The sequence below is a fragment of the Leptodactylus fuscus genome, chromosome 1 (genome assembly GCF_031893055.1).
Source record: "Leptodactylus fuscus isolate aLepFus1 chromosome 1, aLepFus1.hap2, whole genome shotgun sequence".
NCBI lineage: Eukaryota > Metazoa > Chordata > Amphibia > Anura > Leptodactylidae > Leptodactylus > Leptodactylus fuscus.
This window is the reverse complement of record NC_134265.1, coordinates 93,594,391-93,731,559: the sequence shown is the minus strand read 5'-3', so window position 1 is coordinate 93,731,559 and position 137,169 is coordinate 93,594,391. Positions and strand designations below refer to the sequence as shown.

The 137,169-nt window shown below is 43.1% G+C and overlaps 3 protein-coding genes across 6 annotated transcripts in view; all 3 read right to left on the bottom strand.

Moving 5' to 3' along the window:
* Positions 1–14,187: 14,187 nt before the first annotated feature.
* LRRC43 (leucine rich repeat containing 43) lies at positions 14,188–34,071 on the bottom strand. The gene is made up of 12 exons (XM_075273632.1): positions 33,885–34,071; positions 33,469–33,717; positions 32,521–32,631; positions 32,282–32,421; positions 31,823–32,061; positions 29,312–29,490; positions 27,347–27,422; positions 24,322–24,458; positions 20,914–21,021; positions 19,958–20,152; positions 17,586–17,664; positions 14,188–14,291 (listed from the first exon to the last, which is right to left on the bottom strand). The coding sequence occupies exons 1-12, from the start codon at positions 33,969–33,971 to the stop codon at positions 14,188–14,190; spliced, it is 1,704 nt and encodes a 567-aa protein (XP_075129733.1). The 5' UTR covers positions 33,972–34,071.
* Positions 34,072–51,588: 17,517 nt separating this feature from the next.
* MLXIP (MLX interacting protein) lies at positions 51,589–113,462 on the bottom strand. Its single transcript, XM_075273376.1, has 17 exons — positions 113,015–113,462; positions 72,257–72,363; positions 70,647–70,732; positions 69,400–69,489; positions 68,342–68,383; positions 67,317–67,476; positions 66,984–67,073; positions 64,649–64,758; positions 63,755–64,349; positions 61,041–61,162; positions 60,607–60,778; positions 59,615–59,727; positions 59,308–59,409; positions 57,821–57,948; positions 56,909–57,032; positions 56,017–56,146; positions 51,589–55,890 (listed from the first exon to the last, which is right to left on the bottom strand). Exons 1-17 carry the CDS (start codon positions 113,443–113,445, stop codon positions 55,781–55,783), a joined length of 2,712 nt encoding a protein of 903 aa, XP_075129477.1. The 5' UTR covers positions 113,446–113,462; the 3' UTR covers positions 51,589–55,780.
* An 8,780-nt stretch (positions 113,463–122,242) lies between these two features.
* The window catches only part of BCL7A (BAF chromatin remodeling complex subunit BCL7A), a 19,322-nt gene continuing 4,395 nt past the window's right edge, over positions 122,243–137,169 (bottom strand). Inside the window, exons 2-7 of one of the 4 annotated variants that reach the window (XM_075273885.1) lie at positions 134,295–134,376; positions 133,592–133,654; positions 131,993–132,089; positions 130,615–130,779; positions 125,636–125,754; positions 122,243–124,566 (exon numbers count right to left, since the gene is read on the bottom strand). In XM_075273885.1, the coding sequence (XP_075129986.1) occupies positions 124,492–124,566; positions 125,636–125,754; positions 130,615–130,779; positions 131,993–132,089; positions 133,592–133,654; positions 134,295–134,376 (601 nt within the window). In that variant the 3' untranslated portion in view covers positions 122,243–124,491. The remainder of the gene's footprint in view (positions 124,567–125,635; positions 125,755–130,614; positions 130,780–131,992; positions 132,090–133,591; positions 133,655–134,294; positions 134,377–137,169) is intronic. The other 3 variants (XM_075273895.1, XM_075273905.1, XM_075273915.1) reach the window with 3 other exon arrangements.

Here is a 137,169-nt window from a genome sequence, read left to right as displayed (position 1 = left end):
GCCTGTAGTGTTCCTTAGTCCTCTCTATAGCATTTATCCACAATTGCAGAGTACGGACCTAGACACACATTTTTTGCGCCGTGTCGTAAAGTGTAAGTGCTTCCTATTCTTGTCCCCATTTGTAGGACAGACAAGTGAACCAGATCATATCCGCGATTGCAGATGACATACTGACATGTTTTTTTGCAGATCAGTATTTGTGGACAGACCGTAAGGGTCAGTTCACATGGAGTTTTTTGACGTAGAATCCACCTCAAAATCTGCTGCCTAAATTGGGTGAGATGACCTTTCTTGCCTCGGATTCCGCGGCTGAATCAGCCACAGCGCGAGTCTCCCTCCCGATTAGGCCTATTCATTTGGGCCTCATCGGAGTGGAATGCCGCGACGGCACTGCTAATTGTGCCGTGTGAACATACCCTAAAGGTCACTACGGTCAGGTGAAGAAGGCCATGCTCTATCAGCCTGTTTGTAATTGTTAATACAAGAGGTTCATTTTTAAAGACAACGAATAGGACTCTGTCCACATTTGTGTATTTCAGTCAGTGGTCCTGGTACTAGAATCCTTATGAACTCAATGTGGTCCCTCACAATACTTTAGGGTCAATGACGTTATTGTAAACTGAGCCTAACATTGCCCAGGTGTGGTTTTACATCACATTGTGGCTTCTTATTATATTGTTATTCAGTCACAATATTGTGCAGTCACACAACAGCATGCGAAAGACTCCATTAACCTATAATGTCAAATTGCCCCTTGTTATATGAGCCACTTGCAGTGTTTTATTAACCGTCATGGAATCTTCAATGGAGGCTCCGCAAAGTCTCTGACACAGGTGTGAGCAGATCCAAAACCCTGTAGAAGGCTGAAGGCCCACATTGCAGAAACACAGCTTTTTATAGCTGATTTAGCTGTGTGGTTTTCTTTTTTGTTTTTCACACCAAAGCCAGGAGTGGACTGAGCAAAAGGTAGAAGTATAAGAGCTTCCTAGATATTTCTCATTACTTTAGTAGCAGTTCTTGGCTTTGGCTCAAAAAAAGGCAGCAAAATATGCAAGAAGAAAAAAAAAAAGCTGTGTTTCCGCAACATGAGGCCTAAGGCTACAGTCAGACAACCAAGGTGGACAACAGCTGTGCAAAAGTCCATTTTTCTATGGCTGCCTTGCACCTGAGGTTCGTCTATTTTCACTGTTACCCCATACATTTGAGTGTATGGAGGGACCCATGAAAATGAACAAAAATAGGACCTGACATTACAATGGATGTTAAAATAATGGTAATGAGAATAGCCCTTATTCACTGACATTGAATTCAATGCTGTGTGCAACATTAGTTACAAAAAGCCGCTCTTTGTGTTGCAGATTTTGTTGGTTTGTTTCTGAGACAAAGCCAGTAGTGAATTTAGTAAAATGGATAAGTATAAGAGCTTCTTTTATATTTACCATTCCTTTCAATTCACTCTTGCCTTTGGCTAAACCCCCCAAAAAAACTGCAACAAAAAAATGCAGCTTTTCCGCAGTGTGCGGCCTTAGCCTAAAGCCATATTCACATGTCTGCATCCACTTGTGAGGTCTGCGCTGTTCAGTCAGAACCCCACCCTGCTCCTTTGTGGGTGGGGTGCTGTCTGTGGTTGATCCTCTTTTCTATGTGAAGCAGATCAACTTTTCTTTTTTTGTATAATTTTCTTTACTTTGTCTCTTGGTCTGTGAAAAACGAATGATATATGAAAAATTGGGATCCCCACATGTACGTGATATGCAGACATGTGAATAAGACTACAATATCTGATCTGTGGGGGCCTTATACCTGGACCTGCAAAGATCAGACTGGGACTGCATTTCGTCTGCTCCTATTCATGTAATAATAGTGGAGCTGCAGCTCTGTGTACTGTATAGCGGCGGTTGCAGGGAATTTTGATAATTGCAGCATGTTAATTTTAGCTGCAGAAAAGCAACCGATTTCCTATAGATTTAATAGCATGAAGAAAACCACAGAAAAAGACATAGCTTATTTACAAACCACAAGCAGTGCCAAATCCATCTCACATATTGACTTCTAAAGGGGTCTGGCATAGTACCCTATGTTTGCCTGCGATACACATATGAACATGGTCTAACAAAGAAAATTTTTTTTTTTTTTAACTTTTTCATTTCCGTCAACAGAGTAACTGTGGCCGAATGAGGTATTTCACTTTCCATTGCTGCCCCTCTGTAACATTTCTGTGTTGTGAAGTTATAAATGTTTGAAGGAATAAAAAGTCTTATGCAAATGATCCTCAGAAGTCACAGTGGGCGGGGGAGTAGCTTGAGCCTAGTGATGCTCTCCCATTGACAATCACTCCTCCTGGACTTGACTGACATCTGCCTCACATTTCCATAACTCCCTAACATCTCGAGGAAGATGTCAGTCATGCCCAGGAGATGTAATTTGCTGGCGGACAGCATAACTAGGCTGAAGCTGCTACCTCGCTCACCACGACTACCCCATTTTTTGGGACTGGAAACTGAGGCGGCCTCCGCCTCAGATTCCAGTCCAAAATACTCCATCTGAACTTAGCCTTAGGGGACCCCTAGCAGAAAAAAGAGCCAATTGAAGTCAATGGGAGACGCTTTTTTTCAGCACTGAAATTCCACACCAAATTCCAGACCATTTTCCTTTGTGTGAATGGACCCTTGAAGTCAATGGGAGACTTTTTTTTCAGCGCTGAAATTCCATACCAAATTCCTCACCATTTTCCTCCATGTGAATGGACCCTGAGGGTAAATTCACACTGAGTATCCTGACCAAAAAGACAGCTCCCATTGAAATCAATGGGAGCTGCTCAGGTCTTTTTTCTGGGAGTCAGTTTGTTCCGGCTCCCGGAAGAAGAAGAGAGATGCTCATTCTTCGGCCTGAAGACACACCCTCCTCCAGACTAGGCCCATTCATTGAGCCTAATCCGGAGCATAGTGCGCAGCTGGATGCCGGTGCAGTGCACTGGCTTTCAGTCACGGCTACCCGGTATGAACTTACCGTATGAACTTACCCTGACAGCCACAAATCCTGCCACAACTAAAGATATGATCACTGATTTTGGTGATCAGACCAAGAATTGGACCTTGCTCTGCAGACATAATACAGGAGCAGAAATGTCGCCAAATTACATTTGTGTTAAATTTTTCTTAAAGGGATTTTATCATTAAAAAAACCTTTTAAATGGAAAGCACAGAGGAACAGCCTTGAGAAAAGCTATTCACGCTAACCTTTATTTTGCAGGTTAGTGCCGCCATTTTTAAATTTTTCTACTTTTCTTTGTTATGCTAATTGTGCTCAAAAAACACAGGGGCGTTCCCTGTGTGCTCATAGCACAGTGTTGTCATCCATTCCAGCCCCGTCTCTTTCTTCAGCTCCTGACGCTTCTTCTCCTCTTCCTACACGAGACCACCACAATGGATGACAACACTGCGTTCCGAGCATGGTGAAGCACAATTAGCATCATGAAGAAAAGAAGAAAAATTTACAAACTGCGGACCTACAAATAAAGCTAAGAGATGAATAGCCTTCCTAAAGGCTATTCCTACGTGCTATTAGTTTAAAAACAGTTTTTGTAATGATAGAATCCATTTAAAAATCACACAAAAGCCATGGCCACATGATGGGATCGCAGCTGGTCATCTGCTTGGATCTACAGTAGCATTCATTTTCCATTACTGCCCCTTCGGTAACATTTCTGTTTTGTTATGTTAGAAATGTTTGAAAAAGTCCTATGTTTGGTCAGGTTCTGGACCAAAAAATCCCATATGAACCTACCCTAATACTCTTGTGTGAAATAGCCTTATCCTGCCATCTATGTCATCATCTAAAATTTGCTTTCATCTAGCACTGGTGCATTTCTTTGAGGTATAAATTGGAGTTCATTGTAGACACCACCTAAAGGTGCCCTTGGTGTTAATCAGTAACCAGCTGCTTTTTCTTCATGTGAGGCGTCATATATGGTTATCTACTTAGTCTATATTTAACTTACATTTAATTATTTAAACTTAGATTCCAATCGATAGAACATATTTACATTGATTCATCATAAAATGTTATATCAAATGTTAAATGGTTGTCTAAGATTGACAATTATCCCCTTAAGGACACAGGGTAGTTTGTACATTAATGCTCAGTGACCTTTTGCATATTTTGCCTCCCAGTCTTCCAAAATTCCAAACTAAGCTAAATGAGAACTTATTATTTACGTTTTTTGGAGGTTGATGTGAAATAAAACACAATTCTATCATAATTTTTTGCATTTTGTTTTTATGGTGTTCACTCAACATTAAAAATGACATGGTAGCTTTGTCCAGCGAGTCATAATGATTACTGTTATACCAGGTTTATATTGGTTTTTATTACGTTTTACCTCTTTTACAAATAAAATGCTGTAGCCGGAAAAAAAAGTCAAAAGTGCCAATCTGCCATTTTTTTCACTGTTTTGCCTATGACAAAAATTTTAATAAAAAGTGATCAAAGCTTCCTTCCCATACACTTGGCAGTCCTCCTCCTTAAAATATTTAGGAATCCTCCTGACCGGGTCCTACTCTCAGCTGTATCAGGCAAACTTTCCCCAGCTTTATAGACATATACAGTCCCTTCTTGTCAGATGGCAGGGTTTGCCTCTGTCTCTTTTCGGCCGCATAGCTGCAGTTAAGATGACCGTGCTGCCTAAGATACTTTATCTGTTTGAGACCCTCCCTATACCGGTCCCTCTTAAAGACCTTCGGGTGCTACAGAGCTCGCTTCTTCGTTTTGTTTGGGCCGGGGGTTGTCCCATCATGTTTTGATGACCCTTAGATCTCGAGGTGGCCTTTCCTTTCCAAACTTAATATTGTATTATTAGGCTTTCCAATTGCATAGGATCCCAGCTTGGTCCACTCTTCATGCATACTCTAAGTGGATGGAGATTGAGAAGTTGTGGCTGGCCCCTCACCACCCTAGCTCATTGATTTGGTCCGACCCGTACTCACCTCCTGGAGCCGACCTCTTAGGCCCCATGGTGCTTACTAGGAATGTCTGGCGCACCGGCTTGGCCCGTTTCCCCATCTCCTCCTCTAACTCCTGAATGACTGCATTCCTCCTGCACCCTCATTTCCCACTTGGATTCGCTGGACCCGTGGCTAGGCCATGGCTGAAGGCTGGCCTTTTCCGGTTAGCTGATATCACTGATTATCGGACCCAGACCCTCTTGCCATTTTCTGAGCTCTGGTCCAGGTTTGGCCTCCCTGGATCCAGCAAGTTCACGTATGTTCAAATCTCCCATTATGCGTCTTCGGTTTTTCGGGGATCAGTTGGGCCCACCCCTACGATGTTTGAGAGACTTTGCAAGGCTGGTACTGGAACACAGGGGTTAGTTTCGGACATATACCGTTTTTTATCAGACCCCACTGCCGAGGTCTTGCCCAGGCATCCTTATAGGTCTCGGTGGGAGACCTACCTGGGTCAACCCATTTCGGAAGCTGACTGGTCGCTTATCTGGGATAGAGGGTTTAAGACCTCAAGTTGTTCTTGTCCACAAAGATAATTTTTTCAAAATGCTAATGCATTTGTACCACACGCCAGCTCTTCTCCATTCCTTTCATAGGTCTATCCCTGATTGCTGCTGGCCAAGAGGCTCTTGAAATGCTTGCATCTCCCATACCCTATTAACCACACAGCGAATGTATATTTCACCCGGGATACGTGAGTAAGCTGTCACATCTAAAAACTTTTTGTGTTTATTTGAATCAATGGTCTATTGAACTCTCCCAGTCTTTCCTTACTGGTGTCTTGTCCTGTCTTTGTCTACTAGTGTCCCCCTTGTCTTTCTGATTTTGTAATGTGTTTTTGTTTGTTTTGATGACCTGTGTTGATTTTATTATCGCATTTGCACTGTTCCCTTAGTGGCGTGCACTTTTTTTGTTTGTTCTCTTTTTTTTTTTTTTTTTTAAATGATGCTGGTTATCAAACCTGTTGTACCGTTTATTAAAAATTGATCAAAGCAATACCAATTCCCCAAAATGGTATAACTAAAATCTGGTCCCGAAAAAAAAACAAAAAAAAACAACTATGCATCCCCATACATGGAAGTATAAAAAAAGTTATGGGTGTCAAAAAATGGCGACTTTTAGAAAAAAAAAAAAAATTGGCACAGTATTGGATTTTTGTTAAGGGATTAAAATGCAAATAAAACCATATAAATTTGATATCACCGGAATTTTACCGAAACATAGAATACAGGTGACATGTCATTTTGGATGCACAGTGAACACCATAAAAACAAAACCCGCAAGAAATTCGGACAAATCCACTTTTTCTTTAAATCCCCCCCCCCCCCATTCTGAATTTTTTCCAGCTTCCCAGTACATTGTACAGAATAATTAATGGTGGCATCATGAAGAAAAATTTGTCCCGCAAACATTAAGACTCTGAGAGCTGAGAAGTAAAGTTATGGGGTTGGGGGGGTCAAAAACAAAAATTGAAAAATGCCCACGGCGGGATGGGGTTAAGCATAATTCTTATCTGGTCATGATGTCACTTGCTGTCCAAGGTATTATCAGAGGGCTTTTCCAAGAGCAAAGTTCAAAGTGATGAAAACATTTCCTGCCTGCGTTCTTTATTGTGCAGCGTTTACCTGAATAGTAAATAGCGCAGTCTGATTAAACAATGTTCATCTTTCTTTCCCAGAAATTTCATTAAATTTGAAAATCTGTTCAGCTCTTTCATCCTTGTCCTGCGGAGTGCAGGTCTTTGTCCTTTGTTGTTAACCACTGATCCAAATTGCCAGTTGCTGTCGGCTTTTTATATGCATTTAAAGGGATTTTGCAGCCAAATTGTAGAAAAAAATGACTCACCCTGCCATATAAAAATAAATACAGCTGCCTCACAGATCTCCTGCCATACCTTCCCGTCGCCACCTCTGCTCTGCACCTCCTAGTCAGCAATAATGTCTCAACACTACTGCAGCCAATAAATGGATAGAGTGGGTCACCATTGAGATATGAAGTCTACATTGCTAGACCAGGCAGGTTCAGAAACAGAGCAGCGGGGTCTATAAGATCAGTATAATACAGTAGACTGAACCATTTTTAAATATAATTTTATTTGGATGGAAAACCCCTTTTAGATACTAAATGTAGTCATAATTCCACTTTTCAATACATTCATATTTCTTTACTGGGGATGTTCCGTTTGGAGAACCCTACCCATTTGCCCTTTAAGGTCACATATACATCATAGAGAAGGTTTTCCAAACGATATAGCACATGGTTGCCTATTTATTTCAATGGGTGCAGTGTCATACTACATTTAGGCTTCATACACACAACTGAGTGTGCAGTTCCAGTCCCTTCTAGTGGTCCATTGTGATAGTTTTACAGCAGGTTCTATTCAGGTCTGTCTGAAATATCAGATCAGAGCATTAGAAGAGGCTCGGACTACACAATTAGTCATGTGCATGAAACTGCAAGGAAAATTAACATGAGCCTACAACTTTTCCATCATAACCACGACATGAAAAATTACAACAGCATCTGGATCTGCTGCCTCATTCTGAAAAGGGGTTCTTACATCTTCATTTTCAGGATTCCCCACACCATAGAGATTAGCTTTCTGGTCTGGAATCATCTCATCCAGAGTATCCTTTATGCCTTTGTCGGGGGAATCATAATACCCCAGAGATATGCTGTCTGTAAAGGAAAATTAATTAACAGGCCAAGATTGGCTACAGCCGATCTTTGACCTGGAGAATCACGAAGACACATGGTGTATCAAGTGAGTTCTAATTTAATGGTGCACAAAGGTGGTTTAAATACAATACAGACAAGAGCAGGTTGGACTATTCTAACATGGTTGGCATAAAATGATTGGTTATAAGATAAACCTGGCACATGACTATTGGCTGAGGCCTCATGTATTTTGCATCTCATTATTGCTTAATGGACTTTGTACTTTGTCCTTAACCCCTTAGCGACCCTTGACGTAACTGTACGTCATGGGTCGCATGGGGATGTATAGAGCGAGCTCACACGCTGAGCTCGCTCCATACACGGCAGATGCCGGCTGTATAATACAGCCAGGACCTGCCAATAACAGCAGCGGTCGGTGCCCGAGCCGATCGCTGCTGTTAACCCTTTACACACTGCGGTCAAACGCGACCGCAGCGTGTAAACAGCGCAGGCGGCATGGGCGCCGCCATGTTTCCCCGATCGCCGCCCTCCTGAACGTCACATGAGGGCGGTGATCGGTTGCTATGACAGCCGGAAGCCTATTGAAGGCTTCCAGGCTTGTCTCTGCCCGAGATCTATTAGACGATGCCAGAGGCATCGTCTAATAGAAGTGCTGGGATTCTGCTATTCACTGCAGTACTGTAGTATTGCAGTGAATAGTATGAGCGATTAGACCCCCTAGGTTTCAAGGTACCTAAGGGGTCTGATCATAAATGTAACAAGAAAAAAAAAAGTTTTTAAAAGTATTAAAAAAATTAAAAAAATATAAAAGTTCAAATCACCCCCCTTTCCCTAGATTAGCTATAAAAGTAATTAAAGAACATTAAACATAAACATATTAGGTATCCCCGCGCTCCAAAATGCCCGAACTATTAGAATATTAAAACATTTATCCCGTACTGCGAACGGCGTAGCGGCAAAAAAAATAAAAACAGCCAAAAAGCGTTTTTTTCAACACTTTTCCTCCTATAAAAAATTGAATAAAAAGTGATCAAACCATCAGATCTTTCCCCAAATGGTATCAATAGAAACGTCATCTTGTCCCGCATAAAAAGACACCACAACCAGCTCCATACATGGAAATATGAAAAAGTTACAGGTGTTAGAACATGATGACACAAAATTTTTTTTCTATTTTGCAAAGTTTATCATTTTTTTAAAAGTATCAAAACATTTCAAATACTATATAAATTTGGTATCACCGCATTCGTACTGACACGTAGAACACAGGTAACATGTCATTTGTACCAAACAGTGAACGCTGTAAAAATTAAACCCATAAGAAAATGGCGCAAATGCATTTTTTCTCCAATTGCACCTCATTCTGAATTTTTTTCCAGCTTCCCAGTACATTGCACAGCATATTGAATGATGCCATTACAAAGTACAATTTGTCCCGCAAGCAATAAGCCATCATGTGACTCTGTGAACTGAAAAATGAAAAAGTTATGGCTCTTGAAATGTGAGGAGGGAAAAACGAAAATGCGAAACCAAAAAATGGCCTGGTCCTTAAGGGGTTAAACAAAGAAAGTTTCAAAAATACATGTGTGAACTAACAGCTCTCATTATTAGAGATGAGCGAACAGTGTTCTATCGAACACATGTTCGATCGGATATCAGGGTGTTCGCTATGTTCGAATCGAACACCGCGTGGTAAAGTGCGCCAAAATTCGATTCCCCTCCCACCTTCCCTGGCGCCTTTTTTGCACCAATAACAGCGCAGGGGAGGTGGGACAGGAACTACGACACCGGGGGCATTGAAAAAAATTGGAAAAAGTCATTGGCTGCCGAAATCAGGTGACCTCCATTTTAGACGAATAGTGGATTTCAAATCCGGGTCATATGAGAATGTGAACTTTGTGACTATGAGACAGGGATAGCTGTACAGGCAGGGATAGCTAGGGATAACCTTTATTTAGGGGGGAATGTTATTAAAAATAACTTTTTGGGGCTCTATCGGGTGTGTAATTGTGATTTTTGTGAGATAAACTTTTTCCCATAGGGATGCATTGGCCAGCGCTGATTGGCCGAATTCCGTACTCTGGCCAATCAGTGCTGGCCAATGCATTCTATTAGCTTGATGAAGCAGAGTGTGCACAAGGGTTCAAGCGCACCCTCGGCTCTGATGTAGCAGAGCCGAGGCTGCACAAGGGTTCAAGCGCACCCTCGGCTCTGATGTAGGAGAGCCGAGGGTGCACTAGAACCCTTGTGCACCCTCAGCTCTGCTACATCAGAGCCGAGGGTGCGCTTGAACCCTTGTGCACACTCTGCTTCATCAAGCTAATAGAATGCATTGGCCAGCGCTGATTGGCCAGAGTACGGAACTCGACCAATCAGCGCTGGCTCTGCTGGAGGAGGCGGAGTCTAAGATCGCTCCACACCAGTCTCCATTCAGGTCCGACCTTAGACTCCGCCTCCTCCGGCAGAGCCAGCGCTGATTGGCCGAAGGCTGGCTAATGCATTCCTATGCGAATGCAGAGACTTAGCAGTGCTGAGTCAGTTTTGCTCAACTACACATCTGATGCACACTCGGCACTGCTACATCAGATGTAGCAATCTGATGTAGCAGAGCCGAGGGTGCACTAGAACCCCTGTGCAAACTCAGTTCACGCTAATAGAATGCATTGGCCAGCGCTGATTGGCCAATGCATTCTATTAGCCCGATGAAGTAGAGCTGAATGTGTGTGCTAAGCACACACATTCAGCACTGCTTCATCACGCCAATACAATGCATTAGCCAGTGCTGATTGGCCAGAGTACGGAATTCGGCCAATCAGCGCTGGCCAATGCATTCTATTAGCCCGATGAAGTAGAGCTGAATGTGTGTGCTAAGCACACACATTCAGCACTGCTTCATCACGCCAATACAATGCACTAGCCAGTGCTGATTGGCCGAATTCCGTACTCTGGCCAATCAGCGCTGGCTCTGCTGGAGGAGGCGGAGTCTAAGGTCGGACCTGAATGGAGACTGGTGTGGAGCGATCTTAGACTCCGCCTCCTCCAGCAGAGCCAGCGCTGATTGGCCGAATTCCGTACTCTGGCCAATCAGCACTGGCTAATGCATTGTATTGGCATGATGAAGCAGTGCTGAATGTGTGTGCTTAGCACACACATTCAGCTCTACTTCATCGGGCTAATAGAATGCATTGGCCAGCGCTGATTGGCCGAATTCCGTACTCTGGCCAATCAGCACTGGCTAATGCATTGTATTGGCTTGATGAAGCAGTGCTGAATGTGTGTGCTTAGCACACACATTCAGCTCTACTTCATCGGGCTAATAGAATGCATTGGCCAATCAGCGCTGGCCAATGCATTCTATTAGCGTGAACTGAGTTTGCACAGGGGTTCTAGTGCACCCTCGGCTCTGCTACATCAGATTGCTACATCTGATGTAGCAGTGCCGAGTGTGCATCAGATGTGTAGTTGAGCAAAACTGACTCAGCACTGCTAAGTCTCTGCATTCGCATAGGAATGCATTGGCCAGCCTTCGGCCAATCAGCGCTGGCTCTGCCGGAGGAGGCGGAGTCTAAGGTCGGACCTGAATGGAGACTGGTGTGGAGCGATCTTAGACTCCGCCTCCTCCAGCAGAGCCAGCGCTGATTGGTCGAGTTCCGTACTCTGGCCAATCAGCACTGGCCAATGCATTTCTATGGGGAAAAGTTAGCTTGCGAAAATCGCAAACTGACAGGGATTTCCATGAAATAAAGTGACTTTTATGCCCCCAGACATGCTTCCCCTGCTGTCCCAGTGTCATTCCAGGGTGTTGGTATCATTTCCTGGGGTGTCATAGTGGACTTGGTGACCCTCCAGACACGAATTTGGGTTTCCCCCTTAACGAGTTTATGTTCCCCATAGACTATAATGGGGTTCGAAACCCATTCGAACACTCGAACAGTGAGCGGCTGTTCGAATCGAATTTCGAACCTCGAACATTTTAGTGTTCGCTCATCTCTACTCATTATGTCTATATGTATATATCATGGAAACAGAGATAAGATGTCATGTTGGTGCTAAATGAGTCTCAGTGACCTCCATATACCATGAAGATAAGAGATAATAATAATAATAATAATACATTTTATTTATATAGCGCCAACATATTCCGCAGCGCTGTACAATTTATAGGGTTCAGATACAGACATACATAACAAAGAACGTCATTTCACACAATGGGACTGAGGGCCCTGCTCAAAAGAGCTTACAATCTATGAGGTAGAGGGGGTGACACAAGAGGTAGCAGGGGCGGCATTGCTTATACAGTGTTCAGACAATTTTGTGCATTAGGAATTGTGATAGGCTTGTCTGAAAAGATGCGTCTTTAGTTTGCGTTTGAAACTGTAGAAGTTGGGAGTTAATCTGATTGTCCGGGGTAGAGCATTCCAGAGAAGTGGTGCAGCTCGGGAAAAGTCTTGTATACGAGCGTGGGAGGTTCTGATAATAGAGGATGTAAGTGTTAGGTCATTGAGTGAGCGGAGAGCACGGGTTGGGCGGTAGACAGAGATGAGGGAAGAAATGTAGGGAGGTGCGGCATTATGGAGAGCCTTGTGGATGAGAGTGATAACTTTATATTTTATTCTATAATGAATAGGAAGCCAATGTAGTGACTGGCACAGACCGGAGGCATCGCTGTAGCGTCTAGCCTGGTAGATGAGCCTGGCTGCTGCATTCAGAATAGATTGTAGAGGAGAGAGTTTAGTGAGGGGAAGACCGATTAGTAAGGAATTACAGTAGTCAAGGCGAGAATGAATCAGAGAGACAATAAGTGTCTTTAGTGTATCTCTGGTAAGGAAAGGGCGTATTCTGGAGATGTTTTTGAGGTGGAGGTGACATGAACGTGCGAGTGATTCAATATGAGGGGTGAAGAAAAGGTCTGCGTCAAATATGACCCCAAGGCAGCGGGCATGCTGCCTAGGAGTTATAGTAAGGCCTGAGACTGCAATGGATATATCAGGGACAGATCTGTTAGATGGTGGAAACAGTAGTAGTTCAGTCTTAGAGAGATTTAGTTTCAGATAGAGCGAGGACATGATATTAGAGACAGCAGAGAGACAGTCACTGGTGTTCTGTATGAGTGCAGGGGTGATGTCACGGGAAGATGTGTATAATTGGGTGTCATCAGCATAAAGATGGTACCTGAAGCCAAATCTGGCGATGGTTTGTCCAATGGGGGCTGTGTAGAGAGAAAAGAGCAGGGGGCCGAGGACCGAGCCCTGAGGAACCCCAACAGCAAGGGAAAGAGGGGAGGAAACAGAGCCCGCAAATGATACACTGAAAGTGCGGTCTGAGAGATAAGAGGAGAACCAGGAGAGCGCAGTGTCATTGAGGCCGACTGAGCGGAGCATAGTGAGGAGAAGTTGATGGTCAACAGTGTCAAAAGCTGCAGAGAGGTCCAGAAGAATAAGAAGAGAGAAGTCACCATTGGATTTAGCCTTTAGTAGATCATTAGAGACTTTTGTGAGAGCTGTTTCAGTAGAGTGCAGAGCGCGGAAACCAGATTGTAAGGGGTCAAGCAGAGAGATAACGGATTAACCAAGAATAAACCAGGCGTTCCAAAAGTTTAGAGATGAAGGGGAGGTTAGAGACGGGTCGATAGTTAGCAGCACAGGATGGGTCCACGGAGGGTTTTTTCAGTAGCAGGATTATAACAGCATGCTTGAAGGAGGATGGGAAGATTCCAGAAGAGAGAGAGAGGTTAAATATTTTAGTAAGGTAAGTAGTGACAGCAGGGGACAGAGATTGGAGAAGGTGTGAGGGGAAGGGGTCATTACTGCAGGTTGTGGGGCGAGATGAAGAAAGTAGCTGGGAGACTTCCTCTTCTGTGACAGGTTCAAAAGATGAGAATGGACAGTCTAAAGTGCGGCTGGTGAGGGGATCAGTACTATCGTAGGTGTGGGAGTCAATGCCACCTGGGGCTTGGGCAGTAATTTCCTGATGGATCTTATCAATTTTATCATGGAAATACATGGCCAGGTCATCAGCACTAAGGTCTGTGAATGGCGTCTGCACCTTGGGTGTGAGTAAGGAGATATACAAATAGCCAGCTGCGACTTACTTATACAGTTTATGTGTGAAAGGTTACAAGATGACTGACGAAATACAAAGATGGAGGATTTGACTCTAACACCTTCCTTCCTCTTCTGAGGATTGTACATGTTTACTTTGCTAAATAGGCATTTTTGTACTCCAGTAAACAATTGATTTCCACTGAATAAAACAAGCTATTTTATCATTCATAATATGATGTCACTGATATTTACACTTAGTCCCAAAAATATAAACACTGATAGCTGCTTGTTACAATGTACTGAAAACCAAGCTGGTCCTCCTCATGAGCAACCACAGTACGGGGATTAAAGAACAGGCAACAGCTTTTGGAGTATAGTTAAAATGGTCCAAAATTGTTGGCTCTTATTAACATTGGCACAGTTGACAACCATTTGTTGTCAGGAGCTACAGCAAACAACTGTTAGCAGACAAGCTGGACTTTAATCTCTACAGATAGAGCTACCATAGGGGGTTGGGGCTCCTCTTCTGATGCTTTCCTTTCAGCCTCTTTTTGTCTTTCTTTTCCTGTTTAACACAAAAAAGAAATTAGAGGAAACTGAATAACCATAAAGCAGAGGAACAACGGTCTCCAAATATAGAGTAACCACAGCTCCAGTGTCGTAAACAACACTATATATATATATATATATATATATATATATATATATATATATATATATATAACAATCTGATAATTTTAGAATATCTTTATTTACTACTACCAGTACACAAACTTCCCTAGATATATGTGTTAGAAATAACAAGTGCAATATCAAGACAAAATATTTACATGCAAAATGTATTGTAGCAGGGTGAAATTATGCCCGCTGATATTAAGATGTGTCAGGGTCTGGGGTTGCTAGGTGGGGTGGCATAGACACACAAGTCCAGTTTCTTTAGCCCAAAACAAAGGTAGAGTTTTATTTTCACTCAAAAGTGCAGCAACAAAAGGAAACAATACAAAAATAAATACCTGCCCGGCTAGGCTCTAACTAAACATAGAATAGGTTACCTCACCTATAATAGCAGAAATCCAAAAGCCAGTAGAATTACTCAGGACACAGCTCCAAAAATTTGACCTCTCTGTTGGCTCTCCAGCCAAGCTCTGCCAAAGTCTGCTGCTGGAGCTGGCTTCTTAAGCCTCCCTTGATGAGCAGACTCTCTGCAGCTGAGTCGCTCCCGGAACATCCCCAAAGTGTGGACTGGAGGGGGGTGGAATGACAGGCCCCACTACCAACCTTCCTGCCATTCCTAAAAATCCAGCCCAGTAACTGGAACTCTGAAATAACCCTCAGCAGACAATAGTTATCTACTGAGAAATATTCTTTCTGGAGTTTTCTCATCTCACCCACCTCAGTAGTCTGGATGAGATGTACACCTCCTCCATTACCTGACCAGCCATCGGCTTACAGAGGCAAATTAAAGAGGACCTTTCATGTCCTCGGGTACATGCGTTGTAATACACCGCTAGAAAGCCGACAGTGAGCTGAATTCAGCGCACTATCGTCTTTTTCGTTTTGTGCCCCTGCTGAAGAACTATTGGTGCCGGTACCGTAGCTCTTCAGTGTCAGAAGGGCGTTTCTGACAGTCTGTCAGGAATTCCCCTCTTCACAGTACTGTCCGTAGCTCTGTACTGTGAGGGAGCGTTCCTTACCGCCCGGCCATGACGCTGAGTGGTGAGGAACACCCCCTCCCCCTCCTGACAGTACCTGCCCATAGACTAGTACTTGGGGAGCATTCCTCACCGCTCAGTATCATGGCTGGGCAGTAAGGAACGCCCCCTCACAGTACAGAGCTACAGAAAGACTGTCAGAAATGCCCTCCTGACACTGAAGAGCTATGGTAACGTCACCGATAGCTCTTCAACAGGGGCTCACAACAGGAAAGCCAATAGTGCGCTGAATTCAGCGCACTGTCGGTTTTCTAGCGGTGTATTACACTGCATGTGCCCAAGGACCTGAAAGGTCCTCTTTAAATGAAATATTGCAACAATGAGGTATCCTAGGTACATTTTGTTCTGACTGCATGTTTGGAGGAAATGCTTCTGTGTTAATATATAATACTGCAAATTCTCATATGTCTGTGCTATTTTTGTGAAAATAGAATGTTCAATAAAATGTGTGCCATTTCTGCAAATAGAACTATTCTATTTCTATAGAGGAAGGTTGACCCTATTCTCATCTGTGTTCGGGTTTCCATTCGGGGAGTCCGTGTGGTTTCCGCTCAGTTTCCACACAAAACATGTGGAGAGAAAAGTCCTGCAAACAGCACTGTGGGTCCTAAACTTGTGACGCTTGGCTTCTCTTTGGAAGTAGCATATAATATTGTGTGGGAAACCCACTGTGGAGCATATACTACTGTGTGGAGGCCCAAAGTAGAGCATATAATATTGTGTGGGAGCCCACTGTGGAGCGTATAATACTGTGTGGGGAACCAAAGTGGAACATATAATATGGTGTGGGAGCCCAAAGTGGAGCATATAATACTGTGTGGGAGCCCAAAGTGGAGTATAATATACTGTCTGGGGGCCCAATGTGGAGCATATAATACTCTGTTGGGACCCAAAGTGGAACATATAATACTGTGGTGGGGGGGGGGCACTGTGGAGCATATAATACTGTGTGGGAGCCCAAAGTTGAGTATATAATACTGTCTGGGGGCCCAATGTGGAGTATATAATACTGTCTGAGGACCAATATGGAGCATATAATACTGTCTGGGGGCCCAATGTGGAGTATATAATACTGTCTGAGGACTAATATGGAGCATATAATACTGTGCAGGGCCCACTCCAGAGAATATAATACTGTCTGGGGGCCACTGTGGTGCGCATTGTACTGTCTGGGGATCATTATGGAATGCATTGTGCTGTCTGGAGGCTCCTTCACTATTTATATCACACAGTATCTGTTTTATAGTGATATTAGTACAGGCTGTAATAACATTGCACGGTCACTATAAAACAGATCCTGTGTGAAGTAAATAATGAACATTATTTGTTCATAAGTACCAAATGCAGAGACCTTTACCTTTCAGTACAAAATTGTTTGTATTATTGAAAGCCCTGTAAAACCCCGTTTACACGACTGTGATTTGTGGGTCTGTAACTGTCCGCAATTGTGGATCCGCACAGTATTAAGGTTAAATTGCCATGCTGGCACTTTGTGATAATATAGTGGGTTTTGGGTTGCAGTTTGGAAACTCGGTCTCTAACAGGTTCGCCATCACTGCACTAGACAGCCCCATTAAGAAAAGTTCCCATGAAGATTGGCTTAGCCAGCCATGAAACATAGGGACATTGTTAAAGGGACAGCTCTGCAGTACTGCCCTTGTACGGGTGAGAGTCTTATTGGGGGCCAGGTTAAAAGTATTGAGGGCAAGGGAGGGATTGTATCAACTGGCCTACTGCCCTTTGTTACCCGACTTCCTGAGAAGACCAACAAAAAACTGGTGAGATTAAACCAATTTTATTATTGCAGCGTATCTCTTCTGTATATAGTATTTTTTTCCTGCTTTACACAGATTATTGAATAGACTTAATTTTCTGTGTTCATTGCTTAACTGGCATACGGAGCACTCCCATTTCAAAGAACATGTTCATGGACTTACAATTTTTTGACATTATTTCTAAACAAGTGTCTTGGCCACGGTTTGTTACAACAACACGATAGCACTGTCTAAAGCACAAATCTATGACCCTTCTATAGAGTCTATACTAGTGACAGGCACAATTTATGGAGACAGCTTGAGTTTTTAATATTTTTCTGATTTCTTGTTAATACAGCAGTCTGAAAAAATCTTATACATATCAAAGAATACCTGATGAAGATCGAGTTTGTTCGTTTTCTCTTCCACTTTTCAGTTTACGTTCCTTAGTTTTGTTGCTGTTTTGTGGGTTCTGAAATAAAAGTATAATTGGTTTCTAAATTGTTATAATTTATGAAAGAGATGAAAATTGAAAGACAAATATATGACGACCACATTGACACCAAGCTTCTTAACCCCTTCCCGCCGATGGCATTTTTTGATTTTCGTTTTTCGTTTTTGACTCCCCTCCTTCTAAACCCCATAACTTTTTTATTTCTCCGCTCCCAGAGCCATATGAGGTCTTAATTTTTGCGGGACAAATTTTTCTAGATGATGCTACCATTAATTATTCTCTATAATGTACTGGGAAGCAGGAAAAAAATTCAGAATGGGGTGGATTTGAAGAAAAAATGCATTTCTGCGACTTTCTTACGGGCTTTGGTTTTACGGCGTTCACTGTGCAGCCAAAATGACATGTCCCCTATATTCTGTGTTTCGGTACGGTTCCAGGGATACCAAATTTATATGGTTTTATTTACATTTTGACCCCTAAAAAAAATTCCAAAACGGTGTTAAAAATTTTTTTTTCTAAAAGTCGCCATATTCCGACGGCCGTAACTTTTTTATACATAGGTGTACGGGGATGCATAGGGCGTCTTTTTTTGCGGGGCCGGGTGTACTTTTTAGTTCTACCATTTTTGGGAAATGTTATTGCTTTGATCACTTTTTATTCAAATTTTTATCAGAATCAAAACAGTGAAAAAAAGGCGGTTTGGCACTTTTGGCTATTTTTCCTGCTACGGCGTTTACCGAACAGGAAAAATATTTTTTATAGATTTGTAGAGCGGGCGATTTCGGACGTGGGGATACCTAACATGTATATGTTTCACAGTTTTTAACTACTTTTATATTTGTTCTAGGGAAAGGGGGGTGATTTTAACTTTTAATACTTTTTATATTTTTTTATATTTTTTTTTTATTTATTTTTTTTGCATTTATTAGACCCCCTAGGGGTGTTGAACCCCAGGGGGTCTGATCACTAATGCAATGCATTACAATTCTAATGCATTGCAATGCATTGCAAAAAATCATCATCTCTTTTGCAGGCTGCATAGACCAGCCTGCAAAAGAGAGAATTTGCAGACCGGCTGGGAGCCTTTAACAAGGCTCCCGGCTGTCATGGCAACATGACGTCGGCCCTGGAGCATGCTCCAGGAGCCGGCGATCCCTGCCAAAATGGCGACGCCCATGCGCCGCCAGGAAAATGGCGCCTCCGGCGCCTTTGACAGCAGCGCCGGAGGGGTTAATGCCTCTGATCGGTCCGGGGACCGATCGGAGGCATTAGAGCCGGTTGTCTACTGCTTAAAGCAGTAGACACCCGGCGGCTATGACGGCCGCCCGGCTCCCGGGCGGTCGCCATAGTTACAGACCCGACACACGCCGTACTATTACGGCGCATGTCGGGAAGGGGTTAAATATATGGAGATCTGTAATAGAATCATAATGTGTTTATAGTGATGTCTTAAAGGGACTCTATCAGCAAAATTATGCTGTATGAGCCCCACATATGCGTGAATAGTATTTAAAAAGGCTATTCAGGCACTGGTAATGTTATTTTAAACCCCGCTCCCGTTTTAAAATAAAACTATAAAAACATATATGTAAATCATATCTGAACGTGCACGCCGGGCCGTCGTGCACAATCCAACGTCATCTTCGGTCCCTCCTTCCTCTTCTTTCTTCTTCCAGCGATGTCCTCCTGTCCTGGCTCTTCTCCGCCTTCATCTTCTTTTCTTGCGGATATGAAGATGTTCGCGAGCGTACTGCGTATGTTCGTGTAGTTCTAAGGGATACTTAAAACTACAACAAAAATGGCGGCGGCACATGCGCATGAGCACTCCGGAGGGAGCGCTACTGCGCACGCGCGGGATTTGAACACAACCTGTTGGAAAAACAGAAGATGAAGGCGGAGAAGAGCCAGAACAGGAGGACGTTGCTGGAAGAAGAAAGAAGAGGAAGGAGTGACCGAAGATGACGTCGGATCGTGCACGACCGCCCCCCGTGCATGCAAAGGTATGATTTACATATATGTTTTTATAGTTTTATTTTAAAACGGGAGCGGGGTTTAAAATAACATTAGCGGTGCCTGAATAGCCTTTTTAAAGGCTATTCACACATATGTGGGGCTCATACAGCAGAATTTTGCTGATAGAGCCCCTTTAAGGAAACATTTGTTATGACTACCCTATTCAGTAATAATTGATGTTTACAGTCGTATTTCCAAAGAACACAGCAAATTGATTCAGTGATTACATAATCATTAAAATCCATTATCATCAATGAACTACAGTAATAGTAGTATTATTCTAGTAGGATAACATCACCTGGTCATTTGTATGCTGCTCTTCTGTTTTGTAAAAGGGCTCCAAGTTACAAACAGAAAATATTTGCATCTCCCCCGAGACGAGATGTCTTAGAGGCATTATGGCAGATCCAAGAGTCTTTACAATTGGGGGGTCATGGCGGAGTTCGGGTAGACTTTCTTTTTTCTTCTTACTCTTTCCATCAATTTTACTTCCCTGCAACAATGCAAATAAAGTTTTAAAGTCATCTCCAAAAAATCTTTGGATTATTTAATAATCACCTGATATTCTACATCTAAACTTTGAGACCTTAGTGGTATAGTGGTATACATAGACTGTATTGGTTAGTTCAATTGTGCTGTATTGTATCTGCAGTACCACTGAGTACTGATGTTAGTTCCTAACTTGAAGCCTCACATTTGGGATTTTTACTACTTCCTTTGTGGTATGTTCAATACCTTTTCTGAAACTAAAACGCTAAATAAGTTCATATGGTGTTTTATATAGTCCATAACAGTTTGTTTCTTATCTAGTGTTTAGTTTATCACCAAAATCTACCCCAAAGCCTCATATTTTTGTTAACTGCTTGATATCTCCTCCACCACCTAACGGTACACAATTTTATGGCATCTATATATCTTGCTAAAGGTAGTAGTAAACAGTTCCCTTCGTTGTGTTATGTGTCTCAGCAGCCAGATAGGATCACTCATGTAAATTTGTATTCTGCCCAATGATTAAACATTTATAGCAAATCCGATCAATATGATCTAAGTGTTTATCATCTTGGCTTAGAGACTCTTGAGTATAAACATAAGCATGGAGCTCTATACTGTACACACTGTATGCTACACAAGGGAAAAATGGAGACATGGGCCACATAGTCAGCATTCAATACCAGGATTGATGCAATGAGCCATGAAGTTCATAGACATTCAGTGCATTGTAACATTTGTTGTCAAGTCTTAAACCAAACTTACCCTAGAGCTACTTCTGGCTTTATCCTTTTCCTTGTCCTTTCCACCACCTTTTTTGTCAAGCTTTGATACAGCAGCATGCTCTTCGGGATCTTTTGGCCATGAGAGGGTCTAATGGACACATGGAATTTTGCACAAGTATTAATATTGTAGTAACAGACCCTAGAAACAATTCTTGTTAATGAACACTATAGCAGTATGTCATACAGTATCTTGTCACTTTGTATATAGGATTGTAATTTAATATTGCTGTGATTTAATGCTGAGCATCAGCAACTAGCAGAGCAATGGAGTCTGAGTCACAGATTGAAGAGAAGGGCAACTCCGTAGCCCTTATCACTTATACTGTAATAAGTTGCTTAAAGGGGATGCCAGAATGATCATAAATGCTATTGCTTGCAAAAAATGGCATAAAATAATAAATCTATCAGTACTCACCTTTCCAATCCAGCACCACTGCTTTGGTAGTACCCTCAAGTGTCTCTGTATTTTTCCAGTGTCACTGATGTGCCATTCATCAGTCATATTGGTGTACAGCATTGCATCACTGCAAAACTGCTCAGAGAATGGTGGGGACCACCAGAGCCGCAGTGCTGGAGCGCCACTGGACAAGCCTGGTAAGTAATTGTTAGTTTCCTATTTTATACCATTTCCTGAAGATACTTTTAGGCCCTGTTCCCACGTAAACACGTGTCAGAGTGAGCACTTCAAAACAGAATCTGATTGACTTCAATGGGTGCCGTCTTTGAAATCAATGTGAGGCTTTTTAACCCATTGATTTCAATGTGTGGTGCGCATAAGACAGCACCCATTGAAGTCAATCGGATTCTGTTTTGAAGTGCTCACTCTGACACGTCTTTACTAGAGATGAGCGAACACTGTTCGGATCAGCCGATCCGAACAGCACGCTCCCATAGAAATGGCCGGCCGGCGTCACAGGTGCATCCATTCATTTCTATGGGAGCGTGCTGTTCGGATCGGCTGATCCGAACAGTGTTCGCTCATCTCTAGTCTTTACACGTCAGAATGAAGGCGCGTTACTCCGTGGGAACTGGCCTCAGGATGTTCTAGGAAAAAACGATTTAAAGCTAAGGTCCCAAGCAGCACATAGGTGTAAAAAAAAAAAATATATGCAGAAAGAAAGTGGTGGAAATACATTCTGTTTTTTTCTGCAGTGTTTTTTCACAGAAAATCCACAGAGGAAAATTGAATAGTTATATAGAAAACCCCAACGTTTTTGAAATTGCAGCATTTCCTCTGCAGATTTTTTCTAAAATGTGTGGATGGGACTAGCCAGAATCCCATCCATTTTGCAGGTAATGTAAAATGCACTGTGTTTTGCAGCGTCATTTCCACAATACGGGAATGCAAAGTGTTGTAATTGTATTCCCCATGAAGTAACAATTCTGGAGCATCTCTTCTCATAACTCTGCTTTGTGTTGTTCCTGTCTAATCCCTCCTTGAAATTTATGAGCACATTGACAATTGGATGTTAACAAACTGACAGTGTCCATACTATGTAGAGACAAACCCCTTCGACAAGAGAAATGGTACACTAACACAGAATTATGAGACAAGATGTCGCACACTTGTTATTATATGGGGAATACATGTATTTATTAAAACATGTCAGGAGAAGTACCGTCCCTATTAATGCAGCATTACATATAACAAGCACAAAAGCAATTCAAGGATCTCTGTTTAGATTGCTTTTATGTTTATGCAAATAAAAATAGATATTTCTACTGAATATTGGAGCTTTTATGTTTGCTCATAGGTAATAAAATATGAAGTCTTATTCAGATGCACTTGTGCCCAAGGAACAAGGCCCTGTTTGGGGCCTTACAGATACAGGGGAAAAACCAGACTAACCATATAAAGTTCCACTTTTTTTCTAAAAACTTGTGCATAAATGCAAATAGAGAGGTCCATCGAATTGCATAATTTTTGGAATAAACTAAATGGAGAGATACCAGGAGACATGGTTTGACCATGCTTCATAGGATATCATTTGTCATTTGTTGCACAGCTCCTATACAAGCAAACAGAAATTGAGCTGCAGTAACTCAGCAAACCAATACATAGAAAGTTTTCTCAGCTGCTGAGAACAACTGATTGGTGGGGTCTGAAGTGTTGGGCACAAGGAGGTGGTTTCATGGTTAAAACTGCACCCTTGCTGATCCTGGCCAGCCACTTCTCTCCTGAATGATGGTGAAGCTGCTCACTGCTTCATAGTGGGGACACGGGAGTGAACAATGAGTATGATTCTCAGTACTCACTGGTTTTAGTATTCCCCATTGCTTCCATGCACCAGTGTTGCTCTGACATGGTCGGCATTGGGGCCCTGAACACAGAGGGAGCAGGGAGTCCTAAAAATCATTGAGTACTGAGAAACATACTCATCTTTCAATCCCTGGGACCCCTGCGACATCATTCCCTGGAAACTCCTGCTTTGGGAATCCCCCTAGGGAAAATCCTGTGTATAACCCTGTTCCCTCCAATCTGATATTGCTGAGTTACCGTAAAGAAAACTCCTATAGTGTTTATGTTAAACCCGATCGATAATAAAAGACAACAAAACTAAAAAAAAACAGAACCTGAATAAATATACTGGAAATATAAAAACTGCAACATTTACCATTTCTAGATTCATATGATGTCATTAGTCATGGTCATTAGAAAGGAAGTTGGGCCAGGATTTTGGGCTGTAATGTTTGTGTAAAGTTGGCCTTCTGTAGTGGAAAATTCTGCTTTTGCTCCAACTTCTACTATGACTTCTACAGGGAGAACTTGACAGTGCTGAGTCCATCACAGGCACTTACAACATCAACATTTACCATGACTGCAAAGGTACATTTGGTGTAGAATGGACTAGATGAAGTATATAATCTTGTTGCTTTATAAAGAGCATAGAACCCCAAAATAATTTACTAAAAATGGCAGTGTTAATTCTATGAACTCAGTAAAGTTCAGTATTCAGTATAGTTCTGAAATGTCCCTACTGTGGCATTATTAAAGGATTATCTTATATCTCTAACATATCTATACTATCACAGTCCACTTTTCCTTATAAAATACCCTCATCATTGTTTAGATGTGTCAGTGAACCAGCACCACGGAAGCCATATGTTAATCTAGACCATGTGATTTACAATATGGTTTTTCCTTGTAAAACAATGATCATATTCTGTATGCGAAATAATCTGGATGATAAATGACTGTGTATTCAGTATGATCTAGGGGCAGGGGTAGGGAACCTTGGGTCTCCAGCTGCTGTGAAACTACAACTCCCAACATGTTCCATTCACTTCCATGGGAGTTCCAAGAACAGTAGAGCAAGTATGCTGGTAGTTTTACAACAGCTGGAGAGCCGAAGGTTCCCCTCCCATGATCTAGGGCTATATACATTACCTTTTCCTCTGTAACAGTCACTTTCATTCCAGACAGAAAAAAACACTTCAAAGCCAATAAATCTGTAGATGTGTGTTCCTTGACATAGCCAAAATCTATATTTTCACTCCAAAGGGATCCAGGAGTTTTGTAGAGACCTGAGATAGAAGAATGAAGTATATTACATATGGAAGGATATATAAAACAACAATTATTTGTCATTTCTCTGGTCATGTACATGATACAAAACCTCTTGCTCCACTTACTTAACACTTACTTAATATATCAATTGACCACTACCACGCCAAACAGAAACATCTCCCTTATACCCAAGCATCCCAACGGGCAATAGTGAGCTCAGGGTGACTGCTTTTGCGGATATAAATTTGCTGTTGCTTAAAAATTAACAACACTACGTACAAGAAACCCTCCAGGACATACAACTAGTGGTAACCCTGTCAGGATGTTCTCTTGATATAGATAAATGTGAGGTACCCCTTACACCGTGGACAACATCATTTTCAATTTGCTAGGATGTATCATTCATCAAATACTTATAGGTACAACTCACTAGAAGTCCATCTCGCTTGGAGAATACACTGTTCATTTGATGAAGCCTCCCCTTGTCCGTCTGAAACTGATTGAGATGCCCCAACTCTCCCACCTTCTACAATCACTGCCTTTCACTGAAAGATGAAAAACGTATTAAATAACCTATATTGCACTTTTGTTGGGGGAGAATGCCCCGGGTAGATGCCATTGGTATCCTAATCTGAGAAAGTTACTAATCTGAGTACGAGCGCTCGGAGAAAACAGAATACAGACCACACACATTCTGTATATCAAAAGTGCTCTGCTTTAATGGGGGAAAAGGGTAGTTTAAGTACAATTCAGACAAAGAGGTGGCTTGGCTAATCTAATTAGTATAACATGATTGGTTATAGAGTTATAAGATAAGGCTGGCACATGACTATTGGATGAGGCCTAATGTAATCTACATCTCATTATAACTTTCCAAGCTGGGATGGACTTTCTCATGAAACAAAGAAATATACAAAACACTTATGTGTGAGCTGACATCCTAGATGTATATATCATGGCAAAAGAGTTAAGATGTCATGCTGGTGCCAGACTACTCCGGCCTTGCAGATAACTGAACAATGGCCTACAAAAAGTCTATGCCTGCATCGCTTCACACTCTCAGTGACCTCATCTCATAGTATATGTGTTAGAATACAAAATGGATGACATTAATAATAGAGTTTATAGAACAAAATGGCGGATAAGAGATACATGACTATACTTGCCCCTCACACTTTCATCTGAACTCTTTCGCAATTTTGAAACAAAGTTACTTGCAGTTATATTTCTCAGATATTTGCTCCCTAAATCTTGTGATACAAATGCGATTGACTGAGACTGGATCCAAATCACAGATTACTACATGGACACCTACAATGACCAACAAGTGGCCCAAAAGCCCTTGCTCCCTATCGTCTTACATACTCAACACAGTGACTTGCGGAGTGGGGTAAGAGTATCCCACTTCTCCTGGCTACTTGGAAGACATGGAACAAACTTTGTAACTTTAAACAGATCAGTCCGACACACACTACTAGTGCACCTGGAGTTCCAGGAGGGTTGTAGATACTCCATCTTTAAAGTGGGATTACTCACAGGATTACACATGGTGGCTCAATGGGTGAATAATACTGATAAACAAGCACATGCACTTGCAGCATTGTAAGACACTCCCCAAGCATTACATTTCCCTATTTCACATACTTGCAGGTAACCAGCTTCTTACATACATAACTAAGGTCTCTGTTGCCTCAAGGATGGTATACAGCCTTCAGAATAGCCATTAACGTTCCTACACATTACAAAGGGCAAATAACAATATTTTACCAATATTCACACCCATCATGGTCATATGATATTGCCCAGTTGGGTATACGGATGTGGGTGTGAGCTGTCCCAGGACTCAGTATTCCCCAAGTGCTGAATATACTGGAATACTTGGTAAAAACCTTACCATCAGCCATATATATGGAGATGACTCTTTGCAAGCTACACAAATCTTACATTACTTTGTTAAGAGGTTACAGAATGGGACTTTTTCCTTCAGGCAAGTGCTTCAAATGTGACGCATTGGGGGCAAACCTATTCCACTGCCTGTGGGTTGGAAAGACGTGGAGTCTTTCACTGATTTTGTGTCCTTTGATGCTTGTTGTAGTTCATTTGGGTGGATTGACCAAAATCCCCATAAATACAACTCAAAACTACTACATATGATTTCCATGGTGGTCCGCAAAACAATCCTACATGAGTAGATTGCCCCACACCCACCATCCAGACAGTTATTTGGTAGTATAGGATATATTTGGCACTGCCTGGTAGTTGAATGAGTGATATCACAGGACCCGACAATTTAGATCATATGTCAAGGTGTCGATATGAAGTATCTGGGGATCACTGTGTTATTAATTTGGACCTGCTGCTTATTGAATGGCATCATTATATGCAGTGCAACCTAATGATAATACACATCACTGCTATACACTATCTGACTTAGTGATGCAGCATATCATGATAGGCTAATGATAGTCAGCCCAGAAAAATGTTCAGTGGACATAAGTACTTTACATATAACCCAGATTCATCAATATATTACCAATGATACACTTGTCCTGCAGACATAGTGTTGTTGATAGGTGAAAGGATAGTGATTCCTAAAGATAGACATATCTCATTCTTTATAAACTAGGTCTTTATATAGATCAATGTGATGGCAAATCCATGAGTTGACACTGGTATGATCCTCTTTAACGTTGCTGTGTATTATCATGTGTTTTGCCTTATGTCCTTGGACACACAGACCTCTACATGCCTGGAAAATCACCCCGTTTTGCAGATGCTGAATGGACATTTTTTTCTCACCATACATGTACATAATTTGTGTTGTTTTACCATGCCAGTAAAACCATCTATAAACAGATATATAACAACCACATTGCTATTTTTAAAATTGTCAGAAAGAAGTTACCAGTGTGAATGTTCGGAGGGTGAAGTTGTTCATTCACTTCAGTGATCATTGCTTCTGGATAGTTGCACATCAATGGCTGAAATAAAATACAGTTAATTGTACACACCCAGCGAAGTATACCAAGAAGCACTTTTCTCCCCGCATGATTCTTGCGGAAACCGTGCGGAAACACACGAACCCATGCACACCACCGCTCACGGCCGGACCCGGTCTGTGGTTTCCATCTTCTTGCATGCAGAAGACGGAAACCACAGAACGGAGTGCCGAACGCAGGTGTGAACCTAGCGTCATGAGTATGTAATCTGTTTTCCATAGACATCAATGTTAAAAAAAACGGATTGGTTACTGTCTATCTGGAATCCTTATTTTCAGTACGGAAACAAAGTCCTGCAACTTCTACTTTCCTCTCCTCACAAAAAAAGCTGAAACGAGACAGAAATGGCACAAACTGATACATGCAGATTACTTTTCAAACCCATTGAAATCAATTAGTTTTAATCTGGACTGTTTGAAATCAATTTTTAAAGATTTCAAATACTGACTTCGAACGGATTTCCCGAATGCAGATGTGAACTGGGCCTAAGGCTCCATTCCCACGGAGTAACGCACCGCTCATTCTGACACGTAAACACGTGTCAAAGTGAGGCACTTCAAAACAGATCCCATTGACTTCAATGGGTGCCCGCTTACGCGTGCTACCTTTTGAACTCAATGGGAGGCTTTTTTACCTATTGCTTTCAATGTGATACGCGCATATCACATTGAAAGCAATAGGTAAAAAAGCTTCCCATTCAGTTCAATGGGTAGCGCGCGTAAGACCGAACCCATTGAACTCAATGGGATTCTGTTTTACTATGCTCAGTCTGACACATATTTACGTGTCAGAATGAGCAGCGCGTTAGTCCGTGGGAACGGAGCCTTAGAGTAATCGAATCCCCACACATCTTCAGGTTATCCTATACCCTATATAGGGAATAACTTGTTAAGATGGAAATACTGTAATTAATAAAGTGAATAATGAGAGGTACGTTGCTTCAAAAAATAACCAAAACAAAAAAGAGAGTATTGTGAAGTCAACTAAAAATTAACGTTTATTAAATAATACTTCTAACATGATGCTTAAATCCCTAAACCTACTGGTTTAGGATGATAAAATAACCATGAAATGACCATCTGTGGCCGTGCCACCACATTAATCCCAGAATCCTAATGGATCATAACTTCTCATGTGGGACATTTTTGGGTTATTTATCATATGTGGCACATCTACATTACCTGCAGTGTATTTCACCAAACAAGTGAGTATCTGGACCACAGTAACATGAGCCCTTTTGTTGGTTACCCAAATACTATCCACTATACCAAACGTCTAGATAGAACTAGTGGTATATATTTGTCCCTATTTATCAGTTCTCATGTACTGGCCCAGTAGGGATTAAGCATCATGTTAGAAGTATTATTTCATGAACGTTAAGTGTTAGTTGTCTTCACAATACCCACAATACTTCACAATAAAAAATACTTTTTTTTTTTCTTCTTTTTTTGTTTAAGATGGGAATACACCTTAGAAATGACAGTTCAGACTGAACTACTGATCAGTCTCTGCCATGATCTGTGGCCTTCCTTTGATGGGATGCCTATCTGTTTGGCATCAACACTTTTTCATTGAAGCCTTTTACATGGACAATAAAAATCCACTTTTTTACTTTTTGCCGATTATCTGCTGTCAGTCATCATTAGTCAGGCTTGTTGTTGTTGCAGAAAGACACAGATGATCAGCAGACAGTGATTAAAATCAGCTTTTCTGGCCATCTACAATCTCAAGTTATATCCTGTAAACTTACACACACATGAACATGTGCCATGAAAAACGTGACAAAGCACACGTTCATGTTCAGGAACCTAACTGCAAGATACAATAGCATTTCTCAGTGTAACTTCAGTCCCTCAGATTTTCCAGCTTACCTGACACTCTGTCATGTCACTGCTGGCCTGATCCTCAATGAATTCATAGCACACATGATAAGTGATTGTAGTTACAGGATAGTCCCCAGAGCTCTGCTGTTCTATCTGTGGGCTTGTATTTGGAATACCTTGTACTTTCCCTATGTGCACACACAGCTCTGCTTTACTTTCTAAAGCTTCTGCAAAACAAAACAGTTGCCCATAGAGATATTATATTGTTAATACATTGCATTTTCACACACTGCACTTTTCAGGCTGTATATTTTTATTGTATTTTTCAAAAAGGGAAAAAAGGGATCTGTTTGCCTTACTTATACAATCAAGTAGAAACAGACTTTGGAAAAGTTGCTGCATTACTACAATATAATATATAAAAATATGCAAATCTATTCTCCAGGATGTAATTAGGAGAACAGTGCACTCTGTATGCCACCCTCTAGAGGGCAGCATCCTTAACATCATGCATGACTCAGTTAAAAAGTCTAATTAATCATGATGCGGATTTAATTGCCAAATTAGTATTTCTATTCCAAAAAGAAAATATTCCCAGCTACAGACAGCGCCGTTTCGGCCTATTGGGCCTCCTCAGCATAGTGCAGGGATACTGATTTGGCAGAGTGAGAGACTATAGACCAGGGTCAGGGGATAATTGTACACATCAGGGAGAGTGTGTGCCTACATAGGCAGTACGGAGACTTACAAGTCATTCCTGCTCCGCTAGGGATTCTGGGTAAAAAAAAATATGCAAATCTATTCTCCAGGATGTAATTAGGAGAACAGTGCACTCTGTACGCTGCCCTCTAGAGGGCAGCATCCTTAACATCATGCATGACTGGGAATCTGTTCCTTTTGGAGTAGAAATACTAATTTGGCAATAAAATCTGCATCATGATTAATTAGACTTTTTAACTGAGTTATGCATGATGTTAAGGATGCTGTCCTCTAGAGGGCGGCATACAGAGTGAACTGTTCTCCTAATTACATCCTGGAGAATAGATTTGTATATTTTATACCTAGAATCCCTAGCGGAACAGGAATGACTTGTAAGTCTCCGTAATGCCTATGTAGGCACACACTCTCCCTGATGTGTACGATTATCCCCTGACCCTACAATATACTGTGTGAATTATACAATCATTAATTTTATATGTTTACATGGATCTTTCTTTTACTGTCGTATAAGCGAGGGTAGATCTGGTGCAGAAGCTTATGAAACAAAATATAACTTTCATACATATGAATAGAGTCGTTTCTGCAGATTGTACTTGGGATTTTACAGAAGCAAAATTTTCTGAAAAAAAGTATGTCAAATTTAGTCAAATGTATGTTTTCTATAACCGCAATGATCCACCATGCTTCATTTCATGATAGGACATACTGTGTCATTCCACTACACTAAATGTTTGATTTTATATATCATCCTTTTAGCTTATAACATTCTGACAGCCACACAAGACAGCAAATAAAATGTACTATCACATTACACAGATGTATGCGTATTGCTTAAATAGATATCTAGTCAAGATGATCTTGTGGTATGTTATAGATATGTGCCAGAAAATCACATAGACAAAGTCTGTGAGCGCCAATCACTACTGATCTGTATAGAGAATTTATATCAAGTGTCTGCTTTATAAAACCCATTTCAAAGTATTCTCAGGGAATTCAGGGAAGTAGTAGTAGTAGTAGTCGTCATAGTCTTAGCAGTGGACTCCATGTGAACAGCTTGCTGTTGAGGAACCGTTCTCTCTATAAAGGATTCTCTACAGCAGACAATTCCTCTGAACCCCTTTATAATTCTGTTCATGACATAACATTGTAAAGCAAACTGAGGGGGCATTTAAATCCTATTTGCAAGATCTACCCCAGAATACTCCCTGATGTACTCTTAGCTTGTTGCATATGAATAATAAGCAGCTTTTTGTCAGAATTAAGCATCTATTATAGCATTGTATAGCTCTGAGAACTAGAGGGATTTGGGTTTGTTGGTGCTGACAGACTCCCTTTAAAATGGATCTACTAAGCACATGTTAAAAATGTGATTTGAAATGTCGCCACTCGCCACCAATTGCTGGTGCCCTGAGATCCTGGACCTCACTGACATATTCTTTCATGTATCAATGACAGATCTGATCATTCTGCTGGTATGTCTGGCTTACACATCAAAAATAATCCAATAACAAGACTTTATGTGATGACATTTCATCCGCTCCTAAAATCCACATTTGTGCCCCTTCCATAATGTGGTTATTATAAGAAGAAAATATAACCCATTGGATGAGATTTAGAAAAAGTGGAGCTTAGGTAAAGTATAGTAGTTACTTATGACAGGGAATCCTTGTACTAGCTCTCATTTTGCAGAAGTTCTATGTAAATGAGAACTAAAATCTAATTGTTTGCTATGGACAGCTAATTCACTTTTCCATTGTGCTACTTTTGACAGTTCTCCCCATTATGCTAATGATATCAGGTTAGTATTATACATCTGTAGGTCATTACACTCAGTCTCACCTTTCTTTTTTGATATTCCTCTGAATTTATATTTTTCATCTGGTAATATTGAGATATCATCCAGAACAGATAGCTTTGGCAGACAATCTATAGTGTAGCCTCTATACGAGGTGATGAACGTCAGTGGATTTCCTTGTAGCATAAGAATACGAAGATTTTGTAAAGTAGAGATTCTAGAGACTAGGTTATAGAGATCAGTAAGGTCATTGAAACTAAGGTCAAGAGAAACCAGATTTGGCCTGAAAAAAAAAAAAGAACAAAATATGTAGTTTCTGTTAAAAGGTGAAAACCCTCAAAGTCATGAGTCTATGAATATAGAGGGCAAAGACCATAAACTGACAAACACTTGTAGACAGTTTCAATAAGTTACAGAATTCTTAAGCTCGGACAATTTGGAGCAATTACACCTATATGTATTAATAATGGGCCAATATACATCCATAAACCCAAATGTATTACCAGATATCCGCAGTCAGGAATATACTCTCTGAGGAGCCTTGAATTTTATTATAGGCAAGTCCCAAATGCTGTAACAACCGAGGTGGATTTTGACTTAGATCTTTTAAGCTTGAAATTTGGTTGGCACATAGCTCCAATATCTACAACAGAGAATAATAAAGTATACATATCTAATGGCTGTCCTGATACAGATTGGCTATAAAGAAATGACAAGAAAACACCACGATCAGAATATTCACCTTTAGTTTTCTTGGAAGATTACTTGAGGAGACTGTTTTTAGTTTATTTGCACTCAACACAAGTTCTTCAAGGTTCTGAAATGTAAGCAGTCGTGCATCTACTTCAGTAACCTATATAAGGGGGAGGGAGATAGAAATCATTGAGAATAATTGGGACTGGCGGATTTTCATGGTATATTTATTTCCTGCTGCTATAAGTAGAAAACAGCTATTATTTGGTGGCCAGTAACAGTAATACTGACTAAATAAGCGGACTATCATCTCCTATATTCATAGAGCAATACAATGTTCCTCTGAGGTTCTAATCCATAAGACAAGTCACTTTAAATGTTTCCCATATTGAAGCAGATCACCTGACTTGGAGGCCATCTGAGGAGCCTTTGGTAACTAAGTTTGCCTTAAATCACCCCTGACCAATGTCAGAACAATATGGCACTAAGAAATGAAAGAATAGGTGAAAAACATGTCATGAGAATGTTGTAATGGGTTAATCCAAGTATTGCTACACCCCAGTAAACCCTGCACAGATGTACATAACACCTCTGCTGGAACATTTGCCAACATACACAATGTACTGTATAAACCTGTCTATAAAGTATAAATGCAGGTGTGGCACATATAGACTGCAATCCAATATCAGATCATATCTCTGCAACGTGAATCATGTTCCTGAAATGCCTGACTGTAACAAGACATACAACATACTCTCAATACTGGATTGTATAATAGACCTCAAAGGCATGGTGTAGGAGAATATGTGGTTACCTAATCCTCAGGTAAGGGTTCCTTTTGTAGCTGGAGCATGATCAGTGACAAAATAAGGAGCCACTGCATTATTCATTTTAGGCCATATTCACATATCTAACAATCTTCCATTTTTTCAATGACCCTTGGTCCTTGAGGAATAAACACAATGTCAGAATAAATAAGGGCCAGATTTCCACCCACCTCTTTATCAACTACCCTTAGTTGATTGAAGTAAGAACAGATGAAGTGTTCAGTGATGTTTTCTGGACATTTGACTGCTATTTCCCTCAAGTGCTGAACTTCGGAATTGTACTTGTCGTCGAGTTCCCACGGTGAGCTACGCTGGTTCAAGAGATCATATCGAGAGTCTTGGTTCTCTTCTTCGGGATCGCTGTCTTCCCAGTAGGTATCTGCAGGGGTTCTTTTCTCAGTGAGTCGGTGAGACTTGTTCTAAGCAGAAGTGTAACATATGGGAAATATGATGGCCATAGTAAATAGATTATAAAGTCCTTGCTTCACTATCACAGACCATATGACCAAACTCTACATATCCTATATTAACAAACAGGGGAAAACAAGCCATAGCCCCAATAACAAAGATATTATGGTTTTTTTACCCAGCTTCCAGTACCACAGGGGAAAGAGTTCAGGCACAAGGCCTCCAGCTGCTGCCTCAGAGCCTTGGACACAGTGATGTGATCCATGATGACGTCCCGCACAGCCACCAATGCACCAATGCTGGAATGGAGAACACATGTATGAGACGGGGAGGAACATTCTTCGGTGCCTGGAGACAGCGTTGTGTTGCTTGGTGACCACACAAGATCCTGTTTGGCTAGTTTTATAAGCTTCCTTGTATTCTGAGCTTCTTTTATTGTCTTGTGATCTTGGCTACACTTTAATGTACAGATATTAAATGGTCACTTTAGCAGCACTTGCCATCTAGAAACACCATAGGATGTTTAGGTCATAAACCTTTCAGAATGTGTTTCTTATCACTAGTTTATCACAGTGGCCGATGCTACATCTGTAGATGGACTAGTCTATGTTTATACCTCTTATTTACTTTCCACCGGAATCTGTGTCAGATTTTGGCACAATTGTACACACTTTTTGCACCTAAAATATACTTACTTTAGACCAGAATTTTGGCACCACCATTCTAAATTACCCATATTTTTCGGTAAGTGCAGATGTGATCAGTCAATGTTCATTGATGCTGGTGGGGTAAGTAAAACAGGGACTGCAGACTACCTGTATATACCAGGTTGGGGTCAGAGGAGTACATTAACACATGTTGCTATCATATATGTCATGTACATGATGCATGTGAATAAACTTGTAAGTAGGAATTGACTTAAATTTTTTGACACTCTTATTGATGTCTGACTTCAAATGTAGTGAAAACCTCGATATTCCAAGTAAACATACAAGGACAAAACTAAGACTCCATGCACATGACCAAGTGTGCAGTGGAATACAGTTAGATGACACTTGGAGTGACATCTGTGTATATTCCATGATGCAATTACCTCTATGGGGACTTCCAATCTGTTCTGTTCCAATGAAACGGAGCAGAATATGACCTGCTCTTTGTTTTCATCAGAACGGACCATCAGACACGGCTCGGACGTGTGCATGGAGCTTAATACTTACTTAGGCTTCGCATTGAGAAAATGCAGCACTGCTGGTTGTTGCATAAACATAGTGGAAAAATAAGACTGCATTTTACAGTCCCAGCAAACTGATTGGAATTTTGCTTAATCTTATCCACATATTAAAGGAAAAAAAATGTTGTTAAAACGCTGCATTTATAAAATGGAGCTTGTTAAATTTCACATGCTAGAAACACTGAATTTCCCCCAAAGAGTTACAGTGATGGCTGTAATAGTTCCAGAACACTGAAATAGTTCCAGAACGAAAGATTGTGAATGACAATCTGTTTTCCCTTAGCCCAAACAGCAGCACAACCGGGGTAATCCTGCCCCTATGAGCTGTTAGGACAGGTGGAATATTTAATTACCTAACAGCAATTAACCCCTATAAGAGGTCAGAGGACCAACTCCCCTTTGTGTTAGTAGCAAGTAAAGTTTTAGACATCTATTTAACAGAAGTAATATGACATCCAAACAAATAGTACAATTACAGCATAGGGAGGGAGCCTTGTGCTGCTGTTTGGGCTAAGGGAAAACAGATTGTCATTCACAATCTTTCGTTCCCCCTACGCCCAACAGCAGCACAACTGGGGATTTAGCAAGTATCGCTTTCCCTTAGGGCGGGTGATTCTGGCAAGCTGATGCCAATACCGAATGTCCAAATGCTGTGGACTCCCTTGTTCGCCACTCAAGTCTATAATGTTTGGCGAAAGTTAGCTGAGAACTCCAAGAAGCCGCTGCACATATCTGTTCCAAGGAAAGAAAACGTCTCTCGGCCCGTGATGTCGCCACTGCTCGGGTGGCATGGGCACGGATAAGGTCTGGTACCGGGAGGTCCTGAGCACGTAGGGAGCAGATAATGGCTTCTCTAATCCATCTTGATAGAGTTGGTTTGGATGCTTTGGTCCCTTTGGTGTGGCCAAACACATTGATCAGCAAATTCTCTGACTTCCGAAAGGACGCAGTCCGCTCTAGATAAATCTGCAATGCTCTCACCAAGTCCAACTTGTGCATCCTTTCCTCCCACTCAGAGGTGGGAGAGGGAAAAAACGCTGGTAAGACGATTGCCTGGTTAACATTCTGAGGCGTGGGTACCTTTGGCAAGAATCCTGGGACAAACCTCAGTTGCACTCTGTCTGGAAAGAAGGTTATAAATGGCTCAGAGACCGCTAGGGCTTGTAGCTCACCGACCCTCTTGGCGGAGGTTATTACCAACAGGAAAGTTATCTTGTATGCTAGGTACTTCAAATCCACCTCAGATAGGGGCTCAAAGGGGGGCGCACAGAGCCCTTGCAAAACTGCGGCCAGGTCCCAGATCGGGACCGGTGGCTGCACCTGAGGACGGAGTCTAGTAGCCCCTCTTAAAAATTGCTTAATCAGAGGATCTAGTGCTAGCCGGGTCTCCAGGAGTGCGGACAGAGCTGAGACTTGGACTTTCAAGGTAGCAGGTGCTAGCCCCTTCTCCAGGCCGTCTTGTAGGAACTCCAAGACTGCATTCCTATCAGGGTCGCGCTGGTTACTCGAACACCAGTTCTGAAAGATTCGGGCGACCCTCTGGTAGCTCTGGTTAGTTGACTCTGCTCTTGAGTGCGCCAAAGTTCTTAGCACTCCCTGGGATAATCCTCTTCTGCCAGCTAAAGGCTGGCTGACCTCCAGGCAGTGAGGTTGCATCTGTTCAGGCCTTGATAGGGCCGGCTGTTCCGGGTTACCAGAGTTTACACTGGTGGAAGCCTCCAGGTGTTCCTCCGTCTCATGAGAGTGAGGACGGTGAACCATGCCCTTTTTAACCAGAATGGCGATTTCCTTGCCAAGTTCCGGTTCTGCCTGCGTTTTGTCAATACCTTCCGAATCCTCAGTTGACGAGGGTAGACGCACTTCCGTCTGATCCTCCCTGGTATTGACAGGGCATACAGCGCTGGAGGATTGTCTTCCCGAACTGGGGAGCGACGTTCCTATATTGCAGCGCCGTTTGAGGTGGCCATCAGATCCACCTCGGGGAGACCTCATCCTTTGATAGGATAGTGGAGAGCATCCTGGTCTGGGGATGACCTGGCTAAGGTCCTCCGCATTTTGGTGAGTCAGTCCCACCGACTGTAACCTGGAATTTGAACCGCTGGCCGCTGGGGAATACATAGATCCAAATAGATGAGGATCCTGGCGTCTGGTGACGTGGAGAGGGTTCTCGTCCTCTGTCCGGGATGACCGTAAACGGCTGTGAACAGGCTGTCCGTCCTGGTTCTTTACTCCCGAATTTGTGGAGTCCACGTCAGAAGCTTCACCTGAGCTCTGGTAATTTCTTGCCAGCTGGGTAAGCGCGTTCTCTTCAGGTAACGCCAGGTGCTCTGTACCAGGGTCTCCCCCAGATGAGCTCCCCTGGACCGGGAGGCATCTGTGGTCAACAGGGTCTAGGTAAACCTGACCGAGGACCTGCCATCGTGAAGATGGGTCTGCCGGGCCAATCATGGCCGGGCACTGATGGTTCACTGGATAGGCTCTTTTAGTCCCTAGGGACAGCGATTCCGGACTCGCAGCTTCTTGACATAGAGAAGGTGCCTCCAGGTAGGAGAGTCCCTGGTGAATCCCCGGAACTGGATTCGATTTGATGGAATCGTGAAAAATCTTAACGGGTCTTCTTTGATCCTGGCTCTGAGAGGCCTTCTGTCCCCCTAAAGGGCTCCCCAGCCCTACTAGGGAGCTGGGGGAAGACCCGTGGATACTACTCCCCTGGAGATAGGGGGGGCTGAAATTCTGCCATCTGGGAGGGTGGAAACTTGAAGACAAGGTTTTCCATCTGGGTGTTCGTCCCATTGATCTAAGGTCCTGGGCCGAGCTATGAGAGATCCTGCGAGTGTACCTGGCCTGAAGGTTCCCTAAGGAAGCCGCATCCCGAGACGGAAGCGGTCTATGTCGAAGATGAACCTGAGTCCTTCGCCCAAGATTCTGGAAACCACGAAGCCTGGAGGGAGATCCTTCTGGACGGGTACTCAAAGATGAAGTTGTTTGGGGCCCTAAAAAGGGCAAGATGTTCTCTCGGCCGGTGGAGCCTAGATGTAGCCAAGGACCCTGGGACCTTTGCGTCGGGGCCCTAGATGGACGGGCCCGCTTTCTCCCAGGATGGCAGACCACTAATGGGTCAGGGATCCTTCTTACGGTCACGGAAAGTACCGCGTCCTCTACCTCGGCCCTGGGGAGCGGAGCGTCCACGCCCCCTGAAACCTCTGGTGGAGGACCCTCGGCCTCGAAAGGCAGTTCTTCTCCTTTCTGGCGGCTGCGGCAGATTTTTAGTTTTAGTGTCCGCCAGATCCTCCATGATTTTGTCCAGGGCTTTGCCAAAGAGCCTACCGGGCTCAAAGGGCAGGGTACAAAGCCCTAGTCTGGAGGAGTTGTCCACCCTCCATGGTTTAACCCACAACAGTCGCCTGGCCACAGTGGTGAGGGCCATAGATTTGGAGGCGAGTCTTAGTTGCGACCTGGAGGATTCAGCCAAGTGGTCCACCAATAAATTAATATCGGACATAGCCGATAGGAGGTCGTCCCGGTGGACCCCCGTGTCTATATCCCTAGCAAGGGAAGATAGTTCGGCCTGTAGGGCAGAGACCACCTCATTAGCCGATATGGCCACGGAGGCCTGCGACGAGGCGACAGAGTATGCCCGCCTCAGGGACCCCTCTACGCGGCGGTCCAACGGGTCCTGCAGACTTGAGCCGTCCTCGGCTGGCAGGACTGTGCGGCGGGATAGTTTGGCAACTGCCACGTCTACTTTTGGCGGTGGTCCCCAGGCCCCCTGCTGGGACTCAGATATAGGAAAAAGTGCCCTGAACCTAGCGGAAGGTGTAAATGCTTTCTCGGGACGCCTCCACTCGCCTTCCATTACCTGGACCAGGTCCGCACTAGCTTTAAAGGACTTTGCCCTCCTGCTTGGCCCTTCCCCTGCCTCCCGATCACATGATCTGAGGACTCTGAAAAGTCTACCCATCTTTTCGAGGGGAAACACCTCCTTCTCCACCACCACCGGGTCTTCCTCTGAAGACTCAACCTCCCCGATGTGAAGGCGTTCTAGGGGCGGGAGGGAGGGCTCAGAAGGCTCCAACCGAGGCCTCTTGGCGAGGTGGGAAATGGTCTCATCTACTTTCCTCATGGACTGGGACACGAAGTCCTTAACCCAGGAGACCATCTCTCTGATTGGGGTAGCTTCGGAGGGAGGCGCTCTACATCCCTGGCAGTACCTGTATTCACAGGCGTCAGGGAGGGGGATATTACATCGGGCACAAGACAGATGTCTCCTCTTCGCAGTGGTTTTCCTCCGAGGGAGGGTCGAAGAGGATGAGGAGGACATACTAGGAGGAAAGAAGCAGCATAAAACAGAAAATCCGGACCTCAGCAACAACAGTAGCCACAACAGCAGCAGCCCCTCCCCCCAGCACCACCACCACCAACCTTGATAACACGCAGTTGAACTTCCAGCTCTTGAGCTTCTCCTGAGGCAGCAATGCTTCAGAAGTACCTGCTACCGGAGCGACAGGTACCATACTGTGGTGGAGGGGGGGTTTAAATAGGTCGGCTGGGGGAGGGACAGGGGAGGAGCCACGCCCCCTTCACCTGGGTCCGAGCTCCACCTAATTTCATAACAACTCGCCCCCCCCTTCGAGCAAGCGGGGGGGGGGAGGGAAGACACACTAACAGCAGTTGCTTACCTGCTGTTCATTGTTTCCTATGATCCTGCGCAGCCTGCCGCGGCACATACCTTAGTCGCGCGGCCTGCGCATGCGTGGTTTCCCCGGAAGCAGTCCCCAGCTCGGACGGAACCTGGGAGCTGAGAAGTAGTTCCCAGCCCCCGCCGGCAGACAAAAGGTTCCTACCTGCCGGAACCTGCAGCGCCCGGACGTCCGCGATGCCGCCTGCAGAGCGGAGGATTAGATACAATGGTCATCACCCAGGATACTGGAAGCAGAAGATCCCGGGGACCATCAGGTGACACCCACTTGCTCCAGCAGGGAACCCGGACCGGCGCAGGGAGAGAGCCACGCAGCAAGGTACAATCTTTAGGGGGGGAGAGGGGACCCCTATAGGAGGCCAAAGCACCTCTCCCCCGTCCACCTGTCCTGTCCCACAGGACAGAAAAAAACACAAAGGGGAGTTGGTCCTCTGACCTCTTATAGGGGTTAATTGCTGTTAGGTAATTAAATATTCCACCTGTCCTAACAGCTCATAGGGGCAGGATTACCCCGGTTGTGCTGCTGTTGGGCGTAGGGGGAAAATGAAGTATTTCTCCCAGAAAATGTATTGCAATTACATGTTTTGTTATACACATGTTTATTTCCTTTGTGTTTATTGAAACAACTTAAAAAACAGAAGTAAACAAGCCAAAATTTGCATAATTCCATAAATGGTCCGGACAAAATTACTGTTGCTCTCAACTTAATATCTGGATGCACAACCTTTGGGAATTGTTCCTAAAACCATCAACAAACTTCTTACACCTCTCAACTGGAACTGCTTCATGTCTCTCATATGAAAGGTGCCTTCTCTTCTCCTAACAGCAATATTAACCCCTTAAGGACCAGGCCATTTTTTGGTTTCGCATTTTCGTTTTTCCCACCTCACATTTCAAGAGCCATAACTTTTTCATTTTTCAGTTCACAGAGTCACATGATGGCTTATTGTTTGCGGGACAAATTGTACTTTGTAATGGCACCATTCAATATGCTGTGCAATGTACTGGGAAGCTGTAAAAATATACAGAATGAGGTGCAATTGGAGAAAAAATGCATTTGCGCCATTTTCTTATGGGTTTAATTTTTACAGCGTTCACTGTTTGGTACAAATGACATGTTACCTGTGTTCTACGTGTCAGTACGAACGCGGTGATACCAAATTTATATAGTATTTGAAATGTTTTGATACTTTTAAAAAAAATGATAAACTTTGCAAAATAGAAAAAAAAAATTGTGTCATCATGTTCTAACACCTGTAACTTTTTCATATTTCCATGTATCGAGCTGGTTGTGGTGTCTTTTTATGCGGGACAAGATGACGTTTCTATTGCTACCATTTGGGGACAGATCTGATGGTTTGATCACTTTTTATTCAATTTTTTATAGGAGGCAAAGTGTTGAAAAAAAACGCTTTTTGGCTGTTTTTATTTTTTTTGCCGCTACGCCGTTCGCAGTACGGGATAAATGTTTTAATATTCTAATAGTTCGGGCATTTTGGAGCGCGGGGATACCTAATATGTTTATGTTTAATGTTCTTTAATTACTTTTATAGCTAATCTAGGGAAAGGGGGGTGATTTGAACTTTTATATTTTTTTTATTTTTTTTATACTTTTAAAAACTTTTTTTTTCTTCTGTTACATTTATGATCAGACCCCTTAGGTACCTTGAAACCTAGGGGGTCTGATCGCTCATACTATTCACTGCAATACTACAGTATTGCAGTGAATAGGAAAATCCCAGCACTTCTATTAGACGATGCCTCTGGCATCATGTGACGTTCAGGAGGGCGTCGATCGGCGAAATATGGCGGCGCCCGTGCCGTCGGCGCTGTTTACACACTGCGGTCACGTTTGACCGCAGTGTGTAAAGGGTTAACAGCAGCGATCGGCTCGGGCACCGACCGCTGCTGTTAGTGGCAGGTCCTGGCTGTATTATACAGCCGGCATCTGCCGTGTATGGAGCGAGCTCAGCGTGTGAGCTCGCTCCATACATCCCCATGCGACCCATGACGTACAGTTACGTCAAGGGTCGCTAAGGGGTTAAGATCTCTCCACAGGTGTTCAATGGGATTTATGCCCAGACTCATTGCTGGCCTCTTCAGCATGGATATCAAAATTTCTACCGTATTACTAATATACTGAGACTGAGTAGAGTGATCATATAAGTACATTTTAGCGAAGTGGCAAGGTCTTTATGAAATTGTGGAAAAAGTAGGGCCAGTGAACTATACGGTCCACCAACCAGGGAAAAGGAAGGTTTTTTTAAATGGACCATGTGAATTTGATCAAGTCCTAGAACCAGAGGGAATCCTTGGTGGCCTTAAATGCAGAAGTGGGTAGTTCGCTGCCATCAATCCCTCCAGTCCGTATAAATTACACCCTCTCAGCGCCCCAACAACAAGAGGCAAAAGAGTTCCTGCAAAGAAACAGACACAAGTTCTCTGGCCTTCCAGAGAACTTCTCTGGCTTTACATGTGAAGTTTATAATTATGTAATGTATGAAAAAACATTGGGTTGAATGCTAGATATAGTTGTTCATGCTTGAAACTGGTATAATGTTATATGATAAGATGGTGCCTGTATCCAAGATGGGTGCAAGAAAAACAAATGCTTGGCTTGCTGCCACAAGACAGCTCTCCAAGGTTACCACGGAGGACCAGGAGCAGCTGGCTATATATGGCAATGCTTAAACTTTTTCTGTTTGATTGAGATGTATCATACCAATCAGGAATGAATATGAACTTACATTGTTGTTATATCACTTCCTTTCTCTGCTACTATTTAACCCCCGTGGTCTTGAATAAAGGTACGTCAGCACACATTCTTTACAATACAAAGTGGTGTGATTTCTTTACTGCCTGGCACTCAGCCTAATTAATGAGGACAACGAAAGTTACCTGGGATTATTGGTCAATTAGTCATAAACGAGACTCTGACCTTATCATACACACCTAATAGAGCACCGTGTAGAGACGGAACCTGGGCGGAAAGTAAACCTCAAACCCTATACAATATCAGAGGCACGTAGGGAGGTGGTGTCAGCCGAGATTAAACGCATGCTTGAGTTAGGTGTAGTTGAGGCGTCTAAAAGTGAGTGGTCTAACCCAATTGTCTTGATAACAAAGCCCAATGGTATCTGTAGGTTCTGTAATGATTTTAGAAAATTGAATGAGATTTCAAAGTTTGAGGCTTATCCAATGCCCAGAGAAGATGAGCCTATTGAGAAGTTGGGTAATGCAAGATACATAACCACACTGGATCTTATAAAAGGTTACTGGCAAATATCTTTGTCTGAGGAAGCCAAAGAGAAAACTGCCTTTGCAGTGCCAGAAGGTCTGTTCCAGTACAAGATTATGCCATTTGGGTTGCATAGAGCTCCTGCTACCTTTCAAAGGACCAGATCTTGTGGCCACATCCTCTGGCGTGTGGTACTGTGTGAAGATTCATGTATCTAATCCTCTGGCATCTTGAATTGTGTGTAGATGCGTATATCTAATCCTGTGGCATGTGTAACTGTGTGCATTGGCACGTATCCAATTCTCCGGCGTGTGGTATTGTGTGCAGTGGCGCTAATCTAATCCTGCGGTGTGTGGAATTGTGGGTAGACTTGAGTATCTAATCCTCTGGCGTGTGGTATTGTGTTAAGATGTGCATATCTAATCCTCCAGCATTTGGTACTGTGTGCAGACGTGTGTATCTAATCCTCCGGCGTGTGGTACTGTGTGAAGAAGTGCATATCTAATCCTCTGGCATGTGGAACTGTGTGCAGATGCGTGTATCTAATCCTTTGGCATGTGGAACTGTGTGCAGATGCGTGTATCTAATCCTATGGCGTGTGATACTGTGTGCTTACCTGTGTATCTAATCCTCCAGCATGTGGTACTTTGTGCAGAGGCACGTATCTAATCCCGTAGCATGTGGAACTGTGTGTAGATGCGCATATCTAATCCTGCGGCATGTGTAACTGTGTGCATTGGCATGTATCCAATCCTCCGGTGTGTGGTATTGTGCAGTGGCATGTATCTAATCCTGCGGCATGTGGAACTGTGTGCAGACGTGCGTATCTAATCTTCTGGCATATGGAACTGTGTGCAGACGCGTTTATCTAATCCTTCGGCTTGTGGAACTGTGTGCAGACGCGCATATTTAATCCTCTAGCGTAGGGAACTGTATACAGATGCACGTATCTAATCCTCTGACATCTGATACTATGTGTTGATCTGTGTATCTAATCCTCTGATGTGTGTCGCAGTTTGTATATCAGTGATGGATCGTACATGTGGAGTGACCGTGTGTATGGTAGTTGGAATATGAGTGAAAGACTTGCAGGTTTGTTTTGGCTAATGGCGGGTCAGGGTGTTGGGAAAGCTGTATCTCCGGAACGGTACATCCGAGTGAGTTGGATTCTCGTCTTAAACCTTCCCGGCACATTCACTTAAATGGTTTTCAGGCCTGGTGGTTGCTGATCCCTCTTCTAGTGAATAATGTTAATATTTTTTGTATTTCCGCTAATTTATATTTTCTTTCTCTCCAGCCAGCAAACCTGACCACAAGTTGGACAGCTCCAAGCAAAGTAATGCCGGAGAACCAACTGACATTTATATACCTGCCTCTACATCTCCTGTATCTCCAGTTACCAAACCTGACCAGACGTTGTCCAGCTCCAAGCACAGTGAAGCTGAAGAACCAACAGACCTTTCTATACTTGCCTCTACATCTCCTAGAAAACTCACTGAGAGACAGAGAGCAATCCTGGAGGGTGAACACTGGCGAGAAGATGACACTATAGACATCTCCCAGGAGATTCTACAGAAACAATTCGGGGCAGTTGGACTGCAGTCCTGTGTGGTGGCACAACTGGGATTTCAACCAGTGCACAGTCCATCAGTACAAATCCATTAAGATGAAAAACGTAGTCACTGGTTCACCTCCTGCTTCAGAGATGGAAAGATTCTAATAGCTGACATCATGAACAAAAGATGACTGTCACGTGCAGAGAAGAGACAGCTGAAAGAACTGTACCATAAGGTTGCCAAAAAGCTCCTGAAAGTGGTGACATTTCTAGATGTTGATCAGCAGCCAAACGGCTATGACTGCGACATATATGCCATCGCTAATGCATTTGAGCTATTACATGGAAATGGAGATCCAACATGCAAATATGTTAACAGCCAAATGAGAGCCCACCTCACCCTCTGCCTTGAGAGGGGGTTCTTTACCGCATTTCCAAAACTTAGCTCAGAAAATCCCTGTGCTGAGTGAGGAAGTAATCTGCTCAGAAGTCCTGAAGATTCCAGAGACATGACCTGCAGGAGAAAGGAAGAACTGCTCTATAGAGCCGCAGATCAGAAGTTTGGAGAAGACCGAAGCAGGGAATGTGCAAAATATCCCCGGACGCAGAAAACCCAATAATGCAACAAAAACGTGAACAGAACTGCCTTGTCAGTAAATACTTATTGTTACTTACACATAACCTACATCAGGACCATAAAGGGACTAAAACCACATAAAACACACCAGATCAAATACATATATTGCAAAGCTCAAATACACATATAACACAGTTGTAGTTACCAGTAGTAAATGTCTGTCTTATATGTAATATTCTGATTCTTATGATCCATCCTAATTTGTGTTATTTGTTATTTTTGCAGATTCCTGATTCAGAGCTGTTCTCTCAACCATGGGCAGCACGGTGGCTCAGTGACTAGTACTGTACTAGTACTAGTAAAAGTGCAAAGACGGGCAACCAAAATGATTAGGGGAATGGATGGATTGGAGTATAACGATAGATTAACAAACTTGGGGTTATTCAGTTTAGAAAAAAAAAAAGACGTCTACGGGGAGATCTAATAACAATGTACAAATACTGTACATGAAGGGACAATACAAAGAACTTTCTAAGGATCTTTTTACTCCTAGGTCAGTGACAGTGACAAGAGGACATCCTCTATGTCTGGAGGAGAGAAGGTTTCACCAGAAACATAGAAGGGGATTCTTCACAGTAAGAACAGCGAGGCTCTGGAACTCTCTGCCCCAGGAAGTGGTGATGGCGGATTCACTGAACAAGTTCAAAGAGGGCCTGGATGCCTTTCTTGAAGAGAAAAATATAACAAGTTATGGTCTCTAGATTTTAAGGACACGTCGATCCAGAGTTTTTATACTGACTGCCAGATTTGGAGTCAGGAAGGAATTTTTTCCCCTGAAATAGGGCAATTGCATACCTCCCAACTTTTGAAGAACTGAAAGAGGGACAAAATGTGCGGCAAATTTAGCCCCACCCACTTTTGTGTTGACTCTGCCCACTCGTTAATTTTTCATGTGCCCGCACACAGTATAATCCTCCTACAGTCACCCGTAAATTATATGTCCCCCCTCTATCTCTCCCCCAGTTTCATATACACCCTTCATCTGCCCCCAGTTTCATGTCCCTCTTCCATCTCTGCCCCCAGATTCATGTCCCTCCATCTCTGCCCCCAGATTCATGTCCCCTCCATCTCTGTCCCCAGATTCATGTCCCACATCTCTGCCCCTAGATTCATGTCCCTCCATCTCTGCCCCCAGATTCATGTCCCTCCATCTCTGCCCCCAGATTCATGTCCTCTCCATCTCTGCCCCCAGATTCATGTCCTCTCCATCTCTGCCCCCAGATTCATGTCCTCTCCATCTCTGCCCCCAGATTCATGTCCCTCCATCTCTGCCCCCAGATTCATGTCCCACATCTCTGCCCCCAGATTCATGTCCCTCCATCTCTGCCCCCAGATTCATGTCCTCTCCATCTCTGCCCCCAGATTCATGTCCCCACATCTCTGCCCCCAGATTCCTGTCCCACATCTCTGCCCCCAGATTCCTGTCCCTCCATCTCTGCCCCCAGATTCATGTCCTCTCCATCTCTGCCCCCAGATTCATGTCCCCACATCTCTGCCCCCAGATTCATGTCCCACATCTCTGCCCCCAGATTCATGTCCCACATCTCTGCCCCCAGATTCATGTCCCTCCATCTCTGCCCCCAGATTCATGTCCCTCCATCTCTGCCCCCAAATTCATGTCCTCTCCATCTCTGCCCCCAGATTCATGTCCCCCATCTCTTCCCCCAGATTCATGTCCCCCATCTCTGCCCTCAGATTCATGTCCTCTCCTTCTCTGCCCCCAGATTCATGTCCCCCATCTCTGCCCCAATGTCATGCCGTCCTCTCCTTCATCTGCCCCCAGATTCACGTTCCACCTCCACATTAAACTTACCTTCTCCTCCGCTCCCTCGCCGCCTCTCTAGCTGACACATGCGGCTGAAGGAAGGAGCTGACACAGGTCAGCTCCTCGCTTCGCCGCTGCCCACCTCTCTCCCTGACACACGCGGCTGAAGCTGCTTGCGTGCTCGCTTCGCCGCTGCGTCTCTCTCTCTCGCTGACACATGCGGCTGAAGCGAGGAGCTGACCTGTGTCAGCTCCTCGCTTCGCTGCTGCCGCCGGCTCCTGGCTTGTACATCGCGTCTACAAGCCAGGAGCCGGCGGCAGCAGCGAAGCGAGGAGCTGACACAGGTCAGCTCCTCGCTTCAGCCGCATGTGTCAGCGAGAGAGAGACGCAGCGGCGAAGCGAGCACGCGAGCAGCTTCAGCCGCGTGTGTCAGGGAGAGAGGCGGGCAGCGGCGAAGCGAGGAGCTGACCTGTGTCAGCTCCTTCCTTCAGCCGCATGTGTGTTCAACTCAGATCGGCGTCCTCTGGACGCCGATCTGAGTTGAAATCGGGACATACATCCCTCCAACCGGGACCGCGGGACATGTCACCCAAATCGGGACTGTCCCGCGGAAATCGGGACGGTTGGGAGGTATGCAATTGGCATGAGCCTCATGGGTTTTTTTTTGCCTTCCCCTGGATCAACACTGTAGGGGATTGTAGGGTTATAGGTTGGACTTGATGGACTAATGTCTTTATCCAACCTCATCAACAATGTAACTGTTGCCATACAGCTCAGGGGTCCTGGTATCGATTCTGACCAAGGGCAACAACATCTGCATGGAGTTTGTATGTTCTCCCCGTGTTTGCGTGGGTTTCCTCCGGGTACTCCAGTTTCCTCCCACACTCCAAATATATACTGCTAGGTTAATTCGGCATTTAAAAAAAAAAACAACAAAAAAAAACTTGTATCATGTAGCCGTGTATCTGAACCTCTTTATTGATACTCACAGTACTAAATAGAGCAGAGGTGGGCAATACAACATAGTATAGGAGAGTCAGGTGTGGCCCTTGTCCCTGTTCACACATTACATTCCCTGTCCTCTGGTCACATTTGTGGACAGTCTATATTATGGTAAATGGGAACTACAAAAAGAAAAAAACCTAGGCATCTTTCTATCCATTCTTTTGGTCTATCGCAAAAGCACAAAAAATATTGGTATGCCTTTTGATGGACCACAATGTATTCTGACAGACTTAATCAACTATAATGGTGTCTGACTTCACTAACCTAGCTGGATGAATAAGTCAGGCTTACAGGGCTCTTTCCATCCAGGATTCCAGACAGACTCTGCGGTGAGATTTTGTTTATGGTCATCTGACAACATACTTCCTGTCCTTACGACAGGGACATGGCCTGCAATGTGTAACTGCCTGTCCGGCTTTTCTAGGTGATGTTAGATGAATACAATCTATCACACAGCCATGCAATCTCTATGGACAACCCCCAGTAATAGTATGGATCATACTGAAGAGCTCAGTAACTTTGCTGGGGCACAATAGGATGCCGCCTCTGACACAAGTCAATTCAAGGCCAAAGATGTCTTAGTGCTGAGTGTAATATCCTACAGTGGCCCTTCCACACAGAATAATGTCCCATAATGGCCCCTCCACACACTATAATATCCTACAGTGGCCCCTCCACACAGTATACTGTTCCATAGTGTCCCCCACACAATGTACTATTGCGGTGAGTAAGGGGTGCACAATGGTGGTGGTAGTGCAGGGCTGATGAGGGTAGTAGTCATGGTTGTGTCACGGGCCTGAGTGGTATACAACCCTGTTCCCCTGGCACATATATGTACCTTTTTCAATTTGGCTGTTACCTTCCTGCAGAGCATAGGCTGGGATGACATCTGTGAAAAAGAGTCCAATAACAACGGTTTTAAAGAAATTTACTTGAAAATCTCATGTGCAGGGAAAGTTAGGACACGTAGTAGCGAAGTAGGTGCAGGCTGGCATGACCAGGATTTGCAGTTAATGCAGGAGCAGAGAGCAAGGGGTTAATGTTTTGGCGGGACAATTAGGGCATGGGGGTCATATAGAGTACACAGAGATCGGACCCAGGGCTACTGGCATATTACCCCCATCACCCTACCTATGTCACACTTTTGGCTCAGGACATTCAGCCCTGCCCTCCTGCCCTGATGATTTGATAGGGAACAGATGGTGTCGTCATCTCTGTCACGACAGCCAGTGGTAGGAGGGTCTTGCAGAGCACACTTTAAGGCAAAGTTACGGAGAATACAGGGGACCGATGGTGGAAGGGTACCCCTGCGGCTTATACCGTTATGTGGAAAAGAAGGGTTAACAAGGATCTGGTGGAATACAGGCAGTACTCTGGACATATTGTCAGCTCCCGAGTCGGCGCGGAGCGGCTAGGAGATTACTTCTGGGTTCTGCCGCAGTGGGCCCTGCCAGACCTCCAGTAGGAAGTACATGGGATTTCTGTTTATTGTTAATTACATATTGTACGGTAAGAATGTTTTAATAAACAGGCTGTCGTGGCCGCTTATAATCCATCATACCAAGGTTTCTGTCTCAGGTTATTTCCAGGTAAGCGAATGAATGGTGAGTATCTCCACTCCCAAGCCAAATGGTAAGGGGGGGGGGGGTAAGCTGGTTGAGTAATGGTCTAGTACACCAGAATACCACTAGAAATAGCTCGGTAAAGTACAGAGAAGTCTCTTTGGTAGAAAATGGCAGTACAGCCTTTACGCTTATTTCAAGTAATTGCAGTACTTCAGTCACAGCCCCATATCCTCTGCAATAGCAGGTATACTGATTCTAAGCAGGTAATGGTTAATTGATACACAGTCCAGTGCAGCTTTAGCTCTACCTTGGGAGATTTAACACAGCTCGGCTATACTGTGTAATATGGTGCAAGAGAGTACTTACAGACTAGGTGCTAGAGCAATTCCCTATCCCTATCCAGCGTTTTGTTTCCATCCATTTCTGGTTTTTGAAGTATGTTTAGGGACATTGTCCTGACCTAGGACACAAACCCAGCTTTCTAACACTGAGACCCAAAAACCTTTGGTAATCTTCAGATTTCATGATGCCTTGCACACAGTTAAGGCACCCAGAGGCAGCCAAACAACCCCAAAACTTCTTTAAATTTCCCACCATATTTGACTGTTGTTACTACCGGTATGTTCTTTTCTTTGTAGGCATCCTTCTGTTTTCAGTAAATAGTAAAATGATATGCTTTAGCAAAAAGCTTTATCTTGATCTCATCTGTCAACAAGACTTTTTCCCAGAAGGATTTTGGCTAGGGTTGAGCCACTGTGTAGTGATTAAAAAAAAAATCCCCCGGCTACTTAGCCCCCCTGGTGTCCGCTTACCTGCACAGATCCACTGCCAATCCCCGTTCTTCGCGGTCGGGTCCTCTCTCATTGACATGCCTTCAGAGTGCCGTGCGTGCCCCCACCTACCTAGGCTAGTGTTAGAGATTATGGGAGTAGGTGGGGCTTGTTGTGGCTTAGGAGAGTGTGGGTGGGGAGACGTGAGCGCATCACTCACATCTCCCCTCCCAGTACCTGCCCACACTCTCCTAAGCCACAAGCCCCGCCTTCTCTAACACTAGTCTAGGGAAGCGGGGGCGCGCAGGGCGCTCTGAAGGCATGTGAAGGGGAAAGAAGAGGAGCGAGAAGAACGGGGAGCGGCAGTGGCAGCACTTCTGTGCAGGTAAGTTGAGTGATTGGGATCACAATTCCGTTCCCAATCTTTTCCGATTGTGAAATTTACTCGCTCACCGATCGGGATCCGATCTTTTCCGATCCCGATCACTCAACCCTAATTTTGGCATATTTACCGTGTAGGAAGGTTGATAGATAATGTATCACCTACATTTTTCCCTGAGTTATAAACAGTTATAGGTTTGCAAGCTTTAAGATGTCTCCATGGAAGAGCTACAGCCGTGTGTTCTGGGAACAATGGGTGAATAATGTGCACAAGACAATACAGACAGAATGAGGCTTTTTACATAATCTTATTGACTTGTGTCTATCAAATCTGGTTCGATGACACATTGTAATATATGTAGATTTTTACAATGGGGTGCTGTGGGTTCCAATGCTTCAACCACTATCGCCTTCTTTATTTCATTAAACATTAGGTCAAGGCAGTGTTATTGCACATGGCAGGCAGGATGCCCTTTAACAGGTATTAGATTCAGACCCATGAGTTTTGAAGACCCAAGCTGGCCAAAATTATTACACACTATAGCGCAGGGCATACGAATGGTAAGAGTGCATATTTCACTTTACAAGAGTATCATTCACTCTGTTCAGCCAATTATTGGTCCTCTTGGTTGGTCATGTGATCAGCAGCCTGACCTGTCAATTAACAACAGCCAAAGTCCAGAATTTCTGTGCAAGTCTATGACAGCACAACATCCAACCTCTTAAGAGTTACAGTGACTTTTGACTGGTGTTTGAATAGGTAGGTCAGTCTACTGATCACGATTGAGAAGAATGATCAGGGATTGAATAAAGTGAATGATTCCTTCAGGGACGGGCTGCACTGTTTACTTTCGTATACCCTGTGCCACAGGGCTATAGAATAAATTTGGTTGTGTGTTGGCTTACATTCAACCTTTGATGATTTTACAATACATTTGTGTAGAGGAGAGGAAGTAATTGTTATAGACTTGTCAGTGCGAATACGGAAATACCTTGTGCTAAATCTTTAAACAAATTAAAAGCAATACAGCTCAGATAATGTCAAATGTTTATTGCTTTATTCTGTTGCTGGTAAACATTACACCCATGCACGGGACTAGAAAATCCATCAGCAAGTAATGACTCTCAAGATATCATGTGTACATCTTTTACCTTGTGCCAAGGTTCGATAAGGAAACATGACATGGGGATTGCGAATTTCACTTAAAAGTTATAGAAAACAAAAATGTTTTTTTTCAGAAACAGTTTCAGAGTCAAATATTGCAGAGTCGGCCAGCTCTTAAATTGTGTAGCTAATTAAATGGGATATATGATATACATACACATATAGGTCATCCGTACATGTACAACACACAGATACTCACACTTATTAGCAAACTTTATTTAAAAAAAACATAAACAGACATAAAAACTGGTGTTGGTTGGATTGCTGTTACACAAAACACACCGCCTCAAGATGCCTCAATTGCAATGCCGCTGTACATACACTCACGGGCTCCTTATATATCAAGTCTGGAGGCAGAGACTAAGAGCACAAGTATGGCGGCATTCAAATGAGGAGCTTACTGGCTACATTTTATCTTCAAGATGGCACCAAAGCAAAATCGAAATGCCAATTATCAGAGCGTGTATATAGAATTCCTTGTTTTCAATGTAGACGTGTCTGCTTAGTATATATTTCTTGACTTTCTGTGCTTTTAAGTGGAAAAATATTAATGGCCATCTTCAACCATGATATTAGATGGTCTCTGCTGATTTGAACAGGTCCTGCATTTAGGACTTTTTTCCATCTGGTGGAGTGACAGAACATCGGGAATACCTGACAAACCCTATTATAGTGAATAGGACCCTCCAGGATCCTTGGCGACTTATTAGAAGGAAACATTCTTCTGTTCCTGTAGTCCATGGGAACAGAAGAATGGATACCTGTTAAGGTTGATATGACTTTACCTTAATTCTCATGTATGTAATCTATTAATTTCTAAGACTTCGCTTGAATAAGGCTGTAAGAAGAAGACACAGCCAATGGGTGACACTGATTTTGGAGAAGAAAAAAAAAATTTAAATCAAGTAAAAAAGTTTTCTAATCTCATAAGCCCTTAAAACAGATCTAATGCTGTGTTTTACAAACAGTATGTCACAACTTTGAAAGTGAGTTCTTGAGACAATAGGCATTCAAACTTTCAATAAAATACTGCAAAGTACAAAAGGGGGGGGGGGAAATAAGGTTATATGATAAAACATTCTTGACCAATTTATTGTTTCATTACCAAATCCTTAATATGTCATGCAAAGCTCAAAAGGGACAAATACATAAGTTTCCAAAGAATCTGAGCACCAGGAACTTAAACAACCTTGTATTCCCATATTGTGCCAGAAGGTAAGCAATGTACGCTCTCTGATATTCCATGTTTTACAGGGAAGACTTAATACAGGTTCTTTTCAAATGGAACAAACATTTTTGTGATATTCTGTTAAAGGGTTAGTCCAGGGAAAATGGTCAACCTTTTAAATCAGCCAGGGGCAGTAAAAAAATAAAAAAAATAAAAAAAAATAAATAAATAAAAATATCATACTCCCCTGTTCCCGATCTTCTGCCAAACAAGTCTCTTCTAGTGTTCCACTAGAACTGCTAATTGGCCTCAGTTGTCCCATGACTGCTGAGGCCAATCAGTCAAAGGCCTGCGATGTCACTACCTGTGACATCATAGGTCCTCTTCCTGAGGCCTGCGATGTCACTACCTGTGACATCACAGGTCCTCTTCCTGAGGCCTGCTAAGGCTGATGATTAGCCTCAGTGGGACCGATGAGGCCAATCAGCAGAACTCTGGAAGAGACCCGGAGAAGATGCTGGAGCAGAAGAATCAGGAGGCGAGGGAAGACACCAGCACATCGTGGACAGGAGAGTGTTTTGTTGTTTTTTTTTTCCTTTCAATGCCCCCGGCTGATTTAAAAGCTGAAAGTTGTCCATTTTTGCCTTGACAACCCCTTTAAGTAAATGAAAACCTTGTTCTGTATATCAGTAGTCTCATACTGTAAACCCAATATAGACCAGTACAGGAGGTAGTTAACTAGATCCAGCAATTCTAGTCTATCGGAATGCAGGCTTTAACTAATGAAGGGTTGCAACAACGTACAATGTATTTTAAAAATCAGAAATACAACCATATATCATTGTGACTATTAAATACAATGAAAGCAGCTGTATGATTTTACCCTTGAAAAGTTTGGCAACAGTTTCTCAAATGTAAAAAAAGAAAAAAAAAAAAAAAAAAAAGAAAAAGTCCATTCTCACTGGCCAGGTGTGCAAAAGTCTGTAACATAAAACCACCTTTCATTTAGAAAATCTTTACAAAAGTCTTAGTACAAGCTTATATCAGAGTCTACAAGGAGAGAACAGCAGAAATCTCTGCACGTCTTCAGTTATCAGCATCGGCAGATATACCCCAAGGTTTGTTCAGGAAAAAAAATAAGTCCTGGTGTGAAACCTCAATGCAAATCACTATGGAAAATGAAACAAGCAAAAACCTGAGTGAATGAATATGTAACATAAGAGCGTAATGGGGTGTGATAATACTGAAAGATGTTAAATTCTGCTTTCCTGAATAGCAGTAAAAGAAAAACACCACCAAATTCTATATAGAAATCTCATCAATTCGATAATCTCTGCACAAAGCACATGAAAAAAACCTGTGCATACATCTCTATGACAGAACTTCTGATCTCTGACAGGTCAGTATCATCACTAGGGCACCGGGCTTCTCGATAACATATCAAAACAGCCAAGAAAAAGATGGTGCCATGAGAATAAAGAGCTGCAGGGGCAGATGACAAGTACTGTCATAAGGAGGCAAGAACAACGAATCTGCACACTGGTGCTAACTTCCAGCCTTCAATGGGTTATCCAAGTCGTAAAAACTGATGGCCCAGCCATAATATAGGCCATGGATTGTAGAGTGACGTAGTCTGACCATTGGGAGCCCAGCACATCAGCTGATTCCCAGAGTGCACAGCTTCCGGCAAGGTTTATATGCTGGCGCTGATCACCTGCCATACTTTTAGTAGCATCTATTATGGGTGCTACAGTGCGGTCCATATAGAATTTCCCACTGCAGTACCTATAACAACTGCTACTACAAATATGGCAGGCAAACAGTACAGCATCCAGATGTAAACAATGCCAGGAGCTGCCCCGCCAGTAACCAGCTGATCTGCAGGAGTCCCGGCAGCTGCACCTCTGCAAACCTAAAATGTATAGCCCATCAGGTTTTATAAAGTGAAGAACCCCCTTTTATCCTCTAATAACTTGGCATGGAATAAAGCTGGCCATAGGCCTTACACAATAATCATTTCAACACGTTCAGACAACCATAAAATTCTTAATTAAAATGATATTCCCACCTTAACCATTAATGGTCAATATGGAAATATTTCTATCCCTATACAGCAGAGGTGGCTGGGACTAGGGACATAGCCAAACAGGCTGTTCCACACCACAGACGTGAATACTGTGCAGCTGAAAAGCAATATCTGTGGCTCCTGGGTCATTGTGCTACACAGTTTCCATTGCTTCCATTTACTTCTATGGAAGTTACATGAGAAGCGTAATATAAGCCACTTGCCTGTGTCAGTCTTCCCGTTCACTTCGTGCTGCCGTTTTCAGCTTGGATAAACACATGATATATCAATTGAGTAAAAGGATTCAGCATTACTGAAGCACAACATTTATCTTCTCATAGACATTAGTCTGATAGATTTCATTGATATCCAATGGACCGGGTGCCAGATATCTAGTGTATTTAATATGCTTTTATATAGAACTTGTGGGGGTTGTCCTTCCATCACACATTCAGGAATATGCTACAGCTGATAAAACTTTAGGAATAAAATCTCTTAAAATACAGAAGCTGTATGGGTTCAGTAAAAACAAAAACCTTTAGCAATTGCATTACAACAATGTATTTCCCTTTGACTGTTTCTGAAGTTCCAGCATCAGCTTCATCATCTTTGTTGTAGTGATCAGAACAGAACGTTCCAGTCTTTTCTGCTCCTTGAAGAGGAGATGCCGAGCAAAATCATCAAGACAGGGATTCCCTGAATGCATTATGACCATCATTGGTTGCTCCACTGCGGATGCCCAGGCGGAGTGTTATAAGACGTCTCACAGTGAGCGATGCAGAGTAACAGCACAAGCCTCTCTCTCCACTTATGGAAAAGTCCATCATTTATCAAGTCTTACTGTTCTTTGTGACCGCCCGCTTGGCTTGCTCTGGCAAACTTAATGGATCAGATAAGATGGACGTCGTCGTGCTCAGGTAGCGCAATGTATTCAGCACCACTAGGGAAGGGGGGGAATGAAGATATGGAAGATGACATTAGTATCGTCATTAGACACCGGTAATACACAAATTATAACAAGTCTATTAACATTAAGACGCATTGTCATTACATATTATGTACTTACTGGGCCTCAAAGCCGGGAGGGAGCAATGCCTTTCTAGCCATTCTAGAGTGGTGCTGTATAACTCCTCTAGGTTGGTTGTAGACACCATGTCATTGAAAGAGTCAAACAATGGTTTAATGATGATGCTGAACTGGATTGACAAAGAAGTTAAGGAGAATCATAAACAAATCTCACTTGGTATAGTACGATGCTCAAATTTACCCTAAAGTGACGGTCTTTAGTCCATAACTGAATTGTCATTTATAATTTTACTTTCTTTGCCCCCCTGCCAAGGTTTTTCTTACTTTAATATAATATTTTAGGAGAGGATATATGGTCTTTCAGTACGATACAGATGAACCCTGTATTAGCCATAACAACTTGCATACAAAGACATGAGACACTTTATAGGCAGCATAAAGAATCCGACCTCTATAACTATACTCAAAATAGCCAACTAGTGAGCCCTAGTATAGGAGCAATCACAAACACAAGTTAATATAGGGCATATATATGATCTTTAGGGATACTTATCATTTTAACAAGCCTCTATCATGTGACATACCCAAAGTTTTCATTGAGATTGTTGGGCAGAAACTGATCACTGTGTGCTCATTCATAGAAAATCCCTAAGTCATCTACAAATCTGCCCATGCACACCTAGCTCCCACCTGAGTGCTTCTGCTCCTTGGTTTGTGTGATTGATGGCGGTCTCAACTCTCGGACACTCAACGATAGCGTCTGCCGTCTCCCCTTGACGTGTCAGAAGTTTATTAACACAATTTGCACCCAATAAGATATATACAGCAGCAGTCATTTAATGTCCATATCTGATAACTGAACATTATAAAACTCAGATTGCCCAATGCATTATTAAACTTTTAGAAAACACTGCTTGAGTCGCAAAGGATACAATCCAGAACTTCCAGTTTTCAAGTGTTCTGCTTTTCACATACTTGTCAAACAGATCCCTTGTGTGCTCAACCCTCTTAGGAGTGATCGGTACCCCTGTGGCTGGAAGCTGCTCTTGATAGGAACTGAAAAGAACGCCAAATATAAGGAATGTACATACCCCTTAACATACAAAAGGACACTTGGCTGTCGGCCATATTCAGTATTATGCCTACTACCTCAACTTCACAAGAATATGTGGGTATTTAGAAGGACATACAAAACTAAATATTCTCACTTGCTAGGGAGAATTGCTACAAGATTTTGGCAGGTTCAGCAACATCTAACATGTATGGAATCCTCCCAACTCTTAGTAGAAGATGGAAAAGAGAAGAATGGGGCAGATTACAACTTACTCATGGGGCGACAGGCTCTTGCTGAGGAGTCCGGCAGCAGCTCCCCCCCCCCCTCCCCATTCAGTAAACAAGCACTGCTAGGCTGAGTGTGCACGTGTATGTAGAATTTGGGCAAGAGACCATTTGGCCTACAGCCATCTCATACGTATGGCCTGCTTAAGAGACTGGACCACAACCGATTTCTAGATGAGTATCTGATGTACCAAATGTAACCCATTTAGCACCATTACAGGAAATCAAATAATATTCTAAGCAAAGAACAAGCTGAAACAATTTGCAGCTAATGCGTTGTTAGGTGAAGTCTGGTGACAGAGGTGGAAGGGCGCTCTAAAGTTTTGGAAAGGTTGTTTGAATTTCTCCTTTTAGTTAGCCATCTTGTCAACAGATAGGAAAATATAATCATGCATAACTAGGCAGACTTGTCAGTCCTAAGCTTCAGGGGATTTTACTGCCATGGTAGACAGAAAATACTAGTTTGTCCAATATTTAAAGGGCATAGAAGCTCAGGACATACAAACCTGATAGCAAGATGCAACTCTTCCACTTCTTCCCTGAGTCGCCTGGTTTCTTCTAATACTTGGGACCTCTCTTGCTGAAGTTTGGAAATGTACTCCACTGTTTTCTGTAGGGTAATCGCATGGCTGATCTGCCAGAACACAAAGAACACTCAAGTAGGTAAGCAAGTAATGAAGCATTGACATAGTAATGGATCAAGAATGAATCCACAAAGCCCAGTGGTGTCATTACACTAACCCTTTCCCAACATCCGTCATATGGCAGATGTTAGGTCTTTATGATGCTCATCAACCCCCCACCCATGTTTAATGCGCTTCAGGTGCTTGGAGGTGTGTGGGGGAGGTTAGCGGCAGGCATAACAAGCGTTGAATAAGAAGAGTTGTAGGACTATGACAGCAGTTTTTGCCTTGGTTTAACCAAAGTGTAGCTAAAACACAGGTTTCTTTAAAGAGAACAAGTCACCCTGGAAATGCTGAGACTTCCAAGTATGGAAAGGATGGGGATTTATATAAGCTATGCTGAATCTTATCCCAAAAAAACATATTTGGTTGCTTAGCTTCTCCTGCTGTAGGACTTGCTGCTTGCAAATTAAGCATGTTCAATGTGACTGGTTCACTTGAAAGCTATCAGATATAGGCAGTGTGTAGCAGTTTTATACATTAAAGTGTGGAGTCCATAAAAATATTAGGCTGGGTTCACACTACTGTTGAATTCTGTTATGAAGATATCCGTTAACACCCCCCCCCCCAATCATATCAGACATTAACGGACAATAACTGATGTTGATGTGTCCGGTTTTTGTTGTTTTTTTTTAAACTGTTCCATTTAATGGAGTAGTGAAAAAAAACCAGACAGACTAGCATCAGTTAGTGTCCATTTTTATACTGTCTGTTTTTTTTTGTTTCTGCTTTCTGAGCATGCACAGAAAAAAAACAGACACAAAATAATGGACAGTCACTGATCACTATTAGTAACTGTCAGTTATAAGTCCGTTGCCCATAAACTTCAATGTTGTAAAAAATAATGGACACTTGCTGTCTGTTTTTTTTTTTTTTAATAGACAGAAAAGTCCTGTATGTAGCATTTTTGTCCGTTGGAAAAAAATGGACTTCTGATGGACTGGGTGTAAACGGACAGAAGTTAAATTCCCATTGAAATGAATGGAAATTTGAGCCGCTTCAGTTAGCGTCCGTTGCTTAAATCTTGTAACGGACAATAGCTACGGACACTGCTGACGGTCACCAATGGTAGTGTGTACGCCCCCTTAAATAACATGGAGTCACTCTGCTACACTATTTACAGGAGGATTGACCTTTAGCATGCTAGGTAAATACTTCATGGTATATCTTCTTTGCACTGGGACATGCCTAATAGATAACATATACCAGACAGTCACCATAGTGGGAGTGACACCAAGATACATTTACACAATACAAATCCTGTAAAAATCCAGTTTCCTAAATGGATAAATAAAAGGAGATTTATTTACCGGTTTGTTACTTGGGGACACAAAACTGTTTAGTGTATTGAAGGCAATTTTTATATTAAATCTCCTCTTCTGTTCTGCAGAACTATGCTTCAATCTTTGAGTCTGTAAGAAAGTCATTGGTTTAAGAGAGTTACCATATATCCTGTATATTCCACAATGGAGGCAATACAAGGAATTAACAGATTAAGATTCAGGATTAGGAAATTAGTCATCAATGATTGTTGCCATTCTCTAAAGTTACCCGATTACTACAGAAAAAAACCCATGTATGATACAAATTAAATATCTTTGATAGCGGCCTCTTTACCTTGAGCACAGAGCTTTGATGGTCACCGGTGTTTTTTCCTGAGCTATGCGGTGGACTGAGGCTGTGTTCAGATGCACATGGTGATCCTTGCCTTGAATGCTGACAATCTCGGCCTTAAACATAAAATACATTTTGTGATAAAAATAAATAAATGAGTAAGCAGATGCAAAACCAAGTTATTAAAACCCAACTGCTTTGCTGATAGACAAGTTTCTCTCTATGCACAGAAATATGGAGTAGGCTGACTATCAGTAGCCGGAGGGCTGAGATGATGAATACACTATTCCCTTGCCTGACAGGACAACAGAGTCACCAGAATATAACATTTAATGTGTAACTAAACTTTCTGACAGTATTCATGTGATTACTAAAATTGTAATATACAACTTACATGACATATGAGAGAATCTCCTCTTTCAGATGACACCAAAACCAAGTTATGTTTTTTAATGTCCGAGATATAAAATTGCTTGAAAAGTGCCCCTCCCCCACCCTCATATACTCTTCATTTTACACAGGCCCCTCAACAATGACAAGCAGGGACAGCCCTGAATACAGAAGCAAGGGAAAGAAATACAAGATTTCACAGAAAGGAGCCACAATGTATTAGTAAAGTATATTACAAAATGTATTAAACAACACAAACACTGCCAGAAAGTCAAAAGTTGTCCAAAAGTTTAGTAACCCTTTAACACAGGGCATCTAGAACAAAAACCAAACCATCGCTGCAAGAGTCTGCCCGACAGTGCAGGTTGCCCTTGCAAAGAGCAGTCTAACAATGATGGTGGATTCCCTTCATAGTGCTACTGCTTGATCCATCAGGAAAGATTTGCACAGCTTTGTGTCTACATATTTGACATACACTTACATAATCCGCCACAGACTGCATTAGGATGTCTATCATAACTAAATGGACAACCAATATACAGAAGAATAACAGATTTATACTGCAATTAAATACATCATAGCAGGATGTATTCTCCTGAGCTCACAAGATGAAGGAGACGACACAGCGCCGCAGTTCTGTAATGGGGTCATCTCTCTCTTCACCAGATTATCTTGACTTGGACTGGGAAAAATTCGAGAATGTGACTTCTGGCTGCCCTGAGATTGCTTAGCTGGTCCGACAAGAATACTCCCATGAAACTCCGGCATTCCAGGGGCCTGTTAGATGGAGATATAGTAGTAGATATGTGATCTAACATCAGCTAGCAGACTATACATACAGCATTAGATGAAGTTACTGTCCACTAAGACATATACAATTTCATGAGTGCACAGGATATGGATACTAAAAAACAGAAAAGCATCAAGTAATACAAAGTTTTCTGGAGTAATATAGTCAAGTGACTGAGAATAAAACTTTACATAAGTACATTGTACAAGCAACGGTGTAAGTACGTAACGGAAATGAACAGCCTCTTACCCCTGCAAGTCCAGCTGGTGCGATAACTACATTGGACTGTGTAATCCTCGGTGCTAGCAAGGTATCAGTCTTGAGGGAGGCAGGAGATACGATCACAGCTTGAGTCTGACCTGAAAAGTGTGCTGAAAGACAGACGTTGTCAGTAAGTGACAGTAAGTAAGTAAATCTGCCGCTGTGTACATTGTCTTATATACAGACAGTGTAATCTTCGTCAAGGCCGTCTAAAAGTGCCAGATTTATCACAGTGGCTGAAACTGAATCACAAATTTGACACATTTTAGACTGTCTAGTCTAACTTCATACCACCTATTAGTTGGCAGACTGTATCAAAATGATACTCTAAAATTGTGGCACATTAGGGCAGATTTACTCCAAAAATTCTGGCCTTGCACACATATATTCATTATTACACTTTCTGCACATCATCCAAAAAGAGGGGGCAGGGCTTAGTAAAATATTGAGGGTTTTTTTCTGGCAAAAACTAAACTGATACAGTTCGACAAAGGAGAGATGAACCAAATTGATCATCCTAATCTAGTCTACAGTCACCCTGTCCAACCATTAGTCAGTATTAGTAAACTTGTAAATTCTGAGCCACTCCTTGGTACGCCGAGCCCCTTGTCTGACTTTCTAAATGTTATACAAGAGAAGATAATACACATCGCACTAGAGTTTTGGTGCATGGTGATTAAGGGGACAACAATAGACAACTACTGTAAGTAAAAGGGCTGTTTCAGCAAATTTCACTTTTTGTATAAATGAAAAGTTATACAATTTTTCAATATACTTTCTGTATAAGTCTTCACGGTTTGCAAGACCCCCAGCTTACAGCCATTCCATACAAAACGTGATGGTCACTTCCAAAGGATAAAGACTCCTGGTTATGTGACCATTACGCAGGTATAGTGGATACAGCTCTGACCACTGTACGATAACAAGTCGTGAACGTGACCAGGTTACATGACCCAGACCAGCAGAGAACAGACATTGTCTGTGTGGTCAAAAAGGTTTGTGAACGACCCAAAAATAAACACAAATGGATGTAATGGACAAACCACAAGGTAACTCTGCCTTCTAGACTCTGTAATAAAGAATTATCCCGCCACACTAATAGCCATGCAACAATACTGGCGTGCTCAGACTACTCTGCTGTAACATTTATCAATGCTTTTCTAGAGATCTGGGTCGTAAACTAAATGCACTAAAAAGAGCTAGCAAAAAGTATCCTCCAAAACTAATGGCTCTGCATGCACGAGAGAGGAAGACTGAGGAGGCCAGGGAAAGAGAAGGCTATTGTAGCACATATAATATACACACAGCATGAAAGTGCGCTAGTACATCATTAACACAGTAATCACATTGTACAGGGCGTGCGAGTCATTAATGTAGCAGAGACGTCAATATTTCCATGTGATAACATTAGGTGACAAGATTACAGCAAGTCAATCCCTCCTGTATTATTAACACACTGCTGTACCTAGCACTACCACTAGGGGTCTCTGTTTGCTTTTTGCACTGTTATTGTTCTTCATTTTAGAAGGGAACCTGTGAGATGGTTTCTGTGCCCTAACCTTGTCCCAGTGTGTAGGAATGACCTTTCCTATGGTGCCCCTCACTAAGCTTTCTATTGCTGAAAAATAACAAATATATGATTTTAGAGCCGAAGATTGGCAGATGGAATTCACCTTAACTACGGATGGGGAGCAGCTTCATCTGGTCACACAGTCACCGTGCTAAAGCACACCCTGTGTGCAGTGTTATTTACATGACCTTCACTGATACCCTAACTGCTGGCTTCACAGGGTGTGATTTAGTTTGATGACTCCATGACCAGATGAAGCCGCTCCCCGCGACTTAAGTTAAATTTACAAATACTAATCTTGGGCCTGGTTCACATCTGCGTTTGTAATTCCATTTGGGGAGTCCGCATGGGGACCCCCCAAACGGAATACCGAACGCATTGACAAGCAGTGAGCTTAATGGGATGCGGAGAGGAAAGGACTTAATTTAATGGGATATCCCATAATCATGAAGACTCTCAAGGCATTCTCTCCTGATCAGACATTGGGAACAGAGAGACACACCTGAAGCAACACTTTGGGGTACTTTGAGCATCTTGCACAGGTCCTTTCCAATTCATAAGACCGTGAATGGCACTTGCTAAGCACTCTATGGCTGCCTTGGCAACTGTAGCGCTGCGCGTGGATTTAGGACTGTTCAAACTTGATGTCAGGTCAGACAGCAGAGTGCCCAGAAGTACAATTTACGTTGTTTATTACAAAGGATGAAAGTATTCAGGTTTGGAGGCATGGGAAAATATGTCACCATTGCGTACTAAATAGAAACAATGGGTAAAACTGACATGAAAAAAATGTGCAAAGAGTTGACAGTAAACTGAAGTGTAGCAAATAACCAGCTGCTGCTGCCAAGACCCAGACATGGAACATTTACAGTTTGGGACACCCGAGTACTAGAAATCCATCTGGAGAAGGTTCAGAGCGGGCAACCAGAGTAATAATCAGGATGGGTGGGAAGTAATTAAAGTTAGGGTCACTTAGCTGGGGAGGCTGACCTAATAACCTTTTATAAATATATTGAAAGCAAAAGTGAAAAGCAATACTTACATGTATAAATATATCAAACATGGTGAATCTGCAATAAGTCATTTTCAATACAATTTGCAGACAATGCTTAAATGCTGACAATAATCTTACCCGGAGCAAAAAGCAAAGACACAGTCTCTGGCTGGGGAGCAGGCACAATTTTCTGAGGCTGCTTTTTCTTGGCTCCAGAGTTGGAGATAGCAAAGTATGTACTAGAGTGAGGGGCATTCTGCTGAGCGACCCCCGCAGGTTGCAGTGAAATGTTGCAAGGCACTTGTTGCTGAGTAGCAAGAATGAGATTCTGGCTCTGGCTGAAGGTAGTTGCAGAAGGATTATGAGTAAGTGTAGCAGAGGCCGTGTGTGTTATTACCGAGGAGTTACACCCTGGGAACTTATCACTGTCCGGACTAACAAAGGAAGGCTGGGGTGCCAGGCGAGGATTTGGAGGCACGGTTGGTGGAACAGAGGGCGTCTGAAAGATTGTCGCTGGAGAGGGAAAAACAGGAACAAAACCGTGCTGGCTGCTTATAGCTGTCTCTGAGTTAAACTTGACTGGCCCATGGACAGCAGAGATGCTGCCTAGACTAGATGCTCGCTCTCTTCTCACTTCAGGTACTCGAGGGAGGATGGAGGGAGGACCTGGGGACGGGATTAACTCCTCATCAAGATTCACTGGTGCAAGGGTGCTTGATGGCAAAATGGGAGGCTATAGACGAGAAAAGAGTGTGGATTAGTAATTTACCACTGGCTATTCTAGATCGTATGTCAGAAACAACAAAGCATTTCTGGCAGATTTTAGTATCAATACAATAAAATCAAGTCCCCATCAAATGTCTATCCTCGGTGAGATTAGGCCTAGAAGTAAGCAAGGCCTACAGTTCTTTCATGCCAAGCAAAGTACAATCTGGATGACTGTACATAAATCACTAGTGACCGGCAGTCATTCTCACCATTGCTGGAATATACTCTATTCCATAAAAACAACTTAATAAAATGGTATCATACCGCTAATGTCTGATTACAGGAACGCAACGCAGGGTCAGGCAGTGGGACGGCAGGCACAGAAGAGGAAGAGCTGAATAAAGCGGATGACAGGATTTTGGAAGAGAAAATATCTGTAATAAAAAAATAAATAAAGGTTTCTACTTTATAGTTACTTGTCACTTTTATTGATAATGAAAGTGAAGAAGTTTTCGAAAACTTTGATGACAAAGTAAATGCTGCAAAGCTTAAGGAGATCTGAAACAGTAAAAGATCTCCTGACATGTATTTTAATAAACGTTCACATTCATAAAAGGAGCAGCACCGGATCATCATTTTAAGAACCCTGTGTCGTTGATTGAGCTCTTCGTATCGTATAAATTGACAGCTAGGCGTTACCATTCCGCTTGTCTACACTCTGACAGTCTAACGCTAGGTTCACACTAGCGGCCGGAGTCAGTTTTGTGGTTTCCGTCTTCTGCATGCAGAAGACAGAAACCTGTCAGAGCGGGTCCGGCCGTGAGCGCCGGTGAGCGTTTTATGCTCTCTGACGCGAAACTGTTTTTTTTTTTTAAATTGGACACAGAGTACTGCATGTCCGACTCTGTGTCCGATTTAAAAAAAAAAACAAAAAACTTTCGCGGTGGAGAGCATAAAACACTCACTGGCGCTCACGGCCGGACATCTTTCAAATCCATCCAAATGAATGGGTATGAAAGAGTCCTACAGGTTTCCGTCTCCTGCTCTGTTATGTGCAGGAAACGGAAACCTGCAGAACGGAGACCGGACGCAGATGTGAACGAGCCCTAAGCAGTACTGGCTGTTTAAGGACGCACAAAGAATGACAAAAGTTCAGTCAATTTACTTTTAAAGTTCCAGGAGGAATACCAGAGGGAGGGCAAAATGCAGAGCTCTGATGAAATGACGACCTAGAATAGTTGTGGAATTTCCTAAAACAATCATGTTGAGAAATCTGACAGGTTCTCTTTCACTAACTTGTCCCAAAATCAGATCCCTGGACTCTAAACAGACAGTAAGTAATAACTGTGACCAGTCTGTGTGTGATAAGGAAGTTCACAGGGAGAGTCACTGTTACCTGTAATACTGGTTTCTGCTGTAACTCATTGAGCTTCAGTGCTATTTTCTCATCATCAGACAGTTACGGGTTTATTTTATTTCCTTCTTCTGTTTAAATATTTCCAACATGAATCATGTATCGTGAATATTTATATAAAAGCTATTACATGTACAAATGTAGACCACCATATTGTATTACCCTCAAGAAATTTCTGATACATGATGCCCAAAATGATATACAATGGATCATGAAATGAAGGTTACAGCCAGCCTGCCATTAACAGCTCCGACTATGGATTATGGAAAAGCATCTGCAGATTACTCCAGCAGAGCAAGAAATGATTCAGACTGGAATGTTGACACTGGGATTATGTCAATGACAAAAAGGTACAAATAGAAAGCGGAGACACTTGGCTCTTACACTATTACAAGAAACCTATCTAATCTAATCTTTCCTTGTACATATAGACTGGCTTTGTGCTAGTGGTGTTAGATGCACAGCGGGTCACAGCGGCAAAAAGTAACGATTATCCTTAAAGGGGTTGTCCAGTTTCAGACCAGTGTTAAGAGACATGTTATAGTTTGTGTAATGAAAAGCTCTACAATTTTCCAATGTTAAGAGATTAGAGATTGTTTGTCCACAGACCCACGTAAAAAAAAGATTTTGTTAAAGGGTACATCTAGTTATAAATAACCTATTATAAATGATATAAGAATTGTAATACATTATTAAGGATTTATTTTTCCTTCAGCACTTACGCGGTTCTCTTTATTTTCAATTTCGCCACTTGCTTTAGTTTACGTTATATCCGTCCCTGTATTCAGCCTCACACATCCAACTCTATGGAGCAGAATTCTCCTGACTGCAGGGTAATCGATTTATTGCCCCATTCTGTGTATTAATGTCTTATCTATACTTGGTGTTTATTCCTTGCTTTTCCTCAGCTATTCCTTCCTATTTAGAGTGTAACAGCAGAAATTATTTGTGTGTCTTTTCTATTCTCCCCCTCTCCATAGACTAATATGGAGAAATTAACTGCCTAAAAAGTTTCTTTAATAAGATATATTACAGAGTTTCTTATATTCGTCTGTACTATTCAGTTACGAAAATTTGTTTATAACTGGAGGTCTGTTTGTAAGCATTACTTACAACCTATCTACTACGTTTATCTAGAACATATATTTGCAAGTGTTCTGTCCTTAATAGTCAGCGTCATCTCACGCTTCCTACAAGAGACTATGGCAGAGGAGCAATGTTCTTCATAGGTGCACATCCACTAACCTTGGAAAGATTCAAACGTATCCATCAAGTCCAAGTTGGGCTGCAGTGGAAAAAGCTCTGGTTGGATCATATCTGCATTCCCTGAATGTGCTGTAATAAATAGGACAGGATTAGCCAGCAGTCTCTTCTTTAAAGGGCCATCATGCAATATTAAAAACATGGAATCTATACATGTCAAAGTGTACTATATATATATATATATATATATATATATATATATATTATCATCATCATCTTCTGTTTACTTGATATAGTCCTATAGTGTGCTTCAATAGTGTAGCACTATTTGGCACCGGAGTACTAGAATCACATCACCAGGTGGATAACACTTACCAATCTCTTTTGGGTTGTGCTGATGTGAATAAATAGTAGAAAATAAAGTGTCACTGAATTCAGCCATAAGCATCTCCATGTCCAGAAGGGGCTCCTCTTCCATCGGCACCGGTGTTTCTCTGCCGTCCACACTGGTATGCCAAGGAACAACATCATCGTCCTGCAAGAACAGCAGAGATCCCTTAACAACTCTCTGTTGCACAGCAGCTGCTTTTACCACATTAGTCAAGTCAGTGTAGTCTAGCACCATGTGTAGTTGGTGTTACAATTATAATAATTTTATAAATAAGCTACATAAAAATCCTTGCAGCATTTGATCACCACATTTAAATTAGGTTTTCTACAGTCCCATTTACTATCAATGTACTGTGTTTTAATGTGAACTTCCAGGACCCCCCAAAGGTTAGCTGTGTGAAGAGGTCATGGCACTTCATTGTATACCAAGAACACTCCCATATGATGGTTACCGGAGGGGGACCTGGGAATTGAAAAAAATAGGAGCGGAGGGGAATCTGGGAATATGCAAGTTATATATAAATTTTACAAGAATTTTACCAAAATTTCTCCACATCCAACCACATTATTCAGGGAGGTCACAAATTTCAGATTCTCCATACAATCCCTAACAAGGTTTTTTTTTTTCCTTCTTCTTTTATTAAAGAAGGTTTCCCGTCTATATTACATTTTATTAACTACTGCGATGCCATACATCGTATAGCGACATATAATGGACTTGAGAATTCAATCTGTGAAAAAGTAGTGCGTACGTAAATATTTCATTCTTTGTTTATCTGGCTTGTCTATCATTTATTAAATTAGTGGCCTCTCCCCAATATAAATGGCTGCTGTCCAACAAGTCTCGAAAGCCAACAGTTTTGGCGTCAGTCTTGAAAAGGAGGCTTGTGGTGTATTCGATGTGGCAATATATTCCTAGCTACAGGCAGACACACATCAACGTATTCATCTCACATCCTGCTCCAACCACTTTGACTTGATACAGTACTGAAAGGGGGGAAGTTACTCACTTTAACCAGACTGGAGAGATCTTCATCTTTGTGCTTTTGTAACTATAAAAGAAAAAAGTAAAAGATTAATAAAAATAATAAATATATCACATGTGTTTATCAACTTCTTTTAATCCCCTGGCATTCTTCATGGCATGATCACTTCCTTGGCACCAAAACAGATATTCCATTGTGAAGCAAACAGTAACTGCTCGAGGCAGGCAGAAGTAATAAGCTAAGCTCCTGTACCCAAATTTATCATTATCTTGGAACATGTTTATCTGGCACCAAAGAGTATCACCAGCACAATGAACTGGACAAACCTATTCTTATGGACAAGTCTTTACAATACTGCCAGTAATATAAAACTGCTCACCCTTTCAGTAAAGTTTTAGAAGTATTATTATTAGTATTTTTATTTATATAGCACCATTAATCCCATGGTGCTGTACATTATTATATTAATTCCATGGTGCTGTATATTATATTAATTCCATGGTGCTGTATATCATTAATTCCATGGTGCTGTACATTATTATATTAATCCCATGGTGCTGTACATAATTATATTAATTCCATGGTGCTGTACATTATTATATTAATTCCATGGTGCTTTACATTATTATATTAATCCCATGGTTCTGCACATTATTATATTAATCCCATGGTTCTGCACATTATTATATTAATCCCATGGTGCTATACATTATTATATTACTCCCATGGTACAGTTGAAGGTTTACATACAGTACACAAAAGATACAAACAAATATAATACTATCAGTGACCAACTGGCACAATGGGATAGAGGGCCCTGCCCCCAAGGGCTTACAATCTATGAAGAGCTGAAAGATAACTTATGAGGTGCTACAGAAAAGGACTACCATTACTATCATGGCATTTAGAAGTCACAGAATCTTCCACTTCCAGATTTGTTGTAAGATTTCTGAAAAAAATATTTTCTTGCATGGTGTTCTGCAAACTCCATTCAGATGTATAGGACAGTCACAAACATTTCCCCAACATATCTGTCATGTGTGAATATAGGCTTAAACAGATCTTTTAAAAGTCAGCGTTACCCTTTTCTTGAAGTACGTCCTCCACTTGTGATATTCTCTCACCACTATCTCTATTCTTCTTTTCCAATACTTTCCTTCTGTTGCAATGGCCTACAAAGAGACAGGATACTTGGCTGTAAAAAATGGTTGACAGCAAACTGACAATGTACAGTGCACGGACCTGTAATAGGGAGCAGTGAAGGGAACTAAACATCATGGCTGGTTTTACTCATATTGTGAATAGATTTACTTTAAGGCTGCTTTTACCCTGTGTTTCGCAGGGTTGGTCAGAGGTAAATGTTGGGAGGAATTACTTCTATATACATCCAATGTATGCCCCTATACTGGTTGCAAACGGACATCTAGCACCCATAGGCTCCCATGTTTATAGTGTTATTTTGCTTTATTTATTGCACGCTTCTTTCCAGAACAGCGCAGCTCACTGTAAAAAAAACAACAAAAGACACACCAGTTTGACAGAGACCAAATGGACACATGGGGCTCTATGGCTACATTCAACGCAAGCACTGGAAAGTGCTGTGTGGGGACCCTCTCCCCCCCCCCCCCCCAAAAAAAAATAAATAATAATTTCTTGATAGAATCTAAATGCTTCAAATTGCAAATCAAGTAAGCGCTAAGTTTATTAAATGGTCAGCTTCTGTAAATTTTTAAGCTACTATGCCTGACATTTAGGCTCCCAATATCTTCTTCCCTTGTAACTGGGTGTGCCTATAGAGAGATAGCTTCTTTAGAGTATAACTGGAGGAAAAATAGGTCATTGAAAAAAATTGGTCTTTAAAAAGGAGGGTGGGATGAGTTTTCTCAAAGGACGGAATGTCTACAGTCTTAGGGCTTGTTCACATTTGCGCCCGGTCTTCGCTCATGCAGGTTTCAGTTTCCTGCACAAATCTGAGCAGGAGACGGAAACCTGCAGGACTCTTTCAAACCCATTAATTTGAAAGGGTTTGAAAGATGTCTGGCCGTGAGCGCCGGTGAGCGTTTTATGTTCTCCGCCGTGAAATAGTTTTTTTTGTTTTTTTTTTAAAATCAGACACAGAGTCGGACATGCAGTACTCTGTGTCCGGTTTTAAAAAACGGTTTCTCGGCAGAGAGCATAAAACACTCACCGGCGCTCACGGCCGGACCCGGTCTGAGAGCTTTCCGTCTTCTGCATGCAGAAGGCGGAAAGCTCAGAACGGACTCTGGGCGCTAGTGTGAACCTAGCGTTAGTCGCACCGCACTATTAGCAAATATTCCCATATTCATACCTCTGGTCTTCTGTGGTCATCAAAATCAATAGATGCATCCAATGGGGTCACAAAATGGCACACAGGGTTTTGTCTTTTCTCTATATCTGGTAAAGACAAAATGAAAACTGAACAAAGTACACAGGATGGACAGATAGCATGTGGTATAAGCTAGGTTACTGCAGCTCAGCTCCCATTCAAGTGAATAAGAGCAGGGGGTGTGTGGGTGCTAGGTGTCGGATCCAAACCAATGTGAATGGAGGACCTATCCTACAATAGATCAACAAAAACATAAGGTTGTAAAGTCCCTTTAAGAACTCATTAAAACAGAAAAACACATAATACAGCTATTTAGATAGGCCTGTAATTTGTAAGCTGGAACTTTTTTTCTCTATACATTTCTGATTTTAATTTTAGTAAGCTTTTGCGGCAAGCCCATATGGAATCTATCACAGAAATTGCCATGCAGGTATATCTGAAAGCCGCCATTGCAAAATGAAGTAACCTGACTATTCCTACTGAGATTAAAACCAGTCTATCACTGCATTGCATAGCTGGGGAGTAACCTGTAACAAACTAACAAGCTTCATTTAAAAAAAAACAAAACAAAAAAAAAAAAAAACACACCACACACCAAACAGGTTATTTTGCGCTGCAGGTTTTTGTCACAGCATGTAAATGAGATCTGGCAAACAGTCATCCAATAAGATGGTACTATACATAGTGCACAGTTAGTTGTCATGTGTACATAGCCTCCGGCTACATACACAGAACACACATTAAAACAGAAGAAACTGTCTTCCATCTAAGTCTCACTTATTTTCCCCAATAGTTTAACTTTTATAGTCCCATACACACAGACACAGTTTTTGTTGCTGTTCGTCCGGGCTGTAGTGAAGAGCTGCAAAATATGGAGCATATTTGTAGCTTGGTCCATTCATTTCGGCATATAAGAGTCAGCGAAACCAGATACCAGTATGTCATCTGTGCAGATTTTACTGACATGTAAACTGCACGCAGTTGTGTACACATAGCTTGAGACTGATACAATGCCTAAAAACTGACCCCTAGAACTGTATTGGAACTGTCAGGTTGGAAAGCGAACAGAGATAGGAAATTCTTTGTTAACTAACAGTATTCATTGTCATTTTATTGTTTTGTGCAGAGGGCCTTATTGTGAAAAGAACTTTAAGATGACAAAGGCCGGAGCGTAACTTGAGGAGGTGCAGAGGATGCAGTTGTATCCAGGCCCAGGTGCTTTAGGGGGCCCATAAGCACTGGCATAGCTATAGGGGTCACAGTGGTTGCAGCTGTAAGACCTGTAAGACCCACAGCTCATCCTCAGCAACACTAAGGATGATTCAACTTATTTTAACTCCTTTCTGATTTCTTTTAATGGCTTGACACAGTATGTGCATAGTAAATTTATTCCCCTGTACACTGAAGCGTGACAGGGAAAGAAGATTTGTTGGTCACAGCCAAACACTGTCAGAAAGGGGGGAGAAAACAAAATCACACACACCTGACTAACTTTTGATGTAGTTCTGAAACCATAAATGACAATATGGGAGGGCACGACCAGAAAGGATAAGCTTCTGCTACAGTCTGTGTGTATTCTGGTTCGTACTTACATTGCATATACCAAGCTCGCCAAATAGCATTGTTTAGACGGATTTTATCTCTCCACTGAAGCTTTAACCCTTTGAAGTTCTTCCATTTTGGAGACACCAGCTTCCCACTAAGAGAAACAGAAGGAAAAAAAAAAATTTAATTTGTAATAAAAAAAAATAATAATAAAAAAATTTATATATATATATATATATATATATATATATATATATATACACATACACACACACACACACATATATACACATACATACACACACATATAGCATTGTACGCCAACCCCTCTAACATATGGCGTTTTTATTGCCCCACAATAAGCTACTTGGAGTGTCAGTGGCACAATGTTATTGCGGACATGTGGGGCTTCTTAGTAACTAGCACTGAACAAAGGAGCACTGCATTCACTGAACCACATCATAAAGGGCACCTTATACATAGTCTTTATAAAGGTGTCTGCCTGGTGACAGATTCCTCGTTCTTACTACTGAAGCTCAAGCCTTATGCAATGGAAAGTTACCCAGCTAGAATTGTATCCACCTCCCCGCCACAAGCATTAGGTCTGTACAGGTTCTCAGCCTCCGGCAGTAAACAAGAATGTTCCCACTCACTCACAGCAAACCCATGGAGATAAAGGCGAGGAGCTGACACAAATTATACTAGTAATTCGGAGAAGTTTTCATCATTCAGTAATTGTGTTTTATTTGCATAAAATTGGAAAACCTCATGGAGGAATATTCTAATACGCAGATTCTTGTTTTATGTATAGAAATACATGTATTGGCAGTTGTGACCTTGGCTCTAAGCCTAGACACCATTTCTCAGAACTGAGAACACAGACAGGCGCTGGTACCAATCTGTGCCAGATAACAGGCATTATTCAGAATAGTGTTATGTTACAGTAACCCCCCCCCCCCCCCCCCCAACAACAGAATCTTCAGCAGGAGGACAGTCCTCAGATAACTCAGATCAATGCACAGATGCCGTGTGGGAACACAGACCAAGCGGGATGAGCAATAATGAATGTGGGAACAGACGGAGACACGTACACAGGGGCACTTATTAACTCTTAATGCCAACACCACTACACAACCCTGTAAAATACATACATCAAATTCTGCATAGGCAGCCTTGTGTATAATTTACTGGTCATGCGACCTGTAAGGCAGGATCCTATGAGCCATATGAAAGTTTCCAGAATCATATCAACAGACCCCTAATAGCATCTACTGTGTGAGCAGGACAAGTTATTATAATGTGCCTATTACTTCTCTAGGAGAACCCATCAATACCCTTAGCTACTATCTGGCGCGTATACAGGAGGGCCATTGGCAAGTAGGAGTATTAGGGCCAATATTGGACAGTATAAGTTTGTATCCATCAGGGTTTGTGCACAAGGGTTTCAATGCAGGCATGTAATATACCTAGATCTTACTGTATTGTATTAAATATGACATTATCCTTTCGTGTATTATAGCAGCGATTTGTATGTCGACTTTGGATTACACTAGCATTAAACTTAGTCCGTGCAAAAGTAAACCAGCCAGATCCACTTAATCCTGCATTTTAATGTGTCATGTGATCACTGGCAAGTGACTCCTATTTATGGAGACGAACACAGCAGCCTTTCATCCCAAAGAAAACATGAATGATGTAAGCATGTACTGAACTATAGAGACGTACACAGTCGCCATGAGAGGGGTGTCAGATGATCCAAATATACTTCCTCTAAGTATATGTCAATTATATGTGCACATGCACATGGAAGAGGAAAAGTTGCCCATTCCACAAGTGTTAGGAGACAAAAACTAAACATTTAAAATAACCATAAAGAAACCATTATAAGGGTTTTCTGGGATCACCAAACCTTAAGATAGGTCATCAATATCAAACTTGTGGAGGTCTAACATCGGTGGCATAACTAAAGTCTTGTGGGTCCGGGTGCAAACTTTTGTCCCGCGCCCCCTACCCCCTTCCTAGAGCAAATTCTTGATAGTGGTAGTTCTAGGCGGTGAAGTGATATCTCAGATACTTAATATCCACAACTGCAGTTATCAAGAATATGGTAAGTGAGCAGCACCCGGCATATAAACAATACAATGACAGTATTATGTGCTGGGCAGTGGCCCCCACACGGTATTATGTGCTCCGCAGTGGTCCCCCTCTCCCAGAGCTGGTGCTATTATTATACTCTGGGATCTCCTCATTAAAAATAACAAACACTTATACTTACCTCACCTCTCCGGTGCATCCTCACTCCGTCCTGTGGTCTGCGGCATACTCTTCTGACTGAGGTCTTGCGCTCCAGCATCACGTGGGGGCACGATGACATCATTATGTTGTCGTGCCCCATGTGACCACTTGCATGACCTCAGTTAACGGCTGGAAGAGTCCCAGAGCAGTTGCTGAGCCCAGGGCAGGTGAGTATACAGTGTTTTTTTTTTTTTTTTTTTTTGTAAACCTCCCGGTCGGGCCCATTTCCGTTATCAATATGCATAGCGGTCGGGGAACAAGGCTGTCCCCGACCACTTTCATGGTTGTCTGGGTCCCCAGACATCTCCAGCTGTCTAACACCTTGCATCCCAGCTATTAATCAGTTTGAAGAGACAATGGCAATTACCCAAGCACAGCTTCCTCTTCACAGGCCAGTGATGTCACAGTCACCTGCTTGCAACAGAGTCTCATCCAAGTTTAACAATTAAACGTTCAGCAGATGTAGTTGGAAAATCTACAAAGGAGTGTATTTAAAGATGGCTGGGATAAATATATTTACATCCCAGGATAGGCTAGAGACAATTTTTGTTGCACATTTTGCTGCAGTATTTTGAGCCAGGGAGGGTTGCATCATTGGCTCAAATGAAGTTGGGTGATTGTTTAATCAAAATGACCCCCATCTAAGCCATTCTGACCTAGTGGTGGTTAGATGTGGGCGCACACACTTGGCAGAGAGGCTCTGGAGATCCCAAATAGAGATGAGCGAACACTAAAATGTTCGAGGTTCGAAATTCGATTCGAACAGCCGCTCAATGTTCGTGTGTTCGAACGGGTTTCGAACCCCATTATAGTCTATGGGGAAGAGATACTCGTTAAGGGGGAAACCCAAATCCGTGTCTGGAGGGTCACCAAGTCCACTATGACACCCCAGGAAATGATGCCAACACCTCTGGAATGACACTGGGACAGCAGGGGAAGCATGTCTGGGGGCATCTAACACACCAAAGACCCTCTATTACCCCAACATCACAGCCTAACAACTACACACTTTACACACTCAATACCACCTCTCTGACAGTAGGAAAACACCTTGAAACATGTGTATTTGGCACTTGCAGTGAGGAGAGCTTGTCACCAGCAGTGAATTTGGCCCTTGTAGTAAGTTGAGGTTGGCACCAACATTTGTTTTGAAAATCAGGGTGGATTGAGCCTCTAACCAGCAGAGTTTGGGCAAATTCATGGTGGAGGGAGCCTCTAAACACCCCAGTTTGGGCAAATTCATGGTGGAGGGAGCCTCTAAACAGCCCAGTTTGGACCAATTCATGGTGGAGGGAGCCTCTAAACAGCCCAGTTTGGACCAATTCATGGTGGAGGGAGCCTCTAAACAGCCCAGTTTGGACCAATTCATGGTGGAGGGAGCCTCTAAAAAACCCAGGTTTGGACCAATTCATGGTGGAGGGAGCCTCTAAACAGCCAAGTTTTGGGAAATTCATGGTGGAGGGAGCCTCTAACCAGCCCAGTTTGGACCAATTCATGGTGGAGGGAGCCTCTAACCAGCCCAGTTTGGACCAATTCATGGTGGAGGGAGCCTCTAACCAGCCCAGTTTGGACCAATTAATGGTGGAGGGAGCCTCTAAACAGCCAAGTTTGGACCAATTCATGGTGGAGGGAGCCTCTAAAAAACCCAGTTTGAACCAATTCATGGTGGAGGGAGCCTCTAACCAGCCCAGTTTGGGCAAATTCATGGTGGAGGGAGCCTCTAAACAGCCCAGTTTGGGCAAATTCATGGTGGAGGGAGCCTCTAACCAGCCCAGTTTGGACCAATTAATGGTGGAGGGAGCCTCTAAACAGCCAAGTTTTGGGAAATTCATGGTGGAGGGAGCCCCTAAAAACCCCAGTTTGGACCAATTCATGGTGGAGGGAGCCTCTAAACAGCCCAGTTTGGGCAAATTCATGGTGGAGGGAGCCTCTAACCAGCCCAGTTTGGACCAATTAATGGTGGAGGGAGCCTCTAAACAGCCAAGTTTTGGGAAATTCATGGTGGAGGGAGCCTCTAACCAGCCCAGTTTGGACCAATTCATGGTGGAGGGAGCCTCTAACCAGCCCAGTTTGGGCAAATTCATGGTGGAGGGAGCCTCTAAAAAACCCAGTTTGGACCAATTCATGGTGGAGGGAGCCTCTAACCAGCCCAGTTTGGGCAAATTCATGGTGGAGGGAGCCTCTAAACAGCCCAGTTTGGACCAATTAATGGTGGAGGGAGCCTCTAAACAGCCCAGTTTGGACCAATTAATGGTGGAGGGAGCCTCTAAACAGCCCAGTTTGGACCAATTAATGGTGGAGGGAGCCTCTAAACAGCCAAGTTTTGGGAAATTCATGGTGGAGGGAGCCTCTAAACAGCCCAGTTTGGACCAATTCATGGTGGAGGGAGCCTCTAAAAAACCCAGTTTGGACCAATTAATGGTGGAGGGAGCCTCTAAACAGCCAAGTTTTGGGAAATTCATGGTGGAGGGAGCCTCTAACCAGCCCAGTTTGGACCAATTCATGGTGGAGGGAGCCTCTAAAAACCCCAGTTTGGACCAATTCATGGTGGAGGGAGCCGCTAAACAGCCCAGTTTGGACCAATTCATGGTGGAGGGAGCCTCTAACCAGCAGAGTTGGTGGAAATCAGGGTGGAGGGAGCCTCTAACCAGCAGAGTTGGGGGAAATCAGGGTGGAGGGAGCCTAGTATTAGCAGAATTGTGCAACGCTTATGGTGGATGAGTATGAGGATGCGGAGGAATTGGAGAGGTTGAGTACAGACATGGAGTTTCATGTTGGGGTGCTTTACACAGGTGGGCACAAAAATGACGGCTCTACCCAGTGGTGGTTCATTTTTATCAAAGTGAGCCGGTCGGCACTCTCAGCTGACAGACGGGTGCGCTTGTCAGTGATGATGCCACCGGCTGCACTGAACACCCTCTCAGATAGGACGCTGGCGGCAGGACAGGACAGCACCTCCAAGGCATATAGGGCAAGTTCAAGCCACAGGTCCAACTTCGACACCCAATACGTGTAGGGCGCAGAGGGGTCGGAGAGGACAGGGCTGTGGTCGGAAAGGTATTCCCGCAACATGCGCCTATACTTCTCACGCCTGGTGACACTAGGACCCTCCGTGGCGGCACTTTGGCGAGGGGGTGCCATCAAGGTGTCCCAGACCTTAGACAGTGTGCCCCTCGTTTGTGTGGACCGGTGAGAACTTGGTTGCCTACTGGAGGAACTGCCCTCCCTGCCGCCAACGTCACATGCTGGAAACATCTCCATCATATTCTGCACCAATTGCCTGTGGCAAGCATTGATGCGATTGGCCCTCCCCTCTACCGGAATAAAAGACGAGATGTTGTTTTTATACCGGGGGTCAAGGATAGCAAAGATCCAGTACTGGTTGTCCTCCATGATTTTGACAATACGCTTGTCGGTTGTAAAGCACCCCAACATGAACTCAGCCATGTCTGCCACAGTGTTAGTTGGCATGACTCCTCTGGCCCCACCGGAAAGTTCAATCTCCATTTCCTCCTCATCCTCCATGTCTACCCATCCGCGCTGCAACAATGGGACGATTCGAAGTTGCCCGGAAGCCTCCTGTATCACCATCACATCATCGGACAACTCTTCTTCCTCCTCCTCCTCCATTAAACGCAGTGAAGCGGACAGATGTGTGGACCTACTCTCCAGCTGTGACGGATCGGATGCTATCCCTAACTCCTCTGTGTGATCTGAGTTATCCCTGATGTCAATCAGGGATTCTCTCAGAACACACAAGAGCGGGATTGTAAGGCTCACCATCGCATCCTCAGAGCTCACCCTCCTTGTGGACTCCTCAAAGACCCGTAGGATGTCACAAAGGTCTCTCATCCATGGCCACTCATGGATGTGAAACTGAGGCAGCTGACTTTGTGGCACCCTAGGGTTTTGTAGCTGGTATTCCATCAAAGGTCTCTGCTGCTCAACCACTCTATTCAACATCTGAAACGTTGAGTTCCAGCGTGTGGGGACGTCGCACAAAAGCCGGTGTTGTGGCACATGCAGGCGTTGCTGGAGAGATTTTAAGCTAACAGCGGCTACTGTCGACTTGCGAAAGTGGGCGCACATGCGCCGCACTTTCACCAGTAGCTCTGGAACATTGGGGTAGCTCTTTAGGAAACGTTGCACCACTAGGTTGAAGACGTGGGCCAGGCATGGAACATGTTGGAGTCCGGCAAGCTCCAGAGCTGCTACCAGGTTCCGGCCGTTATCACAAACGACCATGCCTGGGCCCAGGTGCAGCGGCTCAAACCATATTGCCGTCTCATCGAGGAGGGCATCCCTCACCTCGGAGGCAGTGTGCTGTCTGTCCCCCAAGCTGATCAGCTTCAGCACAGCCTGCTGACGTCTACCAACGCCAGTGCTGCAACGTTTCCAACTCGTAGCTGGGGTCAATCTAACAGCGGAGGAGGAGGCGGTGGCGGAGGAGGAGGCGGTGGCGGAGGAGGAGGAGGGGGGTGTTCTTCTCGTGTCCCTGCCAGGAATGTTAGGCGGGGAGACGAGGTATACCGGGCCAGTTTGGGAAGCAGTCCCAGCCTCAACTACATTCACCCAGTGTGCCGTCAGTGAAATGTAGCGTCCCTGTCCGCATGCACTTGTCCACGCGTCGGTGGTCAAGTGGACCTTTGTGCAAAGCGCGGAACTAAGGGCCCGCCTGATGTTGAGTGACACGTGCTGGTGCAAGGCGGGGACGGCACACCGGGAGAAGTAGTGACGGCTAGGGACGGCATAGCGAGGTGCCGCAGTTGCCATCAGGTCCAGGAAGGCGGGAGTTTCAACAAGCCGGAACGCCAACATCTCCTGGGCCAGCAGTTTAGCGATGTTGGCGTTCAAGGCTTGCGCGTGAGGGTGGTTAGCAGTGTATTTCTGCCGCCGCTCCAATGTCTGAGAGATGGTGGGTTGTTGTAAAGAAGCGCCTGATGGTGCCTTTGATGGTGCAGGAGAAGGAGATAAGACAGGAACAGGGGAGGATGAGGGAGAAGTCAACAAAGTGGCGGAGGCAGATGAAGTGGTGTCCTGGCTCGTCCTCTGGAGTGCATCGCCAGCACAGTCAGCAGTGGCAGTGGCAGAGGCAGAGGCAGTGGCAGTGGCGTGAACGGCAGGCGGCCTTTGTCCTGCCGTTGCTGCCTGCCACTGATTCCAGTGCTTGGATTCCAAATGACGGCGCATTGAAGTGGTGGACAGGTTGCTCTTCTCAGAGCCCCTAATCAATTTCGAGAGGCAAATTGTGCAGACAACACTATATCTGTCCTCGGCGCATTCCTTGAAAAAACTCCACACCTTCGAGAAACGTGCCCTCGAGGTGGGAGTTTTTCGGGGCTGGGTACGAACTGGAACATCTTGGGAGATTCCGGGTGTGGCCTGGCTTCGCCTAAGCTGCTGACCTCTGCCTCTGCCTCTAGCTACCCTTTTTGGTGCTGCACCTGTCTCAACATCCACACTACTTTCCCCGCTTGACATCCCCCCCTGTCCAGGTCGGGTCAGTGTCCTCATCATCCACCACTTCCTCTTCCAACTCCTGTCTCATCTCCTCCTCCCGCACAATGCGCCGGTCAACTGGATGCCCTGACGGCAACTGCGTCACATCATCGTCGATGAGGGTGGGTTGCTGGTCATCCACCACCAAATCGAACGGAGATGGAGGAGACTCTAGTGTTTGAGCATCTGGACACAGATGCTCCTCTGTTAGGTTCGTGGAATCGTGACGTGGAGAGGCAGGTTGAGGGACAATGAAAGGAGCGGAGAACAGCTCTGGGGAGCAGGGACAGTTTGGGTTATTGTTCTGTAAAGCTTCGGAATTTTGGGAGGAAGGAAGACAAGACTGTTGGGTAATAGGAGGAGAGGAGGCAGAGTCTGACTGGCTGCTGGACAATGTGCTGTAAGCGTTCTCTGACAGCCATTGCAAGACCTGTTCCTGGTTCTCGGGCCTACTAAGGTTTGTACCCTGCAGTTTAGTTAATGTGGCAAGCAACCCTGGCACTGTGGAGTGGCGCAATGCTTGCTGCCCCACAGGAGTAGGCACGGGACGCCCTGTGGCTTCACTGCTACCTTGCTCCCCAGAACCATTCCCCCGACCTCGCCCACGGCCTCGTCCACGTCCCTTTCCGGGAGCCTTGCGCATTTTGAATTCCTAGTTAGAAATTGGCACTGTATACCAGTAGTAAAAATTGTGAGTGCACGTAACCCCAATATATTCTTTGAATTACCAGTCAGAAACTGGCACTATATGGCAGTAGCAAGAAATGAGGGTATTTGTATTCCCAATATATTCTTTGAATTCCCAGTCAGACAATGGCACTGTATACCAGTAGTAAAAATTGTGGGTGCACGTAACCCCAATATATTCTTTGAATTCCCAGTCAGACAATGGCACTATATACCAGTAGCAAGAAATGAGGGTATTTATAACCCCAATATATTCTTTGAATTCCCAGTCAGACAATGGCACTGTATACCAGTAGTAAAAATTGTGGGTGCACATAACCCCAATATATTCTTTGAATTCCCAGTCAGACAATGGCACTATATACCAGTAGCAAGAAATGAGGGTATTTATAACCCCAATATATTCTTTGAATTCCCAGTCAGACAATGGCACTGTATACCAGTAGTAAAAATTGTGGGTGCACGTAACCCCAATATATTCTTTGAATTACCAGTCAGAAACTGGCACTATATGGCAGTAGCAAGAAATGAGGGTATTTGTATTCCCAATATATTCTTTGAATTCCCAGTCAGACAATGGCACTGTATACCAGTAGTAAAAATTGTGGGTGCACGTAACCCCAATATATTCTTTGAATTACCAGTCAGAAACTGGCACTATATGGCAGTAGCAAGAAATGAGGGTATTTGTATTCCCAATATATTCTTTGAATTCCCAGTCAGACAATGGCACTGTATACCAGTAGTAAAAATTGTGGGTGCACGTAACCCCAATATATTCTTTGAATTCCCAGTCAGACAATGGCACTATATACCAGTAGCAAGAAATGAGGGTATTTATAAACCCAATATATTCTTTGAATTACCAGTCAGAAACTGGCACTATATGGCAGTAGCAAAAATAGTGGGTGTATATAGCCCCAATTCTATTGCTAGGGGACTTGCAGGGTATTTCTGGGGTGAAGGTGGGGGGGCACACCGTTGGAACGGGTATCGGGGGTATATATCGGGTATACGGGAATACACTGACAGTGTATTCCATTCAGGATCCTGGGAAAGCTGGGTTGCGGCGATTGAGCCCGTCAGTGCCACGTTACACTGACAAGCTTCTCCCTGGAATTTAGCTCTTACAAGAGCTGTTGGTTGTCTTCTCCTTCCTATCCTAGCCTGTCCCTGCCTACCCAGAATCTAAGCCCTAGCTAGCTGGACGGAAACCTCCGTCCTCGGTGAATTGCAAGCTCAGAATGACGCGAACCTGGGCGGCGCTGTTCTTTTAAATTAGAGGTCACATGTTTTCGGCAGCCAATGGGTTTTGCCTACTTTTTTCAACGTCACCGGTGTCGTAGTTCCTGTCCCACCTACCCTGCGCTGTTATTGGAGCAAAAAAGGCGCCAGGGAAGGTGGGAGGGGAATCGAGTAATGGCGCACTTTACCACGCGGTGTTCGATTCGAACATGCCGAACAGCCTAATATCCGATCGAACATGGGTTCGATAGAACACTGTTCGCTCATCTCTAATCCCAAACAGTATAGAGGATAGACTATGGGAGCTGCTCATGCTAGTTGGCGGATCAGTTTCTTTGCCCACCATTCAGACACAGGTGGCAAAGTCATTACAAAACTCTACCTTGACCATCTCCAGGTGCCTATATGAAGGAGGTTTGATGTAACGCTGCCTATTGTGTGTCCTGCAATTGACAGGCACTCACAATTGTTTTAGTTTTCAGTGTGTTGTGGACAAGAAACCTAGACTGCTATGAGATAGAACTGTATCATCTTTAGTAACAAATCCAGGTTCTGTTTAGAATCAGGCGACAGCGGGGTTCCCATATGGAGGCCTCGTGCAGAGGCTGTGAAGAGACATACATCCCCAACAGGTGAGATGATCTGAGGAGCCATCGCACAAGCAGTTAGTTACCCCTAGTAGTGATATGAGGGAAACAGCTGAGTGATGTGTGATGGGTGTTGCCTCTAGTGGCAGGGCTTACAACTGGTATTTTTCAGCAGGACACAAACAAAGGTTTCCCAGGAACGTCTCTGCCAGATTACAACACTTTTCTAGCTTGCCTGGTCAATGACACTGGCTGGGACACTAACTTCTCTAACCTACGTGTGTGCAGGATCTACATCCCCCTGCTGCAAAGTATGGGGGCAAGTGTGCCACAAGTTACCATATGGACCCTGTATGCCCAAATCTATCTCATCTAGTCTCAAGGCTAGAGATGGCACATCAGGGTACTACACTCTATTGTATAGTTTTCCCCAAATAAATGTATCTTTTCGCTCTAATATTCACTTGCATACATGACCATTACAATCACACACAACGTTTCATTCGATTCCAACAATTCCTCCTTATTTTAGTCAATGGGTGTAAATCTGAGGGCAGACTAGATAGGCCATAGGGCAGTGTGTAGTCTGACACCCAGGACTCCAAGAATCAGTGGCATTCCAGAGAGTGCAGTTTCCACTTTCTATCAGTCACATGACCTTACTATAAGTCAGGTCCGGTCAAATGGAATGGGGCTGGGCTACAATACCATCCATTGTATAGCAGCTGTGCTTGGTAAGCGTTCAGGAGGCAGAATTAATCGTTCAGGAAATGTCTAAAATATAGGACCATACAGATTCAGATCCATAAACTTCATTTCAGCATTTATATTAATCTGCAAAGGAAAAAATATATAAAGAGCCCCAATGACCATGAACGTTCCAGAAAACAACCATCTCCTCCTGCATAGTCCATGCTTTGAGACTTGACCTGCTCCACAAGCAGGCCCCATAAACCAGTCCGTATTTCGGAGAAACTTGAAAAGATTTATTCCCTATTGCTTATATAGTGCTGAAATATTCCACAAAGGTATATGGAGACTGTCAGAACTCACCCCATGCCCTGTACCAGCAAGGCTCACGATCCAGCTCCACAATAGGCTAATTTCAGAGGAAGCCGATTAACCTGTCAGTAGGTTTTTGGAGTGTGGGAGGAAACCAGATGAAATCCACAGACAGGTAGAACATACAGACTCCATATACACGATGTTCTGCGATTCTAATTCAATGGCGTATAAAGCCACGTGCTGGTCTCCAATGTCAAACTTCTGAGACACTGTAGGAGATACACAAGCACCCTAAAGAGAACTACTCTAACATTTTATTTTCCAATTAAGGAAACTGTGCCGTAAGTACATTAAAAGTAGTATCTTTAATTTTTGGCTTATTGGTCTGCGACATAGTAAAACTTATATACAGAGTCAAATATGCTGCCAAACCAGAGGATTGCCCAGCTTATGATCAGTAATGTGAAAACTTCCTTCACCCCATCCCCCACCCTGCCTCGCTGTTTGATAAGCACAGTATCTGACAGTGCTGGAATCCAAATAAACTGCAATGCAGGTCATTTCACCAGTCTACGTTGCAGTATTACATAGTTGCACTATATACGGTGAGGGCGACAAATGGCATTATTGAGTTTTACAGATTTTAATAGTGCTCTTCTAAATCTTGACTAAGGGCCCGTTCACACGGAGTAAACATGCGTGTATTTAGGCAAAATACAGGTGTAAAAAAAATACACGTGTAAAAATAAGACTCTGACTTCAATGACATTTTACATGTATATTTTAACACGTGTAAAAAAAGTCATTGAGGTAAATATTCCGATTACACCGAGTCCTGCCAAAGCAAGAAGGAAACTCGCATTACCTGAAATAGTCTGAAAATAGACATGTTTAATGTATGACAATATATGGTCATGAATCTAAAACATCTGCATTACCCACATTGAATACACACCTATATACAAGCATATACACTCACATACCAGACTAAAAATAGCAAAATTGTCAGGAAGGAGGAGGGGGGATAAAATGTGACACAGAGGGGAGAAAAAAAAAAAAAAAAAAAAAAAGACGTTGAGAATGGCGCCACTACATGAAAGCCCCCCCAACTACTCTCAGCCAACAAGCATTGCTAGGAACAATTCTAACACATTGCAGTGTAGAAATCCTACAAATCCCCTTCATCTGCAGTCCAAGGGCAGTATACAGATATACAGCCACTCAAACTCTATTCTGCAAGAAGTCTCTATATAAACAAAGGACACTTGTAGAATCTGTAATAAGAATTAGAAGCAAAATAAACAACTTTAGACAGACTCAGCTCCTGCTATCTACTCAACAAGTGTCAGTGCTATTGACTTAACTGGTCTAACCTTTACAGTCCGCTCATGGTCAAACAAAAACTAACCCCAGTAAATCTGTCTGCTAACCACAGCACATATCCAGTTTAACCTTTATCCAAGTTGGACAGATATTTGATAAGCAGCTATGCAAATCCATTACACCAGTGGAACCACAATACAACACCAGACCTCATGTACAGAAGCTGAAGCATGGCGTCTTTAACAGATAGTCACTTATTTCATTTTCTTTTAAAATTAAGCTTCATGAACAAAATCAAGTGTGCAGGTGCAGATTCTACAGTGGAATACACTCTGATGACATCCAAGTGTCTTCTGTCCCCCATTGGTTTCAATGGAGGAGGGATCTGATCTGTTCAGTTACAATTTCACAGAACAGGATAGGACATTCCCAGTAATCGGTATGGAACATGAGATTCCCCATTGGGATGATCCTTGGGATGTATACTCGCTGGTGAGCATGAGGCCTTTGAAACAAATGAGAATTGAAATCTGAATGCCTGAGTTGGATAGTTGTTCCAGGATAAAAAATGGAAAGTCCTTGTGCAATACAACCATACACTTACCAGAATGAACACAAACCACTAAGGAGGCATTTCTAACCATTTACTTAAGACCTGACCATAGTCAAAGACAAAATGGCAACAAATTTAAAAGGATAAGGAAAAACAAAAAACAAAACCAAGAACACATAAGTCTTCTTTCTCACCGCTCCTGTCAATAAGTTATGCAAAAAAAAAAAAACAAAACCCAAGACTGTTATGTTTTTACAGTACGTTACATCTACACATTAAGAAAAAAAACAAGCAAGCATGTTTTTGTAAAATGCAATGCTGCATTATTTCATAGACATATGTGGGGTAAAACTTCCAAATAAAGAAGACAATGATTTTGTTTTATTACAAAATTGTACCTTGGGCCTTTGCTTATATCCTAAAGCAGGGGTCCTCAAACTTTTTAAACAGTGGGCCGGAGGCAGAGCAGGTCGCACAGACATCGGGAGCGGTGCCCTCCAATAGGTAAAGTGATGTGCGCTCCATGGCCTGGCCCGAGCTCCCCAGGAGCTTCATTATAAATGCACGGCTGCCGGCGTTGTTGGCGAGGCCAGACAAAAGTGCTTGGTGGGCCGCATGTGTCCTGCGGGCCGCAGTTTGAGGACCCCTGTCCTAGAGCAATATTCAGTCCGAACATTTCATCTGACCATTTCAATGAGCGCTTTATTTATTATTGGATAAAAGCAGCATCTAAAGCTTTTTACCTGCCTTAGTTCTCTTCAGAAATAAGAACCCATCAGACTCCTGGTGTTTATCCCCTCCTACTAAGATAAAAGTAATTGCTACATTTGGGGTGTTAGCTGCGACAGTCATCTAACGCCCACCATATCTACTCTATCCACATATGCATTTTACAAGTACGATTGTCTCGCCTTCCTTGCCTCACTCTGTTTGACGTGAACATACAGAGGCCTAACAGTGACAATATAAGGCTGGTATTTACTCACAAAACGTGACATATCTATTTAACCCAGGGATATAAATATCAAAAGAAACACTACGCTGGATACAAGGGGAGAAGTAGCCTTCTAATTTTAGGAATTGACACGGGCTGGATCATCTTCCATCCAGTTCTCCCTACGGATCATGTTCTTCAAACCTCCTGTCCAGCTAAAAATATCCAAGAGGAAGAATCTCCAAAAACAAAGTCGCTACATAATTCCAATTGTATATACAACAGACAAGCCTTCCATCCCAAAAAAAAAAATAATGGTGTATACATAGAACTGACCCATCTCTGCAGGGTTAATAGTAGCTTAGGGTATGTAGAACTGTTTAGTATCAGCAAGTGCCTGGTAAGCATATCTGGGCCACAGAGATCTGTCCTTGACAATAGGAATGCAAGATGCAAAAATCATCTCAACTTCTGAAGCATGGGAAGACATTACAAGGACAAGGCACGCGGACAGAAGATTACAGGCTCAAAAGGCCCAAAATATACTAAATAGTTCATGCTGAACTCCAACAAATATAGAGTATGTGAAAAGACCTTCAACCATATGAATCCCTTCTAAATGGTGGTACCAAAGAAAATAATGGACACCAAGTATTCCTAATATTATAAGATATATCATTTATACAGATTTAAGTACAATGGGATATTGATTTGTAAAGTGCTGCAGAATATTTTGGCCACAGCCTGTTTCTTACCCAGACAAGGAGCATTATGGGAAGGGTTAATATTACTTAGAGCCCTCCCACCTGTCCCCCAATTAACAGCTTGTCTGCAAATTCAAAGGAAAAACCCAACTTTCCCAGACTCGTCTCTCTCACTCTGCTTTCCTTGGATGAAATACACACTTTTTATAACTAGTGGCATAAATATGACACTCCAGCAGTCACCCTATATAATATAGAAATATATAAAAACACACAACAGTTGCCATCGATTCAGTGTCATGCCATTTTTTTCATGTAGTTTCCAATGTGAAAAACGGCAAAAACGAAATAAGTCTATAATAAAGTGCAAAAGTAACAATCAGATCATGCAAATTGACTTTATTATGCTTGGTTAATAGTGCAGGACGCGGTCCATAAAAGCTGAAGGATTCCGTACAAAACCTGTAACAAAGCAAACCCCTTCTACAAAGACAACATATGATCTGCTGAGGACACCGAAACTGACCTTCACTAGATAGCGGGCCCTCTGGTAATGTTTTACAATAGGTCAACTCACACGGATTTACTTTACAAAAGGCGTTGACTTTCTACTTCACCTGCACCAGAACAGGTCAAAGGTTTACCCTAATAATTGTTAATCATTCAGGCACCGCTGTGTACCGCCATATGTACACAGTGATGTCCAACATGTCCTGGACAGAGATGGCCACTATGACATGGCTTCTTGTGAACTTCAGAGGCAAACAATTGGCAAAAAAGGAGAAAAACTTGTGTACGTGATCGAATAGCAAATATGCCCAGTCTGCATATAAGAAGCAGCACAATTCCTCCAAATTAACATCCAGAAAGGAGCGAGTCAATGTGAACAAGTGCTGGTTCACCAGACCATAGTACAAAAAAAAAACAAAAAAAAAAAAACGGAGAGAATAAGAGCAGCACTATCCTTGCACAGTGATAGAGGCAGAAAGAAGTTCAAATGTTTTATTCGTGAATTTATCCATTGAAACATTTCAACCTGCCTGGATCTTTATCAAATAACTGATAGCAAGAATTTCCTGCTAGCAGAAATAAATGGTAAGACACCTGTAATATTTGGGTGTTATTTCTCTTGGCTCCCACTGTGAACGTCATGGGGCCTTATTTCTGTGCTTCCAGGAAAATTTCTTATGATTTTTTTTTATTGGCTTAATAAAAATAAAAAAAATTATATAGGTCTGTGCATAAAGAAATTCAATTGTCAACTTTACCTTTTATTTATCTTGAATCAATATTATACACAATAGCTCTACACCACGTCACATCGAGAACATTGTTAGCGCACTGACATAGTCACGAGGGGCTAGGACTGTACTGAACGCCTTCACAACAAGTACTGATGAATGCTCAAGTGGCCTCCTAGAGATCACAGCGCGCCTCCAGTGTGAACACTTCATGAAACAATTACTTGTCACTCACAACCACTGCCAAGATCTCGCTGTCTGCACCAATCCCATAACCCACGGAGACATCTCAGCGTGAGGAATCATTAAAGAGTCAAAAACACAGCGGAGCCGGCTTCTTATTAGATACCTAGGTTGTCACAAGCACAGCTGTGGTTAGATGATAAAAGTAATACAATATCACTCTAATGCCAAAGCACAGAAGGGGTATATATTTTTCACATCAGAAAATATTATTGGGGATTCAAAGACCTGGAAATGTCAAGTATTTTTCTGGACCTCCAGTACATAATACCCTACAGTCTCTGTAGACAAAAAAAAATCAGTTTACCATACGTAGAGAAGGATCTGTACATATACCTCCACTGAAGGCCTCTATATACCCTCTGTTTTGAATATTTCAGTCTATGGGTGAGTTCACACTGAGTATACGCCAGCTTATTCTGAACGTAAAACACGTTCAGAATCAGCGGCGTATAAAGCAGTTCCCATTCATTTCTATGGGAGCCGGCATACGAGCGCTCCCCATAGAAATGAATGGGCTGCTTTTTTCACTACGAGCACTCCCATTGAAGTGAATGAGAAGTGCTCGCGTGTAGAGCTAACCATACACGCGAGCACTTCCCATTCACTTCAATGGGAGTGCTCGTAGTGAAAAAAGCAGCCCATTCATTTCTATGGGGAGCGCTCGTATGCCGGCTCCCATAAAATGAATGGAAACTGCTTTATACGCCGCTGATTCTGAACGTGTTTTACATTCAGAATAAGCTGGCGTATACTCAGTGTGAACTCATCCTATGAGATTTTTTTTTTTTAATGAAAACTATGCCAACACATACAACCCCCCGCCCCCAATAAATGGCAAAGTACTATACAGACAGCTACTCAAAAAACAACCGCTCCTCTCCCCACCTTATGTTTGGCCAGTCCAGGCATGTTTGTCTAGAGGTCAGAGGAGATGGCCATATACTATGTTTAGCCAGCTTTATATGCATTGGCACAGACAACACATCTCAGTCACTGTAACAAGTTCTCAAAGTTTTCATGAGTCAGATATCTGACGTTCACATAAAGGTAATTTATACCAAATGAACCATCGTGTTAAACCTGCAAAACATGTCTATTGGTAAAACAGTTCATGGCTGCAAGGACTTTACTGCTTAAGGCCGGGGCCCCATGGGCTGGAAACGCTGCGATTTGGCCGCGGCGTACACGCTGCGGTAATAATTGCTGCGTTTTACAGTACTTGCAAAGTGGAACGGATTCATATGAATCCCATGCCCACTTTGCGGGGAAAAAAAAAAAAAAAAAACAAAAAAAAAAAACCACAGCACGGACACCCTGCGATTTCCAAAACCGTTGCGGTTTTGAAAATCGCAGCATGTCAATTATATCTACGGAAACACCGGCGGCTTTCCCATAGATATAATTGTAACAGAAAGTCCAGAGGAAAACTCCATGAGCTTACTGTTCACAGCGCTGCGACAAGAAGTGCAATGTGTTCACGCCGCAGTTGTTTCCGCAGCGCTTTAGCGTGGCGGTTCCGGCCTGAGGGGCCTTAGCCTAAGGGTGCATTCACACAGAGGAAAACGGTGAGGAATTTGGTGTGGAGTTTCAGCACTGAAATAAAAGCCCCCCTTTTACTAGCAGAAAAAGGAACCCAATTAAGTCAATGGGAGTTTTTTTTTCAGTGCTGAAATTCCACACCATTTTCCTCCATGTGAATGGACCCTTAGAAAATAAACCAAAACATAAAACATTCTAAAAGCTGCCCCCATAACTTGTACCCGACACCTACCCCGACATGACCTTGGGGATCTGTAGCAAAACCTGGAGTGGAGTATCATTGTACCATGCCCAGTAGCTGAATAATATACATAGGGGTAAATGGTATCACACACCTGAGACTTCTTAAGGATTAACCAAGTCTAAACCCAAGACGCAGACCTGCATTACTTTAATGGCAGACACCAGAGAACAGCCTGGATTGTGTTAGCACTGACAGAATCAGGAAATAAATCTACAAACTATGGACAGCAGAACGCCATTTTTATTTTCCATACCAAAGTATTTACAGTGGGAACAATAAAGGGAATGAAAATAAATGAATGGCCAGAAGGAAAGATACACATTAAACGCACCAGTAATGCCGCCCAGTATCCAGCATTGGAAACTTCTCCAGATAAGGAAAATCTATAGTAATACTAGAAATCCAACTCGGGCTAAGGCCCCATGTAGCAAGCTACTGCCAAAAACCGCTTTTTCACAGAAAGTCCAGAGTTTTCCTCTACAGATTTTCTTTTAAAACATATATGGGAAATGCCAGTGTTTCTGTCGGTATGATTGACATGCTGAGACTTCTAAAAACAGGACTTTTTGAAACTGTATCATGTGCTGCGGTTATTTTTCTGTAATGTGTGGATGGGATGAACCTCCTACTTGCAGACAATTCATTTCAGATACTGGTTAAGGCTAGGTTCACACTTGCGCTATACCTTCAGCGGGTCGTTCCTTGGGTTTCTGATGGTTTTATACTGAAACTGGCAGAGAAAAGTCCTCCATGCAGTACTTTTATCTCTGATTGTTGGTGGTTTCTGCAGGGGAGACTCTGATGCATTTGTGAACTCAGCCTAACTGTTATAAACCATGTGTATACTACTCTGAATTGTATGTCCTATAAATATATAGCGGAATAGTAAAACCGTAACGCTGTTGACGAGCAGGAAATGGTTCTCAATTTTTATTTCTATTGACCTTAGAGAAACTGTCACCTTGCGGAGAAGGGTAGGTACACACAGAACGCATCCTGTTCAGCTTCTTCTCTTGTGAACTCCTAGACAGTACCAACATATTGTATAGAGGCAACATGAGATAGCGGAGATATCAGTGAAATGTTGTTAATGTTTTTTTTCCAGACGCTCTTTTCATATAGTTCACACAGGTTGCCTCTGCGGCTTTTCTGCTTCAGTTATACCTATAGGCTGCACTCATACAGAGTAAGGGTGCATGCACACTACGTAACGCCGGGCGTGTATGAGAGCCGTACACGCCAGCATTACAGCAGACTGCCGAACACTTCCCATTCACTTCAATGGGAGCGCTCGTAACAGCGGCGTTTACGAGTGCTCCCATTGAAGTGAATGGGAAGTGCTCGGCAGCCCTGCTGTAACGCCGGCGTGTACGGCTCTCATACACGCCCGGCGTTACGTAGTGTGCATGCACCCTAAAGTGGAGCTGATTCTGCCAGATAAAAAGACTACCATTGAGTTCAATGGGTTCCGTCTTCCACGCGGAACACATTGAAATCAAAGGAAGGCTTTTTAACATATTGATTTCAATGTGTTCCCCGCGGAAGACGGAACCCATTGAACTCAATGGGAGTTCTGGTGAGTTATCGAGCCAGAATCAGCGCCACTTTACTCCTTGTGCATGCACCCATACGGAAACCGACGGAATTTTCATAGGTATAATTAACAAGCTGCAATTTCCAAAACTGCAACATGTCCGCTGCGTGTACCTTACTGCACTGTGGGGATAGGATTCACTAGATTCCCATCCACTACACAGTGACTGTAAAAAGTCACTTTTTATTCCGCAGTGTTTACACCACGTGGAAGCCCTGACTTTACACACATTAGGTGTGTACACTTTACTTTACACACCTCATATCACCATACACTTACTCACTGATCCCCGTCCATAGGGACTTGTTCACACTGTTAAATTTTGTATTCTATAGCAAATAGGGTGCATGAGAAGTGCAAAAAGATGATACAGATGAGGGGCAAAATCCCTGTGAATATTCCACTATGTGTAAATATACTCCATACACACCACACCAACAGATGCCATAGGAAAGTGAAACACCGCAGCAGACATGTAAAGAACCCTAATACTGGCAGACAGCGAGCCAAGTAATAATATAAGAGAAGATATAAAAGCCCCTGTAATTGTCTATCATCAGTATAAATGGGCAGAGCCGTGTCGCAGTCAAGAGGTCAGTAGTCACAACCAATTACACATCTTAGTCAGCGGACCTCAATAGGTCCTATGTCCCACCACAAAATGCTGAGTCTGTCTCATGTGATAGACACACAAAGCACCTGTTAACAGTGCGTAAAATGTTTGGGAGGCCGCGGTTAACTCTTCACAGCTACAAACCAGCAGTGTAATGGTATGTAGGATGCAGGTATGTGTTGTGTACACACGCAGGCTGAAGGGCGTTACTGAGATCACTACTTATCAGGGTTTCACAAGACCTCGGTCACACAGTCTTGAGCTGTTCATAGAGTTATAGCTTTTACAGAAGTGTACAGCCAAGAAAGAGAACGTCTGACTTCATGCGATCAATGGGTTAAATTTAATAATGGTTTTCCTTCTGTTGATATTGCATAAAAGAATTTTACAAAATCTAGTTCTTCTCTTTTTCACGGTTTCCTTGACCCACCCAGTGTATATCTGTGTGTACAATCAATAGGCCTTTTCTGGCAACACCCGCTAAAATGAAAAATCCTGTTTAGCCCACAGTCAGACTACGCAACACAAGACTCAAGCCAAAAATTAGCAAAAAATGTGATATCTAAAAACAGCATCAAGTCCCAAAAGAGATAAGTGCAGAAATGAACATGTTTATAAGAGGAAAATGTTTGTTTTGGTACCGTGTTAGCCAGTGGTTATAAAATATAAAAAAAACAAAAAAAACTTTGCAAGTCTTCAGTAGGTGATACCTTTTTTAATGGCTAACTCATAATGATGACAGAATATGACGTTTCGAAGCTTTCCTCTGAGCTTCTTCTTCAGATATAACTAAAAAACACTTTCTAGAGGCTGCATATTTATGTACAACAGGACACATAGGGATAGGATTACAGGAGGGAGGGGGGAAGAGGCTTATTACTATATACTTATAACAACAAACAATCAATTGCCAGATCCCCCAGTTCTTATCTTAATGGCTGTCTTAATGATGTGTATAAAAAGACATAAACCCACGTGAAATGTTCATCCCATTGTCCAACGTCTGGAATAGGGTCATGGCCTTGTACTCATAAATCAGTCGCTGTTTCCTTGATTTAAAGTTCCCTTTTAAGATCAAGATTTTCATGTCATTGAGGGGCCAGATTATGATGTGAACAAGTTATAAAGCATTTACTATATGTATACATGGTAAATGGGGAGTGAGATATATGTACTGAGGTAGCCCCTTATAACCCGAATAATCTAACAACAGTACAACGTACACGGGTATAGGAGCACATATCTAGTACACAGGATTGTGCGGTCTCCTACATGCAGCGGTTTATACCTAGGCTTATACTTCTTATGCAGCTAAATGTCACGTAATAAACATCCCCTTCATTATTTAGTCCATTTCCTTGAAATATTTTCCTCCCTTGCAGCCAGTTACTGTCAAAGTGCCCAGAAAAGACAGATATGTTAAGGAAAGTTTTGCGCAATCTAAAAGAAGAAAAAAAGCAAAGTGCTGGTTTCCTGAGTTGGTCAGGTCATGACCCGAGAAAGCTGAGAGGAAAACACAGCAGGCAGGTTGGCCGGCCACAAGGGGCAGCACCACGTACTGCATCTACCCCGGGGGGAGGATTTATACAGTCACAGATATGGGAAAACCTATTTAAAAAGAGAAGCGGAGTGACAGAGCACTAATCCCAGAAGACATGTCTGGCACACGCAGCTTGTTTGTGCTAAACCCAGAGAAGGCAAACACGCCGCCTAATACAGGAACCTACAACAGCTGTTACTGGGCACTTTACAAGAAAGGCCGAATTATACGAGCAAGTCCTGCTTATTCCCTCGCCAGTGCGATCAGAAAAAGAAATGCTAACTCGCCTTGCAGACAGAATTTTACCCAGATTATAACAAACCATAAAATAGGAATCTGTGGATTAAAAAAAAACAACAAAAAAAAAAAACCTAAACAAAAACACAACATACTAAATGTGGTTACCCCTCCAAAGTGATTTAGCTACACCAAGAGTTAACCTGAACTTCTCCAATTGGTTAAACTGCTGTAGAAATATATCTCACCACAGAAGACAACAAAAAACACTGAAAAGTCAATGGGAAAACTTTTTTCCAGTGACTCTTCACTGATAATTTTTTTTTTTTTTTTGGTTGTCTTCTTGGATTAATTCTTACTCTGCAGAAGTTCAGGTTAGTTCTGCTATGTCTATTTATGTTCAGGTGGACACACAGCACTAGAAGTGTATTGCGATTCAGTCCTGCAAGTCATGTCATTTAGAGACAGCTAACCTAAACCCAGGTCATCTGTAATGGAGACGTCAGTCTAAGCCCGCGATGCGAATCGGTGGGGTGGTACTCTGAGCCCTCTCTGTGGGCACTCCTCTGTGGAACAGATTATATTGTGTGGGGGCCACTGTGGAGCGCATTGTACTGTGTGGGGACTCTTCACTATTTATATCACACAGTATCTATTTTATAGCAGACATGATATTATTACAGGTCATTATATTGCATGGTCACTATAAAACAGATCCTGTGCGATTCAATACAATTGTATGTATAATTGAAAAATCAGTAAAGCCCCATTCACACAACCATATTTTGCGGGTCTGTAATTGTCTACAATTGTGGACTAAGGTTAAACTGCTATGTTGGCACTTTGTGATACATTAGTGGGGTTTGGGTTGCAGTTTGGGCACTCTGTCTCTAAAAGGATCGCCATCACTGGTCTAAGTTATACATTTACATAAAGTAGTATCACATCAGGCATGGAAAAACTATTCCCATCCCAATAAAACACAGCCCTGGAATTCACAAAATAAGTGATAACTGTATGATCTCTGGGAGTCTCACTGCAGGGAAACCCCACAATCCAAGCAATGGAGTCCAGTAGGCCAAAGCACAGAATGCTACTTTCCCACAGCAAGACTCCTGTCCTTAATAAATGGCTGACCGATGCAGTAAACGTCCTCTGACACACGAAAAGCTAGTGATTGAATTCATGTAGAAGAGAGACCCTACAACTAAGCATCTAATTTATTAGATAATATTGATAATTCTATCATTTAGAATCATTTTATTTTGAGGCCAAAGCTGGACACACTTTTTTTTTTTTTCTCCTTACTGGCTCCTTACTCCAACTTCACAGTCCTGCCCCCAAGCACAGGAATGGGGTCTTGTCCCTCATTTGAGAGGATTGATGCACACCGTTGCTCTTAGCAAAGTCTCTGATAGTCTGTATTCGCCTATCTTAATCCCAGAGACAGAGTCAAGAGGTAGACTACACGCCTGACCTGTACTAGTGATCGGCTGGGTCATTGCACATTTATGGCCCATCCTGTTAATAAGCGATATTGTTCCCAATCCAGCCTCTTTAATACACTTGGAACTAGTGAAGGGGTGATCAGCTTTTTTGTCTCTCAATGTTGAAGACAAAACCAGGGCAAGAACCTAATACAGAAATAACGTAATAAAAGGATCTGTAAGGTGGGCCTACCTGCTCCCCCAGCATATTCGCCTGTGACCACCACATTACAGTGAGAAATAATATACCTTTGTTATGTATGTCACTTTTGTATATTTGAAGAAAAATAACTAGTCTTTTGCAATAACTCAGTGCATTGGGGGCGGGCCTTCAGCCCTGGGAGCACTACTCTTGCTGCTCACGTAGGGTAGGTGATGTCACGGCAATGAGGGAGTAACTATCACTGAACAGAGTGACACAGGCAGGAGATGGCAGTGATCCCGGCAGCAAGAACAGCGCTCCCGGGATAGAAGTCTGCCTCCAGTACACCTCATTCCCAAGACACTTCAAAGTGGTTTGTCTCCAAATCTACACAAGTGACCCAGAGAACAAAGGTATGTTTATTACTGTAATGTTCTCCGTTACATGGCGCTGACAGTTGAATATTCTCGGAGGAGGTGGTAGACTCCTTTTAACTACTTTGCCTTTTTCCTATACACTTTTGGCTTTATAAACTTAAAACATTCATCAAATCTGCATAGTGTGAAAAGTGGCCTGAGGGTACAACTGCTCTGTGCATGATCCCATCTTGTGAGAACAAGAACGTCTTTCCCAAAGCTTTTGGCAACAGGTATGTATGTATGAACCTTTAATAGACAATTTTTAACACCATGTCTATTAAGTGGTTTGTGCAATTTAGACAAGAAAGAAGGAAAAAAAAAATCATCCAAAAAGGAGCCTGTAGTAATGGAGAAATCCAAATGCTCTATGCAATGAATACCCCAACTCCCATTGCAAGCCAGGCTCCTTACTCCAATGTATTTCTTGTTCTTCCTAGCCGCACTATGAAATGTCTTCACAAACCTCTGATCAGCACGTAAGTGTAAAGACCATCTCGGGATTGTATGTCCGGCTAGATGTTACACCAAAATCGCAAAAGGTTAGCTGCCACAAATTCATTCAATATACTGACAGTATGATATACTGCCCCAGTGTGTCCAGGATTGTTAGGGTCCAATCACACAGAGGAAAATGGTGAGGAATTTCAGCACTGAAAAAAAAAAAAGCCTCACATTGACTTCAATGGGTTCCTTTTTCTGCTAGTAGAAAAAGGAATCCATTGAAGTCAATAGGAGGCTTTTTTTTCAGCGCTGAAATTCAGCACCAAATTCAGCACCGTTTTCCTCCGTGTGAATGGACCCTTAGGGCTAGTTCACACGTAAATTACGTGTGGCTTCTTTTGGTCCGGAAAAAATTATAGGAAGTGGTTTTTGGACCTTGCCGCGTTTTTTGTTGCGGTTTTACGTAAAAACTGCTTCAAAAAACGCAGGCGGTTTTCCCCTCCCTTAAAGTGAATGGTCACAGAAAAAACGTATTGCGTTTTTTTTGTACAAACGCGCCAAAAAAACACTACGCTTTTTTTGCTAAAAAAGTGACACTTTTTTTTGCCTCCCACGCCTGAAGAAAGGTCATGTCGCTTCTTTTTCCTGCTAGCGGCGAAAAAAATGCTAGCAGAAAAAAGAAAGCTAGCGGTCTCCATAGACCACCATGGAGGCATATTTTGAGGCAAAATCCACTGTCAAAATCCGCCTCCTTGTCCCCGTGTGAACTAGCCCTTAGAGTTACAGATACAACACAGCTCTCAAAAACATCCAATACAAATCCTGGATATCTGTTCCCAATTGGTACCTATAAATGTGACCATGAAGAGTCCTCAGAAGAAAAATATATATCCTACTAACTTTTATGATATAGACAAGAATTAAGGATGTATGGACTAATGTCATCGTTGAACCAGCAAGGAACGCAAAAGCTTTATACAACGTATTGACACGTGAAATACACAAAGGGAAAAGGTATTACTACACCAACGCTGATATATTAGGGGGCATTCACAATTTAATGGATCGGTGTCCATTAATGTCAGTTTTTAAACCGTCCGTTCTTCTTGCTTATTTTTTATTTTGCTTTGAGCAGGCACAGATAAGACAGTAATAATGGATAGTAATAACTGATAGTCTAACGGTCCATTAGCCATAGACTTGGGTACTTAACGCCCATCATAAGGCTGCTTTCACACGGAGTTAACACTCCGCTCATTCTGACATGTAAACACGTTCAGAGTGAGCGCAGTAAAACAGAATCCCATTGATTTCAATGGGTTTGGTCTTACGCGCGCTACCCATTGAACTCAATGGGAGGTTTTTTTTACCTATTGCTTTCAATTTGATACGCGTGCATAAGACTGAACCCATTGAACTTAATGGGATGCTGTTTTACATTGCGCACTCTGACAAGTGTTTACGTGTCAGAATGAGCGGAGTGTTGCTCCGTGTGAACACAGCCTCAGCCTGTTATATTGAATGGACACAAAGTCCTGCACCTTCCCACCCCGTGTGACTGATTTGGTGAAAACAAACACTAACAGACATCAGATCAAATTCTCATGAAATCAATGGTATTTTCAACTGATTTATGACAGATCTGTTAGTGTCTGTTAGCATTTTGTAACTGATGTGTGACGATAGTGTGAACGCCCACTAGAAAATGGCATTGTGAGCAGTTGTGTGACAGAAATCTAATAACCTGGTGGCAGAAAACTCCCCGGTATAAAGAAAGGGGGGGGATTGAACATTTGACAAGCCTGATAAATTTGCGTCCTGTAGCCTTCTCCCCTACTCATACATGTAACAATGTGGGGAAAATATATAGAAATGTAATGTTCATGACGTAATTCCACTATATAGAGACCTCTGCTTGCTGAAGATGAAAGTCTAGCGCTTCCAGGCCCATCATTCTTTGCTGAATATTTCCTTTATCTCTCTTACTTATACAGCGATAGTAGGGTAAAGTATACTAATCCAGCAACACAGATATGCATTGCGTTCAGGTGAGCCTGACCACCCACCCATGAAAATCTGTGCCTCTGTTACTAGTGTTTGTTTCACAATATGTAAACGAGCAGTCTGGAGCACTGAGGGCGGGTCCATTGCTCCAAACTTCTACACTCCGCACCACTCTAATACATCCTATTTCCACCCTTCCTTAAGTAACAAGGCCACAGAGCTATACCGATATCTCTCTTAACTCTGTGTTCTCGCAATTGTTATATTAGAGCAGAGTAGGGCATAGCAATATGGAGCAAAGAGCCGCCCTCAGTGTTCCAGACTCCAGACTTGCATATGGAGGAACAAATTTTCATGGGGCAAAGACGTTACATTCAAGTGAGTGTGACCTATATAGATGTGTTGCTGACTCAATAGGCTTCACCCTGGTGACAAACCCCCAAAGGGGTATTCTGCTCTTGGAGAATGAGCCTCAGATGTTTGCCTCAATTTAGGAAGTTGCTGAAATACAGTAATGCCAAACAACCAATACACAAGGTATAGTTCTATCTGCTTCCAACCCCATACACAGATATCCCCTGACCCAGGGGTGTGCTCCATGTCAGACCACCCATAATCTCATACTGATGACCTATCAAGAGGATACGCTGTCAGTATATAGTCTTGGAGGATCCCTTTAAGTTTAAAAGGGAAAACTGGATCTCCTCAGGAAAAAACCTTCAGCTAATGTTTGCCTGCTTTCAGATGAGAGTTTGCCAGAAACTACAATAAACACCAAGCCATAATGGCGGAGTGAATAAATACTCCGTTCTGCCTATGATGAAAGCTGGGGAGGACTGGACAACTTCTAGACATGGTAACCACATAAATCTATCCACATAATGATGTAGGTCTCTTATGGCAGCATAAAACTAGAACTGGATTGTTTGTGAACTTTATAGTCTGCTGACTCCTATAATTTGGGATTTATTCACAGGAAATTGCAACACTTTTGGGTTTCACTGGAGTTCATACAAAACCACTTTTTTTTTCTTTTTTCTTCTTCCCCCGTGTATGAGGGAGAGTTTAGAAAAAAAGTTTAAAGGGAAATCTTAGCAACAAATGTAGCAATTGTTGCTGATGTACTCGCTCACAGAGCATTGCCTGGACTAGATACAACTGTATCATTCCTCAGCTGACAGCAGGGCTGGATATTACAGGTCTCCAGATACAAGTGGAAACAGCCAGCAGAGATCATGACTGTGGTTGGGAACACAAACACAAGCCATATTAGAAAGAAACCAATATTTGTTTCATTGCACAGAGATCCCTCAATCTTTATGGAACCACCATTGTCTTTAGACCTTTTTCACATGGACAAAGAATGAAAAATTGTCACAACTTCTTACATGTGTCCAAAGAGGAGACGGACTTGGAGACAACAGTTTCCAGAATAAGGACAGAATGTTGCATTTGTCTTTTATCTCCCACATGGACCTACCATTGTGTAGATTGTGGCATATATTGCTATAGTTACTTTTCCATGGCATAGTACCAGATAGTATCCAAGTAGCGATGGACCGAATATAGCTCGATCAATGTTTGGACACATGATCTGTTACCACTTTAGGCACGTGACTCAAAGCAGATATGGAAATGTCTTTTCCCATATATATCAATGGGATTTCTGTTACCATAGTTTAGGAAGAAGTAGGGAACAGATAGGAGGGTAGGATTTTAGGATCAGACCACACAGAGTTTATACAGTGGAATCACTGAAACCGAAATTCTCCATGGTTACACAATTAACAATCCCTATTTTAACTACTTCATGATTTAAAGGGATTCAATCATTAAAATGCTATTTTTTTTTGTCCCTAATACATAGGAATAGCCTTAAGAAAAGCTATTCTTCTCCTACCTTTAGAAGTCTTCTCCACTCTGCCATTTGGTAGAAAATACGGTTTTCTTCTGTATGCAAATTAGTTCTCTCGCAGCACTGTGGGTGGTCCCCAGCGCTCAAACAGCACTGGGGGTGTCCCCAATGCTGTGAGAGAACTCTCCAGCGCCGCCTTCATCTTCACCTGGAACAAACTCTTCTCTGTGTTGTCTCCTGGCGCTGGCTTCAAACTTCTAGGCATGCTCAGTCGGCTCTCGGGCAGAGCAGTCTGCGCATGCCCGTGGCCATTTTCTTGTGGCCGCTTACCACAGCTTACTGTGTAAGCAGCCACAAGAAGATGGCTGCTTACACTAGTTTACTATGTAAGCAGTCACAGGAAAATTGCTGCGGGCATGCGGGGTCAGCTTCGCCTGATGCATGATGGCAGAGCCGACTGCACATGCCTAGAAGTTTGAAGCCAGCGCCAGAAGAAGACGCATGGAGAGGCCGTTCCAGACGAAGATGAAGGCGGCGCTGGAGATATCTCTCGCAGCATTGGGGATGCCCCCAGTGCTGTTTGAGCGCTGGGGACCGCCCCCAGTGCTGCGAGAGAACTCATTTGCATACAGAAGAAAACTGTGATTTCTATCGAATGGCAGCGCGGAGCAGACATCTAAAGGTAGGAGAAGAATAGCCTTTCTATAGGCTATTCCTATGTGTTGGGGACAAAAAATAGCATTGAATCCCTTTAACAAAGATGCAGTAGAGCATTAAACTGGTTGAAAGGTGGCAAGTATAATGAAAACGCCAACAATAACACAAAAAAAAACACAAAAAAACTTAGGAGGCAAGTGCTGAAAGGCAACAGTTTAAGGCAGTTTACAGCTATCGCCTCCTCCAGACATATTCAGCTGCTTGGACTGCATTTCAGAGAAAATTCTAGTGAAAAAATATATACTTTGTTATATATGTAACATTTGAAGTCTTATGCAGATGAGGCACTAGGTGCACTTCAGCCCTCAGACTATTCCTCTTGCTGCTCAAGTAAGACGGGTAAGGTCATAACAGTGGAGGAATCCACTCTCACTGCACGTAGCGGCACAGACTAAAGATGGTAGGCAGAGAAAAGATATAGGATTGCACTGCTGAATGCATAAATGGAAGTCCCAATATACTGAAGGTGATATGAGGATTGCAACCTTATTTGTCAAGAGCCGTGGGGGTGCTCACAACCAAAAAAAGGTGTATGACAAATGGAACAGTTGTAGAAGAATTAGGAAGAGCACTCACCCACATCCAGGCTCGTCTTCATAAAAAACTTCTTTTATTGAGGTAACATGTTTTTTAAAAACAAGTAGTGCAGAGAGGGAATTCCCTCTCTGCACTACTTGTTTTTAAAAAACATGTTACCTCAATAAAAGAAGTTTTTTATGAAGACGAGCCTGGATGTGGGTGAGTGCCCTTCCTAATTCTTCTACAACTGTTCTAAAGATGGTAGGGGTCTAGGAGCAAAGTACCTGACCCCAGTGCACAAACTGCCTCATTTGCATAAGAATTCAATGTTTTTCTCCAAATCTATAAAGGTGACCTACATAACAAAGCTATGTAGCTTCTCACGGCTATGTGGCCTGTAACACTGCGGTGACAGTTCAGTATGTTTGGAGGCGGTAGTAGACTCCCTTTGGCAAGTCATCGTGTCGCTATTTTAAGCAATTTAGACTTCAAGGAGTCTTAGTTAACAGATGTGTAGCCATACATGAAGTTAAACTATTTATGGCGGTTTTAAACATTTTTTTTTTCTCATCATGTTGCTCAGGAATCTTTAACTACATTATAATATTTAATGTACTGCACGAATAGTTTCTTTACTGCCTTCAGCATTTTAGTGTGTGTGCGCGCGTCTTGTCGCGCGTCGTGTGTGTGTGTGATAGGAATTATGCTTTCCATAAGGCATTTATTCTCATGTTTTGCCAATGGCTATAGGACATGAAAAAATGTCAGGAGAACAGAAAAATTACAAAATATAACATGTTGTTATAACTCTTGACGAAAAATGCTGAACACTTTCTCACACTACACAAGCAACAAAGTGTGTATGATGGAAATGTGAACGCTTTACAGTAGACTATACATTTCATAAGGCTACTTTCACACTGCAGTCCATTGCTCTGATCTGTTAGAGCGGGTTTACATTTGCCAGATTACTGGATAAAAGAGAAGACATTGTGTTTGTATTCGTCATCTTTAGCTGTGATGCCAAAATAAAAATGGAAGGTATTTTGTTGGCTTTCCATTTTAGTCTACACGACAAGAATGAAATCAGCCTAACACACATCGATAAGAATCTGATGTCATCATAACACATCAAGAATCTCAGGGACGGGATTAGACACTGAGCAGGCTGCAGAAATCCCAGTGGCGAGATAGCCAGAACATGAACATGACCCGATAACATGCTTTTACTACTTATTACACTGCAGAAGTACAGATAGATCCTGGAAGCAGCCTGCTGAAAATTTGTATGAAAAACCCAGTACATTGTATAACTAAATTCTTGTTACAATGCACGTGTTCCCCTACAAATAATTTACAATAAATTCATCATCAGATACCCTAGATTAGAAATATCACCCCTGACGAAAGTGCCAAGGTTTGACAGCCATAGTAATTTTTTTTTTCCCAAATGTAGATTGCGAGCCCCATATAGGGATCACATTTGTTCATATTTTTTTATGTAGAATGGGACGAAATCCACAGTGAGAACATACAAACTCCTTGCAGATGTTGTTCCTGGTGGGATTCGAACCCAGGACTGCAGCACTGCAAGGCTGCGGGGCTAACCACTGAGCCACTGTGTTGCCCCATCCATTATAAATTGTTGACAAGCTGTGTTACAGTTGAAGGGGCAGAAAGTTTACTCTCCTCCCTCAGTAGTGTCCGTGACTAGTTGTATGAAGCAATAGAGGCATGCTGAACCTCTGCTTCATATCACGTCTGCCTCAGCACAGTCATGGTGGTGCACGAAACAGGGAACAGTATATACTTAGTTTTGTATGTGTATAATTCAGGTGCATTTCTGCACCCATATTATAGTCATAAGTCCCATCCTGACCAGGGGTGGCATGACCCAAACTAAAAGCATTACAGGAATCATTGATGCTTTTAGTTCTAGAGATAAGGCCTTATGTCCTAATATAGCTGCAAAAATGAAACCTGTATTTCTCAAAGCCATAGCTACTCCATGTATACAGGGCCTCCATGCAGCACAGTACTCTTTCCTCGAAGCAATGGGAGAAGTACGGTATATTTAGAAGGAATTACTAAATTTGTGTAAGGAAAAATAAAGATTATTACATGCATTGTACAAAACTCTGCTGCCTGATGTATGACTGGTTGTAGAACGACCACAGTGTCGGACAACCTCATCAGGCCTTTTTTTTGCTGGTATGTTGTAATAAGTTTAAATGAGCCCTTGTGGCCGCTGAGTGGTGCTGCTACTTGTGTAGCACAGCCAGCTACCATGTGTACACAGCGCTCCAGTCCCAACAAGGCTGTTGTTGGAGCAGCATGCAACCAGATGCCATCCATTAGGGCTTCCATTGGCCTACAAGGCCTAGATAACTAGCGCATGCTCAGTGTAGTGTTCAGAGTTATGCAAAGGAGGATACAAGATACAAATGAGCTTTATTAGCATTACCAAAGAATAGAACGTTTGGTGTTGCCAAAGCAAAAAGAAGGTTGGTGGTGGTGGAGGGGGATGGGTACGGGGTTCGTGGGTTGGGGGTTTCAGTGTCTTTAGGGTCTCCTCATGGCCAAATTCTAGACAAGCCAAGTCAGAAACATTGTGCCAAAACAAGAAAAAAAACCTTCAGCTCACCAGTGTCCTTAGTACTATTCAGCTTGACTCCTTAGTGCTGGTGCACGTGAATATACCTTAGACTGCATAAGGTATGTAATCATATTTCACAGGAAAAATAATAAAATTCCAGCAGCCAACAAAATCATAAATCTTCATGAATTTTTTTTTTTTTAAAAAAAAGGTACAATCCAACTTGGGTCTACATGTTAGCTGACGTGTTTCAGGGTGTAACACCCCTTAGTCATAGCAATGCATGTTATGACTAAGGGGTGTTACACCATGAAACTCGTCAGTAAGTATGTGGACCTGAGTTGGATTGTACCTTTTTTTATTCATAAAGATCAATTTTTTTTTATTTTTTTTTGATGATTTTGTTTTCTGGATTTTTTTTTTATTCTCCCTTTAAAATCAGAATCATTACTTATTGTTAGCCAGTTTTGATCGAAGCAATCAACGGTATCACAGAGGGGTTGCTATTGCCAAGTCCTCTACTTTTTCCTAGCGCCAGGGGTTGCCTCTGTCCACCCAGCATGGGTGGGTAATCCAAAACAATACCCCTAGGGTTCAAAGGAACTGTACCTAATGGGTAAATGCCAAGTTAGACTGCAAGATACACTGGGGACAGGAGTTCATAAGTGATAGTAGTAAGTGTACAGGATATGTTACCACTATATAGGCATGTCCACATTTGTAAAGGAAAATATCCACTGCAGATTTGGTGCAGAATTCCCATTTTCCATGTGGATTTGCTTCAGATTTGCACTAGAAAAGGTGAAATCTGTGGTGGAAATCTGCAACAAGAATTTATTCCAAATCTGCACTAAGGCTTTTTTTTTTCTTTAGCATGTAGATGAAATTTGGTAAGATCTCAACCACTTTGCTAGAACAGTAAGCACCGCAGATGTTTCATCCTGTGTGGATTTACTTCATAACCAATAGGCAATTGCAGCAGTCTCCCCCAATAAGTATAAAGCAGCCTACACAGTACTAGACACAGCTGCACACAATGTCCTTGGGTCTCAACATGGATGTGCCCTGTAGACAATAGGAAATAGCAGAAGTCTCCTCCCCCATAAAACAGTTATACTGTACTAGACACAGCTGCCTCTAGTCCTTGGTCTGGATGAACCTATAGACAACAGCAGAATTCTCCCTCCCCCCATAAAGCAGTCTATACAGTACTAGACACAGGCGCTTCCAGTCCTTGGTCTCTACATGGATGTGCCTATAGACAATAGCAGAAGTCTCCTTCCCCTAAAAAGCCGTCTGTACTGTACTAGACACAGCTGCCTCCAGTCCTTGGTCTCCCCATGGATGTTCCCTATAGACAATAGCAGATCTCCCCTATAAAGCAGTCTATACTGTACTAGACACAGCCACCTCCAGTCCTTGGTCTCCCCATGGATGTACCCTATAGACAATAGCAGAAGTCTCCTTCCCCTAAAAAGCCGTCTGTACTGTACTAGACACAGCTGCCTCCAGTTCTTGGTCTCCCCATGGATGTGCCCTATAGACAATAGCAGGTCCCCCCCTGAAAAGCAGTCTATACTGTACTAGACAAAGCCACCTCCAGTCCTTGGTCTCCCCATGGATGTGCCCTATAGACAATAGCAGATCTCCCCTATAAAGCAGTCTGTACAGTACTAGACACAGCCACCTCCAGTCCTTGGTCTCCCCAGGGCATGGATGTGCCCTATAGACAATAGCAGATCTCCCCTATAAAGCAGTCTGTACTGTACTAGACACAGCCGCCTCCAGTCCTTGGTCTCCCCATGGATGTACCCTATAGACAATAACAGGACTCTCCTATAAAGCAGTCTATACTGTACTAGACTCAGCCGCCTCCAGTCCTTGGTCTCCCCATGGATGTGCCCTATAGACAATAGCAGATCTCTCCTAATAAGCAGTCTATATTGTACTAGACACAGCTGCCTCCAGTCCTTGGTCTCCCCATGGATGTGCCCTATAGACAATAGCAGATCTCCCCTATAAAGCAGTGTATACTGTACTAGACACAGCTGCCTCCAGTCCTTGGTCTCCCCATGGATGTGCCCTATAGACAATAGCAGATCTCCCCTATAAAGCAGTGTATACTGTACTAGACACAGCTGCCTCCAGTCCTTGGTCTCCCCATGGATCTAACTATAGACAATAGCAGGTCTCCCCTATAAAGCAGTGTATACTGTACTAGACACAGCCACCTCCAGTCCTTGATCTCCCCATGGATGTGCCCTATAGACAATAGCAGATCTCTCCTATAACGCAGTCTATACTGTACTAGACACAGCCGCCTCCAGTCCTTGGTCTCCCCATGATTGTCCCCTATAGACAATAACAGATCTCCCCTATAAAGCAGTCTATACTGTACTAGACACAACTGCCTCCAGTCCTTGGTCTCCCCATGGATGTGCCCTATAGACAATAGCAGATCTCTCCTATAAAGCAGTCTATACTGTACTAGACACAGCCACCTCCAGTCCTTGGTCTCCCCATGGATGTACCCTATAAGCAGGTCTCCCCTATAAAGCAGTCTATACTGTACTAGACACAGCTGTCTCCAGTCCTTGGTCTCCCCATGGATGTGCCCTATAGACAATAGCAGATCTCCCCTATAAAGCAGTCTGTACTGTACTAGACACAGCTGTCTCCAGTCCTTGGTCTCCCCATGGATGTGCCTATAGACAATAGCAGGTCTCCCCTATAAAGCAGTCTATACTGTACTAGACACAGCCACCTCCAGTCCTTGGTCTCCCCATGGATGTACCCTATAAGCAGGTCTCCCCTATAAAGCAGTCTATACTGTACTAGACACAGCTGTCTCCAGTCCTTGGTCTCCCCATGGATGTGCCCTATAGACAATAGCAGATCTCCCCTATAAAGCAGTCTGTACTGTACTAGACACAGCTGTCTCCAGTCCTTGGTCTCCCCATGGATGTGCCTATAGACAATAGCAGGTCTCCCCTATAAAGCAGTCTATACTGTACTAGACACAGCCACCTCCAGTCCTTGGTCTCCCCATGGATGTACCCTATAAGCAGGTCTCCCCTATAAAGCAGTCTATACTGTACTAGACACAGCTGTCTCCAGTCCTTGGTCTCCCCATGGATGTGCCTATAGACAATAGCAGGTCTCCCCTATAAAGCAGTCTATACTGTACTAGACACAGCCACCTCCAGTCCTTGGTCTCCCCATGGATGTACCCTATAAGCAGGTCTCCCCTATAAAGCAGTCTATACTGTACTAGACACAGCTGTCTCCAGTCCTTGGTCTCCCCATGGATGTGCCCTATAGACAATAGCAGATCTCCCCTATAAAGCAGTCTGTACTGTACTAGACACAGCTGTCTCCAGTCCTTGGTCTCCCCATGGATGTGCCTATAGACAATAGCAGGTCTCCCCTATAAAGCAGTCTATACTGTACTAGACACAGCCACCTCCAGTCCTTGGTCTCCCCATGGATGTACCCTATAAGCAGGTCTCCCCTATAAAGCAGTCTATACTGTACTAGACACAGCTGTCTCCAGTCCTTGGTCTCCCCATGGATGTGCCCTATAGACAATAGCAGATCTCCCCTATAAAGCAGTCTGTACTGTACTAGACACAGCTGTCTCCAGTCCTTGGTCTCCCCATGGATGTGCCTATAGACAATAGCAGGTCTCCCCTATAAAGCAGTCTATACTGTACTAGACACAGCCACCTCCAGTCCTTGGTCTCCCCATGGATGTACCCTATAAGCAGGTCTCCCCTATAAAGCAGTCTATACTGTACTAGACACAGCTGTCTCCAGTCCTTGGTCTCCCCATGGATGTGCCCTATAGACAATAGCAGATCTCCCCTATAAAGCAGTCTGTACTGTACTAGACACAGCTGTCTCCAGTCCTTGGTTTCCCCATGGATGTGCCTATAGACAATAGCAGGTCTCCCCTATAAAGCAGTCTATACTGTACTAGACACAGCTGCCTCCAGTCCTTGGTCTCCCCATGGATGTACCCTATAGACAATAGCAGATCTCCCCTATAAAGCAGTCTGTACTGTACTAGACACAGCCACCTCCAGTCCTTGGTCTCCCCATGGATGTACCCTATAAGCAGGTCTCCCCTATAAAGCAGTCTGTACTGTACTAGACACAGCTGCCTCCAGTCCTTGGTCTCCCCATGGATGTTCCCTATAGACAATAGCAGATCTCCCCTATAAAGCAGTCTATACTGTACTAGACACAGCCACCTCCAGTCCTTGGTCTCCCCATGAATGTGCCCTATAGACAATAGCAGATCTCCCCTATAAAGCAGTCTATACTGTACTAGACACAGCCGCCTACAGTCCTTGGTCTCCCCATGGATGTACCCTATAGACAATAGCAGAGCTCCCCTATAAAGCAGTGTATACTGTACTAGACACAGCCACCTCCAGTCCTTGGTCTCTACATGGATGTGCCTATAGACAATAGCAGGTCTCTCCTATAAAGCAGTCTGTACAGTACTAGACACAGCCGCCTCCAGTCCTTGGTCTCCCCATGGATGTGCCTATAGACAATAGCAGATCTCCCCTATAAAGCAGTGTATACTGTACTAGACACAGCCGCCTCCAGTCCTTGGTCTCCCCATGGATGTGCCCAATAGACAATAGCAGATCTCCCCTATAAAGCAGTGTATACTGTACTAGACACAGCCACCTCCAGTCCTTGGTCTCCCCATGATTGTCCCCTATAGACAATAACAGATCTCCCCTATAAAGCAGTCTATACTGTACTAGACACAACTGCCTCCAGTCCTTGGTCTCCCCATGGATGTGCCCTATAGACAATAGCAGATCTCTCCTATAAAGCAGTCTGTACTGTACTAGACACAGCTGTCTCCAGTCCTTGGTCTCCCCATGGATGTGCCTATAGACAATAGCAGGTCTCCCCTATAAAGCAGTCTATACTGTACTAGACACAGCTGCCTCCAGTCCTTGGTCTCCCCATGGATGTGCCCTATAGACAATAGCAGATCTCCCCTATAAAGCAGTCTATACTGTACTAGACACAGCCACCTCCAGTCCTTGGTCTCCCCATGGATGTGCCCTATAGACAATAGCAGATCTCTCCTATAACGCAGTCTATACTGTACTAGACACAGCCGCCTCCAGTCCTTGGTCTCCCCATGATTGTCCCCTATAGACAATAACAGATCTCCCCTATAAAGCAGTCTATACTGTACTAGACACAACTGCCTCCAGTCCTTGGTCTCCCCATGGATGTGCCCTATAGACAATAGCAGATCTCTCCTATAAAGCAGTCTGTACTGTACTAGACACAGCTGTCTCCAGTCCTTGGTCTCCCCATGGATGTGCCTATAGACAATAGCAGGTCTCCCCTATAAAGCAGTCTATACTGTACTAGACACAGCCACCTCCAGTCCTTGGTCTCCCCATGGATGTACCCTATAAGCAGGTCTCCCCTATAAAGCAGTCTATACTGTACTAGACACAGCTGTCTCCAGTCCTTGGTCTCCCCATGGATGTGCCCTATAGACAATAGCAGATCTCCCCTATAAAGCAGTCTGTACTGTACTAGACACAGCTGTCTCCAGTCCTTGGTCTCCCCATGGATGTGCCTATAGACAATAGCAGGTCTCCCCTATAAAGCAGTCTATACTGTACTAGACACAGCTGCCTCCAGTCCTTGGTCTCCCCATGGATGTACCCTATAGACAATAGCAGATCTCCCCTATAAAGCAGTCTGTACTGTACTAGACACAGCCACCTCCAGTCCTTGGTCTCCCCATGGATGTACCCTATAAGCAGGTCTCCCCTATAAAGCAGTCTGTACTGTACTAGACACAGCTGCCTCCAGTCCTTGGTCTCCCCATGGATGTGCCCTATAGACAATAGCAGATCTCCCCTCTAAAGCAGTCTATACTGTACTAGACACAGCCACCTCCAGTCCTTGGTCTCCCCATGGATGTGCCCTATAGACAATAGCAGATCTCCCCTATAAAGCAGTCTATACTGTACTAGACACAGCCACCTCCAGTCCTTGGTCTCCCCATGGATGTGCCCTATAGACAATAGCAGGTCTCCCCTATAAAGCAGTCTATACTGTACTAGACACAGCCGCCTACAGTCCTTGGTCTCCCCATGGATGTACCCTATAGACAATAGCAGAGCTCCCCTATAAAGCAGTGTATACTGTACTAGACACAGCCACCTCCAGTCCTTGGTCTCTACATGGATGTGCCTATAGACAATAGCAGGTCTCTCCTATAAAGCAGTCTGTACAGTACTAGACATAGCCACCTCCAGTCCTTGGTCTCTACATGGATGTGCCTATAGACAATAGCAGGTCTCTCCTATAAAGCAGTCTGTACAGTACTAGACACAGCCGCCTCCAGTCCTTGGTCTCCCCATGGATGTGCCTATAGACAATAGCAGATCTCCCCTATAAAGCAGTGTATACTGTACTAGACACAGCCGCCTCCAGTCCTTGGTCTCCCCATGGATGTGCCCAATAGACAATAGCAGATCTCCCCTATAAAGCAGTGTATACTGTACTAGACACAGCCACCTCCAGTCCTTGGTCTCCCCATGATTGTCCCCTATAGACAATAACAGATCTCCCCTATAAAGCAGTCTATACTGTACTAGACACAACTGCCTCCAGTCCTTGGTCTCCCCATGGATGTGCCCTATAGACAATAGCAGATCTCTCCTATAAAGCAGTCTGTACTGTACTAGACACAGCTGTCTCCAGTCCTTGGTCTCCCCATGGATGTGCCTATAGACAATAGCAGGTCTCCCCTATAAAGCAGTCTATACTGTACTAGACACAGCTGCCTCCAGTCCTTGGTCTCCCCATGGATGTACCCTATAAGCAGGTCTCCCCTATAAAGCAGTCTGTACTGTACTAGACACAGCTGCCTCCAGTCCTTGGTCTCCCCATGGATGTGCCCTATAGACAATAGCAGATCTCCCCTATAAAGCAGTCTATACTGTACTAGACACAGCCACCTCCAGTCCTTGGTCTCCCCATGGATGTGCCCTATAGACAATAGCAGATCTCCCCTATAAAGCAGTCTATACTGTACTAGACACAGCCACCTCCAGTCCTTGGTCTCCCCATGGATGTGCCCTATAGACAATAGCAGATCTCTCCTATAAAGCAGTGTATACTGTACTAGACACAGCCACCTCCAGTCCTTGGTCTCTACATGGATGTGCCTATAGACAATAGCAGGTCTCTCCTATAAAGCAGTCTGTACAGTACTAGACATAGCCACCTCCAGTCCTTGGTCTCTACATGGATGTGCCTATAGACAATAGCAGGTCTCTCCTATAAAGCAGTCTGTACAGTACTAGACACAGCCGCCTCCAGTCCTTGGTCTCCCCATGGATGTGCCTATAGACAATAGCAGATCTCCCCTATAAAGCAGTGTATACTGCACTAGACACAGCCGCCTCCAGTCCTTGGTCTCCCCATGGATGTGCCCAATAGACAATAGCAGATCTCCCCTATAAAGCAGTGTATACTGTACTAGACACAGCCGCCTCCAGTCCTTGGTCTCCCCATGGATGTACCCTATAGACAATAGCAGAGCTCCCCTATAAAGCAGTGTATACTGTACTAGACACAGCCACCTCCAGTCCTTGGTCTCTACATGGATGTGCCCAATAGACAATAGCAGATCTCCCCTATAAAGCAGTGTATACTGTACTAGACACAGCCGCCTACAGTCCTTGGGTCTCACCATGGATGTGCCCTATAGACAATAGCAGGTCTCCCCTATAAAGCAGTCTATACTGTACTAGACACAGCCACCTCCAGTCCTTGGTCTCCCCATGGATGTTCCCTATAGACAATAGCAGATCTCCCCTATAAAGCAGTCTGTACTGTACTAGACACAGCTGTCTCCAGTCCTTGGTCTCCCCATGGATGTGCCTATAGACAATAGCAGATCTCCCCTATAAAGCAGTCTGTACTGTACTAGACACAGCCGCCTCCAGTCCTTGGTCTCCCCATGGATGTACCCTATAAGCAGGTCTCTCCTATAAAGCAGTCTATACTGTACTAGACACAGCTGCCTCCAGTCCTTGGTCTCCCCATGGATGTGCCCTATAGACAATAGCAGATCTCTCCTATAAAGCAGTCTATACTGTACTAGACACAGCCACCTCCAGTCCTTGGTCTCCCCATGGATGTGCCCTATAGACAATAGCAGATCTCTCCTATAAAGCAGTCTGTACTGTACTAGACACAGCCACCTCCAGTCCTTGGTCTCCCCATGGATGTACCCTATAAGCAGGTCTCTCCTATAAAGCAGTCTATACTGTACTAGACACAGCCACCTCCAGTCCTTGGTCTCCCCATGGATGTGCCCTATAGACAATAGCAGATCTCCCCTATAAAGCAGTCTATACTGTACTAGACACAGCTGCCTCCAGTCCTTGGTCTCCCCATGGCACAGTAGGGGCATTGCCTGGCACAGAATGGCGCTGACTAATGTGCCGGTATAGGCTGGCACTGCTGCCCGTACCTGTACGCCAGGGTCATACACTCCAGCAGCTTGGTGAGGGACGCGTCTATTGACAGATGGCATGTGCTGGTCTTTCCGAAGCTGTACGTCTGACAGGCCTTCTCGTTCACCGTGTCGAAGTCGTAGCCTTTCTTGGGCGGGTGCTCGCTGTGCGGGGAGGACACCATGAAGTGGCCGCTGTGGATGATTTGCGCCTCGGTGCTGTCCAGTTTCTTGAGCAGTAAGTTGGGCTCATCCATGTCCGAGTCATCGTCCTGCTCCTGCTTCACCATGACGGCAGCGTGCGCCAAGCGCATGGGCAGCGCCTTAGCCATCATCATCCTTCCGGCACCCAGCACCGGGACATTCCCGGCCACCGAACCGATTTCTCGCTGCTGCGTTATTGTCACTGCCGAGGCCGGGCTCGCAGGGGCCTCACTCACGTCACCCATCGTCCACCCAATCAATGTCAGCCATGCTCCAAAATATGGCAAATAGGGAGGATTCCCGTCCGCCATTGGCTACCGACATGACCAGCCCCCGACAACGCCCACTCAATGACGTTGACGGCTAGTTCCTGGGTGTGTGTGTGTTGTGCTGCTCGGTGAGGATCTAGTGCAGCCACTTTCTTTTGTTCCATGTACGTGGGCCATGTGGGTGACAATGTGCTGAGGATTGGGCAGGCCGAGAGTGATCTCCATAGATCTAGGCTGTATCCGCTGCCTAGTACTAGAGCATACCTGCTGTGGGGACTGCCCTTCCTCTGGCCCGGTGACTGGGCTGTCATTCGTTGTCACCCATCAGCAGGTTCACACAGCTGGCATGACAGCACAATTGTACAGGGCAGTGTATGCTGGGTGGTGGTCACAATACACACAAGGTGTCTACAGCAAGACCCTTCATAAATGTGTGGCGAACGCTGTGACAAAAACCGTGCTGGAAACGCATTGCGGCTTTTCACAGTTTTCCCCTGCGGATTTTCTGCTTCTATTATACCTATACGTAAAGTGCCAGTGTTTCCGTAGGTATAATTGACATGTTGCAATTTACAATCACGCAATTTATGACAAATTAAGGCAGAATTCTGGTGCACGTTAATTAAAGAAACTCCCCCACAGTATAGAAATGCGACATTACTGTACAGCGTGAGCCTTGGCGATTTCTACACAGCACAAAGCAGCTGCCCGACCAGCTACCTGCAATAAGTGGTGACAACAGAATTACAGGCCCAACAGTAACAATGGCAACGATCAGGGAGACCAGAGGGTCTGCAGCATTGGGGCATGTTAGGAATTGATTCATCAATGGGGGGCCAGAGGTACATGAACTGGGTAACCCAAGGCAAAGGAAGGTGACCTACCTGGTCACATGTATGAATGTGAGACACCGCCGGGCCTCTTCTCTCACAAACAGGAAAAGCAACGCACCATAGGTACTAGAGGGCGTACATGGGTCTGTAAGCAGAATAGAGACATAGATGAATGCTGTATACTCTTGTATTCACTGTACACAAGTGCCCAGCAATATGTAGTAAGTATTGAAGTTCTTTAGTTTTATAAAAACTTCCTGACCTTTGAATCCTTGACAAGACCTATAACCACCTTGAAAACTAACTGTATCTAGGCCTTCACGTAACTTACAGCTTCCTTTGGTCATAGCATCCTCCCCATACAACCTTCTACTAAAAACAAAACCCTTGTTCGCTTACGCTGGGTTCACGCCAGCGCCTGAACTCCGTTTTCAGATTTCCGTCTTCTGCATGCAGAAGAAGGAAACTTGTCATGCCGAGTCCGGCCGTGTGCGCCGGTGAGCGTTTTATGCTGTCCGCGGTGAAACCGTTTTTTTAAACCTGACACAGAGTACTGCATGTCTGACTCTGTGTCCGTTTAAAAAAAAAATGGTTTCGCCGCAGAGAGCATACAACGCTCACGGCTGGACACCTTTCAAACCCATTCACATTAATTGGTATGAAAGCGTTGTGCAGCTTTCCGTCTCCTGCTCTGTTTTGTGCAGGAAACGGAAACCTGCAAAACGGACTCCCGGGCGCAGATGTGAGCGAGCCCAAGCTGTATCTTGTGGACTTTACCTCCGCTGGTGAGGCTACTGGAACTCCTTATTCCTAACTCCCCTCCCCCTCCCTTTTTTTGTTTTCGTTTTCCTTTCCTCCCCCGTTCCCACTCTTTCTCTCCCCTCCCTCATCTTCTCTACTTTTGGCCTTGTTCTCCCCCTCTACTTTATGCTTTTTAGTGTATCAATATGGGTCTTACACCTTGTCATGCTGCTTATTTCCCTCCTTTTGGATTGTTTACCACCTTTGCCTGTTTGGACGCCAATTTTATATGGTTTGTATTTTTTTTTGTTTGTATGCTTTTTGCCCATCAGGTGGGCTGGTATTCTCTAAGGACACCAGCTTGTAGTGGGTGGCAGTGTCTGGTTGTCACACAGCTCATGATTTGTGGACAAATGTGGAGGCCTCCTTGAAAATCAACATCCTAGAACTGAGAGTCTTTTCATAGCCCTACTTCATTTGACTTTAGAGGGAGAGCACAACTGCGCTGTGGATTTTCTCCACTGAGAAGGTTTGACCCAGGAAATTTTCTTTCTACCCAGGGGTCTAATCCAGGAGTAGGCAACTCTTCAGTGCTCCAGTTGTTGTGGGACTATAAGTCCCTGTATGTTTACTTGATCTGCTCTTCTTGGAGCCACTCATAGAAATGAATGGAACATGATGGTTGTTGTAGTCTCATAGCTGCTGGGGTCTGGGGGTTTTAGAAGTACTGTACTTGACCACCACTGTCGATCACTTAGGCAAACTATTGGAGTGTGTGTTTGACGGCCATTCCATTGAAACAGGTGACATGGGACCCCTTGAGATCAGACAACTATCACTAATCATTTGGCTATGGGATAAGTGTTGATTCTGAGAAAACCTCTTTGTAGTCAGGTTTATAAATCAATTTGATTTGATATCGACCCGCTGCAAGAAAATGATCAGTGCAAGAAACGCGCCATCTAGTGGTCACAAGATGTTGAGCATGTGAAATAACCAATAGACAAGGTAATTTACTGCATCACATTCATGCCTTTTTTCTATATGAATACTTTTGTTATGAATTATTTTGCCATGTACAGTTATACAGACGTTCTCTCCACATAAAGGCTTTTTACTGTGCTCTGATAAGAGAGCAATGTTTGGGGTATAACCTGCTGGCCATGCCTGAAAGCCAAAGTATTCTTCACTTGCACAGTGGCGTTTGCAGAAGTAGAGACAGAGAAGTAATATATACAGTATTTTTAATTACAGGGAACTTCCCTGACCAATCCATCAATGAATGCAATAGAAATGTCTTAGATACACTCACCTTGTCAAGGGTGAATGCATAATCTGTGTGAAATGACACGGAACAGGGATAAACTAAAGGGCAACTGCAGGTGACTTACGACTGCCATTAGAAAATAAAGGGAATGATGATATAATGGCCTTGGTCTTTCATGAGCTTTCCTAGGGTTATATTCACACGAGGACTAGTAATAGAAGAAAACTGCTACATAGAACTTGGGGCATTATCAGTCATAACAACAAGCAAATACCAAAATGCTCTTAAAGGTAAATCTGGCAGTGTCTGATCTGCAGCCCGCAGGCAGAATGTTCTAGAGCTGTGAAGCCTGCATAGATATATAGACTGGGGGAAAGGTTCAGCATAACTTTAAACCCCTTCATATTCTAGATTTAGGGATAAAGTGTGTGATTCTACTTTGATATTGACTGCTTTCCCAGGATGAATATGCAACGGCTGTGAACACCTAGTGGGACCGACCACTGAACTCAGAATCAGCAGAGATTTAAATACATGAATAACGGCCTTATGGACATCAAACTTTATTACCGCTCTGCTCTTCGACTGGCGCTACCGAGGTGGCGACAAACAGTGGGTCTCCATTGAGGCCGACCTACTCTCCCCCTCGCTTCCCTCCCGACCCTGGCTCCCGCCGCATTTCCGTCCGAGGTCCTCTGGTCATTCTCTCCTTTCTCAACATTTTCTTAAAGTTTGGGATCTGGTGTGTTCTTCTGGGAGATTGGCTCATGTCCCCGGCCATTTGACCCCTCTCTTTGATAACCCTGTGTTCCCCGCAGGTTTCTCGGTTGACAGATTCCTCTGCTGGCGTAGAGGCGATGATGTTCGTCTCCAACAGGTGGCTGGAGACCCTCCTCTCCCTCCTTTAGCGCAACTGTGTCTCATCCAGACTTCCATGTATCCTGGCTGGAGTATAGTCAACTCCTGTCATTTCTGCGGAAATTCCCCCTTCCGCCCCTCCTCTCACCTCCCTTGTCTGCCCTTGAATCGGCCGTCGTGGGTTCTAATCCTCCTCCGCAAGCGCTCTCCGTCCTATATGACTTCCTTCTCGGTGACACCACGCCTGGGCTCCCCCCTTACGTGGCCTTTTGAACTCTGACCTTCCCCTGGGTCTGTTGCCTGCTGATTGGGATAAGTCCTTTTTGCTGTCACATAAACTGGCCTTGCCTTGCAGTGCGCAGGAAAGGAGCTTTAAAATTCTAACTTGTTGGTACAGGTGTCCTGACCTCCTTCATAGGATTTTCCCTTCTGTTTCTGACCGGTGTTGGCGCTGTAGTACTGAAAAGGGTACTATGCGCCACATTTGGTGGGAGTGCAACGCCCTTCGGCCTTTCTGCGACGCGGTTCTCTTCCTGTATTCCAGGGTGTGTGACTGACCGGTTGTTGCCTCTCCCCAGTTGGCTGTGCTGTTCTCCCTGGTAAGCTCTCCGATATTAAAAAGGACCTATTGGGGCACTTTTTCATGGCCGCCAGGCCTGTCATTCCTAGGCACTGGCGCAGCACCGCTCCGCCTTCTTTATTTGAATTTCTGCAGGAGCTTCTCCTTATCCGTAAAATGGAGGCCCTGATTGCGGAGGATTCCTCAGATCCCTCCAGGTTTGAACGCCTCTGGTGTCCGTGGGTTTTGTTTCAAGATTCCTCTGAATTTTCCTCTTCCTTTTCGTGAGTGGGGTCTGAGGGTGCCTTAACTCCCCCCCCCCTCCCCCCCCCACACACACTCTTTCCTGGTCTTTGATCATGCCCTATCCTTCCTCACTGGTTTCCCCCCCCCCCCCTCCTTCTTTGTTCTGCCCATTTTTATTTGTTTATTGTCTTGTCTTTGTCTTTAACTTCCCCTGTGTTTGTCTATGTCCTTTTTTTGTTTTCATGTTCTCCTGTCTTGTTTTTTTTCCCATTTGCCAGCCATTTCCCATGGCCTACCATTTTCGATTTTCATCATTTTGACTGTAGCAAAGTTTGTATCATACTGTATTTTGCGAATCGGGGATGCTGCCTTGATTCCTCTCCATTTGCTGAGGCCTGCGAGTCTCGACTGTTGTTGATTACTTTTTTTTTTTTGTTTATCCCCCTCTCTGTTATACAAAAACCCTTAATAAAATCTACAAGTTATAGTATTTTGTGGCATCAATCTAGTGTACCCATCTTCTACGCTACCTCATATGCCAGTGTTAAGTGTAACAGATTCCCTTTAGACTAAGGCCCCTCGTAGCATGCCGCAGCCAAAGAGTGCTGCAGAAAAGCATTGTGGCTTTATACGCATTACTTTTCACAGAAAGTCCACAGTCCTCTGCAGACTTTCTGCAGCATACAGAAACCTCCAGCGTTTCTATAGTTATAATTGACATCCTGCTTTTCCACTGGTATTACTCAGAATCCCATCCACTTTGCAGGTACTGCAATCACAGCACTTACATTATGTGGGGTCCCAGCCTTAAGGCTAAAGCCTCACGTTGCGGAAACGCGGCTTTTTTTGTTGCATTTTTTTTTTTTGCCAAAGCCAGGAGTGGATTGAGCAGAAGTTAGAAGCATAAGAGCTTTCTATATATTTTCCATTCCATTTGTAGCCACTCTTGATTTTGGCTCAAAAAAACGCGAAAAAAACAAGCTGAGTTTCCGCAACATGCCTTAGCCTAAAGTGGTTTTCAAGAATCAGAATATTGTTCGTCTATCCTTAGGACAGCCCATTAATATCGCTTCAGTGGGAGGTAGACTCTCAGCATGGTCACATCAGTTATGTGAAAGGGCTAAGCACTTGGGAGATGGCTGCAGCATACTGTAGTCGTGGCAGTGCAGGATATTACAGCTTTGCGTCATTTACTTAAATGGTATGAAGCTGCAATACAGCCACTACCACAGGTATAGAGGCAGGACTGAAGCTGGTCATGCACACTACATACTACAGACTGCTAACTCTCATCAGAAATGAACTGCGTGTGATAAAAGATGAAACACACAGCAAGATCCACCACTGAAACAATAAAAGACAAATCTAGATACAATTCCCAAGGAATCGCTCCCTTCTGGAAGGAAAGCTTTCTGATCAGGTGGACTTCATCTCTCATTGCTTGAGAACAGACCCCGATTTTATACCATTGGATTTCCAGGGTAATAAGTGGAGAATCAGAATTACTTGAGAAATATTTTCCAAGAAGTGTCCTAGGCAAGGCTGGTGTTTTAATACAGTGGTTCTTAACCTGTAGTACGTGTACCCCAGGGAATATGCCATACAGTCTCAGGCCTTGTTCACATCTGCGTTTGTATTCTGTCCGGGAGAGTCCGCGTGAGGACCCACCTGCCCCCGAATGGACTACCGAACGCAACTGCAAGCGGTGTGCCAGTGAAAGCACACGGACCCCATAGACTATAATGGCGTCCGTGTGTTTGCTGCCAGATTTCTGCAGGGATCATGCAGACAGGAAAGTAGTTCGCAATCTACTTTCCTGTCTGCATGATTCATGTGGATAGTGCGTGGCAAGCACACGGACCCCATTATAATCTATGGGGTCCGTGTGCTTTTACTGCACAGCGCTTGCAATTGCATTCAGCGAGGTCTCCATGCGGACTCCCTGAATGGAATGCCGAACGCAGATGTGAATGAAGGGTCAGGCAGTATGCACCATGGCTGGGAATTTGGAAGTCGCAGATTTAGTGCTCAGATTCTGAGGCTCCTGAAGGGGGGAGAAGGGTTTATTGCTACTCTTACTCCCACCATTTTCACATACTGAGGCTCCCAAAGAGTCCGGCATCAGAAGATGGCAGGTCAGAGTTAAAGGGACAGGACTACTTTACAGCAGTGGATAGTCTGTGCTAAATAGGCAAATAGCTGTGATCTACATGATGAGTGAGAAGTTGGTTTGGGAAACTAAAAGATCCTTTCGCTGCGTCTCCAGTCACATGACCAGAGATTACCGTGTCACGCTGCGACTCCTTCACTCATGTAAGTGGATGGAATTACATTGTGACCCAGAGGGTGCAGTGACCATCGCCAAACAGTTGAATGGTTGCATGAATGAACGAGTTGTAGAACGACTCTGATCTTTGGTCACATGATGGGAGTCGCAGACCAAAGTCCCCCGTGGCCCTAGTGTTAGGGTGTGTCTGCCACAGATAACTTCATAAACAAAAGCATTTACTTATTGGGCTATGCACAACGGTTTTTCTTTACCATTTGAGATCAGAAGCAGAATCTGTCACGCGACAAGGCACCAAACTATCCATTGGGGGTACTTGGTATGAAAAGGTTAAGAAACACTGAGCTAGTATAATAGAAAAAGACAAAAAAGGTTTTCTGTAATCAATTTATTGAAAAGAAATTCTTGTACATTGTACAAACCCATAACTACCAATGAAATAAATACAGAGGGGAAAAGACAGTGTTACAATAGCAGAATGTTAACCAGTTAATGTCCAGAACAAGATGCATTTGTGAGATATCTACAGATGTCAGTGGTCACAGACATTTATGTGGTACTTCCTGTGTACAGACAGATCATTAGAACCTGTTAGAAGAGATGCTCTATGTTAATAAAAATATAGAAAGATCAACCGTAGGTGAGGTTTTCACAGAAATGAGGTTTACTCCAAGGTCGTGAAGTTGATGGCTTTATAGAGTCCAATGTATGCACCAAACCTTACACATACACACATAGCCCAACACAGAAGAGGTATCCAGTCATTCTTTTTCTTCAGTTTTATATCAAATGGGAAAAAATAAGTTGTGTGTTTTTTGCAGGCCTGCCTGCTAACTTATTATACACAGCCTTTCTTATTTTCTCAGTTATGGCTTCCACAGTACTAAATATGGTTGCCCCATAATACACAGTAACTGGATGTAATGTGAATTCAACGCCATGTGACAACTTTAGAAAATATCTTGCAATAAAAACCTTTTTCCCCCACCATATTATGACATGTTAACGTCTTATGTTATTTGGAGATTCACAATTTTATAGTACATGGCTCCCGTAAGCTTGTTGGGGTCACCCAGGACGTAGCGTAGGTAAGAATGCTACACCTTTCTGAAGTAATCTGTGCAGTATATGTTTAACGTTCTTTAACCGTTTCATGGCCAGCGTTTTGGCCCTACCTGTAGTGATTTTTGTACAATAGGAGGTTTACTAGCCCTAGCCTTTTGATCAGGCTACCAAATTCATTTTTTATGACATGTAAAGCTGGTTCCAAGACCTTGTTTACAGAATTGTTTTATTTCACTAGGGATAAACCATGTAAAGACATTCAGGGCAATTTTTGGTATAAACTGCTTTGAGTCAGAAAATGCAGAAAATTGTTGGAAGAAATCTCCACTTTTTTTTTTTTTTTTTTTCTTGTACCTTCCCAAATGTACTAAATTTAAGAGTTCTTGGGTGAAAGACGACTGCTTGGGAATTTATTTTTTTTTTTCATTCAAGTTTTTATACATTTGTTCCATAATACTAAGACATCGGTTTGGGTTAGTGTGGGGAGGTATGCATTGGATAGATTTTTTTATGTTTGAATATATTTATTAAGTACGTTCAGGGGGAAAATACATACTCTGAGGCATTGCCACTACATATATTCCTTACATAGCATTTATGGAGCATTGTGTAGGCTGAAAATAAGAAAACATAAGTGGTTATAAGCCACTTCCATCATCCCTTAGGGGCCCCGAGCTGTCACAGACTTGCATCCTAGCTGGTCCTGTGAAATTGCAGGAGCTTTAATGCACCAATGCCAAAATACAACACTTAGGACTGCACTGCAAAAGGCAGTGGGTGGTCAATAAATACCTTATGCAGTGTAACCCTAAGTGTTGTATTTTAGCATTGTTGCATTAAACTACTTTGAATCAGCCATTTTACCATGGATTTCATAAGAAATGCTAACATACTGCACTTGATAGGTATTTTACACGTTTTACTTGATGATTTACACATCAGTGAAAACTGCATGCACAGATTATTAGCAATTGTGAATATTTCAGTGCTTCCTTCCAAATTGTACACATTAAAGTAGACCAAAAAAAATTCTACAAAAAACAATGCTATAATCCACATTGTGGCCCTGTTATAGCGACAAAGGAGGAGCACTGAAACGCAATTCACCCTTGTGCTGGCTGATGTGTAAAAATGACTGACTGTAAGCATGCATAGTGAATAATGTACACTGTGAAACCGACGTGTATACTCTCACTAACAACCTAGTACTAGTGATGCAGTGAATCAACTCATGGTAATTAAAAAAAATGTACATTTTATTGTAAAGTACTGAGGTATATTACTAACGATAACCATAACTCAACAGCTCCACAGGTTTCCGCAGCAAACAAGTTCTGGTCAATGAATTAGAAAAAAGAGGCAATATAATATCATAGACTGGGATGGACTGTGTATCCACACCTCACACATACAGACAAAGGTATCCAGAATGTTTCAGTTTATGCAGGATAAAACAATCTTGGGCCGACCAGCAGTCAGGCAGTCTCATTTCCAGCATCTAATAGTTACATTTCATGGAAGATAACACAGTGTCAGATAGCATTCAATGGTCAATGAATGAATAGGAACACACATAATCGCCATATGCATGATCCTTTTCTAGGGAATGTGGTACGATTTCATAATGAAACTTACAACCCTGAACAATAAGGTAAATTCCCTACTGCAAAAGCCCAGGTGAGACAGAATTGGCAGATATCAAGCCTTAGCTGTGGTGATGGGAAGTGTCTGCTTTTAGAACATTTGAAGCCATTTTCACTTATGGAATACACAACGAGGAAAATAAATCTGAATAACGCATAAAACAAACCTTCCTCAGCAGCTGTGGAGTGACAGAATAAAATAAAAACAATACTACAAAAGCTGAATTGTCAAAATCAGGAAATGTTCTTCATTAAATGGTTTATTGGCTAAAAAGTAAAAGTGACTGCATAAAATGTAAAACCACACAATAAATTAATCTTTCATAGGTTGTCAGTATACTGTTTATACACAACACAATGATATGAGAGTTCTGCCAATCTTTCTGGATGACTGCACTTTGTCCAACGTGCAATTCACCATGAAGATGAGAACTTTCTCCTTCAAATAAAAAACAAAACAAAAAACCTTAACCAAAAGGAAAGTCTATACTAAGACATTTGCACTTTTCTCCAGTCAGCTAAAAGTAGAGTAGTGCTACTGCTCATGGAATGGCATCGGGACACGCACTGCTTTATGTAGCAGCTGTATGAACGTTATTCACCTACACTAGCTTTTCTGTAGTGCCTAGCATCCACTTTTTCCATCTCATTGACCTAAATTTAAAGAAATGCTATATTTATAAGAGTTATTTAAAAAAAATAAAATGTGGCTAGTTACATAAAATACCAATACTGCTCTGACTAAAGGCTTGATCGTGGAAATATATAAAAAACCATTAAAAACACAAATTAATTACTGTTAAAAAAAAACAATAAAACTCTAGACTACAGCAAACTTGGATGTTAGTTTAGCTGCCTAAAACACAGAAAGCGGACACAGATGTTAACAAGGTTATGATAATACATGTGCTACAACAGAAAAGAAATTAGTCAAATATGAAGATACTGGAATGAATGGTCTCAAAAATTTGAAGGCATTCTAAAAGACAATAGGAATAGATCACTCCACATGTGAAAATGGCTTAGAATTTTGTTAGTCTGTCTAAATAGGTTCGTCCATTTGCATGGAGCATAGTTTAACAGAAAACAAAATAGGTCAAGAAAGGCACAATAACAAAACTGGAAAGTAAATTTACATGGTGGCTTAAAACTGAACAGGTACCATCTTTAAATATTTTACATGTTAAATAGCAAAATGGAAAAAAATATATATACAGCAGCAACACAAATGTAAAAATGACTACAGAAAACAGTGCGTAGACCCTCCTGAGTGTTCACATCAACCACTTCATAAGACTGTCATTGGTACTCTGATTCCTCACAGAAAGATTTCACTTTTCTCAAGTCCTGGCGTCTCATCCAGGCATTGTTGGATTTTTGCTTTGTAGGTTGAAAAAGTAGAGTCCTATTCTCACCAAGGAGATAAAGATGGTTTTAAGTAAGGCTGTCCTATTGTTGCAATAACCAATGTACCTTACAGTAAACAGACCCCAAATAAAATAAAAATAACCGAGTTGGATAGTCTACATAGCTTCAGTGTTCTGTTGCGAACTGTCGCCTTTAACCTTTTTGCAAGGAGGTGCACCATCATCAGAATCCTGTAGGGGAAGAAAAAGAAAGGATAAGTGTTAGGCCCCCTGCAGACAGCCGTGGGTGAGATCCCTGTGCTATCCTTGTTTTTTGCGGATAGCATACTGACCCATTCATTTCTATGAGTACATGCGCACAACCATGTTTTTCACTGATCAGTGTGCGAGCTGTGATTCTGCACCGCATCAGAACATGTCCTATTCTGTTCAGGTTTTGTGGAATGGATTCGCCCATGAAAGCTTGCGGGGAACTAAAAACCTAGGATGGCACACTGATGTACTCAGTGCGTTATCGGTGTGCCATCTGTTTTTGTGGACAAGCTAGGGATATCATTAGATGTCACCTGTGTGTGTGTGTGGGGGGAGGGGGGGTTTAGGATCGCACACTGAAGGCACTCAGTCTTTGAGGACATACTTCACGGATGCTGAAGAAACACTAGAGACCAATTACTAGATTGCTGACCACAAAATATTCGCGATTGTCTGCAAGTAGCTTAAATAGGACAGGTAGTATAGGATTTCCACAAGTCTTTAGCAGTTGTCAGGGACACCCAGGAAGAGTTTGCAGTGGACTGTCCACTGTAGACATTCCGCTGCAGAAACTCCTGTGGCCAAATGGATTGAGAAGGTTCTGCCTGTGATCAAATTCAAGGATTTGCTGCGGATTTGAAATCCTCGGTGCAAGTCACACAGTGCTGCAGATTTCCCCCCCCCCTACATGTGGATGGAATTGGTTTAAAGCCACATACTGTGGGGGTTTTTTAATGGACACCTAGACTAATTGGTTTCGTGTGATCAAAATCGCGCAGGTCTCGTTTTAATTTTAAGGACTCATTGTCCATAAAAATGGGCATCAAAATAATTACATTGAAATGTGTCCATGTTCCATCCATGAAATATATTGAGCTCTGTCAGATTGTGTAGGGAAAAGGTGCAAGGTGACATTAAAGTCTTACTTTACTTAACGTTCCTTAATTGCTTCCCAAATGCCTAAATTTGGAGCACAACCTGAAAACCTTATCCCTTGCAGGCTTTGATCAGTGCCTCTAAGCATCAGTACACTCATCGCCATCATTACCTGAGAATTTTTGGAGGTCTCTGTAGCGATCTCTTTATCAGCTGAGCTTTGTGTTTCCGTTTTCTCTGAATTATTTAGCGAGCTTTCAACTGATGACTGAGAATTTTGGCCTGAAGTAACTAAAATGGGAAGAAATAACACAACTTGATGAAGTATCACCATTGCCCTACCTTTAAAGTTTAATAGGCAACAAGCATACTTCACTATCATTTTGTCTGGAATATGGCTTTAGGTTATATCCACACAGAGTAACCATGGATGAGATTTAAAAACTTTGACCTGAGCTACGCATTTCAATTTATATCACAGATCTTCACCCTGGTTAGGTGCAGAGTTTCAACAAAATCTGTGGTGGAAATAACGCTTCTGTGTGGATGGTAACCTGTCACCCTCTTCATACTGTCCTTGCAGAGTAGCATGACAATTTTAAAAGTAAGTCTGTTATGTTCAAATATTCTGTAGTGATCTAAATCCACAAGTCTTGTGACCAAGCGACCAGACTACAGCCCATAAATATGGTCATGAAAGCAAAACAAAAACCGAAGAATGACAAATCATGTAAAAATATACTTCACAAACCCAAACCGCTCAGCAGTCCCTGACTGCTCGCTTTACTGTGTGGCTGCTGTTGCAGCACGTATTCTAGACTGACCTCACTCTCCTGTTACCAAGCTTTAGGTTGCCCTAGAGGACTCGCTGAGCTCGTTGCCTCATCGCCCTTCCGTGGCCCCCTAGACGCCATTGATCGGGCAGATCTGTACTAGAACTTCTCTTTACAGCTCAACAAGTAGTTGGCATATGTCACTCATACCGTGCTATGGGTATATACTCTTCGCCAAGGAGGGCTCCTCTGTCCGTTTGAACTCCTATGTGTGGGTCCCACAATGCCTCCACACCCGATCTCCATTATCTATAACCTGCTTGTGGCCGATGAAGACTCTCCCCTACCCGCCTATGTCAGTAACTGGGAGAGAGAGATTGTGATTATTCTTTCCACCCGATGTGTGGCACGTTGCTTCAGCTCCTATTATTACTATTACTCTCCCTTCTTTTCAGACCTCTTTCATACTCCTTCTACTGGGACTTCTTCCCTGCCTTAACCCCTTCCCGCCGATGGCATTTTTTTTTTTTTAACATTAAAGTTTATTAAGGTTTTTCAATAAGTTGTACAAAAAAAGGGGGAGGAGGGGGGAAGGGGGAAAGACGGGGAAACCTCGGGAAAACAATGGGAATGAAAGAAGGAGAAAAGAGGTCGGAGAAGGAAAAACGGGGGATGGCAGTCTCTGATGCAGCAGAGTCAAAACGTAGCAATTTGAGTCAAGGAAACATAACAATTGTAAAAGAGCAATAAGAACTTCAAAAGAAGTACATAATAGAAGCTGTGAACAGCAACATGAAAACATAGCTAGAAACTGTTAGGAAGCTAGAGAAAGAAAAGCAAGTAAAGATATCAAAAGGTAAAACAAAATGGACATCACAGTGGTACAGAGGGGAAGAGGGCGCGGAAATACGAAGAGTAATAGAACATGTTCCACAAAAGCCAAGTCTGGTGGTGTAGCCTGTCATCGGGACGAAGCTGGGCCAGCATTTCCTCCATTGTACGGAGATGAAGGAGCTCCTTGAGCCAGGAAAGAAGTGTGGGGAGAGTCTGGGACTTCCATAACCGCGGGATAACAGACCTCGCCGCTACTAACATAAACCCCAGAAGTCTGCGGATAGGTTTCCTGAACTTATGGGAGAAAAGGGAAAGAAGCAGAGGAGCCGGATCATCCTGTGACATAACCTGCCGCACCCCAGACCAAAAAGGACGAAGGAGGGGGCAACCCCACCAGACATGGGCCATCGTGCCACGATCGGAGAGACACCTCCAACACCGATCAGACGTGTAGGGATAGATGTTATGGAGCAGAGTCGGGACCCTGTACCATCTAGAGAGAATCTTGTAATTAATTTCCTGAGCCTTACAGGAGATGGAAAATTTATGGCACATATCAAAGGCCGATGACCAAACCTCCGGCGGGAGGCATTTTTTGATTTTCGTTTTTGACTCCCCTCCTTCTAAACCCCATAACTTTTTTTATTTCTCTGCTCCCAGAGCCATATGAGGTCTTAATCTTTGCGGGACAATTTTTTCTTCATGATGCCACCATTAATTATTCTGTATAATGTACTGTGAAGCTGGAAAAAAAATTCAGAATGGGGAGGATTTGAAGAAAAAATGCATTTCTGCGACTTTCTTACGGGCTTCGGTTTTACGGCGTTCACTCTGCAGCCAAAATGACATGTCCCCTGTATTCCGTGTTTCGTTATGATTCCGGGGATACCAAATTTATATGGTTTTATATACATTTTAACCCCTTAAAAAAAAATCCACAACAGTGTTAAAAAATTTTTTTTCTAAAAGTCGCCATATTCTGACAGCCAAAACTCTTTTTTATATGTCCGTGTACGGGGATGCATAGGGCGTCTTTTTTTGCGGGGTCGGGTGTACTTTTTAGTTCTACCATTTTCGGGAAATGCTTTTGCTTTGATCACTTTTTATTAAAATTTTTATCAGAATCAAAACAGTGAAAAAACGGCGGTTTGGCACTTTTGACTATTTTTCCCACTACAGCGTTTACCGTACATGAAAAATATTTTTATTGATTTGTAGAGCGGGCGATTTCGGATACGGGGATACCTAACATGTATGTGTTTCACAGTATTTAACTACTTTTATATGTGTTCTAGGGAAAGGGGTGTGATTTTAATTTTTAAATACTTTTTACATTTTTTTTCTTTTTTTTTTGCATTTATTAGATCCCCTAGGGCAGTGATGGCGAACCTATGGCACGCGTGCCAGAGAGGGCACGCAGAGCCCTCCATGCTGGCACGCGTGCGGTCGCCCGGATCGCTCACCAACAGGGAATCCGGTACAGGATTCCCCGTTGATGAGCGATCACTGCCTTCAGTTGTATGTGCAAATGCACATACAGCTGAAAGCTGTCAGGGTAGGCCGCGGATCGCGCGACCGCGGCCTACACTGGCTGCAGAGTTTGACCTCTGCCCCGACGCGGGCGCGATGACGTCATCAGCGCCGCCAGTGACAAGAAGGTGGATGCCGGCGGCTCTTCAGGGGTGAGTATGAGAGTGGCTCACTGTGTATATGATGTTGGGGGGAGCGCTTATAATACTTGGTGGGGTGTATGATACTGGGGGGGAGTGTATAATACTGAGGGGGCTTATAATACTGGGTGGGGTGTATAATACTGGGGGGAGTGTATAATACTGGGGGGGAGTGTATAATACTGAGGGGGCTTATAATACTGGGGGGAGTGTATAATACTGGGGGGCTTATAATACTGGGTGGGGTGTATAATACTGGGGGGAGTGTATAATACTGGGGGGGAGTGTATAATACTGAGGGGGCTTATAATACTGGGGGGAGTGTATAATACTGGGGGGCTTATAATACTGGGGTGGCTTATAATACTGGGGGGTGTACTAAAGAGCATATAATACTGGGGGGGGGGGCCTATTTATAAGCACACAATACTGTGTGTGGATGCCACTGTGGAGCATATAATCCTGTGGGGGGGGGGGACACCTACTGCGGAGCATATAACACTGGGGGGCTACTGTGGTACTGTGGAGAATATAATATTGTGTGGTGGGCCCACTGCAGAGCATATAATACTGTCTGGGGTCCCCTCACTATTTATATCACACAGTATCTGTTTTATAGCAGACGTGATATTAGTACAGGATGTAAGAATATTACACGGTAACTATAAAACAGATCCTGTGCGATGTAAATAGTGAAAATTAATTGTTCAAAGTACCAAATGCCGAGACCTTTACATTTCAGTACAACGTTGTTTGTATTATTGAAAGCTCTGTAAAGCCCCACATGACTGTAATTTTTGGTCAGTAACTGTCCGCAATTGTGGATCCGCATAGTATTAAGTCTATATTGTCGTGTTGGCACTCCGCGAAAATTTTGTGGGTTTTGGGTTGCAGTTTGGGCACTCGGTCTCTAAAAGGTTCGCCATCACTGCCCTAGGGGTCTTGAATCCCAGGAAGGTCTGATCACTAATAGAGATGAGCGAGTACTGTTTGGATCAGCCAATCTGAACAGAACACACGTATTGAAATGAATGGACGTAGCTGGCACGCGGGGGGTTAAGCGGCCGGCCGGCGTCAAAGCGGAAGTACTAGGTGCATACATTCATTTCAATGCGTGCGTGCTGTTCGGATCGGCTGATCCGAACAGTACTCGCTCATCTCTAATCACTAAAGCAATGCATTACAATGCTAATTCATTGCAATGCATTACAAAGTACCGGCACTTCTATTGCAGACTATGTAGCCCACACGCCGCCGGGAAAATGGCGCCTCAGTCAGCTTTGACCGAGGTGCCAGAAGAGTTAATGCCTCCGATCGGTCCGGGGAATGATCGGAGACATTAGCGCCGATTCTCTACTGTGTAAAGCAGTAGACACCCAGCGGCTATGGCGGCCGCCCAGCTCCCGGGCGGTCGCCATAGTTACACACCCGGCATGCGCCGTACTAGTACGGCGGATGTCTGGAAAGGGTTAATGCTCTCTCCTTTTCCCCTATATGCTTTATATCAGTTATATGGTTTTAATTTTATTGTTGTACATGTTATTTATCATGCCCTGCTTTGTCAAGAACTCCTCCACACCCCTTCCTCAACAGTTTTTACCTTCTTTTTTTTTCCCTAGACTCTCCTCCTTTTGTCTTCCCAGCCATTCCTAAATCTACCCATTTCCCCCCCTATTTTTTTCTGATCGGATATACTGGCAACAGTTTTGGGTGATGATGTATTGCCTTCTCTTTGAAAAATGTAATAATTTTCTAATGTAAAAAAAAAAAAGCACTTCGGATGGTAGGATAGAACTAATGGGGAAAAATGGATGAGCCTCTTGTGTGTAGTTCTAACTTTGGTATCTTCACTCAAACAATAGGCAGGTACATACCTTCAGAATCCTGGTGTTCACTGTTATTGGAATGGGCTTCCTCAGACTTCATCTCAGTACTGTCTGCCTGTGTGTTTAGGTTGTCAGGTGCAGGGCTACAATTGCTGCTGTTCTCCTGTTTTACTGGGGATGCATCAGCTATTGAACTCTGGTTGCTATTATCATCTGAAAGGTGGAAAGTCATCACATTATTTATATTGTTATGACATTGTTATAGATTTTATTCAGCGGGATAAAGGATCTCCATGAACTTTATTTTCAATAACACATGAGGCAAGGTGCAGAATGACATAGCCTGACTGCTGACAAGCTGCTTTTCCCCTTCTCACCACAATGATCCAGCTCAGTTAGTTGAGGCCGACTGGTTGCTAGGCATGCATGCCTTTGAATCTGTCCTGTCAGACAGCCTATCCCTAGCATCCAGCCAAAACTCTTAACTACAGATCAAAGTAGAATTAGCACTGAGCTGAGGACAGTAAACGTAAGATCTGAGAACCAACTTCTTGTCCCTGCACTTCTTAACTCTTAGTTATTATGTAGATGTAACAGTTGTATGAAGTCCTCCAACTCCTCCATACACATGCATTCTCGGCCAAGTGGTGTATATGTACTGTACTTCGCATGACTGGGGACAGTCTCTGCCATGCTTTTCTTGGCTGGATTTACATACCATGGTGGATCTGTTTTTACATAATGACCCACTGCCAACAATAGGTGAACTAGGTCAATGAAAACAGATCATTATCTCCAATACGTGAAAAAGTAGTGCACCCAGCTAAGCAACTCTGCATGAACAGAGCCTAATAGCAAGAACATTGCAGTCTAAGGCACAATGCGTTTAACACAGATGGATCACATAAACCAATGAGATCGGTTATCAAACAAATCCAAATTCATAGCACCACCATTCTTAAGACTTCCCTTCCTTGTACCTTAGGCCCAGTTCACAAGTTGAAAAAGAAGAAGAATCTGAGATTGAAATCCGCCTCGGATTCCTCTTAATCTTCCAGCCCCCGGTGTTATGCCGCTGGTTAGGCTCAGATGAATGGGCCTAATCTGCAGGGAGTCTGGAGTTGCAGAATCCACACCAGGACTGGGCAGGACGCTTATGTTTTGTGTCCTCCTGTGATCTTTGCCTCCAAATGGAAAATAATGGGATGCAGAATCAAGACAGAAAAATCTGCTGATATTTGGGGCAAAAGCTGTATGAAATGAGTCATACTGTGGTTATCTTTGCTCTCATCCTCCTGCCCTTCATTTTGCAGAAAAACGCTAAATGAAGATAATCATATAATATATGAATAAAATTAAATTAACTCTAAAATGCTAACATGAACATAGCCTAATTATTTGTATCCATGAATAGCTCTATACCCACCATGCATGTCCATCATCCCTGGGGAAGAGCTATTTTCTGGGGTTGTCAGTTCTGAACCACATTTCTCATCTTTTGCTTTCTTTTTATTCTTAGTCTTCTGAATGGAAAGGAGAGGGGAAACACAAAAGAAAAAGAAACACCACAATATTTAACAAAATGAACCATGTTTATGACAGTCATCAATGTTTCTGAAAGAGTAAGCTAAAATTCAACAGGAAATGAAAAGAAATGTAACCATCCTATAGAAAATACTATTCCTGATATTGTGAAGAAACTGTGTAGTTTGTCTTTTAACATTCCACACTCTAATTTTCTGAATATTCCAACCATCAGCCATGTTGAATTTCAATGCTCGATGATCTGGTCTTCCCTGGAGATAAGCTGTAGCCAGAGGTATCTGACAGTGGCTTACCTCACTATTCCTATTGAAAACATCTTAGCCACCTTTAGGGATACTCTTTTCTTGTCTGCAGATTGATATTGACTGGCATGCGGTCTCTGCAGCCTGATCTGGGGTTCTAACCCTAAAAGTATATCTAAGTAGTTGCATGAGAGAAGAATGGACAATACCCTCATACCTCTTTTCACACAGACATCACAGTTTCTAATGTAAACCCTTCTGTACCATAGTTAGCATCCCTAAAACAAAACCCTCCTCTGTTCACTCCTGTTCCCGCTTTATCCCACACGAAATGATGCTGTATCAGACTAACTTTATGTGTCCAGGCACCATCTACACATTAAAGGACATGAATGGTGACGGCTCATACAGTTTTAGGTTTATGTAATGACAGTAACCTCTATTACAAAAGTGTCTGACCTCTGCATAAGCAATGCTGCCCCTTCTACCTCTTGTGTCACCCCCTCTACCTCATAGATTGTAAGCTCTTGCGAGCAGGGCCCTCAGTCCCATTGTGTGAAGTGACTATTTCTGTAATATATCTTTTTGTCTGTACTTGAACCCTACAAATTGTACAGCGCTGCGGAATATGTTGGAGGTATGAATAAAATGTATTATTATTACTCCTACCTCACAACCTGTAGTTATCACATCTCAAAATTAAAGGGACTCCGCACTTTAATAAAAAGATGCCCCATGTTCAGCATTGAAGACAGATGCTGCCTATGGGGCATTTTTTTTTTTTTTTTATCAGAGCCTGAGACCCCTTCCATTGAATACATCCATGTAGAACAGTGATGAAAGCTGAAATACCAATGACTACAAAGGAATTATTTCCTTTCAACAGAGTGAAGAGTGATGACAATACGGCCACAGTCTAGATATTTACATTCTCCATGTATCTGCATAACACAGATGTATATAGGACCAATACTGAGAGCCTTATTACCGATATATATATTGAAGGACTAAGTATAAAAGATCTAGGATTTAATTTCTAGGTCCTCACTAGACCACGGCCACTGTTGGGTAAACACCTCGCTGGTTTCTTCTTGTCACTAGCACTTGAGCTTTCATCATTATAAACATAGAAAAACCAACAGAGTTAGTGTTAGAGTAGTATACAAATTGTCATGCTTATTTGTTAGTTATAAACCCACTCCCTGCAACATCAAATAGTAGAAAAGACAGTATCTGACTTTTCCACAGGGTTTTGGTCGCCTCAGAAGTCCCGAATTCTCATCTGTCACTTTCAACTCAATCTGAAGGGAAAGAAATGTACAGAAATAAAATGACTGGATGCAAATTTCCAGTGGAATGGACTTGCATAAAATGTGATTTAGCCCCTATAAGGAAACGAGCTACTTAAGTCTTCAAGTAAATACAGTATTTCTGTCAGGCGGTAGGTATTTTTGGTCAGAATCTTGGTAATCTCTGAACATCATTGAAGTAGCAAAAAGGAATACAGACATTTAAAGCATCTAAATTGCCCAATTGATAAAAAATTGTCAGAAATTATTTTTTTTAATACATTAAAAATTCCTTTATATACAGTTAATGCATTGTAGATACTTTAGTCACTATAGTCAAACTGATTTGGCATTGTTACAAGAACACTATGGGGAAATAGCGACCCCATTTTCTGAATATTTTCAGCTGAACTGATATTTCAACCAGTATGCTCGAGTGCGGTACAAAATTGCTTATTGGAGAGAGTAAGAGCATAATTCTAGCTAAAGCTTAAAGAAGGGGGGGGGGGTGTTCTGGAGTATTACCCATTCAATCTTGCAGAGGGGACGCTAAATAATAACCAGAGAACATTTATGAAAGGTAACATACCTAAAATTTTAAGGTTCTTAATGTGGAATTTCTAAACCCATGAACAAACTCATAAAAACTTACATCATCCCCTTTGGGCTCAGCAACTGGAACCCACTTGTAAATCCTAAGAGAGGTATCTCCAACAGTTACCCATTTCTTTTCCCTGAAAAATACAATGGAAAGTAACAAATGTAAGGCTTCTTATATTATGACATCTCTTGTTACTCAACGTAACGACCCCCACCAAACACAATCCAGGCTTAGTTAGCAGAAGTCTCCATTTACACACAAAGACAATTTTTTTAAAGGTTTTATTTTAGATTTTTCTTTTTTGTTATATCATTCACAAAAAGCACTGCTGAAAACGCCACAGTGGAATCACATTGCTGTTTTTTTTTTCCGTAAGGCTTATCACAAAGACCGCATAGTTTTCCTCTGCGGATTTTTTCGTCCCTATTATACCTATATGGAAAATGCCACAATTTCCGTATGTATGCATGCAGCACTTTTGCCATAGGTATGCATGCAGCAGTTTTCAAAAACACAATGGTTTTTGAAATCACATGGTTTCTGTCACAGATATTTTTTTGCAGGTACTGTAAAATGCTGTTTTTTGCCATGCCATTTCCACCACAGGTAAAACGCGGCGTGTTACAGGGGCTAGAATCTGTCATATGGGCAAGGCATTTACATGCTTTTATTTTATTTTTTTTAATTACTATTTTACTTTTTTATTTTTATTTTTTACATTGACACCCATAAAGTCATAATAGACTTCAGCCGCCTAAGAAGAACTGGAGAGTTGACCTGGGTCCTCTAAGACCCAGAAGCTCCTACAGTTCCTGACCAGAGTATATCTCGTGACTGCTGGGTCAAAGGTGAGCCACATCATGGTGTATACACAGCTATAGGAAAGGCAGGGATGGTAATAAACAGTCCCTGTCTTCTCTATTGCAGCTCAGGCTGTAGTTACAGCCAGCCCCTTAGTTCTGCAACTGTACAATTTCATACAGCTGCTTAACAATTCAAGGACATACAAGTATGTCCTTGAAGGGTTAAGAGTGGACCACATGGACATATGAAGTCAACGGGCAGGCTGGAACTGATTTAAAGAACCACTAAACCCAGAATCTAAAAAGAAAAAATAATTCCCAATAGAAAAGCATTATCTCCAGATCTTTCTTACTGCTTTTTATAACTGAAAAGCATAAAAAATACTTTAGATAAGAGTATATTTCTTTCCTATGTCAGCACCCACGTTCTAGGAAAGCTGGGTAGCATAACTTGTGTAGCTGTGATAGGGAATACTAAATACTATAGTTACTTTTATAGTATACTTTTTGACACATAATTGTGCCATATGTCAGATGAGCTTTTCAAGGTCCTGGGAAAGCTTGTCTGCATAATTGATAATGCAGTATTAGGGACAGACAAATACTAAGGATAATAACATAAAAGAAATCTCCCTTATTGCTCTAAAATTATGCCTTACTTGCCTTTCATGGTCCTGGGAAAGCTGGGTAACATACAAGGCACTGTTGTAACAGGGTCTTCTGAGTACTAACTATAACTGTCCTCCATGCTCTTAGCTGTTCCTTAATATGATAGATGCATCTTTCAGGGTCCTAAGAAAGCTGGGTAACATACCAGTGCTGTAATATAGAGTATTGCAGAAGCAAAATCTACCTATTTCTAAATTATGACACAGCTAGCTAGTTTTGCCTTTTGGGAATCTCGGAAAGTTGCACATAGGAGGTGAGAACCACACCATTGTACCCCTCCCCTATCTCACTGGTATAATTCATGCTGTGGAGCTGCACCATCTCCATTAAGCTTAATAAAACTCCTTTACACTATTATGGCCCCACCCTCTCCACAATAAGCTCTGCCACACCCACACCCAGATTGTCCAGTAGTCGAACATCCTTTTAAGCCTTATTCAAACATTGTTTTGGTCAGTGTTTTGCATAAGCGAATTTGTATTAAAAACCAGAAGCAGCTTGAAAACAGAACAGGTGCAATCTGAGGCGGTAACAAATAGCAAAACTTGGGGCTGCCACTCTACTGTGGCCATCTTATGGACATAATGTGGAGCTATTCCCCTGGTACCAGCAGTGAAGTCACAGGGGTAAAATAAGGACCCATACACATGTAGAAGAACTGTACAACAGAAGTTGTAAGGTTATATTTACAGTAGAGATGGGCAATTATAACAAAATAAAAATCTCAATTAAAGAGGACCTTTCACCACTTTTGGGCCCATGCAGTTTTATATACTGCTGGAAAGCTGACAGTGCGCTGAATTCAGCGCACTGTCGGCTTTCCCGATCTGTGCCCGGTGTAAAGAGCTTACGGTGCCGGTACCGTAGTGCTCTATGGTCAGAAGGGCGTTTCTGACCATTAGCCAGAGACGTCCTTCTGCCTCGCGGCGCCAATCGCGCTGTACTGTGGAGCGGGGAGGAACTCCCCCCTCCCTCTGCTCACAGCGCTCGTCCATAGACGAGTATTATCAGGAGGGGGAGGGGGGCGTTCCTCCCCGCTCCACAGCACAGCATGATAGGTGCCGCGAGGCAGAAGGACGTCTCTGGCTAATGGTCAGAAACGCCCTTCTGACCATAGAGCACTACGGTACCGGCACCGTAAGCTCTTTACAGCGGGCACAGATCGGGAAAGCCGACAGTGCGCTGAATTCAGCGCACTGTCAGCTTTCCAGCAGTATATAACACTGCATGTGCCCAAAAGTGGTGAAAGGTCCTCTTTAATTGGGCATTTTACATTAATTACAATTAATGAAAGATTATTTAGGGTGAAACGGGTTGTAGCCTGGGGCAAAATGGCAATTAATTGGCGATTTGCCCCATTATAAATCAGTCAATACAGTTTGTTTGTTTTTTCTTTATTTTAATATTTGAGAAAATGAAAACATTGCTTACAGTAATTTGTAAATGGGCGACAT

Excerpts from the sequence above, each read along its gene's own strand:
- MLXIP (XM_075273376.1), bottom strand. The coding sequence starts at position 113,445 with ATGGGTGACGTGAGTGAGGCCCCTGCGAGCCCGGCCTCGGCAGTGACA. Across the intron at positions 69,490-70,646 it reads ATGACCACAGAAGACCAGAG|GCCATTGCAACAGAAGGAAA; the intron begins GTATGAATATGG and ends GTCTCTTTGTAG. Across the intron at positions 68,384-69,399 it reads GGACGTACTTCAAGAAAAGG|TTACAAAAGCACAAAGATGA; the intron begins GTAACGCTGACT and ends TTTCTTTTATAG.
- LRRC43 (XM_075273632.1), bottom strand. The coding sequence starts at position 33,971 with ATGGATCACATCACTGTGTCCAAGGCTCTGAGGCAGCAGCTGGAGGCC. Across the intron at positions 24,459-27,346 it reads CCCTCCGAACATTCACACTG|GTCTCTACAAAACTCCTGGA; the intron begins GTAACTTCTTTC and ends CTTCTATCTCAG. Across the intron at positions 14,292-17,585 it reads ACAAACTCGATCTTCATCAG|GAAAAGAAAGACAAAAAGAG; the intron begins GTATTCTTTGAT and ends TGTGTTAAACAG.